This window comes from Lucilia sericata, unplaced genomic scaffold (assembly GCF_015586225.1).
Source record: "Lucilia sericata isolate MDLA Ls3-8-SP2 unplaced genomic scaffold, ASM1558622v1 Contig001117F_arrow, whole genome shotgun sequence".
Taxonomy (NCBI): Eukaryota; Metazoa; Arthropoda; class Insecta; order Diptera; family Calliphoridae; genus Lucilia; species Lucilia sericata.
The window spans coordinates 6,777-150,955 of NW_023995089.1; the positions used below are offsets into that span (position 1 = coordinate 6,777).

Sequence of the window (144,179 nt, forward strand, 5' to 3'; positions counted from 1 at the left end):
TTCGATGTTTTTCTTTATCAACAGAGGATTTTCGATGTTTTTCTTTAATAAAAGAAGATTTTCGATGTTTTTCTTTAATAACAAAAGACTTTCGATGTTTTTCTTTAATAACAAAAGACATTCGATGTTTTTCTTTAATAGCAGAGGACTTCGATGTTTTTCTTTAATAACAAAAGACTTTAGAAGGTTTTCTTTAATAACAGAAAAGTTTCGACGTTTTTCTTTAATAATTTTCGATGTTTTTCTTTAACAACAGAAGATAGTTTTATATTTTTCTTCAATGACAGAAGAGTTTTGTTGTTTTTCTTTACTTACAGAAGAATATCATTAATAGAATTTCTTTAATAACAGAAAGGTTTCGATGTTTTTCTTAAATAACAGAAGAACTTCGACTTTTTTCTTTAATAACAGAAGATTTTCGATAATTTTCTTTAATAACAATTGAAGACTTCAATGTTTTTCTTTAATAACAGAATTTTTTCGATGTTTTGTCTTAAGAATAGAAGATTTTTTTGTTTTTTCTTTAATAACAGATTTTCGATGTTTTTTTTTTTAATAAGAGAAGATTTTCGATGTTTTTTTTAATAACAGAAGAATTTCTGTGTTTTTCTTCAATAAAGAAGAATTTCGATGTTTTTCTTCAATAGCAGAAACATTTGAGACTTTCGATGTTTATCATTATTAATAGTAATTTGTCGATGTTTTTCTTAGAAGATTTTCAATGCTTTCATTTAACAAACGAGTATTTCGGTGTTTTTCGTTAACAGCGAAGAGTTTCGATGTTTTTCATTAACAGCAGAAGAGTTTCGATGTTTTTCTTTACGTGCAGAAGAATTTCTGTGTTTTTCTTTAATAATGGAAGTGTTTCGATGTTTTTTTTTACTTACAGAAGAATTTCGATGTTTTTCTTTACTAACTGAACGTTTTCGTTTTTAGAAGTTTTCTATGTTTTTCTTTAACTATAGAACATTTGCAATGCTTTTCTTTGATTATAGAAGACTTTCGATGTTATTCTTTAAAAATATATTAAATTTTCATTTTTTTTTTTTTTATAAAAACTAAAAAGTTTTTTTTTTTTTGAATTATCGTTTATATTTTCTCAAACTAAAAAGTTTTTTTTTTTGAATTATCGTTTATATTTTCTCTTCTCACCTCCGTACTGTATGTAGATCCATATTACTTTTAAGTCTATTATTTAAAATATTTCTTCGCCAACTACTTTTCTACCCCCTTGTTTTTCTAAACATAATAATTTTAACCCAATTGGAAGGCGGCACATGAAGTAGAGTAAAAAAAGAAAGGCACAAGAAAATAAATTATAAAAAGAAATGTAATTTTAACAAGTGCGTGATTATAACAAACACGCATTGATAACAAAAAAGTATAAAGGATTTCCTGTGTAATAAAAGTAGAAAAAAAAGTGTAACAAATGAAAAGGAAAAACTAAAGGTGTGCTTGAGTTATAGGGAAAAAAAACACAAGTGATGGATGTGTGTTAGAAGAAAAAGCCTGTTGATTTGAAAAAATTGTGTTTAAAATTTTGATGAATTTCTTTTTAACTAAGTATGTAATAGACGTCTACCAAATGCAGACAAATATTTGGGTTATTTTTTTTTGTGAAAAAAAAAACAATAAAGTAATTAATAAAGAAATATAGAACGTGAGTTATGGGTTCCACAGTTATAGAAAACAATAGATATTTATTTTTGAAATTTTGTCAAAAAAGAGAAAAAAAACTGTTTAAATAATGGCGAAGTGTTTGAAACACTTGTGTTTGAATATTGTTTTAAAAAAACATATTTGAAGTAAATATTAAATGAATAAATAAACGGTAGCAAATAAATTTTATAAAACTAAAGGGAAAGATAAAATGTTTAATTTATTTTTTTCATTATTATTATTGAAATGACGTTTTAAATTTAAAAAAGAAACGAAATGGAATTGAAACATTTAATTGGGAAAAGAAAAAACTTACTGCATATTGCTTTGAAATGTATAAATCATCTCAAGAAATATTGCTTAAATATTGCTTAGATCTATAAAATTTGAAAAGAAACGTAATGGAATTGAAACAATTGAAGCTGAAGTGAAAAAAAGTTATATAACATTTCTTTAAATGAAAAAATAATTTAAAGTAATGCAACTTAAATCATGAATTTCATAAAACCCAATAAAATTTAAAAAGAAACGAAATGGAATTGAAACATTTAATAGAGAAAAGAGAAAATTTACTTCATATATCTTTGAAATGTATAAAACATCTTAAGAAATGCCATACAAATGTTTAAACTTAAAAATCTTTGAAATGAAACAAAATGGAATTGAAACATTTATAGTTAAAGTGAAAAAGTTTACTCCGAATTTGTCTAATATGAAAGAAATTTGTGAAGATATGTTTAAATTTCGCTTAGATCTATAAAATTTGAAAAGAAACATAATGGAATTGAAACAATTGAAGCTGAAGTGAAAAAAAGTTATTTTACATTTCTTTAAAATGAAAGAATAATCTTAAGAAAAGCAACTTAAATCACGAATTTCATAAAAATTTGAAATGAAACACAATGGAATTGAAACATTTAAAAGAAAAATAAATAAAAATTACTCTAAATTGCTCTAATGTTTTTCTTAAATTCAACAAAAATTTAAAGAATTATTTACTTTTAGTTCTAATCTATAAAATTTGGAGAGAAACGTAATGAAATCGAAACAGTTGTTGTTTAAAATGAGTAAAGTTTTTCTAATTTTCTTTAAAATGAATTAATCTTCTAAAGAAATGCCAATAAAAAGTAAAAAATTTTTAAAATTTATAATGAAACATAATGGAATTGAAACACTTGAAACTGAAGACAGAAAAAAATACATCACATTTCTTTGAAATCAAAGTAAAATCAAAAGAAATGAAACTTAAATCATAAACTTTCAAAAATTTGCAATGAAACATAATGGAATTGAAACATTTGTGGGTAAAGTGAATAAATTTACTGAATATTTTTTTAAAATTAAAGAAAAGTCTTAAGAATCCTTTAAATTTGGTTCTAATCTAAAGAGAAATGAAAAGAAACGTAATGGAATCGAAACAGTTAGAATTAAAATGAAAAATATAACTTCATATTTCTTTAAAATAGAAGAATTCTACCGAGAAATTTTACTAAAATGTGTAATCGTTACAATTTTAAAATGAAACACAATAGAACTGAAACATTTAAAGTCGAAATGATAACAATTACTCCAAGTTTCTCTAATATGAATGCAAATTGTTAAAATTTTACTCAAATCAAAATTTAAAATAAAATAAATTAAAAAAATATTAAAATGAAACTAAATGGAATCAAAACAGTTGAGGCTAAAATGAGAGAAATTGCTCTATAACTCTTTGATATGGAAAAAATAATCTACAGAAATGCAACAAAAAATGTATAAAGTTAAAAAAACTTGAAATGAAACATAATGGAATTGAAACATTTGAAAATAAAGTGTTCAAATTTACGCAAAACTACAGCTACATACATGAAAGAACTTTGCAAACATTGCAAATTTTTTTCCAAAATCTACAAAACTTTGGAATAAAATATTACTTTTCTGTTTATGGGGAACATTATGGAATTGAAACATTTCAATATTTGATAAAAAAAAACATTTTTGTATAAAATAAAATTGATTAAAATGTTTCATTTCATAACATTAGGCATAACATCCGTGTTAACTAATTTTTTGGAAAGTTATGGAATTGAAACATTTCTCTAAAAAATAGTTAGACCTTTTATTATATATAAAATAAATGATTTAAGTGCCCTATTTCCCATTAGTAGTAACAAAAACCTTAAAATCAAGTTTGGAACATAATGGAATTGAAACATTTCAAGATAAATGATAATGTTTCTACATAAAATAAATTTCTAAAGAATTATTCAATTTTTCCCAAATCTACAAAAAAATATCCACTTATTTCCCTAGAAACATTATGGCATTGAAACACTTGAAAAAAATGTTAACATTTGATGCCAACAGTTGACATCTTCACGTACATACACTTAACACATAAGCGCTCCGTCTCTAAGAGAGTGAGGTCTTCTACACTTACATTAAAAAAAAAGAACAATAGAAAAATGAAAAGTAAAAAAATGTACAAAAGGAAATACATACAGTTCCTCTCTAACAGTCGGCTGGATGGATGTCATTACAAGTTTCCTTCCTCTTCACTTTACTTGTTTTTTTGTTACTCAAGTGTATAATGAAACATAAATTAGAAGAAAATTACTCCTGGGTGACATTTTTGTTTCAGTCTAGAAAAGAAAAGAATAACAACAATACAAATAATAGCTACAACAATAGAAGATTTTCTGTATTATAATAAAAAATGGAACCAAAAATTATAAATGAGAAAAATTTTCTTGACAATTATATTGTGTAAAAAAAAAACATTTATAAACTATTTACAATTAATTTTATGAGGCCATAAAATGGAGACTAATTTTTAAAAAGGAAATTATAAAGAACATTACAGGAAACTAATACTGTTCTAGTTCTGTTCTAGTTCTGTTTTAATTCTGTTCTAGTTCTGTTCTAGTTCTGTTCAACTTCTGTTCTAGTTCTGTTCTAGTCTGTTCTAGTTCTGTTCAACTTCTGTTCTAGTTCTGTTCTAGTTCTGTTCTAGTTCTGTTCTAGTTCTGTTCTAGTTCTGTTCTAGTTCTGTTCTAGTTTGTTCTAGTTCTGTTCTAGTTCTGTTCTAGTTCTGTTCTAGTTCTGTTCTAGTTATGTTCTAGTTATGTTCTAGTTTATGTTCTAGTTCTGTTCTAGTTCTGTTCTAGTTCTGTTCTAGTTCTGTTCTAGTTCTGTTCTAGTTCTGTTCTAGTCTGTTCTAGTTCTGTTCTAGTTCTGTTCTAGTTCTGTTCTAGTTCTGTTCTAGTTCTGTTCTAGTTCTGTTCTAGTTCTGTTCTAGTTCTGTTCTAGTTCTGTTCTAGTTTCTGTTCTAGTTCTGTTCTAGTTCTGTTCTAGTTCTGTTCTAGTTCTGATCTAGTTCTGATCTAGTTCTGTTCTAGTTCTGTTCTAGTTCTGTTCTAGTTCTGTTCTAGTTCTGTTCTAGTTCTGTTCTAGTTCTGTTCTAGTTCTGTTCTAGTTCTGTTCTAGTTCTATTCTAGTTCTGTTCTAGTTCTGTTCTAGTTCTGTTCTAGTTCTGTTCTAGTTCTGTTCTAGTTCTGTTCTAGTTCTATTCTAGTTCTGTTCTAGTTCTGTTCTAGTTCTGTTCTAGTTCTGTTCTAGTTCTGTTCTAGTTCTGTTCTAGTTCTGTTCTAGTTCTGTTCTAGTTCTGTTCTAGTTCTGTTCTAGTTCTGTTCTAGTTCTGTTCTAGTTCTGTGTTCTAGTTCTATTCTAGTTCTGTTCTAGTTCTGTTCTAGTTCTGTTCTAGTTCTGTTCTAGTTCTGTTCTAGTTCTGTTCTAGTTCTGTTCTAGTTCTGTTCTAGTTCTGTTCTAGTTCTGATCTAGTTCTGATCTAGTTCTGTTCTAGTTCTGTTCTAGTTCTGTTCTAGTTCTGTTCTAGTTCTGTTCTAGTTCTGTTCTACTGTTCTGTTCTAGTTCTGTTCTAGTTCTTTCTAGTTCTGTTCTAGTTCTGTTCTAGTTCTGTTCTAGTTCTGTTCTAGTTCTGTTAGTTCTGTTCTAGTTCTGTTCTAGTTCTGTTCTAGTTCTGTTCTAGTTCTGTTCTAGTTCTATTCTAGTTCTGTTCTAGTTCTGTTCTAGTTCTGTTCTAGTTCTGTTCTAGTTCTGTTCTAGTTCTGTTCTAGTTCTGTTCTAGTTCTGTTCTAGTTCTGTTCTAGTTCTGTTCTAGTTCTGTTCTAGTTCTGTTCTAGTTCTGTTCTAGTTCTATTCTAGTTCTGTTCTAGTTCTGTTCTAGTTCTGTTCTAGTTCTGTTCTAGTTCTGTTCTAGTTCTGTTCTAGTTCTGTTCTAGTTCTGTTCTAGTTCTGTTCTAGTTCTGTTCTAGTTCTAGTTCTGTTCTAGTTCTGTTCTAGTTCTGTTTTAGTTCTGTTCTAGTTCTGTTCTTCTTTAAAGTCTAAAACTGCTGCTATGCAAATAATAAGTTTTTTATATTGAATTAATTTTTAATTAGAGTTAAAAGAAGTGTCGTTTTTTGTTTATCTGATGTTTCCGTACGTCAATGCCCTTTTTAATTATTTCTTTAATAAAAATTCATTACGTTTTTATCTTATAACTCAAATAATTTGTAAAATTTTAATTGGAGAAAAACTGTACGCTTATTTTTAATGCACAAAACAAATAACTGCAACTTCAGATATATTATAGACCAAAAACATTTAAATGTCTCTATTTAAAATTGTATTGATAATAAATTTTTCAATTAATTATTGATAAGATAGTAATAGCCGTGAAGTATATTGACTTAAGCAATTTGTAGTTTAATATAGACAATGTATTTAGTTTATTAAGAATTTAGTTCTAATCACTAAAAGTTTTAGTGATTCATTTAATAAAAAACTAAATATATAGACTATTTAAAAAAATAAGTTTATCTTTAAATCTTTGTTGAATAAATCATAAATAAATAAATATTTTTTAATAAATTTTTTTAATTAAATATCCAATAAATTTTACACTAAACCCAAATACTTAAAATTTAATGTCAACTATTAACTAAGCCCTTTTATGTTTCCTTTTCATTGTTGTAACCCTGTAACCCATTTCGATGAAAATTTCTTGGAATCATTCCTTTGTTTTTTTTTTGTATTCATAACATACAAAAGAGCGCCACGTTTGAACAATTGCCAAAAGTCGAATAATTTATATTGTTGTCATAAAGTTCAGGGTTCTAGAAATGAAAGTGAGACTTAAGATTGTTCCAAAAAAAATGTAAAATAAAAAAAACAATGATTAAATAAATTTGTAATTGAAAATAATATTAAACATATAGAAAAATAATAATATAGTTTAGACTATAGATTGTCTATAGTCCAGACTGTTAGATTGTCTATAGTCCAGACTATAGATTCTTTATAGTCCAGACTATAGATTGCTTATGGACCAGACTGTAGATTGTCTATGGACCAGAATATAGACTGTCTATAGTTCAGACTATATATTGTCTATAGTCCAGACTATATATTGTCTATAGTCCAGACTATAGATTGTCTATAGTCCAGACCAGAGATTGTCTATGTTCTACTTCTATTCTAGTCCTGTACTGTTCTAGTTTCATTCTTGTTCTGATCTAGTTATGTTCTAATTCTGTTCTAATTCTGTTCTAGTTCTAGTTCTAGTTCTGTTCTAGTTCTGTTAGTTTCTAGTTCTGTTCTAGTTCTTTCTAGTTCTGTTCTAGTTCTGTTCTAGTTCTGTTCTAGTTCTGTTCTAGTTCTGTTCTAGTTCTGTTCTAGTTCTGTTCTAGTTCTGTTCTAGTTCTGTTCTAGTTCTGTTCTAGTTCTGTTCTAGTTCTGTTCTAGTTCTGTTCTAGTTCTGTTCTAGTTCTGTTCTAGTTCTGTTCTAGTTCTGTTCTAGTTCTGTTCTAGTTCTGTTCTAGTTCTGTTCTAGTTCTGTTTAGTGTTCTAGTTCTGTTCTAGTTCTGTTCTAGTTTGTTCTAGTTCTGTTCTAGTTATGTTCTAGTTCTGTAGTTCTGTTCTAGTTCTGTTTCTAGTTCTGTTCTAGTTCTGTTCTAGTTCTGTTCTAGTTCTGTTCTAGTTCTGTTCTTGTTCTGTTTTGTTCTGTTCTGTTCTGTTCTAGTGTTCTAGTTCTGTTCTAGTTCTGTTCTAGTTCTGTTCTAGTTCTGTTCTAGTTCTGTTCTAGTTCTGTTCTAGTTCTGTTCTAGTTCTGTTTAGTTCTGTTCTAGTTCTGTTATTGTTCTAGTTCTGTTCTAGTTCTGATTCTAGTTCGTTCTAGTTCTGTTCTAGTCTTTCTAGTGTCTGTATAGTTCTGTTCTAGTTCTGTTCTAGTTCTGTTCTAGTTCTGTTCTAGTTCTGTTCTAGTCTGTTCTAGTTCTGTTCTAGTCTGTTCTAGTTCTGTTCTTAGGTTATGTTCTGTCTAGTTCTTGTATGTTCTAGTTCTGTTCTAGTTCTGTTATAGTTCTGTTCTAGTTCTGTTCTAGTTAGTTACTGTCTGTTCTAGTTCGTTCTAGTTCTGTTCTAGTTCTGTTCTTAGTTCTGTTCTAGTTCTGTTCTAGTTTGTCTGTTCTGTTCTAGTCTCAGTTCTGTTCTAGTTCTGTTCTAGTTCTGTTCTAGTTCTGTTCTAGTTCTGTTCTAGTTCTGTTCTAGTTCTGTTCTAGTTCTGTTCTAGTTCTGTTCTAGTTCTGTTCTAGTTCTGTTCTAGTTCTGTTCTAGTTCTGTTCTAGTTCTGTTCTAGTTCTGTTCTAGTTCTGTTCTAGTTCTGTTCTAGTTCTGTTCTAGTTCTGTTCTAGTTCTGTTCTGTTCTGTTCTGTTCGTTCTGTTTAGTTCTAGTTGTTCTAGTTCTGTTCTAGTTCTGTTCTAGTTCTGTTCTAGTTCTGTTCTAGTTCTGTTCTAGTTCTGTTCTGTTCTGTTCTGTTCTAGTTCTGTTCTCGTTCAGTTCTACTTCAAATCTAGGTTAGTATAGTAACTGAGTGTGTGCCCTAGTTACGCCTTTCCTGTCCTAAATAATTGATAATATTCCAAACAATATATCGAAAATTAAAAAAAAGATAAAAAAACAAAAAAGTAATTGTAACTCAGCCAAAAACGCAGTAGACAGTTTGGCGTTACCAAAAAATATTGTTTATAGTCTAGTTTTTTTTCGATTTTTTTTGCAGAATTATTTACACATAAATAACTAGAGAACTTTGCACAAAAAGAAAGTTAAATGTTTTCATTACAAAAAAAAAAAATATTTCTAAAATATTGAACAAAATAGTTATTGCTGTTGTTAACATAAACTATATACAATTTTGATTGCGTGGTAGAAAATATTTTTTGGCAAACAAAATTGTTTTGTTTGTTGTTTTTTTAATTTTAAATTAGAAATAGTTTTCCTTTTGAAATGCAATAACAGTTTTACTGATGCTGGTGTTTGGGTCTTGTAATGTAAACGAGTACTGTTTTTAAAAGGCGCCATACTGTTTTAAGGGCAGACAGGATATGACAGATGGTGATGATGACTAAGTTAATACATTTTTAAAGAAAACTTACAAAAGAAACTGGTGAAAGAGATTTAAAATAGATTTTTTGCCTTATCACATATATTAAACAATATTTACAAAAAAGTACCAAAAAGGTACCAAAAAAGTACTAATTTTTAATTGGTCTCATTTTGAAGTTATAAGTCAAACAAACTGTGTCCCATTTCCTTAATGTATGGAAACTTTCTAAAGAAATCAAAAAATGTCCTGCAAAAACCCCTCTTTCTCCTATTAACCCGTTAAATAAACTTGTTTTTGTCCCTTTAATTAAAAACCAATATTGTGTCAAGAATTTTAAATGTAAAATTTATCTAGAACTTAATTTTACAAAATTCTCAATAAATTATTCCGTAAAAGTAAATAAACAATTGACTAAATACTTCAAAATCAACGTTACAATCCCTATTCCTCTCCTTCCCCCTTCCCAAACTTAACAACATGTTGCTAAAAAGGCTTGTTAACGGACTCGCGTATAACTGACTACTAATTAATATTGATGATGACTATTTCGATGGCAAAAAAAAAAAGGACGAAGGATGTTATGCAAACAGTAGACAGTACACAAACGAAAACTAAGTAAATAAAAACATTAGAAAGTTTGGTGGGAAGAAAGAAGAAATGAAAAAGTTTCATTAAAAATCCACCAAAAAAAAAACAACAATTTTTGTTTTAAACAAGCAGCCAGGGAGTAATGAAATATTAAAAAAAATTCTAGGAAATGATAAATAGTCTTTTTGTAAAGAAAAAACATTGTCAATATTCGGGGCAATTTCAAATTCTAGTAAAACTCTTAAAAGCAATTGATAACAGTGAAGAGGAAGGCAAAGAACATTTGAAAAACATACATTTTAATTAATTTTTTCTTACAAACAAAAGCTTATTCAGAACACATTCCTTTTCCTAGAAGAATACAACGGTTTGTTACTATTACGCAAAAACGATGTAATTTTCGTCATATTAACAACAATTTAATTTAACACCTCTTTTTATATAGAATTTAGCTAAGCTTATTTTTTTATAATTGTACTAATTTAAATTAATTTCTCTTTTATTTACAGGTAAGTCTAAAAAGACTTTAATCACTTTTTACATGATTTTTTAAAAGGTAAATATTATTTGGCGCTTTAATTTCAATAGAATTTTATTAATTTTGAATAAAGAATCGAATATTTAGTTTGGATTAAACTAGACTATAGTCCTGTCTATAGACTACATATAGATATATTTATAGTCCGGACTATAGAGTAGGCTATAGTCCAGACAATGGACTAGTTCTAGTTTAGTTCTATTCAGTTCTAGTTCAATCTAGTTAAGTTCTAGTTCAGATCTAGTTCAGTTCTAGTTCAGATCTAGTTCGGTTCTAGTAGTCTAGTTCAGTTCTAGTTCAGTTCTAGTTCAGTTCTAGTTCAGTTCTAGTTAGTTCTAGTTAGTTCTAGTTCAGTTCTAGTTCTCAGTTCTAGTTCAGTTCTAGTTCAGTTCTAGTTCAGTTCTAGTTCAGTTCTAGTTCAGTTCTAGTTCAGTTCTAGTTCAGTTCTAGTTCAGTTCTAGTTCAGTTCTAGTTCAGTTCTAGTTCAGTTCTAGTTCAGTTCTAGTTCAGTTCTAGTTCAGTTCTAGTTCAGTTCTAGTTCTAGTTCAGTTCTAGTTTCTAGTTCAGTTCTAGTTCAGTTCTAGTTCAGTTCTAGTTCAGTTCTAGTTCAGTTCTAGTTCAGTTCTAGTTCAGTTCTAGTTCAGTTCTAGTTCAGTTCTAGTTCAGTTCTAGTTCAGTTCTAGTTCAGTTCTAGTTCAAGTTCTAGTTCAGTTTCTAGTTCAGTTCTAGTTCAGTTCTAGTTCAGTTCTAGTTCAGTTTCTGTTCAGTTCTAGTTCAGTTCTAGTTCAGTTCTAGTTCAAGTTCTAGTTCAGTTCTAGTTCAGTTCTAGTTCAGTTTCTAGTTCAGTTCTAGTTCAGTTCTAGTTCAGTTCTAGTTCAGTTCTAGTTTCAGTCTAGTTCAGTTCTAGGTCAGTTCTAGTTCAGTTCTAGTTCTAGTTCGTTCTAGTTCAGTTCTAGTTCAGGTTCTAGTTCAGTTCTAGTTCAGTTCTAGTTCAGTTCTAGTTCAGTTCTAGTTCAGTTCTAGTTCAGTTCTAGTTCAGTCTATTCAGTTCTAGTTCAGTTCTAGTTCAGTTCTAGTTCAGTTCTAGTTCAGTTCTAGTTCAGTTCTAGTTCAGTTCTAGTTCAGTTCTAGTTCAGTTCTAGTTCAGTTCTAGTTCAGTTCTAGTTCAGTTCTAGTTCAGTTCTAGTTCAGTTCTAGTTCAGTTCTAGTTCAGTTCTAGTTCAGTTCTAGTTCAGTTCTTGTTCAGTTCTAGTTCAGTTCTAGTTCAGTTCTAGTTCAGTTCTAGTTCAGTTCTAGTTCAGTTCTAGTTCAGTTCTAGTTCAGTTCTAGTTCAGTTCTAGTTCAGTTCTAGTTCGTTCTAGTTCAGTTCTAGTTCAGTTCTAGTTCAGTTCTAGTTCAGTTCTAGTTCAGTTCTAGTTCAGTTCTAGTTCAGTTCTAGTTCAGTTCTAGTTCAGTTCTAGTTCAATTCTAGTTCAGTTCTAGTTCAGTTCTAGTTCAGTTCTAGTTCAGTTCTAGTTCAGTTCTAGTTCAGTTCTAGTTCAGTTCTAGTTCAGTTCTAGTTCAGTTAGTTCAGTTCTAGTTCAGTTCTAGTTCAGTTCTAGGTCAGTTCTAGTTCGTTCTAGTTCAGTTCTAGTTCAGTCTAGTTCAGTTCTAGTTCAGTTCTAGTTCAGTTCTAGTTCAGTTCTAGTTCAGTTCTAGTTCAGTTCTAGTTCAGTTCTAGTTCAGTTCTAGTTCAGTTCTAGTTCAGTTCTAGTTCAGTTCTAGTTCAGTTCTAGTTCAGTTCTAGTTCAGTTCTAGTTCAGTTCTAGTTCAGTTCTGTTCAGTTCTAGTTCAGTTCTAGTTCTGTTCTAGTTCAGTTCTAGTTCAGTTCTAGTTCTGTTCTAGTTCTGTTCTAGTTCCTATTCTGTTTAGTCAAGTCCTCAGTCTCGTAAATGGTCTAGTCTATAGTCTACTCCATAGTCTAGACTATAGTCTAGTCTATATTATAGTCTCAAGTCTAGTCTTAAGTCTAGCCTATATTTTATATGCTGTTTGTCGAGTCTACAAAATGCAACTGTTTTATTCAGATAACTGTAAAGTGTATTCTTTCTCACATTTACTTGTTTCCTCCAAATTGTTTTCATTTTTAAATCTTTTTTTTAAAATTCCATTAAAATATCCAATTCTTTTTTTATATTTTTTTTTTTGTTCTGCAATGTCAATACAAATTTTATTTGCCGAAATTTGTTGTCTCTTTTATTTGTTATTTGTACAATTCTTCCTTCCAAATAACAGACATGTTCAAATGTGTTCTGTCTTGTCTGTCGGTTTGTTTAGCTCTCTTTTGCTTCTTATCTCTCTAGAAATATTATATTATTGTAATGAATTTTTCAAACAAAGTTTTACTATACAACCACTACAACAAGAGCAACAGTAACTAAAAGAGAAGAGGAAGAATAAAATTGCAAGATAAAAATGGAAAAAAAGCAGCAGTAAAAATGTTTTGCAAATAACGATAGTTTAAAATGACACACTGCAACAACTATAGCTACAACTTGCACTAGAACTAGAAAAATACATAATAAAATGTGAGAGAGTGAGAAAGCAGTAGAACAATTACCAGTAAAATGTCATAAACAGTTAGACAACAAACACTCATAAACACTCCTTCAAACATGCAAAAACTTGCATTACAAAACACAAATCTGTCTACAAGACCACAGGAACAAAAACAAATCATACAAATAACAGCAGGAGGTATGCGGCATGGGGTAATATTGTTTGGTCAACATTTAAAGGATATCGTTTTAAACAACTGTCAAATTCAAATAGACAGTTGGGAATAAGAGAAAAAGAAAATGGAATAGAAATCCATAGAACAACCTACTTGTAACTACTAGTGAGTGGACTGCGACTTAATGTAAATTTATGTAAGTGCGTATGCATGTTGTACCAGAATGTGCCTGCAAATGTTTGCTGTTCTTTGTATGTTTTGTTTTTTTTTCATTTTTGTGTGCCTGTAGTGACACAATAATGTCACTTACTGTGTTTTAAAATGTCAAATGCGAGAAAAACATTTATTGCTTTCAATTGCACACACAAATTGAGGTTGTTGTAACAACAATAGCAACAACAACAACAATTCGGTGACAAAAAAAAAATCAAATGTAAAAGGTTTTAACCTGGTATTTGTCATTACATTAGCTCAACCACATACAGTATTAAACACATTTAACAAACTACAAGTCTAAACCCAGTAGTATTTGAAGACTATTCTAGTCTACACTATAAACTTATGACGAAGCTTATAACTCATACTATACGCTACACTTAACTATAGTCTAGACTAGATGTTAGGTTATAATCCCGAGCAGAGACTATGTCGTAGTCTTAAAGAGGTCGAATGTCAAACTTAAATCTGTTGGGTATTTTAGTTATATTGTTGATGATAATGTTCAACATGATAATAATCTAGTTGTTATACTTAATTATGGTTTACAGTTTTGGTTTAACTTTGGGGTTTTTGTTTTTAATTTAAATTTTAAAGTTTTACTACTGAGTTTCAGTAATTAAAAGAACTTTTAGCAAATGGAATACATACATAAATAACAATAGACTCGATTACATATTAGACATCATTCTGGACAAAACTATAGACCAGACTATAGACTAGACTGTAGAATAGACTATAGATTAGACTGTAGACTAGACTATAGACTAGATTATAGACTAGACTATAGACTAGACTATAAACTAGACTATAGACTAGACTATAGACTGGACTATAGACTAGACTATAGACTAGACTATAGACTAGACTATAGACTAGACTATAGACGAGACTATAGACTAGACTTTAGACCAGACTATAGACTAGACTATAGACTAGACTATAGACTATAGACTAGACTATAGATTAGACTATAGACTAGACTATCGACTAGACTATAGACTAGACTATCGACTAGACTATAGACTAGACTATAGAGTAGACTATAGACTAGACTATAGACTAGACTATAGACTAAACTATAGACTAGACTATAGACTATACTATAGACTAGACTATAGAACTAGACTATAGACTAGACTATAAACTAGACTATAGACTAGACTATAGACTAGACTATAGACTAGACTATAGACTAGACTATAGACTAGACTAGACTATAGACTAGACTATAGACTAGACTATAGACTAGACTATAGACTAGACTATAGACTAGACTATAGACTAGACTATAGACTAGACTATAGACTAGACTAGACTATAGACTAGACTATAGACTAGACTATAGACTAGACTATAGACTAGACTATAAACTAGACTATAGACTAGACTATAGACTAGACTATAGACTAGACTATAGACTAGACTATAGACTAGACTATAGACTAGACTATAGACTAGACTATAAACTAGACTATAGACTAGACTATAGACTAGACTATAGACTAGAGTCTAGTTGACACACCTACACTATAAGCTTGTGTGTATTAGTGTGTCTGTGTTTTACTAAAATGACCACTTGTTTGTTGCTTTGTTACGATCTCAGAGATCAAAATCAAATCAGTTGCTGTTCAGCTTTTGTAGAAGCAAGATCACGTTGCGGATTTTTTTATGCTTATGATTTTTTCTCTTTTATTACACCTAGCAAAATGTTTGATATAAATTGGGAAAATGATTTCTTTTTTATAGAAAACATGGACGGTGAGGCACAATGCGTCGTATGTTATAAAATTATATGTAGAAAAGCTTTATTTTTTTTGAAAAGGCATTATGAAACTTGCCATGGACCCTTAAATGACCTTAGGGGACATGACAGAAAAGTAAAGTTGTTGCAATTAAAAGGTTAACCGATCAACACATTGATGACTTATTGCGTATTAAGGAATATAAAGGAAACATTGATTTGGATAGATTAGTTGAACTTTAAATTAAGTTCAGTTAATATCTCGGTAATATCCCTTAAAAGTTCGAAATCGAATAGAAAGTCGTGATTTTCTTAATGATATTTCAGTAGTTTTATTTAATACTACTTTTTAAAAATACTACTACTTTTCTTAAATGAAAAACTCTTTCCCTTTATTCCATTTTTGTTTAAAATGCCAAAAGTTCATGAGTTTTTCTCGTCGTAAAAAGTATTTGCAATAGAAAACAAATTTCAAAACTTTTCTCAGTGTACCACCATTTTGTTATAACGTGCAGTCTGCTGCTTAACGCACACAAATATACACATGGTGGTATGTGTTTGCCCATGACTGGACTAGACTATAGACTAGACTAGACTATAGACTAGACTATCGACTAGACTATAGACCAGACTATAGACTAGACTGTAGAATAGATTATAGATTAGACTGTAGACTAGACTATAGACTAGATTATAGACTAGACTATAGACTAGACTATAAACTAGACTAGACTATAGACTGGACTATAGACTAGACTATACTAGACTAGACTACTAGACTAGACTATAGACTAGACTATAGACTAGACTATAGACGAGACTATAGACTATTAGACTATAGACTAGACTATAGACTAGACTATAGACTAGACTATAGATTAGACTATAGACTAGACTGTAGACGACTATAGACTAGACTATCGACTAGACTATAGACTAGACTATAACTAGACTATAGACTAGACTATAGACTAGACTATAGACTAGACTATAGACTAGACTATAGACTAGATATAGACTAGACTATAGACTAGACTATAAACTAGACTATAGACTAGACTATAGACTAGACTATAGACTAGACTATAGACTAATATAGACTAGACTATAGACTAGAATATAGACTAGACTATAAACTAGACTATAGACTAGACTATAGACTAGACTATAGACTAGACTATAGACTAGACTATAGACTAGACTATAGACTAGACTATAGACTAGACTATAGACTAGACTATAGACTAGACTAGACTATAGACTAGACTATAGACTAGACTAGACTAGACTATAGACTAGACTATAGACTAGACAGACTATAGACTAGACTATAGACTAGACTATAGACTAGACTATAGACTAGACTATAGACTAGACTATAGATAGACTAGACTATAGACTAGCTATAGACTAGATATAGACTAGACTATAGACTAGACTATAGACTAGACTAGACTAGACTAGACTATAGACTAGACTATAGACTAGACTATAGACTAGACTATAGACTAGACTATAGACTAGACTAGACTAGACTATAGACTAGACTATAGACTAGACTATAGACTAGACTATAGACTAGACTATAGATAGACTATACTAGACTATAGACTAGACTATAGATAGACTATAGATAGACTATAGACTAGACTATAGACTAGACTATAGACTAGACTATAGACTAGACTATAGACTAGACTATAGACTAGACTATAGACTAGACTATAGACTAGACTATAGACTAGACTATAGACTAGACTATAGACTAGACTATAGACTAGACTATAGACTAGACTATAGACTAGACTATAGACTAGACTATAGACTAGACTATAGACTATAGACTAGACTTAGACTAGACATATAGACTAGACTATAGCTAGACTATAGACTAGACTAGAGACTAGACTATAGACTAGACTATAGACTAGACTATAGGACTAGACTATAGACTAGACTATAGACTAGACTATAGACTAGACTATAGACTAGACTATAGACAACTAATGACTACTAGACTAGACCCTTAATAGAACTAGACTAATAGACTAGACTATAGACTAGACTATAGACTAGACTTGGGGGTAGACTAGACTATAGACTAGACTATAGACTAGACTATAGACTAGACTATGACTAGACTATAGACTAACCTATAGAACTAGACTATAGACTAGACGATAGAACTAGACTAATAGACTAGGACGATAGACTAGACTATAGACTAGACTATAGACTATACTATAGACGAAGACTATAGACTAGACTATAGACTTAGACTATAGACGAAGACATAAGACTGAACTATAGACTAGACTATAGACTTAGACTATAGACTAGACTATATACTAGACTAGTAGACTAGACTATAGACTAGAGAACTATAGACTAGACTATAGACCTAGACTAATAGACTAGACTATAGACTAGACTATAGACTAGACTAATAGACTAGTCTATAGTCTAGTCTAAATCTAGTCTAATAGTCTGGTCTATAGTCGAAACAAATATATACATATACATAAGTGTAATTAATTAGTTATTCTCATTTTATTTTTTTTAATTTTATCTACCTTTCCCACATTCATAGATTTATTACGACCCAAAAAAAGTTTAATAATTCTTTATAACTTGTCCAGCATTACACAATTGTTTTTATTAGATAATAATGTTTTTTTATAAAGAATTATTTTTGTCAAATTAATAATTTATTTATTTGATGACTAAATAAATCAATATTTTTACACTATTTCTCTGATAAACTACTTACAAATTGTAAGTAAATAAATAAATAATTGTAAATTTTACTAGAACATTCGATTGCATATTTATTTGTTTAACAATTAGAAAAAATAAAACGCTATTATTGAACATTTGTTACAAACTCTTGTTCGTTTTAATAAAGGGGCGTTTAATTTTCATTAATATTAAAAAAAATGCTTATTACGATACTATAGGGTTTTTTGTTGAAAATTTAAAAATTATTAATACAATTTATTGATAAGAATTTGTTAATTAAAGTGAGTATTGAAAAGTACACGTCTAGATTTTGATGTTTGCATTTCAAGTTAAAAAAGAAATAGGAAATTAAAATTAAATTTTTTTAAGAAATTCTAAAATGTTTTAGATTTTTCAAATTTAATTTTTTAATTAATAAACTATAGACTGTAGACCAGACTGAACTATGGACTCTAATCTAAAGTATAAACTAGACCAGGACTAAGCTATAGACTAGATTATAGACAAGATATAGAGTAGACTATAGACTAGACTATAGACTAGATAGACTAGACTATAGACTAGACTATAGACTAGACAATAGACTAGACTATAGACTAGACTCTAGACTAGACTCTAGACTAGACTATAGACTAGACTATAGACTAGACTATAGACTAAACTATAGACTAGACTATAGACTAGACTATAGACTAACTATAGACTAGAATAGACTAGACTATAGACTAGACTATAGACTAGACTATAGACTAGACTATAGACTAGACTATAGACTAGACTATAGACTAGACTATAGACTAGACTATAGACTAGACTATAGACTAGACTATAGACTAGACTATAGACTAGACTATAGACTAGACTATAGAACTAGACTATAGACTAGACTATAGATAGACTATAGACTAGAAATAGACTAGACTATAGACTAGACTATAGACTAGACTATGACTAGACTATAGACTATAGACTAGACTATAGACTAGACTATAGACTAGACTATAGACTAGACTAGATAGACTAGACTATAGACTAGACTATAGACTAGACTATAGACTAGACTATAGACTGACTATAGACTAGACTATAGACTAGACTATAGACTAGACTATAGACTAGACTATAGACTAGACAATAGACTAGACTATAGACTAGACTCTAGACTAGACTCTAGACTAGACTATAGACTAGACTATAGACTAGACTATAGACTAAACTAGACTAGACTATAGACTAGACTATAGACTAAACTATAGACTAGACTATAGACTAGACTATAGACTAGACTATAGACTAGACTATAGATAGACTATAGACTAGACTATAGACTAGACTATAGACTAGACATAGACTAGACTATAGACTAGACTATAGACTAGACTATAGACTAGACTATAGACTAGACTATAGACTAGACTATAGACTAGACTATAGACTGACTATAGACTAGACTATAGACTAGACTATAGACTAGACTATAGACTAGACTATAGACTAGACTATAGACTAGACTATAGACTAGACTATAGACTATAGACTAGACTATAGACTAACTATAGACTAGACTATAGACTAGACTATAGACTAGACTATAGACTAGACTATAGACTAGACTATAGACTAGACTATAGACTAGACTATAGACTAGACTACAGACTAGACTATAGACTAGACTATAGACTAGACTATAGACTAGACTATAGACTAGACTATAGACTAGACTATAGACTAGACTATAGACTAGACTATAGACTAGACTATAGACTAGACTATAGACTAGACTATAGACTAGACTATAGACTAGACTATAGACTAGACTATAGACTAGACTATAGACTAGACTATAGACTAGACTATAGACTAGACTATAGACTAGACTATAGACTAGACTATAGACTAGACTATAGACTAGACTATAGACTAGACTATAGACTAGACTATAGACTAGACTATAGACTAGACTATAGACTAGACTATAGACTAGACTATGACTAGACTATAGACTAGACTATAGATAGACTATAGACTAGACTATAGACTAGACTATAGACTAGACTATAGACTAGACTATAGACTAGACTATAGACGACTATATAGACTAGACTATAGACTAGACTATAGACTAGACTATAGACTAGACTATAGACTAGACTATAGACTAGACTATAGACTGACTAGACTAGACTAGATAACTAGACTAGACTATAGACTAGATATAGACTAGACTATAGACTAGACTATAGACTAGACTATAGACTAGACTATAGACTAGACTATAGACTAGACTATAGACTAGACTATAGATAGACTATAGGACTAGACTATAGACTAGACTATAGACTAGACTATAGACTAGACTATAGAATAGACTATAGACTAGACTATAGACTAGACTATAGACTTAGACTATAGACTAGACTATAGACTAGACTATAGACTAGACTATAGACTAGACTATAGACTAGACTATAGACTAGACTATAGACTAGACTATAGATAGACTATAGACTAGATATAGACTAGACTTAGGCTAGACTATAGACTAGACTATAGACTAGACTATAGACTAGACTATAGACTAGACTATAGACTAGACTATTGACTAGACTAAAACTAGACTATAGACTAGACTATAGACTAGACTATAGACTAGACTATAGACTAGACTATAGACTAGACTATAGACTAGACTATAGACTAGACTATAGACTAGACTAGACTAGACTATAGACTAGACTATAGACTAGACTATAGACTAGACTATAGACTAGACTATAGACTAGACTATAGACTAGACTAAGACTAGACTATAGACTAGACTATAGACTAGACTATAGACTAGACTATAGACTAGACTATAGACTAGACTATAGACTAGACTATAGACTAGACTATAGACTAGACTATAGACTAGACTATGACTAGACTATAGACTAGACTATAGACTAGACTATAGACTAGACTATAGACTACACTATAGACTAGACTAGACTAGACTATAGACTAGACTATAGACTAGACTATAGACTGACTATAGACTAGACAATAGACTATAGACTATAGACTAGACTATAGACTAGACTATAGACTAGACTATAGACTAGACTATAGACTAGACTATAGACTAGACTATAGACTAGACTATAGACTAGACTATAGACTAGACTATAGACTAACTATAGACTGACTATAGACTATACTATAGACTAGACTATAGACTAGACTATAAACTAGACTATAAACTAGACTATAAACTGGACTATTGATTAGACTAGACATTAAACTACCTTTGATTAGACTTGGACTATAAACTAGACTGTGACTAAACTATAGACTAGAATATAGACTAAACTAAACTATAGACTGTAGACTGGACTATAGATTAGACTCTGAACTAAGCCATATACTTGTCTATCTAAAGCTCTTAATTTATATTAAGTTTTTCTTAAAATATCCCTTTTGTTTTATCCTTTTTTGCATTTTTCTTAATTAATTATACTTTATCTTTCTTAATAAAACTGTTAGCACTTTTGTCATTAACTTTCTTCATATTTGTTAGTTTTAAAAAATGTTCTTAAATTAAAAACATAATTTATGTTTATTTTCTTATCATCTTTAATAACTATTTAACAAATCCTTTAAGAAACTCCCCTGTCTAGTAGTTTTTTTTTTTTAGTTTTATTTGTGTTGTTGTTGTATTCCCTTTTAAATTGCTACTATCATTTGTTACTTCCTTAACATGATAAATTATCCTTAGTATATCCTATTAGGATTAACACTTAAAAGCATGTTAACCTTTCACACCAAACCCATCAATGGCGACAGACAGCACAGCAAAGTAAAAACACACAGAGCTCTAGCTAAGACTGCTAAATTTGCCAGCTAAAGCTTAAAAGCTAATAAATGCTGATAGCAGCAGTTCTGCGCTGTGCTTACCCTGCCAATGAAGTTAAAGCAACAGTTCGATAGATACATTTTTTTTAATATTTTATAGTTTGCTTTTCTTCATCGTTGTAAAGAAGGATAGACAGATGGAAGGTTGTAGTGCAAATGTATTATAACCAGCCAACACCCATTTTATTTTTTGCCTTCAATCTTTTTCCATTCCTGCTGCTTTACCCCAGCAAGCTAAGAACAAAAAAAAAGGCCGAGGAGTAGAACAACTTTAATTTAAACACCATGTCGTCTTCGATTTGTTTTGTCTGTCTTGCAAGTATAATTTTTTTGAAACATATTTCAAAGGGAGTAACTATAGATTAAGTTGAAAAATCAACAATTTATTAGAAAACTTCTAAACTAAACTCCTGTTGCTTGAAACTATAAAACTTCTTAAACATATTTCCTTTTCAAATGTGCAACAGTTTGCACACTCGATGACAATGTTTGATTTTTGTATAAAGGGGTCTCTTCTCTTAAACTTTGTGTTCTACAATATTGACCTTCCCCATAAGCACTAAATATTTGTATTAAAAACCATAATCCCTAACAAACAAATTTCAGGGATTCATTACGTGTTTAAGGATTATTAAACAAAATGGTTAGATTAGACGGAGACAAGAATGACAAGAAGTTATTTTAGATTTAGAAAAAGACACAAGCAGTAAATAAAACGTAATTTAGCATAACTAATTGAATTATACGGGAAAAAAATTACGATAGGATTTGAAATAAAGAAAAATAAATTTCTATAGTCCATGTAGAAGACGATAGTCTGGACTATAGGGTGGACTATACATACAATGGATTATATACAGGACTATAGTATAGTATAGTCTAGTCTGGTCTATAGTCTAGTCTGTAGTCTAGTCTATAGTCTAGTCTATAGTCTAGTCTATAGTCTAGTCTATAGTCTAGTCTATAGTCTAGTCTATAGTCTAGTCTATAGTCTAGTCTATAGTCTAGTCTATAGTCTAGTCTATAGTCTAGTCTATAGTCTAGTCTATAGTCTAGTCTCTAGTCTAGTCTATAGTCTAGTCTATAGTCTAGTCTATAGTCTAGTCTATAGTCTAGTCTATAGTCTAGTCTATAGTCTAGTCTATAGTCTAGTCTATAGTCTAGTCTATAGTCTAGTCTATAGTCTAGTCTATAGTCTAGTCTATAGTCTAGTCTATAGTCTAGTCTATAGTCTAGTCTATAGTCTAGTCTATAGTCTAGTCTATAGTCTAGTCTATAGTCTAGTCTATAGTCTAGTCTATAGTCTAGTCTATAGTCTAGTCTATAGTCTAGTCTATAGTATAGTCTATAGTCTAGTCTATAGTCTAGTCTATAGTCTAGTCTATAGTCTAGTCTATAGTCTAGTCTATAGTCTAGTCTATAGTCTAGTCTATAGTCTAGTCTATAGTCTAGTCTATAGTCTAGTCTATAGTCTAGTCTATAGTCTAGTCTATAGTCTAGTCTATAGTCTAGTCTATAGTCAAGTCTATAGTCTAGTCTATAGTCTAGCTATAGTCTAGTCTAGTCTAGTCATAGTCTAGTCTATAGTCTAGTCTATAGTCTAGTCTATAGTCTAGTCTCTAGTCTAGTCTATAGTCTAGTCTATAGTCTAGTCTATAGTCTAGTCTATAGTCTAGTCTATAGTCTAGTCTATAGATAGTCTAGTCTAGTCTATAGTCTAGTCTATAGTCTAGTCTATAGTCTAGTCTATAGTCTAGTCTATAGTCTAGTCTATAGTCTAGTCTATAGTCTAGTCTATATTCTAGTCTATAGTCTAGTCTATAGTCTAGTCTATAGTCTAGTCTATAGTCTAGTCTATAGTCTAGTAGCAATTTAAAAGGGAATACAAAACAACAAGAAAACTAAGACAAAAAAATAAAACTACTAGACAGGGGAGTTTCTTAAAGGATTGTTAAATAGTTATTAAAGACGATAAGAAAATAAACATAAATTATGTTTTTAATTTAAGAACATTTTTTAAAACTAACAAATATGAAGAAAGTTAATGACAAAAGTGCTAACAGTTTTATTAAGAATGATAAAGTATAATTAATTAAGAAAAATGCAAAAAAGGATAAAACAAAAGGGATATTTAGAAAAACTTAATATAAATTAAGAGCTTTAGATAGACAAGTCTATGGCTTAGTTCAGAGTCTAATCTATAGTCCAGTCTATAGTTTAGTTTAGTCTATATTCTAGTCTATAGTTTAGTCCACAGTTTAGTTTATAGTCCAAGTCTAATCAAAGGTAGTTTAATGTCTAGTCTAATCAATAGTCCAGTTTATAGTCTAGTTTATAGTCTAGTTTATAGTCTAGTCTATAATCTAGTCTATAGTCTAGTCTATAGTCTAGTCTATAGTCTAGTCTATAGTCTAGTCTATAGTCTAGTCTATAGTCTAGTCTATGTTTAGTCTATAGTCTAGTCTATAGTCTAGTCATAGTCTAGTCTATAGTCTAGTCTATAGTCTAGTCTATAGTCTAGTCTATAGTCTAGTCTATAGTCTAGTCTATAGTCAAGTCTATTGTCTAGTCTATTGTCTAGTCTATAGTCTAGTCTATAGTCTAGTCTATAGTCTAGCTATAGTCTAGTCTATAGTCTAGTCTATAGTCTAGTCTAGTCTAGTCTATAGTCTAGTCTATAGTCTAGTCTATAGTCTAGTCTATTCTAGTCTATAGTCTAGTCTATAGTCTAGTCTATAGTCTAGTCTATAGTCTAGTAGCAATTAAAAGGGAATACAAAACAACAAGAAAACTAAGACAAAAAAATAAAACTACTAGACAGGGGAGTTTCTTAAAGGATTTGTTAAATAGTTATTAAAGACGATAAGAAAATAAACATAAATTATGTTTTTAATTTAAGAACATTTTTTAAAACTAACAAATATGAAGAAAGTTAATGACAAAAGTGCTAACAGTTTTATAAGAATGATAAAGTATAATTAATTAAGAAAATGCAAAAAAGGATAAAACAAAAGGGATATTTTAGAAAAACTTAATATTAATTAAGAGCTTTAGATAGACAAGTCTATGGCTTAGTTCAGAGTCTAATCTATAGTCCAGTCTATAGTTTAGTTTAGTCTATATTCTAGTCTATAGTTTAGTCACAGTTAGTTTATAGTCCAAGTATAATCAAGGTAGTTAATGTCTAGTCTAATCAATAGTCAGTTATAGTCTAGTTATAGTCTAGTTATAGTCTAGTCTAAGTCTAGTCTATAGTCTAGTCTATAGTCTAGTCTATAGTCTAGTCTATAGTCTAGTCTATAGTCTAGTCTATAGTTAGTCTATAGTCTAGTCTATAGTCTAGTCTATAGTCTAGTCTATAGTCTAGTCTATAGTCTAGTCTATAGTCTAGTCTATAGTCTAGTCTATAGTCAAGTCTATTGTCTAGTCTATGTCTAGTCTATAGTCTAGTCTATAGTCTAGTCTATAGTGTAGTCTATAGTCTAGTCTATAGTCTAGTCTATAGTCTAGTCTATAGTCTAGTCTATAGTCTAGTCTATAGTCTAGTCTAGTCTAGTATAGTCTAGTCTATAGTCTAGTCTATAGTCTAGTCTATAGTCTAGTCTATAGTCTAGTCTATAGTCTAGTCTATAGTCTAGTCTATAGTCTAGTCTAGTCTAGTCTATAGTCTAGTCTATAGTCTAGTCTATAGTCTAGTCTATAGTCTAGTCTATAGTCTGTCTAGTCTAGTATAGTCTAGTCTATAGTCTAGTCTATGTCTAGTCTATAGTCTAGTCTATAGTCTAGTCTATAGTCTAGTCTATAGTCTAGTCTATAGTCTAGTCTATAGTCTAGTCTATAGTCTAGTCTATAGTCTAGTCTATAGTCTAGTCTATAGTCTAGTCTATAGTCTAGTCTATAGTCTAGTCTATAGTCTAGTCTATAGTCTAGTCTATAGTATAGTAGTATATAGTCTATAGTCTAGTCTATAGTCTAGTCTATAGTCTAGTCTATAGTCTAGTCTGCAAATTTTCTATATAATTTTTATTATTATTTTATTTTTTTGCAATTTATTGCTTTTTCATTTTATATTTATTAAACCATTTTTACACATATTTTATTATCGGTTTATTTTTCTGCGTTTTTCCATAATAAATATGAAGTTTTAATATCTCTAGTTTCTGTTTTTAATTATTGCTGTTATTTTATTTGTCGACTGTCTGCCGTTTGTACATTTATTTTCCTAAAAGGAATTTTTTGCTGTTGCCTGGTAATGGAAAGTGAGTGGTCATGTTGTTTATCTATCTATAGGGTTTCTATAATGGTCATATTGTTTGTATGTACTTTAGAGTCAGGAACACACACATACAGGGGACTTTTGATAGTTTTTATTTTAATGGTAAATGTTTTAAAAGTGGGGGTAGATAAAATATCTACGTTTGGCTCGTTTGGAAAATGCTATTTTCTATATAATATTACTTAAGTTTATGGTGTTTAATAAATTTTCTATATAAATTTTATTATTTGTTGTTTTTGTTTTTGCTCCATAAATAAACAAACTATTGAACTAAACATGATTTTCGTTTTTTTGCCTTTACTATAGAATATTATTTTTATTTTTCCAGATAAGCTTGTAAATTATATTTAACACAAAATTACAAAAAAATACATTTATGCCATTATGTGAATAATATCCTTTTTTTGTAAATTATTTACGCTCCATTTAGATAAAAAGCAAATGTGTAGTTAAATGATGAAATACATGCGATAGTTGGGTTAGATAAAAAAATAATAGAAACCACCAACTTGTTTTAGTTGCTGCTAATAAAAACCGGACATGAACTTTAATTAAGGTTCTTTTTTTTATAGATGGATTTTTATATCGAAAAAAAATCTAAAGGTAAACCCAGACCTTAAACTTAAAAATAACTGTCAATGTTAAAGTCAAGTGAAAGTTATTTGCGATTGAAATTTTACTACAAGAGTTATTGAAGCATAAAGAGTTTTTCTGATTTAGCTTTAAATTCTTTACACCTCTCTCAATTATTCTAAATGATTTATTTAAATTTTCAACTGCCAATAAATTCTTCATTTAGTTTCCAATTTGCATTTTGAAAATTTACGGTAATTTTTTTAAAGGAAAAACTCATTAACGTTTGAAATTTTTGCGAACAATTATTGTTAGAGAAAAATTTATACTATTTGCAAATTATAAAATTTTAGTCTACAAAAAGCCATAAATGTAAATAGAAAAGCAATTTAAAATCAAATTGTTAGGGGAATTGAAAAACATTTAGGAAAATATAGAAAGAGTATAACGACTAAAGAATCAACTACATGATGTGAAACGCAGTATAACTAAAGGAACAGAACTAGAACAGAACTAGAATAGAACTAGAACAGAACTAGAACGAACTAGACAGAACTAGAACAGAACAGAACTAGAACAGAACTAGAACAAACTAGAACAGAACTAGAACAGAACTAGAACAGAACTAGAACAGAACTAGAACAGAACTAGAACGAACTAGAACAGAACTACAGAACTAGAACAGAACTATAACAGAACTATAACAGAACTAGAACAGAACTAGAACAGAACTAAAACAGAACTAGAACAACAAACTAGAACAGAACTAGAACAGAACTAGAAAGAACTAGAACAGAACTAGAACAGAACTAGAACAGAACTAGAACAGAACTAGAACAGAACTAGAACAGAACTAGAACTAGAACAGAACTAGAACAGAACTAGAACAGAACTAGAACAGAACTAGAACAGAACTAGAACAGAACTAGAACAGAACTAGAACAGAACTAGAACAGAACTAGAACAGAACTAGAAAGAACTAGAAACAGAACTAGAACAGAACTAGAACAGAACTAGAACAGAACTAGAACAGAACTAGAACAGAACTAGAACAGAACTAGAACAGAACTAGAACTAGAACAGAACTAGAACAGAACTAGAACAGAACTAGAACAGAACTAAACAGAACTAGAACAGAACTAGAACAGAACTAGAACAGAACTAGAACAGAACTAGAACAGAACTAGAACAGAACTAAACAGAACAATAGAACTAGAACAGAACTAGAAAAGAACTAGAACAGAACTAGAACAGAACTAGAACAGAACTAGAACAAACTAGAACAGAACTAGAACAGAACTAGAACAGAACTAGAACAGAACTAGAACAGAACTAGAACTAGAACAGAACTAGAACAGAACTAGAACAGAACTAGAACAGAACTAGAACAGAACTAGAACAGAACTAGAACAGAACTAGAACAGAACTAGAACAGAACTAGAACAGAACTAGAACAGAACTAGAACAGAACTAGAACAGAACTAGAACAGAACTAGAACAGAACTAGAACAGAACTAGAACAGAACTAGAACAGAACTAGAACAGAACTAGAACAGAACTAGAACACAACTAGAACTCAACTAGAACACAACTAGAAGAACAAACAGAACAAACTAGAACAGAACTAGAACACAACTAGAACACAACTAGAACAGAACTAGAACAGAACTAGAACAGAACTAGAACACAACTAGAACAACTAGAACACAACTAGAACACAACTAGAACACAACTAGAACACACTAGAACACAACTAGAACACAACTAGAACACAACTAGACACTAGAACGCAACTAGAACACAACTAGAACACAACTAGAACACAACTAGAACCAACTAGAACACAACTAGAACGCAACTAGAACACAACTAGAACACAACTAGAACCAACTAGAACGCAACTAGAACACAACTAGAACACAACTAGAACACAACTAGAACGCAACTAGAACACAACTAGAACAAACTAGAAACACAACTAGAACAAAGTTCTATTACTTAACTAGAATTGATCTATAACGGAACTACAACTAATATAAAATTGTCCTGTAGGGTGTTTAAATCATTGAATTATAATTTGTTGTGAAATATTTGCTTTTTATTTTAATGAGAGGATTTAAACAGTACTTAAGTATAAAACAATAACTATTTGTAATAAGCAAATAACAGATTTATGTTGAATACCAATACAAAAGTATGTTTTAACATAAATGCCATAAATGATTTGCCAATTAAAAGTGATTTCATTTAGGATAATCACAGTTTGTTATGCAGAAAAAATAAAAGAAAAATCGTTTGAAAAGTTTGTCATACAAATTGTTCTACCGATGCCATAACCTATTTATATAGTCGTGGTTGTAGAATTATATTTTTTCAATTACACATAACCCCAAAATAATAATTCACATAATGACTGCGTATGTGTTTAAGTTTTATATTTACAAATTATTTTCTTTATTGTTTTATGTTCATATTTGTACATAAATGTGTAATTTATTTATTATTTATTGGTGTGTATTTATTTTTAATATTTTGTTCAGTTTTTTTTTTTCGAACTTAAACTCGTAAATCGACAACAATTTCCGCACATTCATTTGCAGACCCTCAAATGCACACACACATGGGATCTATAATAGTATTTGTATTGGTATTATTTTACAATACTCATACATATACTGCTAATATCCCTCCTGTTTTTGAAATAACTACAAAGCAGGGATCGGCATGAAGGGAGCAAGACAAACTGAACTAGAACGGAGCTAGAACGGAGCTAGAACTGAACTAGAACTGAACTAGAACTGAACTAGAACTGACCTAGAACTGACCTAGAACTGAACTAGAACTGAACTAGAACTGAACTAGAACTGAACTAGAACTGAACTAGAACTGAACTAGAACTGAACTAGAACTGAACTAGAACTGAACTAGAACTGAACTAGAACTGAACTAGAACTGAACTAGAACTGAACTAGAACTGAACTAGAACTGAACTAGAACTGAACTAGAACTGAACTAGAACTGAACTAGAACTGAACTAGAACTGAACTAGAACTGAACTAGAACTGAACTAGAACTGAACTAGAACTGAACTAGAACTGAACTAGAACTGAACTAGAACTGAACTAGAACTGAACTAGAACTGAACTAGAACTGAACTAGAACTGAACTAGAACTGAACTAGAACTGAACTAGAACTGAACTAGAACTGAACTAGAACTGAACTAGAACTGAACTAGAACTGACTAGAACTAGAACTGAACTAGAATTGAACTAGAACTGAACTAGAACTGAACTAGAACTGAACTAGAACTGAACTAGAACTGAACTAGAACTGAACTAGAACTGAACTAGAACTAGAACTGAACTATAACTGAACTATAACTGAACTAGAACTGAACTAGAACTGAACTAGAACTGAACTAGAACTAGAACTGAACTAGAACTGAACTAGAACTAGAACTGAACTAGAATTGAACTAGAACTGAACTAGAACTGAACTAGAACTGAACTAGAACTGAACTAGAACTGAACTAGAACTGAACTAGAACTAGAACTGAACTAGAACTGAACTAGAACTCTAGAACTGAACTAGAACTGAACTAGAAGAACTAGAACTGAACTAGAACTGAACTAGAACTGAACTAGAACTGAACTAGAACTGAACTAGAACTGAACTAGAACTGAACTAGAACTGAACTAGAACTGAACTAGAACTGAACTAGAACTGAACTAGAACTGAACTAGAACTGAACTAGAACTGAACTAGAGCTGAACTAGAACTGAACTAGAACTGAACTAGAACTGAACTAGATCTAAACGAACTGTTACAGCCGACCACTGCTTTTTTCGACTCTTAAACTAAATGTACTTATATGTTTATATGTCATCTAAAATTTTGATACTTTAAGCATCGTTATTTGCTTATTTCATACAAAATACATCATAAATAAATGAAAAATGTAAGAAAGAACAAAATATAAACTGTTAAAACTTTTCAGCAGTAATATTCTCATTGGCGCCATAAATCATAATGAAACACTTTATTTCCTTAAAGGGGCTTATCCTTTTAAAACGCACACTTGTACACACACATATGCTTATTGTTGAAACACTAACGCAATATTCGTTGAAAGAAAGAGAGCAACAAATTCTGACATTTATAACAAAAATCACATGCATTCTTCTTCTTTTAGACTTTCTTATGTGTTTCAAGTTTTTAAGTATTTCCTGCTATTTTTTATGTAGGTACTTTTTTGAAATATAAAAATATTTCGTTATTTCGCAGGACTTTATATTTTACTTTTAGTTTTAGTACTGGGGTATTTGATATAAACACATTATTTTACTGACATGATATATGAGAATTTCCATTAAGTTTTAAAGTTGAGCGTAAAAATAAAATATTTTATGCTTTTTTGGAAGGTTTGCAAGGTTTTAATGATACATAAAAAGGAGAGTTTATAGTCATATAAATGCGTTTTAAATTAGTGGTTTGAACAAGAACAGACCTGGAAAAGAATTAGAAATAGAACAGAATTAGAACAGAATTAGAACAGAATTAGAACAGAATTAGAACAGAACTAGAACAGAACTAGAACAGAACTAGAACAGAACTAAAACATAACTAGAACAGAACTAGAACAAAACTAGAACAGAACTAGAACAGAACAGAACTAGAACATAACTAGAACAGAACTAGAACAGAACTAGAACAGAACTAGAACAGAACTAGAACAGAACTAGAACAGAAACTAGAACAGAACTAAAACAGAACTAGAACAGAACTAGAACAGAACTAGAACAGAACTAGAACAGAACTAGAACAGAACTAGAACAGAACTAGAACAGAACTAGAACAGAACTAGAACAGAACTAGAACAGAACTAGAACATAACTAGAAAAGAACTAGAACCGAAACTAGGACAGAACTAGAACAGAACTAGAACAGAACTAGAACAGAACTAGAACGACTAGAACAGAACTAGAAACAGAACTAGAACAGAACTAGAACAGAACTAGAACAGAACTAGAACAGAACTAGAACAGAACTAGAACAGAACTAGAACAGACTATAACAGAACTAGAACAGAACTAGAACAGAACTACAACAGAACTAGAACATTAGAACATAGAAAGACATAACTAGAACAGAACTAGAACAGACTAGAACAGAACTAGAACCATAACTAGAACAGAACTAGAACAGAACTAGAACAGAACTAGAACAGAACTAACAGAACAGAACGAACTAGAACAGAACTAGAACAGAACTAGAACAGAACTAGAACAGAACTAGAACAGAACTATAACAGAACTAGAACAGAACTATAACAGAACTAGAACAGAACTAGAACAGAACTAGAACATAACTAGACAGACTAGAACAGAACTAGAACAGAACTAGAACAGAACTTAGAACAGAACTAGACAGAACTAGAACAGACTAGACAGAACTAGAACAGAACTAGAACAGAAGTAGAACAGAACTAGAACAGAAACTAGAACATAACTAGAAAAGAACTAGAACCGAACTAGGACAGAACTAGAACAGAACTAGAACAGAACTAGAACAGAACTAGAACAGAACTAGAACAGAACTAGAACAGAACTAGAACAGAACTAGAACAGAACTAGAACAGAACTAGAACAGAACTAGAACAGAACTAGAACAGAACTAGAACAGAACTAGAACAGAACTAGAACAGAACTAGAACAGAACTAGAACAGAACTAGAACAGAACTAGAACAGAACTAGAGCAGAACTAGAACAGAACTAGAACAGAACTAGAGCAGAACTAGAACAGAACTAGAACAGAACTAGAACAGAACTAGAACAGAACGAGAACAGAACGAGAACAGAACTAGAACAGAACAAAAATGTTTTCCATTTCCTCTACAATTTACTTACACACCGCAAAAAATAATGCAGCATATTTAAAGGGATTATTTCTGGTTGACACAATGGCGTCATAACACAAATTCACACACATGCACAAAACATTTAAACTCTCCTTTATTCAAACGGGCACTCTGTCACAAACAGTCAGACACTTAAAACTATCGTTTTATTCTCTTCACTTATACATACATACATAGTACGTACTAAACAGAATAAGGATTTCCAACTCTGGCCAACAGCATACAACATGTACAATAAAATAAAGAGCAAGTGAAACCTACAATTATTTTTCACACACAATAGACAAGAGTAGACGAGAGGAGCAAGGACACACAAAATAAAACAGGACAACAAATATTAGAATGTACTTCGGTACATACATATGTAAATAAATACTTATTTAATACTCTGCGTGTGTAATTGTTGCTTTTGTTGTTGCTGTGAGATGTTATAAATATGATAAGGATGCTACTGTTGATGATGATGAAGAGATAAGTAGGAAGAAAGAGTATGATATGATGATGTTGTTGTTGTTGCTATTGCTGTGAGAGGGATATAATAAAATCCGTTATTAAATTTCTTTCAACAACAATAAAATGAACAAGTGTTTGGAATTAAACATAGAATTGAGAGCAACTTACACAAACACTCTTTTAATAAATATGAAATTATAAAGAAATGAAGTAAAAGGAAACAAATAAAATAAACAAAGACAACAAACAGGAACCTCACCATCATCATTTCAACAAACTTTATTTTTTCAAACATATGTGTGTAAATATTTATGAGTGGGTGCAAGAGTGAGTGTTAAACAATTTAACATTTAGACACGTTCTCTAAGCAGCAGGATTTTTTTTAAAGATGGTGACAATTTAAAAGGGACAATTTTGTTTAAAATTTTTTGTTATATAATAAAAAAAATAGTAAACTTTTAAACATTTTTCTATGTGTTTATTAAATATGAAACTACAGAAATGAAAATTACTTCAATGAGGCTAAAAGCCAGCAGTTATTTGTGTTCATATTAAGCCAAATGTCCTTGGCTTTATATAAAGAATTGAAAAATATTGCCTGCCCCGACAGAAATGCTATTATATTGCTGTTTCTGTTTTTTTTTTCTTCTTTTTTTACTACTTGTGCTGGAATTGTAAATATTTTTCAATTAACTTCAAATGTCACCAAAATACACATTCATACATGTTTGGTCACCCACAGAGTGTAACACAGAAAAAAATATATACATACATATCTGCTCATAAATTCTTATTTAAACTTAAAGAAATTTTTTTTTAAAAATTAAGGGATTTAAAATTGGAGAAAAGTATAAAAATCTAGTTCTGTTCTAGATCTGTTCTAGTTCTGTACTAGTCTGTTCTAGTTCTGTTCTAGTTCTTTTCTAGTTCTGTTCTAGTTCTGTTCTAGTTCTGTTCTAGTTCTGTTCTAGTTCTGTTCTAGTTCTGTTCTAGTTCTGTTCTAGTTCTGTTCTAGTTCTAGTTCTGTTCTAGTTCTGTTCTAGTTCTGTTCTAGTTCTGTTCTAGTTCTGTTCTAGTTCTGTTCTAGTTCTGTTCTAGTTCTGTTCTAGTTCTGTTCTAGTTCTGTTCTAGTTCTGTTCTAGTTCTGTTCTAGTTCTGTTCTAGTTCTGTTCTAGTTCTGTTCTAGTTCTGTTCTAGTTTGTTCTAGTTCTGTTCTAGTTCTGTTCTAGTTCTGTTCTAGTTCTGTTCTAGTTCTGTTCTAGTTCTGTTCTAGTTCTGTTCTAGTTCTGTTCTAGTTCTGTTCTAGTTCTGTTCTGTTCTGTTCTAGTTCTGTTCTAGTTCTGTTCTAGTTCTGTTCTAGTTCTGTTCTAGTTCTGTTCTAGTTCTGTTCTAGTTCTGTTCTAGTTCTGTTCTAGTTCTGTTCTAGTTCTGTTCTAGTTCTGTTCTAGTTCTGTTCTAGTTCTGTTCTAGTTCTGTTCTAGTTCTGTTCTAGTTCTGTTCTAGTTCTGTTCTAGTTCTGTTCTAGTTCTGTTCTAGTTCTGTTCTAGTTCTGTTCTAGTTCTGTTCTAGTTCTGTTCTAGTTCTGTTCTAGTTCTGTTCTAGTTCTGTTCTAGTTCTGTTCTAGTTCTGTTCTAGTTCTGTTCTAGTTCTGTTCTAGTTCTGTTCTAGTTCTAGTTCTGTTCTAGTTCTGTTCTCGTTCTGTTCTAGTTCTGTTCTAGTTTCTGTTCTAGTTCTGTTCTAGTTCTGTTCTAGTTCTGTTCTAGTTCTGTTCTAGTTCTGTTCTAGTTCTGTTCTAGTTTCTGTTCTAGTTCTGTTCTAGTTCTGTTCTAGTTCTGTTCTAGTTCTGTTCTAGTTCTGTTCTAGTTCTGTCTAGTTCTGTTCTAGTTCTGTTCTAGTTCTGTTTCTAGTTCTGTTCTAGTTCTGTTCTAGTTCTGTTTCTAGTTCTGTTCTAGTTCTGTTCTAGTTCTGTTCTAGCTCTGTTCTAGGTTAGTTCTGTTCTAGTTCTGTTCTAGTTCTGTGCTAGTTCTGTCTAGTTCTGTTCTAGTTCTGTTCTAGTTCTGTTCTAGTTCTGTTCTAGTTCTGTTCTTTCTAATTTCTGTTCTAGTTCTGTTCTAGTTCTGTTCTGTTCTATGTTCTGTTCTAGTTCTGTTCTAGTTCTGTCTAGTTCTAGGTTCTAGTTCTGTTCTAGTTTCTGTTCTAGTTCTGTTCTAGTTCTGTTTCTAGTTCTGTTCTAGTTCTGTTCTATTCTGTTCTAGTTCTGTTCTAGTTCTATTCTAGTTCTGTTTCGTTCGTTCTAGTTCTGTTCTAGTTCTGTTCTAGTTCTGTTCTAGTTCTGTTCTATTCTGTTTAGTTCTGTTCTAGTTCTGTTCTAGTTCTGTTCTAGTTCTGTTCTAGTTCTGTTCTAGTTCTGTTCTAGTTCTGTTCTAGTTCTATTCTAGTTCTGTTCTAGTTCTGTTCTAGTTCTGTTCTAGTTCTGTTCTAGTTCTGTTCTAGTTCTGTTCTAGTTCTGTTCTAATTCTGTTCTAGTTCTGTTGTAGTTCTGTTCTAGTTCTGTTCTAGTTCTGTTCTAGTTCTGTTCTGTTCTAATTCTGTTCAGTTCTGTTCTAGTTCTGTTCTATCGTTCTAGTTCTGTTCTAGTTCTGTTCTAGTTCTGTTCTAGTTCTGTTCTAGTTCTGTTCTAGTTCTGTTCTAGTTCTGTTCTAGTTCTATTCTAGTTCTGTTCTAGTTCTGTTCTAGTTCTGTTCTAGTTCTGTTCTAGTTCTAGTTCTGTTCTAATTCTGTTCTAGTTCTGTTCTAGTTCTGTTCTAGTTCTGTTCTGGTGTTCTAGTTCTGTTCTAGTTCTGTTCTAGTTCTGTTCTAGTTCTGTTCTAGTTCTGTTCTAGTTCTGTTCTAGTTCTGTTCTAGTTCTGTTCTAGTTCTGTTCTAGTTCTGTTCTAGTTCTGTTTAGTTCTGTTCTAGTTCTTTTCTAGTTCTGTTCTAGTTCTGTTCTAGTTCTGTTCTATTTTATCTGTTCTAGTCCTTTTCGATAGTCCAGTCTAATATTTTCTAAAGTTCGTAAAAAAAATATTTTTCGCTCGTCCTCTTAAACTACTTTTCTTTAGTTAATTAACTTAAATCTTGTGGAACATAAATCCCTCAAGTTTTCTTTTGGTAAGCAAAAGAAAATCTTAATAAATCTCTTTTTCCCTTTCCGAAAGAAGAACAAATAACCCTTGAAACCATAATAAACTCTTCGTCATAAAACGTATGATTAATATTAATTAAATAATATTATTCATACGCTCTGTTAAACATTTCTTTTCAGTTTCTTTTTTTATTTTCAAAAAAATATATAAACCCACAAAATGGTGTCTTTCGTTTTTTATATTCTTTTTTTTTTGCTGTTTTTTAATTACTATTACAATTTCTGGCCGCAATCATTTCATGAAAAAAAAAATAAAATAAAAATACACAATCTGATGGAAAATCTTTTTACATGTTGCCCCCTCTTGATTTTTTTTGTTTGACTTGCCTGGGCTGGGTTTTTTACCGACATGTTGTGTACGATGAGCTGTTTCATTTTTGTGCTTTATTTTAGCCAGGACATTTGAGCCTGTAAAACTGTTATTACAACTACTGTCAGCCATTTAACCCATTTACACTTTTTTTGCTTTTAAATATGGAAAAAAATAAATTCTACTTGAAATAACAATTTTTTGTTTGTACATTTATGCGGTACAAAAATGAACAGTGATTAAGACGAAAATGAAACTAGTAAAGAACTAGAACAGAACTAGAACAGAACTAGAACAGAACTAAAACAGAACTAGAACAGAACTAGAACAGAACTAGAACAGAACTAGAACAGAACTAGAACAGAACTAGAACAGAACTAGAACAGAACTAGAACAGAACTAGAACAGAACTAGAACAGACTAGAACAGAACTAGAACAGAACTAGAACATAACTAGAACAGAACTAGAACAGATCTAGAATAAAACTAGAACAGAACTAGAACAGAACTAGAACAGAACTAGAACAGAACTAGAACAGAACTAGAACAGAACTAGAACAGAACTAGAACAGAACTAGAACAGAACTAGAACAGAACTAGAACAGAACTAGAACAGAACTAGAACAGAACTAGAACAGAACTAGAACAGATCTAGAATAAAACTAGAACAGAAACTAGAACAGAACTAGAACAGAACTAGAACAGAACTAGAACAGAACTAGAACAGAACTAGAACAGACAAGAACAGAACTAGAACAGAACTAAACAGAACTAGAACAGAACTAGAACAGAACTAGAACAGAACAAGAACAGAACTAGAACAGAACTAGAACAGAACTAGAACAGAACTAGAACAGAACTAGAACAGAACTAGAACAGAACTAGAACAGAACTAGAACAGAACTAGAACAAGAACAGAACTAGAACATAACTAGAACATAACTAGAACAGAACAAGAACAGAACTAGAACAGAACTAGAACAGAACTAGAACAGAACTAGAACAGAACTAGAACAGAACTAGAACAGAACTAGAACAGAACTAGAACAGAACTAGAACAGAACTAGAACAGAACTAGAACAGAACTAGAACAGAACTAGAACAGAACTAGAACAGAACTAGAACAGAACTAGAACAGAACAGAACTAGATCTAAATCCGAACTAAACGAACTGATCGAACAGTTTGAGATAGTGCTGCTCTATTTTTAAATTCATACACTGTTATTTAAAAATGCAAAACCGTTTTCCATTGCTTCCTTATTACTGTTGTTGTTGTTGCTCCCACCAAACCCCACTCATGCCTTACAATACATTCATGAATACATGCAACCGTTTTTTTTCCACACAAATTGTAAATACATATAACGGGAGCAAACGAACGAGCGAAAAGAATAGTAAACAAACAAATATTTGAATAACAACAACATTTGCAGGCAAACAGGCATACAATAATAATAAATAAACAAAAACAAACGAAAGCAACAACAACTTTAATTTTCACTACACAACATTTTTAACATGTAAATGTGTGTATGAACGAATGAATGTAAGCATGAGTACGTGAGTAAATGTACTACTCTGGGTACTTTACACTTCACTCCTTTTAATTTCCCTTACACTCTTTTTTTTACACTCTACAAACTACAAATAACAACACATTAATAACAATTTTATGTTGTTGTTGTGTTTTCCGTTAGTAAAATTATTTTATGCAGTGTTTTTCTCAATATTTTTTGTGGATTTTTTTTTATTTATTTTGAAAAAAAAAAATACAGAAATGAAACTAAAACAAGACCTTGATTTCATTTTTTAAACAAAATTAATAAAAGAAATTTTGTTGTATTTGTTGTGCCTTACAGAATTCAACAGAGAAAAAATTGAGGGTAAAAATAAAAATTTTAATCAAAACCTAAATTGAAGTAGCAAAAATGCAATAAGAGTAAACAAATTAAAACAACATCGCAGCATTTTGAACTGTAATTAGTTGAGAAAATTCGGTGAGAACGTTTAATCGAATAAAAATTTACTTGAATTCTGAATATCTTTTTCTATTTTAAAACGAATAATTGAAAAAAAAAAAAATATTCGAATAACCGATTAAAATTATTCGATTAATCGAATACAAATTTACCCAAAATTTAGATTTTTTAATTTAACATTAAATTTTTTTAATTAAATAATGTTTAAACAATTTTTTATAATCGATTAAAATTATTCGAATAACCGATTAAACTTTATACGATTAATCGATTAAAAATTTTCGTTTAATTGCAGAAAAAATGATGTCCTCTTAGTAAATTGAAATAAGCCTTAAAATCTAAGCGAATAAAAAATTATTCGAATAAACGATTCAAATTTATTCGGTTAATCGATTAAAAATATCCGATTTTTTTTATAATTATTTTCTACTTAGTAAAATGAAATATGCTTCAAAAATTTACTACGAATAAAAAATTATTCGAATAACCGATTCAATTTTATTCGATTAATCGATTAAAATTATACATTAAATTAATGAAAATAATTAATTTCATTTTATTAAAATTAATAATGCCTGAAATTGAACATAAAATATTCTATAAATTTGATGCGAATAAAAAATTATTCGAATAATTTTTTATATATAACCGATTAATCGTTTCTAATTAGCCGTTTAATGGCTTAAAATAACTGATTTTTTGGTTAGTAAAGTTTTTGATAAATTAAAATTACAAAAAATTTATAAAAGTTAATCGATTATTCGATTAAAATTATTCGATTAACCGAATACAAATTTTCCAAAAAAATAGTTTTTCTATGAAAAATTAGTTAGTAGTATGGAAAAAAATTAAAGTTAACCGATTAATCGATTAAAGTTAACCGATTAATGATTAAAATTATTCGATTAATCGAATAAAATTTTTCGAAATATAGTTTTTGAACGTTTTACTGTGAAAAAGAAGTAAATAAATTGAAATGGACAATAAATTATAATAGTAAACCGATTAATCGATTAAAATTATTCGATTAACCGATTAAAATTACTCGATTAATCGGTTCAAATTATTCGATTAATCGATTAAAATTATTTTATTAATCGAATAAGAAAAATTTAAAAAGGTGAATAAATGATGATAGTTAACCGGTTAATCGATTAAAATTATTCGATTAATCGAATAAAATTTAAAAAAGGAATGTTTGTTTATTTTTTGTAAAGTATTAATAAATTGAATGAAATAGTCAAAAAATTATGATAGTTAACCGATTATTCGTTTGAAATAATTCGATTAATCGATTAAAATTATTCGATTAAGGGAATAAAATATTTAAAAATATAGTTTTTGATCGTTTTTCTGTGAAAAAGAATTAAATGAATTGAAATGGTCAACAAATCATGAAAGTTAACAGATTAATCGATTAAAATTGTTCGATTAATCGAATAAACATTTTCAAAAAAGTTTTTTTTTTATGAAAAATTAATTTGTAGTTTTCGTACTACAAATTAATTTTTCATATAAGTAAAAACATTATGAAAGTTAACCGATTAATCGTTTAAAAATATTAGAATAATCGATTAAAATTATTCGATTAATCGATTAAAATTATTTTATTAATCGAATAAAAATTAAAAAAAATTGTCGTTTAAGAAAAATTTAATTATTAAATTGAAAAGGTGAATAAATGATGATAGTTAACCGATTAAAAAAAATTTTTTTTTTTTTTTTGTAAAAAATTAATAAATTAAATGAAATAGTCAAAAAATTATGATAGTTAACCGATTATTCGTTTGAAATTATTCGATTAATTTATTAAAATTATTCGATTAATCGAATAAAATTTTTAAAAATATAGTTTTTGATCGTTTTTTCTGTGAAAAAGAATTAAATACATTGAAAAGGCCAACAAATCATGAAAGTTAACCGATTAATGGAATAAAATTATTCGATTAATCGAATAAAAATTTTCAAAAAAGTTTTTTTTATGAAAAAATTAATTTGTTGTAGGAAAAAGTAATATCATTATGAAAGTTAACCGATTAATCGTTATTCGAATGAAAGTTAACCTTTTAATCGTTTAAAAATATTCAATTAATCGATTAAAATTATTCGATTACAATTATTTTATTAAGCGAATAAACAAATTGTTTTTTTAAGATAATTGTAATTACTAAAATGAAAAGGTGAAGAAATGATGATAGTTAACCGGTTAATCGATTAAAATTATTTGATTAATCGAATAAAATTTTTCAAAAATAATATTTTTTAAAAAAAAATATTTTTAAGAAAAATTAAATAAATTGTTAATAAATCTAAATGTTAAATAATTTCTACGATGTTTTTAATTACATTAGTAGTTGTTGTTTTGTGTTATGTTTTACAAAATTTTTTTTCGAATTTTAATTAAATATCATCGTAGTGTTTGATAAAAAAATTACAAAGAAATTCTATTGTTATCAGCAGCAGCAGCTGACATTGTGTTATATAGTTTGTTATCAAATTATTGTTAAATTATCAATTATTGAACTATTTTTTATACCAATAACAATATTAACTTATAAAGATCTTGGGCAAGGTTACGAGATGGCCAGACGTTCTAGATGAAAGTAGTGCAACCACACCTTTAACAAGAATTGTGTCTGTGAAAGAATTGTGTTGAAAAAAAAAAAAAATATAAATTTTATATTATTTTAATAAATGTATATATGAAGCTAAGCCGCCTTAGCGTATACTTAATTTTTTTGACATTTATTTGGAATTAATAACAATCATACGCCTTAGTGTTTAATTTGTTTGAATTTGTTGAAATCTTTAATTTAATGGCAAATTTTTTCAAATTTTTCTTTACAGAAATGTTTGTTTTAATTAAACAATTACAACGAATACTTTATATAGATGTGCCCAACTTAAGACATCTATTGAAATACTCCAAAAGACACAAGGTAAGTTTTGAACTAGAAAATATGTAAAAATTTAATTTAGATTTTTTTTAAATTTTTTTAATATTTAAAACAATTTGTTTACAGCTGTTTAAAAACAAATAATTAGCAACTAATTGCAACTTTAGCACAAAGTTTGAGAGAAAAATTTTAAAATTTTTTTTGCAAAAAAACAATCATTAGCAACTTGGCAAGAAAGTAAACTAAAACTTTAACACATTTCCCCGTTAAACTAAAAACCCAAGAGTGAGAGATTTGTAAAGCAAGAAAAACTAAAAAACAAATTACTACAAAATACTTAATTGAAGAAACGAGTAAACCTTTTTAAAACCTGAGGAAAAAAGGAAAAAAAAACTTGTTAAACTATAAACTAAACAAACAACTACAGCTTTAAATAGTCCACAAACTGGTCAGACACTAGCAGCAACATCATTATTCCACACATTCCTTTACTTAGTTAAAGCAAAACTCAACCGGACCACCACCATCATCATCATCATCAACAACAACAGCTCAGTTTAGCTCTCTTTTTTCGACCAAACGGAAACAACCAAAACAACTAAACATCTCCAACATGGCGTTAGGAAAATCCATTAAAATGTACCTGACTATATTTGTAGCCACTACTTGCATGTACATGGTACTGTATCAGTATCACATATCACGGCAACCAATGCCACAAGCCGAAATCATAAAGGTAAGTTGCACACATGTTTTCCCTACTCCTCTCAACACTAAAGCAAATTTTAAAGAAATTTTCTTAAAAAAAACAACTAGAAATTTAAAAACCACTAACCTCACTCTTTTTGCATAACACACACGGAATGTTTTAAATAAGTATTCAGCACACACAACTTGCACCTTTTATTTGCCAACAAATCTAAAATCCTTTTTTCCTTTTCCTTTTCCTTCTCCTTTCTCTTTTAAAACACCCAAACATGTTGCGAAAAACCATAGAAAGTTTGGCAATAGGAGGGGTTAAAAATGCCACAAACTACCTTAATTCTAAAACAACTAGTACACCAAACTAATTAAAATAATTACTTTTACCGGAATATGCAAAAACTATAAAAGGTTTTCTCAAAAAATATCAAATTCAGTTGTGTTTTATAAAATTTTTTAAGCAATTATAAAAGTTTATTAAACATTTTGTTTATATAGCTCGTAAAAACTAAATTCAGCTAAACAAAATTACTTCAAAACTATAAATTTCTAAAATTTTCCAACAAAATATATAATTTAGCTTCTAAAAACTTAATTCAGCTAAGCTAAATTACTTCAAAACTGTAAAATTCTAAAATTTTCCAGCAAAATATCTTATTCAGCGCCTAAGAACCTAATTCAGCTGTGTTTTTCCTTTATTCAGCTAAGTAAATTACTTCAAAACTATAAATTTCTAATAAAATTTACAATTCAGCTCCTAACAACTCAATTCAGCTGAGGCATTTAACAATTCAGCTAAGTAAATTATTACATAACTATAAAATTCTAAAATTTTTTTAGCAAATTTCCAATTCAGCTAGCATAATATGCAATTCAGCTAGCTTAAAGTGCTATTCAGCTAAGTTATTTTGATGTAATGTAAGAAAATTATAAGTTTTATAATAAAATTTTTAATTCAGCTGCTGTTAAACACAATTCAGCTTGTTATTTGTGTATTTAAATTAAACAAAACACTGTTAAATTTAAAAAAATCTTAATTCAGCTAAGTAAATTACCACAAAACTATAAAATAATTTAATTTTCTAATAAAATACCAATTCAATGCAATGACTTTGTTGGCATAAATATCCCATTCAGCGAGCTGCAAATGCAATTCAGCTGAAGAATTTTAGAAAAATAGTTAAAAAATAATAAATTTATAGCAAAATTTTACATTCAGCTGGACTCATTTACAATTCAGCTGAATAATTATTATAAATTCAGCTAACAAATTAAAGTCTAGTCTATAGTCTAGTCTATAGTCTAGTCTATAGTCTAGTCTATAGTCTAGTCTATAGTCTAGTCTATAGTCTATAGTCTAGTCTATAGTCTAGTCTATAGTCTAGTCTATAGTCTAGTCTATAGTCTAGTCTATAGTCTAGTCTATAGTCTAGTCTATAGTCTAGTCTATAGTCTAGTCTATAGTCTAGTCTATAGTCTAGTCTATAGTCTAGTCTATAGTCTAGTCTAGTCTAGTCTAGTCTATAGTCTAGTCTATAGTCTAGTCTATAGTCTAGTCTATAGTCTAGTCTATAGTCTAGTCTATAGTCTAGTCTATAGTCTAGTCTATAGTCTAGTCTATAGTCTAGTCTATAGTCTAGTCTATAGTCTAGTCTATAGTCTAGTCTATAGTCTAGTCTATAGTCTAGTCTATAGTCTAGTCTATAGTCTAGTCTATAGTCTAGTCTATAGTCTAGTCTATAGTCTAGTCTATAGTCTAGTCTATAGTCTAGTCTATAGTCTAGTCTATAGTCTAGTCTATAGTCTAGTCTATAGTCTAGTCTATAGTCTAGTCTATAGTCTAGTCTATAGTCTAGTCTATAGTCTAGTCTATAGTCTAGTCTATAGTCTAGTCTATAGTCTAGTCTATAGTCTAGTCTATAGTCTAGTCTATAGTCTAGTCTATAGTCTAGTCTATAGTCTAGTCTATAGTCTAGTCTATAGTCTAGTCTATAGTCTAGTCTATAGTCTAGTCTATAGTCTAGTCTATAGTCTAGTCTATAGTCTAGCTATAGTCTAGTCTATAGTCTAGTCTATAGTCTAGTCTATAGTCTAGTCTATAGTCTAGTCTATAGTCTAGTCTATAGTCTAGTCTATAGTCTAGTCTATAGTCTAGTCTATAGTCTAGTCTATAGTCTAGTCTAGTCTAGTCTATAGTCTAGTCTATAGTCTAGTCTATAGTCTAGTCTATAGTCTAGTCTATAGTCTAGTCTAGAGTCTAGTCTATAGTCTAGTCTATAGTCTAGTCTATAGTCTAGTCTATAGTCTAGTCTATAGTCTAGTCTATAGTCTAGTCTATAGTCTAGTCTATAGTCTAGTCTATAGTCTAGTCTATAGTCTAGTCTATAGTCTAGTCTATAGTCTAGTCTATAGTCTAGTCTATAGTCTCTATAGTCTAGTCTATAGTCTAGTCTAGTCTAGTCTATAGTCTAGTCTACAGTCTAGTCCATAGTTAGTTAGTCTAAAGTCTAGTCTCTAATATAATCAAAATTTTGTCCGTCGTTACTGAAATTTGTTAAGACTCACCTTTTTATCGTGCTCGAGATTAATCACAACTATTTTATTATAAAATCTCACAAATTAATATGTGATAATATTGATATGTATGTGTATGTGTGTATATTTACAATTTAAGGAGTATTTTACTTAAAACCACCTCTTAATAAAAAACTATATCAGGCTATAATTCAGCTAAAGCTGAATTAAACCTCATTTAAACTAGAAATGTCTATATTTAAATGACTTTAATACTTAACTAACTACTATAAGTAAAATCTATCAACTTTTATTTCCGATATGATCAACCATTGTCTCTAACTCTTGCTCAAACTCCTCTCGCTGATTATCGTCTAGACATGAATTTAACGCCTCGCTCTCATCCAACTGAGATATGATAACCGGTAAACTGCGGCGTGGATGTGAAATGTATAGGAGTGTGGGAAAATTAGGAGGTAAACTATATAAAGAATCGCGCGTCTTGAAGTCTTTCTGTTTACTACTGTAATCCTCATCATCATCGGCCAAGGTGTTGATTTGCATGTGATGAGTATAACGTTTATTCCACATGCGTTTCAGGGGCTGCCAGATAAAGAAGAGAAGGGATATGAAGATTATAGAGGCACCAAAGATATGACAATACAGTTGAAGGTTGTTCATGATTCTGAGTAATAGGGCGGATTTTTTAGAAATGCGCATATGCATGTCGAACCAAAAGATAGGGAAAAGCATGCGGCGTGTGTTTTGATAAGATCTAGAGGGAGAGAGGGGTAAAATTTAAGACATTTAGCTTCAAACGATTTCAGTTTAAATGATCAGTTATTACCTTATATGAGAACTGGGCTGTATGTAGAAATTCAATTGCAAACGGCCCTTAAGTTCCAACATAAATCCCGTTCGAGGATCCAAGACGGCCGTAGTTAAATGTTTATCTGACTCCGGTTTCATACCGTCTATTTTGGAGGCATAGAAAGGATCAGCATCCAAAAAATGAGGATTTGATATGAAAACGGGTAGACCAAACCAACAACCCGATATATTTACAGCACCATAGGGTAAACATTCGCCATTACAAAAACATTCATTAGCAGGATTTAAGGTACCATTATCGAAAGTATTTGGTGAGATTATATAACGATAACCCTTAATACCCTCTACCATGTACTCGTCAACATAATCCAAGTTGATGGTTCGACAAAAATCCGAGAAAAAATACTGTATTGATTCATTCTTTTTGAGATTAGTTTTCTGGAATTCACCCGCTGATCCCTTGACGGATGAACAGGCTTGGGGTAAAGGTTCAGAATAGTTTTTACCCTTCCACAAAACTATTTGACCAAATTCATCCATATTGCCCGCGCCAGTGCTAATAGTGTGAGTGCCCAATAAATCAGTGCTGCCATTGCGCTGTAGAGGATTCAAATATAATTATGTATGTCGCAGCTATTAGTGATAACTGTACTTACACCATATATAAAACCTATACGATCCCAGGGTACAAATATACCCATTGAACTGCGAAAGGAGGAGGGAAATATTGACAATAAATTCACTATATTATCCTCAAAACCCTTAAAGAAAAACTCCTCTGCCGTATGTTTCCAAACAATACCATTTTTATATAATCTCAAAGCCATATCCACTACGGCCCGTTTCACATAGTTCCAATCGCGGGTTTTCGAAGCGGCCGCCTAAACATTTGGTATTAAGAATATTTAATAATACAAAATTTTTAACTCATCTCTCTTTCTCTTAATTACTCACCACCAGCAAACCATTCACTGTCACCAATTTATCCTCCAAAGGCCTTTCACTTTTGGTCTCATCGAAATAGTACCAATGTTTTTTACCATAGTCCACGGTATTATTTTCAGGATGCCATTGAAAAATTTCTTTTTTAGGTATTTCTAGAAAACTATATGGACCCACTTCCTCAACTTTAGGTTTCACTTTGGTTTTATAAAAATCTTCAGAATTAGTCCAGTTAAAGAAGTGAATGTCTATGGTAACATTGACATCGGGACTTAACCACATATCCACAATTTTATTACCGGGACGTAGGATCATGTACTGGAAAAATATAAAAAAAAATTAAATTTTCTTAAGTCTAAAATCTGGCTTCTTTCGTGGTCTAGACTGTAGTCTAGTTATCAACTTTAGTTCGGTAAAAAGTCTGGTCTATGGTCTGGTCCCTAGTGTAGACTATAGTCTGGTCTCTAGTCTAGATTATAGTCTGGTATATAGTCTAGACTACAGTCTTTTCTCTAGTCTAGACTTTAGTCTTTTCTCTAATTTAGACTATAGTGTGGTTTCTAGTGTGGATTATAGTCTGGTCTGTAGTGTAGACTATAGTCTGATCTATAGTCTTGGTTATAGTCGGGACTATAGTCTAGACTATAGTCTGGTTTATAGTCTAGGCTATAGTCGTGACTATAGTCCATACTATGGTCTAGACTATAGTCGGGACTATAGTCTATACTATAGTCTAGTCTATAGTGTAGACTATAATCTGGTCTATAGTCTAGTCTATAGCTTAGTCTATATTATAGTCTATAGTTTGAGCTATAGTCTAGTTTATTGTGTAGGCTATAGTCTGTTCAATATTCTAGGCTATAGTCTGGTCCATAGTCTGGTTCATAGTCAAGACTACAGTCTTGTCTATATTCTAGACTGTAGTCTGATCCATAGTCAAGACTATAGTCTGGTCCATAGTCAAAACTACAGTCTTGTCTATAGTCTAAACTATAGTCTGGTCAATAGTTTAGACTATGGTCTGGTCTATAGTCTATACTACTATAGTCTGGTCTATAGTCTATACTACTATAGTCTGGTCTATAGTCTAGACTATAGTCTGGTCTATATTCTAGACTATAGTCTGGTCTATAGTCTAGACTATAGTCTAGTCTATAGTCTAGACTATAGTCTAGTCTATAGTCTAGACTATAGTCTGGTCTATAGTCTAGACTATAGTCTGGTCTATAGTCTGGACTATAATCTGGTCTATAGTCTGGATTATAGTCTGGTCTATAGTCTAGACTATAGTATAGTCAATAGTCTAGACTATAGTATAGTCAATAGTCTAGACTATAGTATAGTCAATAGTCTAGACTATAGTATAGTCAATAGTCTAGACTATAGTATAGTCAATAGTCTAGACTATAGTATAGTCAATAGTCTAGACTATAGTATAGTCAATAGTCTAGACTATAGTATAGTCTATAATCTGGAATATAGTTTGGTCCATAGTCTAAACTATAGTCTGGTCTGGTTTATACTATAGTCTGGTTTATTGTCTAGACTATAGATTGGTCTTTAGTCTACTCTATAGTCTGGTCTATAGACTGTTCTATTGTCTGGTCGTTAGACTAGTCTATAGTCTTGTCTTTAGTGGACTATAGTCTGGATTATATTCTGGACCGTTGTCTGATCTTTAATTTAATCTCCAATCTAGACTATAGTCTCGTTTATAGTCTGGGCTCTGATCTGTTCTAAAGCCTCGACTCTAGCTGACTTATAATTTAGAGTATATTCTGGTCCATTGCCTAGACTACAGTATGGTCCAGAGTCTAGTCTATAGTCAGGACCGTAGTCTGGTCTACAGTTTATATTGAAGTCAGATCTATAGTCTTGAACAAAGTTTGAAATGTAGTCTGTTCTTCAGTCAGCTTTATTAAATACTTACACTGTCTATAAAACGATTAACGAATATTTTCGAAAATACCGTACAGAATACACCCACTAAAGCTAAAAATATGACAAATAAAACCGTCAAATATTTGACATATTTCCTTGTCGACTTGATCATCAATCTGGGAGAACGTTTCGGCATCATTAACAGTTATAAATTATTAAGACTAAAATGAAAGATAAAACAATAAATCTAGAGATAATTTAAAATTTGTAATAAATCTCTTGGTAGTCAAGGGGATTTTTGTTTTAATTTTTTTATTTTTTCAAAAAAGGTGTTAAAGGTTAAATTTGTTTATATATGAATTTTATTTTATTGCATTTTTAATTAGATCTAAATAAACAACTTTAAGAAAATAATAAAAAAAATAAAATTAAGTTAGTCGTACTATGAACAAAATTATTAGTATAATGACAGCAAAACAGTAATAATAACAGCTCGTTAAAAAGATCACAATTTACACATTATTAGTTATAAGTAGTATATAGTAGAATTTTTTAAAAAAAATTTTTTAATTTTAATAACACTTTTTTGTTTAACCTTTTTTGTCGTCTTTAATGATCAGTAGTAACTGATTGTTATTAACATTTAAATTATTATTTAAACAAATATTATACATACAGATAACATCAAACTATATGTATGTAAGTATTTATAACATGTTTTTTTTTATGATCGAACTGCAGACAACTTACGAAATGCATACGATATTATGCACAAAATAAGTGATTGAATGAATGAATGCATTATGATAATTATTATGCTAATAATGTGTTAAAAGGGTTTTGAAAATAATTACCACAAAACACATTATTAAACGGTTCAATTAAGGTCAATTATTAATAATTGTTCTAGATTAAACAGTGGACAGGTTTTTCTACAAAATTCTGGGTTTTCTTTCTTCCTTAATCGATTAATCGAATTATTTTAATCGATTATTCGAATAATGTTATGCATTACTCCGATAAACAAAAATTAAATCATGTAAGATGTGAGTTTTTCTTAAATTTTTAATAGATTATTCGAATAATTTTATTCGATTATTCGAAAATTTTTTAATCGATTAAAAGTTTTTTACAATTGATATAAAAATATATAAATTTTATTCGAATAACCGAATAATTTTAATCGATTATTCGGAAACCGAATAATCGTATAATTTTTATATTTTATTCAAATAATTCAAATTCTGGAGTCAAAAGAAAATTTTTACCGATTAATCGGATAATTTTAATCGATTATTCAAATAATTTTTATTCGATTCATCATTTATTTTGAAATTGTTCACTTAATTTTGAGAAAAATATGTTAATTTTATTCGCTTAACCAAAAAAAAATTAAACGATTATTCGAATAAACTTTATTGATTATTCGAATAATTCTAATATTTTTTTTTAATTATCAATATAAGCAGCAAAAACCAGATTTTTAACAATAACGAAAATTTTATAATATTTTTTATCGATTAATCGGATAATTTTAATCGATTATTCGAATAATTTTTTAATCGATTAACATTACAATTAATTTTTAGATTGATTAACCTGATTTACAGAAAAAAAAATTTAATTGTATTCGGTTAACCAGAAAATTTTAATCGATTATTCGAATAAATTTTATAGATTATTCGAATAACTTTAATAATTTTTTTAAATTATCAAAATAAGTTGCAAAAGCAAGACCTTTAATAATAACGAATATTTTATAATATTTTCAACCGATTAATCCTATAATTTTAATCGATTATTCGAATAATTTTTTAACGATTAATCGAATTATTTATTTTTTCAATTGTTTACTTGATTTACAGAAAATATGCTAATTTTTGTTAGATTATTCGAATAATTTTAACCGATTATTCGAATAAATTTTGTTGATTATTCGAATATTTTTTTTAATTATCAAAATAAGTTTTAAAAACTAGATATTAAATAATAAAGAAAATTTTATAATATTTTTAACCGATTAATCATATAATTTTAATCGATTATTCGAATAATTTTATAACGATTAATCGGACTATTTATCTTTTAAATTGTTTACTTGATTTAAAGAAAAAATATTAATTTTTACTAGATTATTCGAATAATTTTCATCTATTATTCGAATAATTTTTTTCGATTATTCGAGTAATTTATTTAAATTATCAAAATAAGTTGCAAAAACAAGACTTGATATGATAACGAAAAATTTTAAATATTTTTTACCGATTAATCGGATAATTTTAATCGATTATTCGAATAATTTTTTAACGATTAATCGGATTATTTATTTTTAAATTGATTTACAGAAAATATGTTAATTTTATTTGGATAACCGGATAATTTTAAACGATTATTCAAATAAATTTTATTATTTATTCGAATAATTTTAATTTATTTTTTCAATAAATCAGTTCAATAACAATATTTTGAATAAATAAATAAATTATTCGGATAATTTTAATCGATTATTAGAATAATATTAATCGATTATTCGAATAATATTAATCGATTATTCGATTAATAGGATAATTTATATTTGATGTTTCACTTGATTTGTGTTAAACCCACTCGACTAACCAGATAATTTTAATCGATTATTCGAATAACATTTTAACGTGTCTTCGAATAATTCTTATATATTATTTTAGCGATCAAAATAGTCCTAAACAATTTGTGATAAAAATTTGGATCGATTAATCGAATAATTTTAATCGTTTAATCGGATAATTTTAATCGAATAATTTTAACTCGATAAATCTGATCATTTTTTACTAATTAAATACATTTAAAGATAATGTTTTTATAAATAAACAATTTTTGCTAGAAATTTTAGTCGATTAATCGGTTAATTTTAAGCGATTAATCGGATATTTTAATCGAATAATTTTTAATTTGACTAATGTGAAAATTTCTCTCTATTTAATTAAATTTATTTATAGAAAATTTCTTCATTTTATTCGTTTGCATTTTAATCGATTATTCGTATAACTTATTCGTATAACTTTAATCGTTAAAGAATGTTAATGATTTTTTCTAATGAAAATCCAATTTTTTTATAATTAAACGATTTAAAAAGATATTTCGTATCAATGAAAAAGTTATACAAATAATCGGATAATTTTATTCGTTTAATCGGTTAATTTTAGAAAATTGTTCGATTTTTTTTTTTTTTTTTTTTATAATTTTATTAAAAAGAGTAATATCAAACAAAATCAGCATAAACATTTATTTTTTTAATAAAAAATTCACTTTATGTGAAAATTTTATTCGGTTAATAATTCGAATAATTTTAATCGTTTTATTCAAATATATTGTTTATATATAATTTTAAAATTTTTCCAATATTTTGATTTACACTAAGCATAAAAATATTTTTTTTTAATTTTAATCGATTATTCGAATAATTTTTTATCCGTTAATCGTATAACTTTAATCGATTATCTTAATTTTTTTTAATTTACAATAGACATTTAATTTAGAAAGAGTTATTTATCTAGTTATTTAACAAAAAGTAAATTTGAATATCCGGATAATTTTAATCGAATAATTTTTAAATTTTATTTTATTATTTTTAACCAAAAATTAAATTCTTCATGAATAATTTTTTAACAAAGCACTGACAAATTTAAACCGAAATTTATTCGTTGTTTTAAATAATTTATTCGTAGTTTTATAACCGTTATTTTCAAAAAGGATATAAATCAAACTTATTTTTTCGATAATTTTTTTTATAAATATAGAGATTTTCTTTCTCCTTCACAATTTTACTCACTTTTAGAAAAAAATAAAACACTTTTCATATACAATTTAAAAGATTTATTAAAATCAAGTTTACTATTAATAAATAAAACAATTATTTTTTATTTTTAAATTAGAATTGTTATTAAAAACTTGTGCGCGATCGCGTAAACTTAAGTTAATGCGACTGTTCTCGTCAACGTCTTAAATTAAACTTTTCAACAATTAGCCGACGCATATTAACAAATAGTCTTTTCTAAAACTGTACTTATAGCAATAAAACCATTTTATTTCCTTCTTTTGCAACAAATGCCGGTTGGTAGTAGGCAGGTCAATCAGTTCAAAACAATAGAATTGCATTAAAAAGGGTTTAACCCTTAAACTAAACACAAGTATGATTAAGGGTTAAAAGTTTGGAGTTTTTTAAAAAGGAATTTTAAAACTATTTAAATATAAAGGGAAAGATGGACAGACATTTATTAAGGAACAATTTCCGTAAGTATCTCAACAGCTATTTTCCAAATTATTTAATTAATCGTTTTAAAGTAATCGATTAAAATTATTCGGTTTAAATTTTCAAAATATGCGAAATATTGTTTAAACAAGTTAAACTAATTGTAAATATAATAGGAAAACTAAAGAAAATGATTTAATAATCAATTAATCGAATAAAATGAAAATTTATTTTTATTTTATTCCATTAAAGATTTTCTAAATTTCCTGAAAGAAAGAAAATAAATTATTGTTCGATTAAAATTATTCGATTAATTCTTAATTAGAAAAATAATTGTTCGTTTAACTAAAAATTATTCGTTTAATTAAAAATTATTCGATTAATTAAAAATTATTCGATTAATCGTTTGAGAAATAAAAAAAAATTTTGAAATTAATACAATTTTCTCTTATTTATTGAAGACCTTAAAAAATTAAATAAAAATATTTATTACTCGATTAAAATTATTCGACTAATCGATTAAAATTAACCGATTAATCGATTAAATATTTAGATAAAATAATTTTTTCTAGCTAGAAAGTTATTTTTAGTTGGATTTTGATAATTTGACTAATATTAAAAAATTATTCGAATAATCGAATAAAATTAATCGAATAATCGATTAATATTAACCGAATAATCGATTAGAATCATTCGTAAAAGTATTTACAAAATATTCGTTTAAAATACTCTAATGATAAAATTATAAAATTATTTTTACAAAATCTTGTATTTTGAGGCTAAGATTAAAGGTTTGATTTAAGTTTTAAGTAAACATACATATATTCGAATAATCGATTAATTTTAAGCGATTATTCGATTAAAATTATTTTAAAACCGAAAACTATGCGATTAAAAATATTCTAAGGATAAAAATATTAACTTTAATTCGTTTATTCGAATGAAATTATCCGATTAATCGATTAATGTTTCTCAAAATTGTGTATTTTGATAAAAATTTTGCTCATTGATTATATATTAAGGTTTGATTTAAATGGTGTGTAAAAATATATTCGAATAATCGATTAATTTAAAGCGATTATTCGATTAAAATTATTCGGTTATTCGATTAAATTTAAAAAAATATATAAAATTATTTTTTTAAAATTATTCTAACGATAAAATTATAAATTTTAATTCGGTTATTCGTAGAAAATTATCCGATTAATCGATTAATTTTTTTCAAAATAAAAACTTGGCTTTTTGGTTATTTATTAATGTTTGATTTAAATTTTATGTAAACATATATTCTTAGAATCGATTAATTTTATGCGATTATTCGAATAAAATTATTCGGTTATTCGATTAAATGTTTAACAAAGTGAAATTATTCATTTAAAAGTACTCTTACGATAAAATTACTACTTTTAATTTGGTTATTCTTAGAAAATTATCCGATTAATCGATTAAAATCTTGTATTCGAATAATCGATTATTCGGTTATTCGATTAAATTTCTAAAAATCTTAAATTATTCCATTAAAAATACTCAAACGTTAAAATTATGACATTTAATACGGTTATTCGTAGAAAATTATCCGAATATTTTTCAAAATCTTGTATATTAATAAAAACTTAGCTTTTAGCTTATTTATTAAGGTTTGATTTAAGTTTTATGTAAAAATATATTCGAATAATCGATTAATTTAAAGCGATTATTCGATTAAAAATATGCGATTAATCGATTAAACGTTTTCTTTTAAATCTTATATTTTAATAAAAAAAATAATTGATTGAAGTTTTAGGTAATAATTTATTCGAATAATCGATTAAATTGCAGAGATTAATCGATTAAAATTAATCGGTTACTCGATTTATTTTTTTTTTAATTTTCTTTGTTAATGATTAAAAAAATTTTAATTATTTTAATCGATTAAAATTATTCGATTAATCGATTAAAATTATCCGAATAAAAATTTTTGAAATTTTTTTTTCAATGAAAAAATTAAATAAAAAAATAGTTTGCTTATTTATTAAGGTTTGTTTTAAATTTTATGTAAAAAGATATTCGAATAATCGATTAATTCAAAGCGATTATTCGATTAAAATATACGATTAATCGATTAAACACTTTTTTTAAACTTTCGATTAAAATTATTCGATTAATCGATTAAAATTATCCGAATAAAAAATTTTCCAAAAATGTTTTTAAATGAAAAAATTAAATAAAAAAGAAAATAAATTGTTTGTTGTAAGGAAAACTGCTAAATGTCTTCATTAATTAAAAACATAAAGCTAATCTAGCGTGTTAAAGGAGGTTTAAATGTTTTTTTGTGAAAACAACGTGCAATTGCCAGTTGTTTTAAACAACATTATTATTAATTTGTATATTATTTCAAATTACATTAAAATTAACAACAAATTATTAGTTTAAAAGTTTTAATTAAAACAATATAGTCTTTGTAAAATTAAAACTATATAAAAATTCAATGAAAAACTAGTTTTTTTTTAACAAAAAAAAAATCATTTATAATGGCAGATAGCAAACGAATACGCTGAGACGACCGAACGACAAGTCAAAGAGATGTTGACCCCGTTAACTCAACATAAAATTAAACTGATTAATTTAATTCTTTGCAGTGAACTTGATCAGTATATAGAACTGCAGAAAGCTATATAGTTAAACAGATAGTGCACTTAAATAGTTCAGTACATGATCTAAATACATATATATTTTTTTCTAAATCTAGTTAGAAAAATTGACGTTATAACCATTATTGTTATTCTATGACAATTAGTCGCGCGATTTAAATCGGAAATTGATAATTTGAATAAGAAATGAGTTTGAAAAAAAAAAAACAGTTCTACTGTTAACGATCGGTAAAATGACGATAGTTTTCTATATAGAATGGTTCACTAGATACTAGATACTTGTTGGTTCTACTAGATACGAGAAAAAACTATAATTACGCACTGAGTAAACGATCTCAAGTTTTTTCTTGAAAATTCTTTTATTTGATTACGTCGCTAAAGTAATTTAAAACAATCAATTTCCCTATTAACACTTTAAATATTAGGGTTGTACTATTTTAAAACCATTTCCTACAAAACTCGAAAAGTTTTCCACCCTTTTCCAATTTAATTCCATAGTTTTTTCCCTACAACTTCAACAAATCCCAAAAAAACAAATTTATAAAAATAATTTAAACAAATTAAAATAAAATTTCTAATTAATTAAATTGTTACAAATTCCATATTTATATTTTCAAAAGGTTTTTGAACTTTTTAAATGAATCATTTTATCATTAATCTGTGCTGTAAGTGCAATGTTTTATTTTTTTGTAATGCTGACTAGATGAAACTATATAATACATATGTTCTATAAAATAATTAATTATCATAAAAAAATTAACAACAATTAATATGGTTAAGTAATTTTCTCTTTATCTAAAGTCTAACTTATAGTAAATAAATAGAAAGTAATAGTTTGGAATATTTTCTATCATAACTTATTTATAGTAAACAAGTTATTAGTACCTAATAAAAACAAATAAATTTCTTTATTCATCACTATAACGAAACAAAAAAAACTGGGTCGGTGTCAGCTTAAATTGATCTTTTCAGATTAATAGTAGTAAAAAAGGTTATCCACCTTAAGGAATTTTTATAAAAACAAATAAAAATAGAAAAAAAAAGTTATTTTAAAGGGAAACACGTTTTGTCATTAAAACCGCTATTAAATATCTTATTATTATCTAGGCTATATAATAGGCTTTATTTCAGACTATAGTCTGGATGAATACTGGACAATAGACTGAATATTATAAGGACTATAAACTTACTTGAATCTGGTTAAAATAACTATAGTCTGAACAATAGACTGAATTTAGGCTGGACTATAAACGGACTATAGTCTGGACCACAGACTGACTATAGTCTGGGCTATATACTGACTATAGTCTGGACTATAGACTAATTATAGTCTGGACTATAGATTGACTGTAATCTGAACTTTAGACTGACTATAGTCTGGTCTATAGACTACCTATAATCTGGACTATAGAATAACTATATTCTGAACTATAGACTGAATTTAAGCTGGACTACAAACGGACTATAGTCTGGACTGTAGACTGACTATAGTCTAGAGACTGACTTTGTCTGGACTTTAGTCTAACTATAGTCTGGTCTATAGATTCACCATAATCTTGAGTTATGATTGACTATTATCTGCACTATAGACCCAATATACGCTGGACTGACTATAGACTGTCTATAGTCAGTATTATAGACTGAATGTAGTCTGGACTATAGATTGACTACATATAGACTATAGTCTGGTCTATATATAGACTTTAGTCTAGACTATAGACTGCCTATAGTCTGAACCTTAGACTGACTATAATCTGGACTATAAACTGTCTATAATCTGTACTATAGATTGACTAACATCTGGGATACAGTCAAACTATTGTCTGAACTATACACTGAATGTAGCCTATAGACTGCCTATAGTCCGGACTACAGACCGACTATAGCCTGGAATAAAGACTGAATATAGTCTGGACTATAGACTAATGATAGTTTGGACTATAGATTGGCAATAGTCTGGACTTTAGACTACCTATAATCTGGACTTTAGATGTATAATATTCGGTCTGTACTATAGACTAAATAGATAGACGGACTATAGTCTGGACTATAGAGTGACTATCGTCTATACTATAGCATGGACTATAGACGGACAATAGACTTACTATAGTCTGGACTATTGTCCGGACAATAGTCTAGAATGTAGACTGATTAGAGTATGTACAATAGTCTAGACTATAGACTGGCTATTGCCTGGACAATAGACTGCCTATAGTCTAAACCATAGGTTGACTATAGTCTGGACTACACACTGACTATAGTCCAGACTATACTTAGTCTGTAGTCTGGACTATAGACTAATTATAGTCTGCACTATAGATTTACTATAGTCTGAACTATAGACTGAATTTAGGCTGGACTATAAATAGACTAACCATAGTCTGGACTATAGACTGAATATAGGCTGGACTATAGACAGACTAGTCTGCACTTCAGTCTGGCAATAGTCTAGTCTATAGATTCACCATAATCTTGACCTATGACTTACTATTGTCTGCACTATAGACTGAATATAGGCTAGACTATATACTGACTATATCCTGGACTATAGACTGACCATAGTCTGGGCTATAGACTGAATTTAGTCTGGAATATAATCTGGTCTATAGATTGACTATATATTGGCTATAGTCTAGTCTATAGATAGACAATAGTCTGGACTGCAGATTGACTATAGTCTGGACTGCAAACTGACTATAGTCTGGACTATAGACTGACTATAGCCTAGAGACTGACTTTAGTCTTGACTATAGACTTACTATAGTCTGGGCTATAGACTGAATATAGGCTGGACTATAGACAGACTATAGTCTGGACGTTAGTATGACTATAGTCTGGTCTATAGATTCACCATAATCTTGACTTTGTCTGCACTATAGTCTGAACTATAGACTATAAACTGAATATAGTCTGGACTATAGTCTGGTCTATAGATTGACTATAGTATGGACTGTAGACTAACTATATTCTGCACTATTTGCAGACAATATTCTAGACAATAAATTAACTATAGTCTCTACATGGACTAACTATGTCAAGACTACCGATTGACTATATCACGACTATAATCTATACCTTTGACTGACTTCAAAAGATATACAGCTTGTTTTTCTAAAATGCAAATTTGTCTTCGTTCTTAAAAATAACGAACGAAATTGGCTTTACGTTTTTGTAACGAAAAAATAAATTTTCATGTGAGTGACAACGAAAGAGCTTTATTTTTCCATACATATATTTTTGGTTTTTAGAAAATGAATTCGTTCGTAATAAACGAAAGAAATGTCAGAAATAGACGATAGGCAAAGGCCTTTCGTTTGCCCAAAAAACAACGAAAATTTTACCAAAATACGTAATAATATGTGGCCATTTGAACCAGAATGTAATTCGCAATACAAACCTTTAAATTTCTTGAGACATTGCATACAATTTTCATGTTGTTTTTAAAAAAACATTTTTTCATAATTTCAATTTTTTTCTAAAATTATTTTATTTTTGTTTATTTTTTAAGGTTAACACCAAACACCTTATTACTACATGAAAAAATATTTAAAAATTCAGAAATGAAATACGTAGGCAATAATGTTCTGTTACGATAGAAAAAGCTCATTTCATTTTAGACATTTTTAAACGAAAACTTTGAAATGTTTTATAAAAACCTAATTTTAAACTTGATCGTAATAAAATGAAATGTTCGTGTGAGAACTAAATTGTTTTAGAAAAACAGGCTGATAATCTATTTTCTCTATAGAAAATTAGCAGTTTTCTCAAAATTACTTAATTTTAAACTTAAAGCTTTTGTCAAATGGTATTAATTTACAAAAAGAAAATCTTTAAATGTATTTTATTTTACTGTTTCCATACAACTTTCTAAACATTTCTCAACATGTTCTTCCTTGAGGGCGAATTTTTACCTTCATACAAAAATATATTTTTCCTTTTATTTTGAAGTAATACTCTTTCCCTATCCCTCTTCCCCTTTTTTCCTCTTTTGAAAAGTTATATTGTAGTACTTTTTGCCAAATACTATATCACCCACAAATGAGATGAAGTGAAAAATTAAAGAAATAAGAAAATAAATAAAAAAATTGTAGTGAATGAATGAAAGAAAACCAAAACGAAAAGAAAAAAAAAAGTATTAAATTATATTTTATGGCATCATTATATTTAAATTACGTATTCAATAAAAATTATTTACATACACTCCAATACACACACATACCAAAAGCAAATAGCACACTATCACAATGTGTACCGCAACATTTAGTCATTTAAAATACATACTTATACTTAGACTTATACTAGGGTACTCACTACTACTCACCTATTTGATAGTGTAACGTTAGTTATATATGAAATTTATAGTATTTCATATACCCAGAGATTCTTATTCGAATATTTTATTTCTAAATATTGAATTGTGAATCTATAGACTATTTTTTTTTTTTCTTTAACCAGTTAGTAGTAGAAGTGTAAGTAAGTATAAGTACTTGTAGTAGTAGTTGCTGCAATAGCAACAACATTACATATTACTACAAAATGTAACTACTATTCTTACTACTTTTTTATTTTAACATTCCTTTCCTTCTTTAAAATACATACATACATTATTCTAAAGATATTTTTGTAGACAAGGCAGATGAAAAAAAAGTTAAAGGGTGTTGAAAATTGTCTAAAAAAGTGATGAAAGTTATTTGAAACTAACAATTAGGCTATAGACAATTGAAAACTACCATTTTTAGTTCAAAAATTAAGTTTCGAAATTAAGTTCGAATTTTCGAACATGTTAAAAAATGTTTAAATTTAATCAAAGTAGAGCTAAAAAGGCATTAAAATACTTTTGCTATGAAATTTTCCACATTTTTCATGATTTCGAAATTTTCGAACTTAAGTTCGAATTTTCGAACATTGCGTAAAATATCATATTTTGAAAGATATAAGCAAAATAACTAATTACTAAGTAATTTTTCAACAAAAAAGTAAAGAAAATTTTTTGAAATTAGAATTTGGGCAATAAAACAGAATTTCGAATTTTCGAACATGTTAAAAAATGTTTAAATTTAATCAAAGTAAAGCTAAAAAAGCATTAGAACACTATTGCTATGAAATTTTCTTCATTTTTCATAATTTCGAAATTTTCGAACTTAAGTTCGAATATTCGAACATGTGCCAAAACATTATATTTTGAAAGTTCTAAGCAAAATTATTAATAATTAGCAAGTTTTTCATGGTTCTACTAAAGAAAATTCAATTTTGAATTTCAAAATCTTATTTTCAAATTTCGAAATTTTCAGAAAAAATTTTAAAAATTTAAATAAAACTTAATTTCAAACTAAAACTCTATAAAACACTAGTTTAGTAAATTTTTGCTTATTTTACAAAATTTCGAACATATCGAAATTTTCGAACTTAAGTTCGAATTTTCGAACATGTGCTAAAACATCATATTTTGAAAGTTCTAAGCAAAATTATTAATAATAAGTTAATATTTCACTGTTTTATTAAAGCAAATTCAATTTCGAATTTCAAAATCATTTTTCGAATTTCGAAATTTTCAACAACAATTTTAAAAAATTTTATAAAACTCAATTTCAAACTAAAAGAACACTATAAAACACTATTTTACCTATTTTTTGGACATTTTGCATAATTTCGAAAGTTTCGAACTTAAGTTCGAAAGTTTCGAACTTTCCTAAAAAAGTTTAATTTTTCGATTTTTAAGTAAAATTCTTATTTTTTATAAATTTACTTAAGAAAATCCAATTTTGAATATAACATTTTTTTCAAATTTCCAAATTTTTTAAAAAAATTTCAAAATATTTTTTAAAATTTCAAAATTTTCCAAATTTTTTAATAAAATTAAATTTCCAACTAAAACAATATCATAACAATTCTAATTATTTTTTGCACATTTAAGATAATTTCCATAAAAATATTTAATTTTGAATTTTAAAATCTTTTTTAAAAATTAATTTCGAATTTCAAAATTTTTTAAATTTTTTTTGTAAAAATCATTCTTAAAGTATAAAAACTCTTTACATAATTTCGAAATTTTCGAACTTAAATTCGAATTTCAAAATCTTTATTTCGAATTTCAAAACTTTCGAAAATGTGTATAAAAATCGCCTTGAAAGTATAAAAACACTTTTAAACCCGATTTTGCCACTTTTTCTTAATCATTTTACATAATTACGAAATTTTCGAACTTAAGTTCGAATTTCAAAATCTTAATTTCGAATTTCTAAACTTTCCAAAGTTGTTTGAAAATGTGTATAAAATCACAATGAAAGTATAAAAATACTTTAAAACCCTATTTTGCCACTTTTTGCTCATTTAAGATAATTTCGAAATTTTCGAACTTAAGTTCGAATTTTCGAACATCCCAAAAAAAAGTTCTTTTTTTCACCTTGAAAGTATAAAAACACTTTAAAACCCTATTTTGCCACTTTTTTGATTGAGTTTACATAATTCTAAAATTTTCGAACTTAAGTTCGAATTTTCGAACATGCCAAAAAAGTTAATTTGATCATTTTTAATAATATAACTATGAATTAAGAGGTTTTTCATATTTTTTTTTTATTATAGCTAATTTCGAAATTTTCGAACTTAAGTTCGAAAATTTTAAAATTATGTAAACTAAATCAAAAAAGTGGCAAAATCGGGTTTTAAAGTGTTTTTATACTTTCAAGGTGAAAAAAAGAACTTTTTTTTGGGATGTTCGAAAATTCGAACTTAAGTTCGAAAATTTCGAAATTATCTTAAATGAGCAAAAATATGAGCGAAAATAACCTTAATATGAATATTTTACACTAAATAAGTCAAAAAATTAATAAAATTTAAATTTTCATAAATTTTTCTAAGAAATTAAAAATTTCGAATTTTCGAAAATTCAAAATTTTTAATTTCGAAATTCTGAAAAATGCTGGAAATTAAGAAATAATTTTATTAAAATAAAATATGGAGTTTACAAAATCATTTTTAGTTGTTTCAAGAATTTCGAAATTTTTTTTTTGAATTTTCGAACATGATATGTGAACCTCCGCTTAACACACCCTTTAACTGCTCAGCTACTATATACGTTTCCTATTTTTTTTTATCATACATTGAGTGATACTGATGGTATTGTATTGTAATTGTTCAAATATTTCTTCTTTTTTTTGCAAATTTTGTTTCTTTCCTCTTCTCTTTTTTCCCTTTTTTTAAATAAAAAAAACATCAAATAAATGCAAAAAAAATATAAATTATTTGTAATTTATAAAAAAAAACCCCTAACAGCATAAAGATAAATCAATTGATAAAGAGAACACTAATGGAATTGGTGGTAGTTATACTTCTTACTCCTTAAACTCCAACAACATCTCCACTTCTTCATCATCAACAATAACATCAACGTCATTGAATTCGAAGAATACATCTGTAAATGCTGTAAAATTACCAGCTTTCAATACAACATCATTAACATCAAAATCAACATCTTCCTCTTCGTTAACAGCATTATCATTATTATCATTACCAAGTCATACTACCAAACTATTTAAGAAAATGAATTTATTTTTATGGTCACCCATGTCATTGCTATCTTCTTCTTCTTCATCATCAACCTCCAAACGAGCCATATCAAAAAAATCCTCTTTAGCTTTAAAGCAACAACAAAAACCACAAATATCCTCATCATCATTATTGTCATCTAATTCATCCATTTTAAAGGATTTAAATAACACTTTAATAACTTCATCTACATCGTCTTCTACTACTACAACAACAATAACCACTTCATCAACATCAACAACAAAAACCAAAACTTCAATCTCCCCTTCATCAACAGTGGCCTCCTCCGCCTCATCATCCTCCAGGGTTACAGCTAGAACCTCCTCCACTGAACTATTACAGAAAACTAAACAGTCTAAGAACAACAACAACAACAATAGTGATAAACTGTCATCACAACAAGTTCAAGAACAACAACAACATCATCAAACATATAAGGCAAATTTAACTTTTTTTGTAATTAACTTAAATATTTTAAACATAATCTAAAGAGTCACTACTAACACCACCTACTATCGTCACCTTAAGACTTAATCGCTATCACCCGCTCAACTATATCCTAACTCACGTCCAAAAAGCTCACTTTCAAAATTTTCACTTTATTAATCACAAATTTACAAATTCACTAGTTCAAAATTATCAAGACCCTTAAAATCCAAATATTGAGATTATATATTAAATAAAAACTGACCACAGTATGGTCTATAGATTGACTATAGTCTGGACTATATACTGACCATAGTCTGCACTATAGACTGACCATAGTCTGAACTATAGTCTGGACTATAGACTGACCATAGTCTGGACTATAGTCTGGACTATAGACTGACTATAGTCTGGACTATAGACTGACTATAGTCTGGACTATAGACTGACTATAGTCTGGACTATAGACTGACTATAGTCTGGACTATAGACTGACTATAGTCTGGACTATAGACTGACTATAGTCTGGACTATAGGCTGACTATAGTCTGGACTATAGGCTGACTATAGTCTGGACTATAGGCTGACTATAGTCTGGACTATAGACTGACTATAGTCTGGACTATAGACTGACTATAGTCTGGACTATAGACTGACTATAGTCTGGACTATAGACTGACTATAGTCTGGACTATAGACTGACTATAGTCTGGACTATAGACTGAATATAGTCTGGACTATAGACTGACTATAGTCTGGACATAGACTGACTATACTCCGGACTATAGACTAACTATACTCCGGACAATAGACTAACTATACTCCGGACTATAGACTGACTATAGTCCGGACAATAGACTAACTATACTCCGGACTATAGACTGACTATAGTCCGGACTATAGACTGACTATAGTCCGGACTACAGACTGACTATAGTCCGGACTACAGACTGACTATAGTCTGGACTATAGACTGACTATAGTCCTGGACTATAGACTGACTATAGTCTGGACTATAGACTAACTATAGTCTGGACTATAGACTAACTATAGTCTGGACTATAGACTAACTATAGTCTGGACTATAGACTGACTATAGTCTGGACTATAGACTGACTATAGTCTGGACTATAGACTGACTATAGTCCGCACTATAGACTGACTATACTCCGGACTATAGACTAACTATACTCCGGACTATAGACTGACTATAGTCCGGACTACAGACTGACTATAGTCCGGACTACAGACTGACTATAGTCTGGACTATAGACTGACTATAGTCTGGACTATAGACTAACTATAGTCTGGACTATAGACTAACTATAGTCTGGACTATAGACTAACTACCCTAACTATAGTCTGGACTATAGACTAACTATAGTCTGGACTATAGACTACTATAGTCTGGACTATAGACTAACTATAGTCTGGACTATAGACTAACTATAGTCTGGACTATAGTCTGGACTATAGACTAACTATAGTCTGGACTATAGACTAACTATAGTCTGGACTATAGACTAACTATAGTCTGGACTATAGACTAACTATAGTCTGGACTATAGACTAACTATAGTCTGGACTATAGACTAACTATAGTCTGGACTATAGACTAACTATAGTCTGGACTATAGACTAACTATAGTCTGGACTATAGACTAACTATAGTCTGGACTATAGACTAACTATAGTCTGGACTATAGACTAACTATAGTCTGGACTATAGACTAACTATTGTCTGGACTATAGACTGACTATAGTCAGGACTATATACTGAATATAGTCTGGACTATAGACTGACTATAGTCTGGACTATATACTGAATATAGTCTGGACCATAGCCTGACTATAGTCTGGACTTAAAATCCAAATATTGAGATATTTAATAAAAACTCTAGACTATAGACTGACTATAGTCTGGACTATATACTGAATATAATCTGTAGACTAACTATAGTTCGGACGATCGACTAAATATAGTTGACTAAATATAGTCTGTAAAATAGACTGACTATAGTCTGAACTGTCTGGAATATAGACTGACCATAGTCTGAACTATAGACTGACTATAGTCTGTACTATAGACTGACTATAGTCTGTACTATAGACTGACTATAGTCTGTATTATAGACTGACTATAGTCTGTTTTATAGACTGACTATAGTCTGTGTTATAGACTGACTATAGTCTGTATTATAGACTGACTATAGTCTGTATTATAGACTGACTATAGTCTGGACTATAGACTGACTATAGTCTGGACTATAGATTGACTATAGTCTGGACTATAGACTTACTATAGTCTGGACTATAAACTTACTATAGTCTGGACTATAGACTTACTGTAGTCTGGACTATAGACTGACTATAGTCTGGACTATAGACTGACTATAGTCTGGACTATAGACTGACTATAGTCTTGACTATAGACTGACTATAGTCTGGACTATAGGCTGACTATAGTCTGGACTATAGACTGACTATAGTCTGGACTATAGACTGACTATAGTCTGGACTATAGACTGACTATAGTCTGGACTATAGACTGACTATAGTCTGGACTATAGACTGACTATAGTCTGGACTATAGACTGAATATAGTCTGGACTATAGACTGACTATAGTCTGGACATAGACTGACTATACTCCGGACTATAGACTAACTATACTCCGGACAATAGACTAACTATACTCCGGACTATAGACTGACTATAGTCCGGACAATAGACTAACTATACTCCGGACTATAGACTGACTATAGTCCGGACTATAGACTGACTATAGTCCGGACTACAGACTGACTATAGTCCGGACTACAGACTGACTATAGTCTGGACTATAGACTGACTATAGTCTGGACTATAGACTGACTATAGTCTGGACTATAGACTGACTATAGTCTGGACTATAGACTAACTATAGTCTGGACTATAGACTAACTATAGTCTGGACTATAGACTAACTATAGTCTGGACTATAGACTGACTATAGTCTGGACTATAGACTGACTATAGTCTGGACTATAAACTGACTATAGTCCGCACTATAGACTGACTATACTCCGGACTATAGACTAACTATACTCCGGACTATAGACTGACTATAGTCCGGACTACAGACTGACTATAGTCCGGACTACAGACTGACTATAGTCTGGACTATAGACTGACTATAGTCTGGACTATAGACTAACTATAGTCTGGACTATAGACTAACTATAGTCTGGACTATAGACTAACTATAGTCTGGACTATAGACTAACTATAGTCTGGACTATAGACTAACTATAGTCTGGACTATAGACTAACTATAGTCTGGACTATAGACTAACTATAGTCTGGACTATAGACTAACTATAGTCTGGACTATAGACTACTATAGTCTGGACTATAGTCTGGACTATAGACTAACTATAGTCTGGACTATAGACTAACTATAGTCTGGACTATAGACTAACTATAGTCTGGACTATAGACTAACTATAGTCTGGACTATAGACTAACTATAGTCTGGACTATAGACTAACTATAGTCTGGACTATAGACTAACTATAGTCTGGACTATAGACTAACTATAGTCTGGACTATAGACTAACTATAGTCTGGACTATAGACTAACTATAGTCTGGACTATAGACTAACTATAGTCTGGACTATAGACTAACTATTGTCTGGACTATAGACTGACTATAGTCAGGACTATATACTGAATATAGTCTGGACTATAGACTGACTATAGTCTGGACTATATACTGAATATAGTCTGGACCATAGCCTGACTATAGTCTGGACTTAAAATCCAAATATTGAGATATTTAATAAAAACTCTAGACTATAGACTGACTATAGTCTGGACTATATACTGAATATAATCTGTAGACTAACTATAGTTCGGACGATCGACTAAATATAGTTGACTAAATATAGTCTGTAAATAGACTGACTATAGTCTGAACTGTCTGGAATATAGACTGACCATAGTCTGAACTATAGACTGACTATAGTCTGTACTATAGACTGACTATAGTCTGTACTATAGACTGACTATAGTCTGTATTATAGACTGACTATAGTCTGTTTTATAGACTGACTATAGTCTGTGTTATAGACTGACTATAGTCTGTATTATAGACTGACTATAGTCTGTATTATAGACTGACTATAGTCTGGACTATAGACTGACTATAGTCTGGACTATAGATTGACTATAGTCTGGACTATAGACTTACTATAGTCTGGACTATAAACTTACTATAGTCTGGACTATAGACTTACTGTAGTCTGGACTATAGACTGACTATAGTCTGGACTATAGACTGACTATAGTCTGGACTATAGACTGACTATAGTCTTGACTATAGACTGACTATAGTCTGGACTATAGACTGACTATAGTCTGGACTATAGACTGACTATAGTCTGGACTATAGACTGACTATAGTCTGGACTATAGACTGACTATAGTCTGCACAATAGTCTGACTATAGTCTGGACTTTAGAATGACTATAGTCTGGACTATAGAATGACTATAGTCTGAACTATAGATTGAATATAGTCTGGACTATAGACTGACTATAATCTGGTCTATAGACTGACCATAGTCTGGACTATAGACTGACTGAAGTCTGGACTATAGCTTGGACTATAGACTGTCTATAGTATGGACTATAGACTGACTATAGTCTGGACTATAGATTGACTATAGTCTTGACTATAGACTTACTATAGTCTAGACTATAGACTTACTATAGTCTGGACTATAGACTTACTATAGTCTGGATTATAGACTTACTGTAGTCTGGACTATAGACTGACTATAGTCTGGACTATAGACTGACTATAGTCTGGACTATAGACTGACTATAGTCTGGACTATAGACTGACTATAGTCTGGACTATAGACTGATTATAGTCTGGACTATAGACTGACTATAGTCTGGACTATAGACTGACTATAGTCTGCACAATAGTCTGACTATAGTCTGGACTTTAGAATGACTATAGTCTGGACTATAGAATGACTATAGTCTGAACTATAGACTGAATATAGTCTGGACTATAGACTGACTATAATCTGGTCTATAGACTGACCATAGTCTGGACTATAGACTGACTGAAGTCTGGACTATAGCTTGGACTATAGACTGTCTATAGTCTGGACTATAGACTGTCTATAGTCTGGACTATAGACTGACTATAGTTTGGACTATAATCTGGACTATACTCTGGACTATAGACTGGACTATAGTCTGGACTATAGACTGACTATAGCCTGGACTATAGACTGACTATAGTCTGGACTATAGAATGACTATAGTCTGGGCAATAGAATGACTATAGTCTGGACTATAGAATGACTATAGTCTGGCCTATAGAATGACTATTGTCTGGACTATAGAGTGACTGTTGTCTGGACTATAGACTGACTATAGTCTGGACTATAGACTGACTATAGTCTGGACTATAGACTGACTATAGTCTGGACTATAGACAGAGTATAGTCTGAACTAAAGACTGGACTATAGATTGACTACAGTCTGGACTATAGACTGACTATACTCGGGACTATAGTCTGGTCTATAGACTGACTCTGGTCTGTACTATGGACTTACAATATTGTCCAGACCGCTATATTGTGAACAGGAACCTGTAATAAAAAATTATTTTAATTTATATTAATTAGCTAAAACAATTTCAAAATATGCTTTGCTTATTTCTAATACAATAATTTGTCCCTGTTTATTCCCATTATAAACAATTTGCATAAATCTCTCTCTCTCTCTCTCTCTAATTCGATAACCTTAATTCTATGAATAGTTTACAAGCAAACAAACAAAAAAAAAACTTCGTCCTTGTATTAATTTTTATCGTTTAAAGTAGCAATACCAAATACATAATAATACGAGTACATGTCGTTACGTTACATTATTTATACCCATTAAAAATTCATGTTCTATTATCACACTTTTTAAATAAAATAAAATAAAAAAATAAGTGGAAAAAATATAGAATAAATATATTTGCAACTTGCACGTACTGATGATATATCATGCATGCATCTGTTACATTTTTTTTTTTTTGTTTTTCTCTGATTTTATTTTTGTTGTTCAATTAAATTTGACAAAAGAGCTTGCTGCACTTTGTGTTGCATGCATTTAATTTGAAAATTGCGTACTCAATCCATTCAACAGACACATTCGTTGCCGCAGCAATTTCTGTAATATGTATCATTTTCATCATTTGTTTTTTTCAAGCACCTACATGATCTATGATCTAGTTTTCAGTTATAAATACCTTTTAGTAATTTAGTAGTATTATTAAACTAAATATGGGTTGAATACATGTTTATTTTTATTTATTTTTCTTTTTTTTTTTTTTTTTGTTATTTAATTTATAAATCTATTCTTTCCTTTTTTTCTGTACATTTTTGCATGTATGAAAAAAATTCATTTATAAATTATCATATTTTCTATTTATGGGCTGATTATATTGGGATTTTTGTTATACTTTTCTATGATTAAACATAAGTATTTGTTATTTATTTAATTAAATAAATAAATAACATATGTGTTTGACAAATGTATTGTTATCAATACAAATAATATTCGTTTGACATGAATATTAATTTTGTATTAATGTATTTAATACCAATAATAAAAGTCAAGCACTTAATTTGAGATAAAAGTTATGTATATTAAAAAAGACCAAAATTACTTTGATCACAACGAAAATTTGCAGGCTACAGATTGAGTATAGTCCAACCTATACTTCGGCTATAGTCCAGACAATTTATAATGCTAACTATAGATTGACTATAGTCTAAACAGCAGATTGATTAGAGTCTTGGAAAACTATGCGACAAAATGGAATTTCATGGTAAAATTGGTTCTAAATATATTTTTCAGAAGTTTTAATGAAATATTGAACTTAGTTCAATTCTAAACCATTTTCGGATTCATTAGAAATTCTAATCCCAAAATTTGAATTTTCAGTAGTTCTTCTTCTCAAATCCCGAAATAATGGAACAAAATGTTAAAAATAAAAAAATGATGGGATTTTTAATGAAATATTGGTACTAGGTCCATTCTGAATCCATTTTCGGAAGTTACCAGTAAGGTAAGTATCCCACCAGTAGTTTCCGAGATTAAAGCAAACGAAAAAAATAAATATGAAATTTTGATGTAGTAATGTTTCTAGGTCCAACATTCATCAAAATTTCTGATTTTTTTTTTATTATTGCTACAAACTCTGAAACTACTGGCCCAATCTGGCTGGAAAGTGAATTTTCTGGTAAATTCACATGCTGAATCCGAAAATGGACTCAGAATGGACATAGGAGCAATATTTCATCAAAATTCCCAACAATTTTACATTTTAAACAATTAATGCTATTATTACGGGCTTTTGAGGACGAGAACTACTGAAATATCAAATTTGGGCTTAGAATTTATACTGAATCCGAAAATGGTTTCAGAATTAAACTAGGTCCAATATTTCATCAAAACATCTGAAAAATAAATTTTGAACCAATTTTTACCACAATGATGGTTCTTGTCTAGACTAATTTAAAAACTTACTAGCCTAGACAAGAACCTCTAAATTGTGAAGAAATCATACGAAAAATGAAATTTCGTGATAAAATCGGTACGAAATTTCTTTCAAAAATTTGGATGAAATATTGGACCTAGCTCTAATTCTAAACTAATTTTCGGATTTAGCATAGGGTTAAGTTTGGAATACAAAATTTTAGTTACCCTCGACCTCAAGATCGCGAGAAAATAGCATAAATTGCTCAAAATAAAAAATTGTTGGGAATTCTGATGAAATATTGTTCCCAGGTCCATTCTGAGTCCATTCTAGGACTCAGCGTGGGATTCTACCAGAAAGGTGTGTTTCCAGCCACATCCAGCCAGTAGTTTCCAAAATTAAATCAAACAAAAATAAATAAATATGAAATTTTGATCTAGTAATGTTCCTAGGTCCAACATTCATCAAAATTTCCGTCATTTTTTTATTTTTGCTTCAAACTCGGAAACTACTGACCCAATCTAGCCGCAAAGTGACCTTTTTGGTAATTTTCTCGGGATCTTGAGGACGACAGTGACTAGAATTTTTTTGTCGTGGCTTGACCCTATGTTGAATCCGAAAATGAATTCAGAATTGAGCTAGGTCCAATATTTCATGTAAATTTCTGAAAGAAAATTCGGACCGATTTTCCCACGAAATTTCATTTTACATATGATTTCTTCTCAATTTCGAGGTTCTTGTCTAGGCTAGTAAGTAAGTGTTAAAATTAGTCTAGACAAGAACCATCATTCGTGGTAAAATTGGTTCAAAATTTATTTTTCAGAACTATTGATGAAATATTGGACCTAGTTCAATTCTGAAACCACTTTCGGATTCAGTATAAATTCTAATCCCAAATTTGAAATTTCAGTAGTTCTCGTTCTCAAAATCCCGAAATAATAGCATTAATTGTTCAAAATAAAAATATTTTTGGGAATTTTGATGAAATGTTAGCCCCAGAACCATTCTGAGTCTATTTTCGGATTTAGCGTGGGAAATTACCTGAAAGGTAACTTTCCAGCCAGATTCGTCCAGTAGTTTCCAAGTTTGAAGCAAAAATTAAAACAAATTTGGAAATTTAGATGAATATTGGACCTAGGACCATTACCAGACCAAAATTTTCTATTTATTTTTTTTTGTTTGCTTCAAACTCGGAAACTACTGGCCGGATGTGGCTGGAAAGTCACCTTTATTGTAAAATCCCATGCTGAATCCGAAAATGAATTCAGAATTTATCTAGGTCCAATATATCATCCAAATGTTTGAAAGAAAATACGGACCGATTTTCCCACGAATTTTTTTTACGTGGGATTTCTGCTTAATTTCAAGGTTTTTGTCTTGGCTAGTAAGTTTTAAAATTAGCCTAGACAAGAACCATCATTAATAGAGAAATTTTGCGACAAAATGGATTTCGTAGTAAAATTGGTTCAAAATTTATTTTTCAGTAATTTTGATGAAATTTTGAACCTAGTTCAATTCTGAAACCAATTTTGGATTCAGTAGAAATTCTAATCTCAAATTTAAAATTTCAGTAGTTCTCGTCCTTAAAATCCCGGAATAATAGCACTAAATGTTCAAAATAAAAAAAATTCGGGAATTTTGATGAAATATTGGTCCTAGGTCCATTCTGAGTCCATTTTCGGATTCAGCGTGGAAAATTACCAGAAAGGTCACTTTCCAGCCACATCCGGCCAGTAGTTTCCGAGTTTGAAGTAAAAATAAAAAAAAATCCAAAAATTTTATGATTGTTGGACCTAGGACCCTTACCGGATCAAAATTTCCTATTTATTTTTTGTTTGCTTCAAACTCGGCAACTACTGGCCGGATGTGGCTGGAAAGTCACCTTTCTGGTAAAATCGCACGCTGAATCCGAAAATGGACTCAGAATGGACCTAGGACCAATATTTCATCAAAATTCCCGATAATTTTTTATTTTGAGCAATTGTAGCTATTATCTCGCAATCTTGAGGCCGAGAGTGACTAAAATTTTGTATTCGAAACTTAAACCTATGCTGAATCCGAAAATTAATTCAGAATTGAGCTAGGTCCAATATTTCATCCAAATTTCTGAAAGAAAATTCGGAACGATTTTCCCACAAAATTATATTTTACGTAGGATTTCTTCTCAATTTCAAGGTTTTTGTCTTGGCTAGTAAGTTTTAGTCTAGACAAGAACCATCAATTATAGAGAAATTTTGCGAAAAAAAAGGAATTTCGTAGTAAAATTGGTTCAAAATTTATTTTTCAGAAATTTTGATGAAATTTTGAACCTAGTTCAATTCTGAAACCAATTTTGGATTCAGTAGAAATTCTAATCCCAAATTTAAAATTTCAGTAGTTCTCGTCCTCAAAATCCCGGAATAATAGCACTAAATGTTCAAAATAAAAAAATTTCGGGAATTTTGATGAAATATTGGTCCTAGGTCCATTCTGAGTCCATTTTCGGATTCAGCGTGGGAAATTACCAGAAAGGTCACTTTCCAGCCACATCCGGCCAGTAGTTTTCGAGTTTGAAGCAAAAATAAAAAAAAAATCCAAAAATTTTATGATTGTTGGACCTAGGACCCTTACTGGATCAAAATTTCCTATTTATTTTTTTGTTTGCTTCAAACTCGGAAACTACTGGCCGGATGTGGCTGGAAAGTCACCTTTCTGGTAAAATCGCACGCTGAATCCGAAAATGGACTCAGAATGGACCTAGGACCAATATTTCATCAAAATTCCCGATAATTTATTATTTTGAGCAATATGAGCTATTATCTCGCGATCTTGAGGCCAAGAGTGACTAAAATTTTGTATTCGAGGAATTTCGTTGTAAAATTTTTTCAAAATTTATTTTTCAGAAATTTTGATGAAATATTGGACTTAGGTCAATTCTGAAACCATTTTTGGATTCAGTAGAAATTCTAGTCCCAAATTTAAAATTTCAGTAGTTCTCGTCCTTAAAATCCCGGAATAATAGCACTAAATGTTCAAAATAAAAAAAATTCGGGAATTTTGATGAAATATTGGTCCTAGGTCCATTCTGAGTCCATTTTCGGATTCAGCGTGGGAAATTATCAGAAAGGTCACTTTCCAGCCACATCCGGCCAGTAGTTTCCGAGTTTGAAGTAAAAATAAAAAAAAAATCCAAAAATTTTATGATTGTTGGACCTAGGACCCTTACCGGATCAAAATTTCCTATTTATTTTTTTGTTTGCTTCAAACTCGGAAACTACTGGCCGGATGTGGCTGGAAAGTCACCTTTCTGGTAAAATCGCACGCTGAATCCGAAAATGGACTCAGAATGGACCTAGGACCAATATTTCATCAAAATTCCCGATAATTTTTTATTTTGAGCAATTGTAGCTATTATCTCGCAATCTTGAGGCCGAGAGTGACTAAAATTTTGTATTCGAAACTTAAACCTATGCTGAATCCGAAAATTAATTCAGAATTGAGCTAGGTCCAATATTTCATCCAAATTTCTGAAAGAAAATTCGGAACGATTTTCCCACAAAATTATATTTTACGTAGGATTTCTTCTCAATTTCAAGGTTTTTGTCTTGGCTAGTAAGTTTTAGTCTAGACAAGAACCATCAATTATAGAGAAATTTTGCGAAAAAAAAGGAATTTCGTAGTAAAATTGGTTCAAAATTTATTTTTCAGAAATTTTGATGAAATTTTGAACCTAGTTCAATTCTGAAACCAATTTTGGATTCAGTAGAAATTCTAATCCCAAATTTAAAATTTCAGTAGTTCTCGTCCTGGAATAATAGCACTTAATGTTCAAAATAAAAAAATTTCGGGAATTTTGATGAAATATTGGTCCTAGGTCCATTCTGAGTCCATTTTCGGATTCAGCGTGGGAAATTACCAGAAAGGTCACTTTCCAGCCACATCCGGCCAGTAGTTTTCGAGTTTGAAGCAAAAATAAAAAAAATCCAAAAATTTTATGATTTTTGGACCTAGGACCCTTACTGGATCAAAATTTCCTATTTATTTTTTTGTTTGCTTCAAACTCGGAAACTACTGGCCGGATGTGGCTGGAAAGTCACCTTTCTGGTAAAATCGCACGCTGAATCCGAAAATGGACTCCGAATGGACCTAGGACCAATGTTTCATCAAAATTCCCGACAATTTTTTATTTTGTATTCGAAACTTAAACCTATGCTGAATCCGAAAGTTAATTCAGAATCGAGCTAGGTCCAATATTTCATCCAAATTTCTGAAAGAAAATTCGGACCGATTTTCCCACAAAATTTCATTTTACGTAGGATTTCTTCTCGATATCAAGGTTTTTGTCTTGGCTAGTAAGTTTTAAAATTAGTCTAGACAAGAATCATCAATTATAAAGAAATTTTGCGAAAAAACGAATTTCATAGTAAAATTGGTTCAAAATTTATATTTCAGAAATTTTGATGAAATATTGGACTTAGGTCAATTTTGAAACCATTTTTAGATTCAGTAGAAATTCTAGTCCCAAATTTAAAATTTCAGTAACTCTCGCCCTCAAAATCCCGGAATAATAGCACTAAATGTTCAAAATAAAAAAATTTCGGGAATTTTGATGAAATATTGGTCCTAGGTCCATTCTGAGTCCATTTTCGGATTCAGCGTGGGAAATTACCAGAAAGGTCACTTTCCAGCCACATCCGGCCAGTAGTTTTCGAGTTTGAAGCAAAAATAAAAAAAATCCAAAAATTTTATGATTTTTGGACCTAGGACCCTTACTGGATCAAAATTTCCTATTTATTTTTTTGTTTGCTTCAAACTCGGAAACTACTGGCCGGATGTGGCTGGAAAGTCACCTTTCTGGTAAAATCGCACGCTGAATCCGAAAATGGACTCCGAATGGACCTAGGACCAATGTTTCATCAAAATTCCCGACAATTTTTTATTTTGAGCAATTTGTGCTATTTTCTCGGGATCTTGAGGCCGAGAGTGACTAAATTTTTATATTCCAAACTTAACCCTATGCTGAATCCGAAAATGAATTCAGAATTTATCTAGGTCCAATATATCATCCACATTTTTGAAAGAAAATTCAGACCGATTTTCCCACGAATTTTTTTTTACGTGGGATTTCTGCTTAATTTCAAGGTTTTTGTCTTGGCTAGTAAGTTTTAAAATTAGTCTAGACAAGAACCATCATTAATAGAGAAATTTTGCGACAAAATGGATTTCGTAGTAAAATTGGTTCAAAATTTATTTTTCAGAAATTTTGATGAAATTTTGAACCTAGTTCAATTCTGAAACCAATTTTGGATTCAGTAGAAATTCTAATCCCAAATTTAAAATTTCAGTAGTTCTCGTCCTCAAAATCCCGGAATAATAGCACTAAATGTTCAAAATAAAAAAATTTCGGGAATTTTGATGAAATATTGGTCCTAGGTCCATTCTGAGTCCATTTTCGGATTCAGCGTGGGAAATTACCAGAAAGGTCACTTTCCAGCCACATCCGGCCAGTAGTTTTCGAGTTTGAAGCAAAAATAAAAAAAAAATCCAAAAATTTTATGATTGTTGGACCTAGGACCCTTACTGGATCAAAATTTCCTATTTATTTTTTTTGTTTGCTTCAAACTCGGAAACTACTGGCCGGATGTGGCTGGAAAGTCACCTTTCTGGTAAAATTGCACGCTGAATCCGAAATTGGACTCAGAATGGACCTAGGACCAATATTTCATCAAAATTCCCGATAATTTTTTATTTTGAGCAATATGAGCTATTATCTCGCGATCTTGAGGCCAAGAGTGACTAAAATTTTGTATTCGAAACTTAAACCTATGCTGAATCCGAAAATTAATTCAGAATTGAGCTAGGTCCAATATTTCATCCAAATTTCTGAAAGAAAATTCGGAACGATTTTCCCACAAAATTATATTTTACGTAGGATTTCTTCTCAATTTCAAGGTTTTTGTCTTGGCTAGTAAGTTTTAAAATTAGTCTAGACAAGAACCATCAATTATAGAGAAATTTTGCGGAAAAAAGGAATTTCGTAGTAAAATTGGTCCAAAATTTATTTTTCAGAAATTTTGATGAAACTTTGGACCTAGTCCAATTCTGAAACCATTTTTGGATTCAGTAGAAATTCTAATCCCAAATTTAAAATTTCAGTAGTTCTCGTCCTCAAATTCCCGAAATAATAGCACTAAATGTTCAAAATAAAAAATTTTCGGGAATTTTGATGAAATATTGGTCCTAGGTCCATTCTGAGTCCATTTTCGGATTCAGCATGGGAAATTACCAGAAAGGTCACTTTCCAGCCAGATTCGTCCAGTAGTTTCCGAGTTTGAAGCAAAAATAAAAAAATCCAAAAATTTTATGATTGTTGGACCTAGGTAGGACCCTTACTGGATCAAAATTTCCTATTTATTTTTTTGTTTGCTTCAAACTCGGAAACTACTGGCCGGATGTGGCTGGAAAGTCAACTTTCTGGTAAAATCGCACGCTGAATCCAAAAATGGACTCGGAATGGACCTAGGACCAATATTTCATCAAAATTCCCGATAATTTTTTATTTTGAGCAATTTGAGCTATTATCTCGCGATCTTGAGGCCGAGAGTTACTAAAATTTTGTATTCCAAACTTAACCCTATGCTGAATCCGAAAATGAATTCAGAATTGATCTAGGTCCAATATCTCATCCAATTTTCTGAAAAAAAATTCGGACCGATTTTCCCACGAAATTTCATTTTACATATGATTTCTTCTCAATTGCAAGGTTTTTGTCTTTGCTAGTAAGTTTTAAAATTAGTCTAGACAAGAACCATCATTAATAGAGAAATTTTGCGACAAAATGGAATTTCGTAGTAAAATTGGTTCAAAATTTATTTTTCAGAAATTTTGATGAAATATTGGACTTAGGTCAATTCTGAAACCATTTTTGGATTCAGTAGAAATTCTAGTCCCAAATTTAAATTTTCAGTAGTTCTCGTCCTCAAAATCCCGGAATAATAGCACTAAATGTTCAAAATAAAAAAATTCGGGAATTTTGATGAAATAATGGTCCTAGGTCCATTCTGAGTCCATTTTCGGATTCAGCGTGGGAAATTACCAGAAAGGTCACTTTCCAGCCACATCCGGGCAGTAGTTTCCGAGTTTGAAGCAAAAATAAAAAAATCCAAAAATTTTATGATTGTTGGACCTAGGTAGGACCCTTACTGGATCAAAATTTCCTATTTATTTTTTTGTTTGCTTCAAACTCGGAAACTACTGGCCGGATGTGGCTGGAAAGTCACCTTTCTGGTAAAATCGCACGCTGAATCCAAAAATGGTCTCGGAATGGACCTAGGACCAATATTTCATCAAAATTCCCGATAATTTTTTATTTTGAGCAATTTGAGCTATTATCTCGCGATCTTGAGGCCGAGAGTTACTAAAATTTTGTATTCCAAACTTAACCCTATGCTGAATCCTAAAATGAATTCAGAATTGAGCTAGGTCCAATATCTCATCCAAATTTCTGAAAAAAATTCGGACCGATTTTCCCACTAAATTTCATTTTACATAAGATTTTTTCTCAATTTCAAGGTTTTTGTCTGGGGTAGTAAGTATTAATAATTAGTCTAGACCACAACCAGACTACAGTGTGGTCAATAAAACACATTTTTTTTAAGTTTTTTTATTTTAATTTTATTATGATTTTTAATACTTTACATTACGTGTTACAGATTGCATGTTTTTAAACAATACTTGGCACATGGTTTTATTATTTTAACTTAAATTTAATATATACATAATATATATTAATGTATATTATATGCATATATGTAATAAAGTGTTTTATTTTATATTTTTGTAATTAAATATTTAAAATCATAAATTAGTAAAATTTAATTTCCTTAAATAAAATTTATAATTTATAGCCTCCATTGTATATAATCACACCCACTTATCGCCGTCCAGAACAATTGGCTGAACTGACACGTTTGGGTTACACGCTCAAACATGTCGTCAATCTGCTGTGGTTGGTTATAGAAGATGCCAATCGGACATCGGATAATGTTATACAAATATTAAATAGAATTGGAGTGCCTTATGAGTATTTTTTGGGTAAGTTATAGTTTTACTCATATAAATATGTATAAGATTTATAATAATGTTCTATATATTCCAGCTCCCATGCCTGATGAATATAAAAAAGCCAAGGCCAAACCCAGAGGTGTTTCAAATCGTAATCGTGGCCTCCAATGGTTAAGAGAAAATGCCACCGAGGGAGTGTTTTATTTTGCCGATGATGATAATACTTATGATATTAATATATTCGAACAGGTAAGTTTTGTTTGCTATTATATATTAGCCGTACATTCAGAGTAATTCCTCCTTTTACAGATGCGCTATACCAAAAAGGTTTCAATGTGGCCAGTGGGTTTAGTTACCAAATTTGGTGTTAGTAGTCCTATTGTTAAGGCTGGCAAACTGACGGGTTTCTATGATGGCTGGATTGGTGGCCGTAAATATCCGGTTGATATGGCTGGCTTTGCTGTTAGTGTAAAATTTTTACATGATCGTCCTAATGCCAAGATGCCCTTTAAGACGGGCTATGAGGAGGATGGTTTCCTAAAGAGTTTAGCTCCTTTAAATAATACAGAAATAGAATTATTGGCCAATAATTGTACAGAGGTAAGTTTATTTATTTTTTATTTGCTAGACTATAGACTAGACCGTAGGCTACACTATAGACTAGACCATAGACTAGACTATAGACTAGACTATAGACTAGACCATAGACTACACTATAGACTAGACTATAGACTAGAGTATAGACTAGAGTATAGACTAGACTATAGACTAAACTATAGACTAGACTATAGACTAGACTATAGACTAGACTATAGACTAGACTATAGATTAGACTATAGACTAGACTATAGACTACACTATAGCCTAGACTGTAGACAACACTATAAACTAGACTATAGACTAAACTATAGAGTAGACTATAGACTAGACTATAGACTAGACTATAGACTAGACTATAGACTAGACTATAGACTAGACTATAGACTAGACTATAGACTAGACTATAGACTAGACTATAGACTAGACTATAGACTAGACTATAGACTAGACTATAGACTCCACTATAGACTAGACTATAGACTAGACTATAGACTAGACTATAGACTAGACTATAGACTAGACTATAGACTAGACTATAGACTCGACTATAGACTCGACCATAGACTAGACTATAAACTAGACTATAGACTAGACTATAGACTCCACTATAGACTAGACTATAGACTAGACTATAGACTAGACTATAGACTAGACTATATACTAGACTATATACTAGACTATAGACTAGACTACAGACTAGACTATAGACTAGATTATAGACTAGATTATAGACTAGACTATAGACTAGACTATAGGCTAGACTATAGACTAGACTATAGACTAGACTATACTAGACTATATAGACTATACTAGACTATAGACTAGACTATAGACTAGACTATAGACTAGACTATAGACTAGACTATAGACTAGACTATAGACTAGACTATAGACTAGACTATAGACTAGACTATAGACTAGACTATAGACTAGACTATAGACTAGACTATAGACTAGACTATAGACTAGACTATAGACTAGACTATAGACTAGACTATAGACTAGACTATAGACTAGACTATAGACTAGACTATAGACTAGACTATAGACTAGACTATAGACTAGACTATAGACTAGACTATAGACTAGACTATAGACTAGACTATAGACTAGACTATAGACTAGACTATAGACTAGACTATAGACTAGACTATAGACTAGACTATATACTAGACTATAGACTAGACTATAGACTACTATAGACTAGACTATAGACTAGACTATAGACTAGACTATAGACTAGACTATAGACTAGACTATAGACTAGACTATAGACTAGACTATAGACTAGACTATAGACTAGACTATAGACTAGACTATAGACTAGACTATAGACTAGACTATAGACTAGACTATAGACTAGACTATAGACTAGACTATAGACTAGACTATAGACTAGACTATATAGACTAGACTAGACTATAGACTAGACTAACTATAGACATACTATAGACTAGACTATAGACTATAGACTAGACTTAGACTAGACTAAGACTAGACTATAGACTAGACTATAGACTAGACTATAGACTAGACTATAGACTAGACTATAGACTAGACTATAGACTAGACTATAGACTAGACTATAGACTAGACTATAGACTATACTATAGACTAGACTATAGACTAGACTATAGACTAGACTATAGACTAGACTATAGACTAGACTATAGACTAGACTATAGACTAGACTATGACTAGAATATAGACTAGACTATAGACTAGACTATAGACTAGACTATAGACTAGACTATAGACTAGACTATAGTCTAGACTATAGACTAGACTATAGACTAGACTATAGACTAGACTATAGACTAGACTATAGACTAGACTATAGACTAGACTATAGACTAGACTATAGACTAGACTATAGACTAGACTATAGACTAGACTATAGACTAGACTATAGACTAGACTATAGACTAGACTATAGACTAGACTATAGACTAGACTATAGACTAGATTATAGACTAGACTATAGACTAGATTATAGACTAGACTATAGACTAGATTATAGACTAGACTATAGACTATACTAGTTTTAGTTCAGCTCTAGTTAAGTTCTAGTTCAGTTCTAGTTCAGTTCTAGTTCAGTTCTAGTTCAGTTCTTTCAGTTCTAGTTCAGTTCTAGTTCAGTTCTAGTTCAGTTCTAGTTCAGTTCTAGTTCAGTTTAGTTTCAGTTCTAGTTCAGTTCTAGTTCAGTTCTAGTTCAGTTCTAGTTCTAGTTCAGTTCAGTTCAGTTCTAGTTCAGTTCTAGTTCAGTTCTAGTTCAGTTCTAGTTCAGTTCTAGTTCAGTTCTAGTCAGTTCTATTCAGTTCTAGTTCAGTTCTAGTTCAGTTCTAGTTCAGTTCTAGTTCAGTTCTAGTTCAGTTTCTAGTTCAGTTCTAGTTCAGTTCTAGTTCAGTTCTAGTTCAGTTTATAGTTCAGTTCTAGTTCAGTTCTAGTTCAGTTCTAGTTTCAGTTCTAGTTCAGTTCTAGTTCAGTTCTAGTTCAGTTCTAGTTCAGTTCTAGTTCAGTTCTAGTTCAGTTCTAGTTCAGTTCTAGTTCAGTTCTAGTTCAGTTCTAGTCAGTTCTAGTTCAGTTCTAGTTCAGTTCTAGTTCAGTTCTTCAGTTCTAGTCAGTTCAGTTTCGTTCTAGTTCAGTTCTAGTTCTAGTTCAGTTCTAGTTCAGTTCTAGTTCAGTTCTAGTTCAGTTCTAGTTCAGTTCTAGTTCAGTTCTAGTTCAGTTCTAGTTCAGTTCTAGTTCAGTTCTAGTTCAGTTCTAGTTCAGTTCTAGTTCAGTTCTAGTTCAGTTCTAGTTCAGTTCTAGTTCAGTTCTAGTTCAGTTCTAGTTCAGTTCTAGTTCAGTTCTAGTTCAGTTCTAGTTCAGTTCTAGTTCAGTTCTAGTTCAGTTCTAGTTCGTTCTAGTTCAGTTCTAGTTCAGTTCTAGTTTAGTTCAGTCGTTAGTTCTAGTTCAGTTAGTTCAGTTCTAGTTCAGTTCTAGTTCAGTTCTAGTTCAGTTCTAGTTCAGTTCTAGTTCAGTTCTAGTTCAGTTCTAGTTCAGTTCTAGTTCAGTTCTAGTTCAGTTCTAGTTCAGTTCTAGTTCAGTTCTAGTTCAGTTCTAGTTCAGTTCTAGTTCAGTTCTAGTTCAGTTCTAGTTCAGTTCTAGTTCAGTTCTAGTTCAGTTTTTCTAGTTCAGTTCTAGTTCGGTTCTAGTTCAGTTCTAGTTCAGTTCTAGTTCAGTTCTAGTTCAGTTCTAGTTCAATTCTAGTTCAGTTTTGGTTCAAATCGAGTTTAGTTCGAGTTCAAGGTCAAATTTGCTAATTATTATTCTCTTTTTCCAGATTTTAACTTGGCATACACAAACTAAAAAGAATAATCCTGCAGAAATTGTAAATGCGACCAAATATGGTGATACAAATTTAATGCTTTTAGAAAAAATGCTAGTAAGACATTAACTTTAAATTTAAATTATTAAATAATTTACCTTAAACCCCCCAAAAAAAAGTTAAATATTTAATAGACTTAACAAAACACTAGTAATTAACAAAGAAAGACACAACATATAGAAAAACTTCTACAGTAAATTTAAAATATTAGCAATAACTTTACTAAGAAATTTAAAAAACCAAAGAAAAGTTAAATAAAACCAAACAAACATTTTTGTTCCCAAATAAAAAAACCAGGTAAAAATATAAAAATAAACCAAAAAAAAAAAACAAAAAATTGTATGAAAAGTAAATAAAGAAATATTTAAGCACAAAGTGTTAAGCTTTATTAAAAATAACATAAAACATATTAAACGAATATTAAATATTGTATATATAATTAATTAATAAATATTATTAACTAATTAAAATAATATGTAAATATTTATAATTAAACTAAAGTTTAAAAAAAGTACGTATTTAGCTAGCAAGACATATGAAGAAGAGATACAATCATTTTTTTAAATATATAAAAAACAAAAGAAAAAGACATAAATACTAAAGAAATATTATTAAATATTAAAAGTAAACGATTTTAAGTTATATTTATTAAGAATTTTTAAAGAATTTAAATTGATTTTATTATTGTTTAACAGAGATTTCAGTTAGTTTTTAATATTTTTTTTAATAAGCGTTTGATTAATATTAATTCGTTTAAATATTGCAAACAAAATTATTATTTTCACAAGATTTTTATTTTTAATTTTATTATTGAACCTAAATTTTAACGTTTTAGTTCACAAAAGAGTATTTCATTTTGTTTGAAATTAGAATTTATTATAATTCAATTTAAATTATTTATATAATATGCATTTTTAGTTTTTAATTTTTTATATTTTTTAAATTTAAATCAAATTTCCTATAATTTAAATTTTATTCAAACAAAGATTTTATAATTATTTCTAATTATTTTTAATGTACTTAAGTTTAAAATTAAATAAACAAGAGCTGGTAGTCGAATTGCTATAAAACTGATTATTTTGTAACGATTAATCGAATGATTTTCAAGAATTATTCGATTTTCAATAAAATTTGGGGATTATTGCATTGCAAGCTGCAATCAAAAAGTTAACACAGGAATAACCTTGAAAAAGTAAAGCATACTTAAGGGAGTTAATTTTATTACAGTGGGACTGGCAAATAAAAAATTCACTTTTAAGCGAAAATCGTTGACTCGAATCTGAAATTTGACCTAATTTTCGGATTCAGCGGGTGCCAGTTTTACGTATAGCGTCCAACGACGAAATCCGGCCAGCCGTTTAGGAGATAAAAGCCAAAAACTAAATTTCATACAAAATGTTCAGCAGTTGTTTAAAATGTATTTACGTTTTTCTAGCAAATAAATATGAATTATTTTTAAAGCATACTTTGGGGCTTTATTAATTGAAAGCAAAGTATAATGTAAACATTGAGTAGATTTTGTTAAAAACATGTCCTTTTCAGCTAAATTTAAAGGACTTTTTTAGCAGGATTACATAAAAATGAAGTCCTTAATAGCTCCTGGTCCTGTTTGGTTACTAATTTTTGAGTTTACTATTCAATATGTTTACAAATTTGAGCTTATTACAAACACATTGCAAAGTTTTTAAAAATTATCCTTTGGAGCTAAAATTCAAGGACATTTTCGCCTGGATTATATATAAATATAAGCTAAGGATGTTTTTAGTCTAGTTTGAGTATAGAAAATTAAGGCAAACACACATTTTATTTAAAAATATGTTGATGTCACAAAAAATGTTGCCTGTTGTCTGAAAATCATCCTTTGGAACTAATTTGCAAGGATATTTACACATGCAATTTATGCATATCCATTATATGAATATGTCCAACATATGCTAGTCACTTTTTAGAAAAATAAAATGTCCTTATTGTTTGCAATTTTAGTTTATATCAAACCTTGTGAAAAAATTGTATCCCTTGCCTCCGGCCAAAGGTCTGTTGTGCATAATACGTTCTGAAGTCTGGCCGGAGTTTAAATTGTAGCATAAATAGAACCTTTGAATCTCAAAGAAGGCATTTAACACTTAAAATCTGGAAACACGAAGTTCTGGTTATTACACAGTTAGAATTTATCAAATTGTCTCAAAGACATTATGCCTTGCCAAAGTTTGACAAGAATGGAGACAAAGTTGCGACACAATTGGAATCTATGGAGTTGCCAGAAAGTCTTGGAGACTTGAGAAGCTTTTAAAGGATTCGTTTCTGTAAAACGAACGTAAACAAATTTCAAATACAATAGATTTGTTATTAGCAAACTCCGGCCGAAGGTCTGCTGCACAGAATACTTTGTTAAGACAAGCCGGAGTTGAAAATTTAACATAAATGGAATCTATGAATCCTTAAGAAGTTGTTTTAACACTTAAAAGCTGGAAATGCAAAGTCCCAGTTGCACTAAAATAGGAATTTATATGTACACTTTAAGGCCATTAGTTCTTGACAAACTTTAAAGCATTGGTAGCCCAAATTTCAACATAGTTGGAATCTATGAATCCCATAGAAAGCCTGTAACATTTGGAAATCTAATTAAGAATCTGTTTATGTAAAACGAACGATAAAATTGCTCTATAAAACAGAAAATCTTTTAAATACAACAAAGTTTACGTTTTCAAACTCCAGCCGATAGTCTGCTGCATACAATTTTAGGAGTCCGGAGTCCAAAATTTATCCTAAATGGAACTTAAGAATCCCGAAGAAGGTGTCTATTACTTAAAAACTGAAAATGCAAAGTCCCAGTTACACTGCAATAGAAATTTATCAATCCAGCTTAAAGTCTTTAGTTCTAGACAAACTTTAACACAGCCGGAGCCCAAATTTTAACATAGTTGGAATCTATGAAGCCAATAGAAGGGCTCAAACATTAAGGAAACGAGTTGGGAACCTGTTTATGTAAAGCAAACATAAAAGTTGACCCAGAAATCAAAAAAAAAATCTTAAAAAACTTTAAAATTCAGTAAATTTTATATTTTCTGACTCCAGCTGAGGGCCCGCTGCTTATAATACTTTGTTTAGTCAGGCCGGATTCCAAATTCCATTGCAAATAGATTCCATGTATCCAGGAGAAGATATCTAATACTTCATATCCTGAAAACCAAAGTAAAAGTTAAACACTTAACAATCTTATTCAAAAGCTGTTTCTCTAACATAAATGACCAAATCTTTAAAACATTTCCAATTTCAACAGAATACTTTCCTTCTAGTTCTTATTCAAAGTGAGCAATTTCCACCTAATGAGAAACATATTAGACTAACAGCTCTTACTTTTAAGTTATTTCCTAAACCTATGTAAATATTTATAGGATTTTTTAATTATCTCTAAAAAAAACTCAAAACTATTTATATTATTTGAAAATTTTTTAAACTACTAAACTAATAAATTACTAAATTAACTCTTTACTAATAAATTTCTCAATTTTTTTAGTTAGTATTTAAATAATTATACTTATAAAACTAAAACTAAATAAAGAATATTTAAAAGAAATAAAAATTTATATAAAATAAATTGTAAAAATTATTACCAAAATACAGAAATAACTTAAAATAAAACTTTTACTATATTTTTATGATATTGAAAAATAAATAACAAACAATAATAAAAAAAAAATTAAATAAAAACAAGAGTTTTAATCAAATTTAAGTCTAAAATTAGGGCAAAAGGTATGACTTCCCTATAGCCAAACCTCTTTTAAAACACCCCCTATATTACAATTAATTTCAAACTACATTTATTTCAAAAGCTTGTAAAAGATTTTATTGCATTATTTTAATTAAATCAAAAAGCTTAAGCATTAAGCACTGCCCTTGAGAACGCCTTAGAAAACTAATAGCACTTTTAAGCGCTTAAAAACTCTACAACAATTTCTTCAACCCCACAGCCCCATCTTACTGCTGAGTACATGGAGGGTTGGACATGAAACTTAATTTGAGCCTCTTCCCATTTAGTATGCACCAATTTCTGTAGAGGCGTATTAACCGTCGGCTCATCCTTAGCCGCCGATGTTTCATCCTTCGAAAAATTATCCTCTTTCGAAGGTCTAGCCGCAATAGAAGTATTTTCCGAAGAAGATTGTTGATTTTCCAACATACCAGCAGCCTGTTCGTTATAAACACGATTATCAATAGTCATGGCTATTTCACGACCCGAGCAACTATAGTAATACAAATCAAAACGTGATTCAGCATGATAATTACGCAACAGCTCAGGATTTTTATTAAACATGACACCATAATGTCCCGCACACAGTGTTATCCATATGGGACAATTGGGTGTCTTAAGGCGTGAGCCTGGTTGACGTGCCACTGCTGTATTAAGCTGGCCACTTTCATTTTCCCACAGCAGTAAACCAATGGCACAACGTTTTAAAATACCATATTGGGGAGAGGCCTAGAAGAAAACTGTTTAAAAACTAACATTTTTTAGAATTTCTTTTAGCTACTCACATAACTATTTTCATCGCCCACATTTATAACACCATTGTGTATGTAGGGCGTGGCTCGTCCGGTAAGTAAAAGTGTTACTATCATTAGAGAACCTTCCTCATTGTTGCTCATGGTTAGGGGAACAATTTTAGTAGAATCGAGGTCACTGCGTACCCTTGAAAATAGGCAATAGATTAAAATATTTTCTTGGCAAGATACTTTTCTATAAGAAAACTGTGTAGACAAGACACTTTTCTATAAGAGAACTGTTTAGGCTGGATACTTTTCTAGAAGAAAACTGACTAGGCTAGACTCTATTCTAGAAGAAAACTGTCTAGGCAGGACACTTTTCTAGAAGAAAACTGACTATGCTAGACTCTATTCTAGAATAAAACTAACTAGTCTGCATTCTAGAAGAAAACTATCTAGGCAAGACACCTTTTTATAAGGAAACTGTCTAGGCAAGACACTTTTCTATAAGAGAACTGTCTAGGCAAGATACTTTTCTATAAGAAAACTGTCTAGGCAAGACACTTTTCTAGAAGAAAACTGACTAGGCTAGACTCTATTCTAGAAGAAAACTGTCTAGGAAAGACACTTTTCTAGAAGAAAACTAACTAGGATAGACTCTAGATGAAAACTGACTTGGTTAGACTCTATTCTAGAAGAAAACTGTCTAGGCAAGACTCTATTCTAGAAGAAAACAGACTAGGCTAGACTCTATTCTATAAAAAAAACTGTCTAGGCAAGAAAAATATCAATCTCGAACTTACTTGCCCATAGTGCGTGTCAAAACAGCGCTATACAAAAACAACAAAGTACCAGGAGCATCTTCTTCGGTAAACTGCAAGCAAACGAACAATTTTTAAATAAAATTCAATACAATTTTTTAAAATTTTCCTTAAAACAAAAATACTTACAATTTTAAAATAACGTTTAACAAAAAACTCCAATTCCTCATTGGGATTTAAATGGAAAATATAAAGCTATAATACGATAACAAATTAAATCTTACATAACATTTGAGAATATGGGAAAAATTTTAACCTTTTCAGTTATGCCATCATGAAAATAGGTGGCGCTATGTTCCACAAAACACTCATCATCGGGTGATGGTAAAACCATAATGACTTTTGATTTATCCGCTATAGAACGTAAAATTTCCAATAAAGCCAGAAGTAAAGATTCGCGTTGCATATCGAGAGAGGGTTGTAGAGGACTTAAGAATAGAATAGAGTTATGTAATAATAGTATTTGAATTTATTTTAAAAAGTTAATACTCTGCCATGGCGGCACTCCTAGAGGATTTGCGACCAAATAGCAAATGTTTTAATATAAAACCCTGAACCACTGATAATAGACCGCGGGTAGCATTACGCGGAGACCTTAAGCCATAGGCAAATTCTTCTTTCGCTGAACCAAAGGTAAAGGGTGTTTGAGTCCATTCTGCTCTCATGGGTATGGCCGAGGTGCCAAAAACTAATTGTCTTAGTTCCTTTTAAAATTACAAAATTAACTACGATTTTTTTAAAACCACAAGAAAAACTTACCACTGCCAATTCTGGCGTTATGGGAGTACCACCGAGTTGCTTAAATTGAGCTGCCATCTAATTTTTTTTTTAATTTAATCCTTTGTTTCCTAATGTCTGCTGTCTTTGCTCTATGTTTTAAGAATAATTGCTTTCACATTTCTTACTTTACCATGTTAACTTTCTAACAATTTATTTCCGTTGCAATTCTTTTTTTTTTTTCTTTTTCAATTCATAACTTTCACACCCACTTTTCCTTGTTTAATTTTAATTTGCATATTTGTTTGAATATGCTATTATTCAATATTGATATGGGCCTATTATATTGCACTTGATTTTTATTGTTATAGTTTATATATCAACCTTTATATTAAATCTATACTTGTATTTAAGCTGTCACTCAAAAGTTATGATTTCTTTTTAGTTTTATTTCAGTAGCAAACTAATTTTTGCTGTGTTTTTTTTTTTCGGTTGAAGTTTTTAAATGATTTTCAATTGCACATCAAAATAACGGTATATTACATGCAATCGCAAAAAAAAAGTGTGAAGTGGTTGTTTGTATGTGTTGCAAAAAAGGATTGTTTGTATTTTTGTGTTTGTTGAATTACGGGCAATAGTTTAATGTGTTATTAGTTCAAGTACAGCGTAAATATATTCAATATTTGTTAAAAAGTTTTAAATATTAAAGTAATTTATTCAAAAAAAGTGAAATGTTTACTAACTAGATGTGTTTTTAAATAATAATTTGTAAGCCATATACTTCACAGTAGGAATTTTATATAATGAAATGGAAATTACATTAGAAATTTCAATAATTTCGAATCAAATCGAAGCTATAGTAATTTAGGGTCACAGTATATTAAACTCAACAACCTTTTTTGTAGACAACAATACTTCTTTTCCACTTTAGTCTTACATTTTGCTTTAAAGCTATAACTTTTTCTCACCTTTTTGCATTCTTCATGCGACATATTTTCTTTTTATTTCATTTTACTGGGGGTTTTAAAAAAATTTATAATTACCTTAGATTTTGTATCCCAACTCTGCAATAGCTCTTAACATAATTGTCCTCCTATAAATCCTTTCATTTCTACAACCAAAATAGTCAATTCACAGCTTTTTTTTTAAATTCTGTAATGACATAAATATATTTATTATTAAATAATGCATATTAAGTCTTTTATAAAGTAAAAAACATGCTCATCAAACTCACTTTCTATTACCAACTTTACCATATTATCCTCTGAGGTTCCTTAAAATCTTTCCATTTAATTTCTTTTGTAAAGAATATATAAAATGTTAAAGCATTTAAAACAACATAGAAACCCAACTCTAGCCATTGAGCTAAACGATTTTTAGGATTTGGACGAGTATTTAAACGGAATAAAACAAAAGGTATTAGGAAATAGCGTACTTCCAACAAACGTTGAAAACATAAAACCAAAAAGACCGCCAAGCAAAACATTAATTTAAAAGAAAAACGTAAATGTTTAATGCCCTGTTGTATAAACATTAAGGCTAAAACATAAACAGGACACATGGCATAACGGAACCAAGAATAACGATGATAAAAACGATGCCATATATAGAAAATATAATGACGATTATCGGCCAATAGATAAGGATGAACTAAAGTATTCCATTTGACTATAAGCATAAAGACACCGGTAAGAAAGATGAATACAAGTTTTTCTTTTAACAGCAGTTGTAGAGTGGAACGCAATTGACAGAGCGTATTGGAGACGGCAAATATTAGGCAGAATAGGGAGAAATAAAATAACTGTAAAGATGTTATAGGTATTAGAATTAATTTGTTGTTTTTTTTTAGAGCAAAGTTTAAAATACCTGTGGTACATGGATGGTGGCTTCATGAGCCCTTTTATCTCCCAATACTATGGAACCATTGAGATAAACAAAACCTATGAAGGGCAGTATTATAATCATATAGAAAGAGCATTTTTTCAAAATATGCCAAATGCATTTCAGTAAGAGTTTAAAATTACTGACGATTTCCAACAAGACCTTGAAAGAAGAAGAACGAAAGCATGAGAAATTTTAAAGAAAAATATTAAAAAAAAGAAGAAAAAGAAAGGATCATCTGTGATCACAACAATTTCCTCTCTTTTTATACATAAAACGTAAAATCGGCTCTAATTATTTAAATAACTTATGGAAAAAACTGATTTACATCTGTGATCACCAAAAATTTTCATCAATAATCGATTTTAAAGAGACCCAATCGCAAAAGGGAAGGCAACCTACTTTCATTTCCCATTAATAATCATCTTTTAAATGAAAAAACTACAATCGGCTCTACTCCCTTAAATAGTGAGCCAGTCACAAAACGGAAGTAAATTGGTGATCACTTTGGTTTCTCAGCTCATATCAACATTTATATGAAACACTCGAAATGGATGGTCTTGCTCAAATAGTGGCCCATGCGATTTTTAAAAAGTCTTTTAATTTGCCATCATTTTTATACAAAAAAATCTGTTGTTTACCTTTGGTTTATATAGTTTAACCTCCTGTGCCTTGATTCGTTTAAATTCTGCATAATTTTTGGTTAAAATATCCAAGGCTGTAGTGCCAAAAGCCATGCCCAGCCAGACAACATTAGTCTGGCGCATAAGAACACTAGCAGCAGCTAAAATTTAAATTTCCATTAGAAAATCTTTCCAAATTTATTTTCAACACAAAACTTACCATAAACAGAAGCCTGCAAATGCTGTTCCTTTTGCCAGTACATATAAAACATTAGGACAGCAGTCAGAGACAAAGTGTCGGTATAGTAAAGATGTGAAAAGAAGTATAAAGGAGGTAGAGCGGCTATGGTGAAAGCATCTAGGGCGGCTAAGGACGATTGTATATTATCCAAATTGCGGCGTCTGATTTTATAGAGTAAAACTACATTTATAGCAGCTGCAGCCAAAGAAATCAATCTTAAACCCAATACCGAACAAAAATCCAAAGGATTTAATATCAAGGAGAACAAGTAAAGACCAGGGAAGGTGGTGATTTTAGAATCCCACTAAATCGTAATTAATTTATTAAATTGTATGCTTAAATATAGTTTTGCACCTACCACTTCGAATCTTTTATTACAAAAATGTAGTCCTTGCCTCAAATGAAACTCCTCATCTATAACCATTTGGGTGGTGGCATAGACTCTTAGAAAGAGAGGCAATGAATAGGCCAGAAATAGTAATGGCAATAATATGGGCCATATATAAGTTTGCATTGTGTTTTAGTTATTATGTTGACAAATTTTTTAATTTGTTTAATTACTTTTATACTGTTAAGAACAATTAAAAATAACTTTTTAGCCGGCTTTTTTTCAATTCCGCGTCAGGGCACGTCAGCTGTTTTTTTTAGTTTTTTGTTTTGTTTACATCAGCTTGCTCTTTTTGAAAGCAAGTATTCACTGTGAAATGTTAGTATCAGAGTAAAAAATGTTGAATGTTGAAAAGCAGGGTTGGTATTTAGGAATTATATGGAGAATAGTAACGTTTTTCTATTATTTGAATTGTATTTCAAAAAGTTATTTAATTAAATAAATAGAAGTAAGACGGTTTTAGTTATTAATAAATGATAGTAATCTGCAATCTCTCACTATTTCAGTTCTAGTTCTGTTCTAGTTCTGTTGTAGTAAAAAATGTTGAATGTCGAAAAGCAGAGTTGTTATTTAGGAATTATATAGAGAATAGTAACGTTTTCCTATTATTTGAATTGTTTTTCAAAAAGTTATTTAATTAAATAAATAGAAGTAAGACGGTTTTAGTCATTAATAAATGATAGAAATCTGCAATCTCTCACTATTTCAGTTCTAGTTCTGTTCTGTTCTAGTTCTGTTCTAGTTCTGTTCTAGTTCTGTTCTAGTTCTGTTCTAGTTCTGTTCTAGTTCTGTTCTAGTTCTGTTCTAGTTCGGTTCTAGTTCTGTTCTAGTTATGTTCTAGTTCTGTTCTAGTTCTGTTCTAGTTCTGTTCTAGTTCTGTTCTAGTTCTGTTCTAGTTCCGTTCTATTTCTGTTCTAGTTCTGTTCTAGTTCTGTTATAGTTCTGTTCTAGTTCTGTTCTAGTTCTGTTCTAGTTCTGTTCTAGTTCTGTTCTAGTTCTGGTTCTAGTTCTGCTCTAGTTCTGTTCTAGTTCTGTTCTAGTTCTGTTCTAGTTCCGTTCTATTTCTGTTCTAGTTCTGTTCTAGTTCTGTACTTGTTTTGTTCTAGTTCTGTTCTAGTTTTGGTTCTAGTTCTGTTCTAGTTCTCTTCTAGATCTGTTCTAGTTCTGTTCTAGTTCTGTTCTAGTTCTGTTCTAGTTCTGTTCTAGTTCTGTTCTAGTTCTGTTCTAGTTCTGTTCTAGTCTGTTCTAGTTCTGTTCTAGTTCTGTTCTAGTTCTGTTCTAGTTCTGTTCTATTTCTGTTCTAGTTCTGTTCTAGTTCTGTTCTAGTTCTGTTCTAGTTCTGTTCTAGTTCTGTTCTGTTCTAGTTATGTTCTAGTTCTGTTCTAGTTCTTTTCTAGTTCTGTTCGAGTTCTGTTCTAGTTCTGTTCTAATTCTGTTCTAGTTCTATTCTAGTTCTGTTCTAGTTCTATTCTAGTTCTGTTCTAGATCTGTTCTAGTTCTGTTCTGTTCTAGTTCTGTTCTAGTTCTGTTCTAGTTCTGTTCTAGTTCTGTTCTAGTTCTGTTCGAGTTCTGTTCTAGTTCTGTTCTAATTCTGTTCTAGTTCTATTCTAGTTCTGTTCTAGTTCTATTCTAGTTCTGTTCTAGATCTGTTCTAGTTCTGTTCTAGTGCTGTTCTAGTTCTGTTCTAGTTCTGTTCTAGTTCTGTTCTAGTTCTGTTCTAGTTCTGTTCTATTCTAGTTCTGTTCTAGTTCTGTTCTAGTTCTGTTCTAGTTCTGTTCTAGTTCTGTTCTAGTTCTGTTCTATTCTAGTTCTGTTCTAGTTCTGTTCTAGTTCTGTTCTAGTTCTAGTTCTGTTCTAGTTCTGTTCTAGTTCTGTTCTAATTCTGTTCTAGTTCTGTTCTAGTTCTGTTCTAGTTTTGTTCTAGTTCTGTTCTAGTTTTGTTCTAGTTCTGTTCTAGTTCTGTTCTAGTTCTGTTCTAGTTCTGTTCTAGTTCTGTTCTAGTTCTGTTCTAGTTCTGTTCTAGTTCTGTTCTAGTTCTGTTCTAATTCTGTTCTAGTTCTGTTCTAGTTCTGTTCTAGTTTTGTTCTAGTTCTGTTCTAGTTCTGTTCTAGTTCTGTTCTAGTTCTGTTCTAGTTCTGTTCTAGTTCTGTTCTAGTTCTGTTCTAGTTCTGTTCTAGTTCTGTTCTAGTTCTGTTCTAATTCTGTTCTAATTCTGTTCTAGTTCTGTTCTAGTTCTGTTCTAGTTCTATTCTAGTTCTGCTCTAGTTCTTTTCTAGTTCTGTTCTATTTCTGTTAATCGATTTACATTGCACTCTTTCGACTTTCTCTTTTCAAAATCTAGATTTGAATAATTTTAGAAAATATTGAATTTTACAAGTTTCACTTTAATTGTGCAAGATTTAGGTCCAGGTTTTCTATTAATTCTTTACCGTTTTTTAATTTTAAAACAACAGTTTAAATTTTAAAGAAAAAAAATATTGAACTTTATTTAAAAAGTATTTAAAAACACATTTAAACATTAAAACTTAATATTTTAAAAAAAAAAAAAAACCTTATTACTAATATTTATATGCATATATAAAAACACAAGAAAAACTTACAAAATAAAATATATAGAAAATTTTTAATAATTTCACTTTTTTTCAAAATTTCACTTATTTATACATCTATAAATCATAGGAGCCGAACGATCATTTGTGGTTGTATGACGCAATTTCACCGTGGCGAATTGGGAAGCTCTGTTATTATTTAACAAGAATATAATAAAATATTAAATTTATAAAAATATTTTCATACAATCAGAAAAAAAAACTTATATACAATAATAAAACTTATAATAAACTATATAGCAAACTTTTTTTTAACATTTGGGAGTGGAAAAAATGAAATTTAGCTTAAAAATGTTTAAAATTTAATTTTATATAAAGAAATATTTTGTATTAACTAAAAATCTATAAATCTATTACGATAGGCACCACCCTGGCTATAAAAAAAAGAATAAAAGAAAAAAAGGTTGGAATACGATTTAAAAAGGTTTTGCAAGGGGTTTATAAAGAAATAAAACGCTTTAATTAATAAAAAAAATACAAAATATCATGAGTATATGAAATATTAAGTTAAATTAAGAAACTTAAAACAAATGCTTGTTTGTTATTTACATCAGAAATTTGTAAAACACTGTTTTAAAATATGAAATCGTTAAGTTATTGAAATAAAAATGAATAACTCCCAGCTGTGTTGTAATGTAAACAAAGCAAACTACGGCGTTTTTCTTATTGAAAATGAAAAACAGAGTCGTTTTTGCATATTTACAGTAATTCCTCGATTTACGTCTTTGTTTGTATTAACGATTTGATGGAATCGTTATAAATCGGGGGATTGTTGTAATTTTTACCAGATATTTAACCTTTTTAACGTTTTATCTTCTTTTCTTTTTTTAATAATGACTTTTTCTATAATAATTTACATTTAAAACAAAACTCTTACAATTTGTAGATTTTTTTAAAAATCCACTTATTTTTTATATGATTTTAAGAATTTAACTCCCTCTTCCTTGTTTTCTTGAAAAATTTTTTTTGAACAATTTCTTCTCCCGTAAGAAAAAGTGGAGAGTTGGGTTAAATTTCCCGTTTCATGTCGGTGTCCATTAAAACTATTTCATTTTATTTTTATTTTGCTGTTGTTGTTGCATTTGCTGCTGCTGATCCTGTTGATCCCAGAAATCATACCAGGGTCCATAAGTTTTACCATAATGTTTATCACGATCACTTAAAGATTTCTGTTGGGATTGGGAGTTTGTATTTCTTTCCAAAGTCATGCTGGACATATTGGAAGATTTCATAAGTCGGGTACGGGGCAATATGGTGGCTGTGGGGGTGTTAAGGGAGGAATTTGATTGTCGGGTTAAAGTAGAATCTTGATAACGCATTTGTTCCTGTTGCTGCTGCTGTTGTTGGTGTTGTTCATAAGATTTGGAAGAACGTGATCTTTCTTGCTCCTGTTCGCCACCTCCTCTGCGTTCACTTGCTTCTCTTCTTTCCGATTTCTTTTTCGGATTTGTATTCATGTTCATATTATTGCCATTTTGCTGCAGATTCGTATTAGAGGTGGAAGATCTAAAGGTTTGAAATTCCATTTGATGTTCCTGCATTTGCATGGCTCTCCTCTGCTTTTCATCTCTTCTTACCAAATGATCATTGATCACAATACAATCGTAAGGATCTGAACTGGTAGATTTGATTTCTGGATCATCCGAATCATCCTCACTGGTATAGTACTGTTTCAAAATATCTTTCCGCTTAACGGTCTTCATTATGATGCCCCCACTATTGCCATTGTTGTCGAAAAAATTATTAACATCACTCATTTTTAAAGTGCCATTATCCAATTCACTTTCTCCCGCCTCACTTTCGGTAGAGGGAAACATTTCCGTTTGTTTATTAGCACGATTAGGGGCGGCTCCATTCATATTTTTATTTTGGCCCATATTGTGTGAATTCTTTGGAATATCATAGGACTTTTTGTGATTTGAATTTTGTCCACGATTTCCCAAAGAATTCTGTTTTTTATTTTCCATTATTGAATTACGATTTAGGGTACTTTCCCGGTATTCTTTTTGATACTCTTTTTGATTACGTTTTATGGTACTTAAACGCTCCGTTTCTGTGGGATTTTCTATATCTATCTCTATAGTTTTCATGATCTTCATTCTGGATTTGGGGGTAAAATTGTTATTATTACTGCGCATGGGCATGGATTCCCTAACCATGGGCGTCAAACCATAAATATTCTCGTCATCATCATACATTTCCAAACTGGTGACACTATCCTTGCGTCCTCTTCCCTGTTCCACCAAATGTTTGTCATGTTTTTCTTGTGAGGAAGTGGAATTATTGGAAGTACTCTTATTTAAAGTGTCATTACCTTCCATTTCCCGTTCACTTTCCATTTTACTGCTGGTAGTGCGATAACCCTCATCCCTTAACTCCTCCATATTGGGAGCAGCCACCAAATCACGGTGCTGCCACAAAGACATGCCCGCTAAAATGTCATCATGTCTGCCGCCTCCAAATTTCCAAAAAGATTTGGTGCGTTTAATGCCACCCGAGGAGGCCTGGAGTATTTCATCATCACTGGCTATCAAATCGTAACGCATTTTAGCGGAATTACGATTCAAAGTCTTAAGACTTTTGTCGTCTATCTGGCTGTCTACACTACTGCGGAAATTACGATTCAATGTCCAAGAAGCTATCTCGCGATTGGTGGATATATGGGTATTGGTATCGGCGCGACGTCTACAGTTCAAGCGATTCAATGTTTTTAAAGGGGTTTTTAAGGTTTTTTAGCAGTTTTATCATTTTATAAAGGGAGCAATGAAAACACATAAAAAATGTTCCAAAAAATATGAAAATAAACACAAAAAGAACAGAAAAATGGCGTATTAAAACAAAAAAGAAACCAAAATAAACTCTAAAGGAATTAGTAGCTTCCAATGAGAAAAGGGTTATTAACACAAAACAAACACAACCTTAAAGAATAACTCTACCTACCGTATGGGCACACGACTAGTTTGTTCCTCATCTGAATAGTCCACCTCCGGTTGGGGTGGTGGTTCATTGGCAAAACCGCTATCATTGCTACTGTGCAAAGAGGTTTTGGCAGCGGCCGCTGGTTTCAATTGATTCATGGACGATTGCTGTCGTGTTAAAAATAAACGATTCTTTTAGTTAGAAAACCGCACAATTCTCTAATTCGGTTAAAGGGGTTTTAAGGGATTTTTAAAAACTCACATGTGTTATTTGATTGCCATTCTGCAGTTTCTTGTTGCGTCTTTCAATGGCCGACTGGCTGCCATTGGGAGCACAAAAACTCTGGGAAGAATTCAGCATGCGTGCTGAGGATTGAGCCGAAGGCACTGGAGCCGGTAAGGTGGGTGGTGGTCCCGGCCTTGGATTGCCCGAGGAAGAAGGGCGGTACTAGAAAATATTGAATATAAAATAAATGCCCACATATAATAACACTCTTCCTTACCTTCTTCTGATTCCTGTAAGTATCCCCAAACATTCTTGTTGGCGATGCTTCCTCGTGTCGATCCCTACGATAAGTTGAATCACTTTCCATTTCTTGTTGATTATCCATATCATTGTAATTCTCATGATAACTATTACGCATTCCTCCTCCACTTTGTCTTTCGTAATGCATATTCTCATAACGATCATTGGATCTTTCGGGACGTTCTCTTTCCATTTTATTCATTTTATTATCGACGATTAGATCAGCATTGGTATAGGCCACCGGGAACCAACCAAACATTTGTGTACGTAAATTTTCTCCAAATTGCCAGCCTTTAGCTTTGCCTCCCACCAAAGCAATACGATCACCTTCTTCAAAAGGCAGTGGTTTTCTCCCGAGGGCATGTAGGCATAGAGGGCCTTGACAACAGTACGTTGATCCCAATGGCCGTGATCGGAATGATCGTTAGCTGAAAGAAGGAAATTTTTAATCAAATGTGGACTTTTGACTATAGATCAGTCTATAGGCTGACTCTAGTTCGAACTGAACTAAGCCAAACTAGATAAAACTAGAACAGAACTAGGAAACTAGAACAGAACTAGAACAGTAGAACAGAACTAGAACAGAACTAGAACAGAACTAGAACAGAACTAGAACAGAACTAGAACAGAACTAGAACAGAACTAGAACAGAACTAGAACAGAACTAGAACAGAACTAGAACTAGAACAGAACTAGAACAAACTAGAACAGAACTAGAACAGAACTAGAACAGAACTAGAACAGAACTAGAACAGAACTAGAACAGAACTAGAACGAACTAGAACAGAACTAGAACAGAACTAGAACAGAACTAGAACAGAACTAGAACAGAACTAGAACAGAACTAGAACAGAACTAGAACAGAACTAGAACAAACTAGAACAGATCTAGAACAGAACTAGAACAGAACTAGAACAGAACTAGAACAGAACTAGAACAGAACTAGAACAGAACTAGAACAGAACTAGAACAGAACTAGAACAGAACTAGAACAGAACTAGAACAGAACTAGAACAGAACTAGAACAGAACTAGAACAAAAAACAGAACTAGAACAGAACTAGAACGAACTACAACTAGAACAGAACTAGAACAGAACTAGAACAGAACTAGAACAGACTAGAACAGAACTAGAACAGAACTAGAACAGAACTAGAACAGAACTAGAACAGAACTAGAACAGAACTAGAACAGAACTAGAACAGAAGAACAGCTAGAACAGAACTATAACAGAACTAGAACAGAACTAGAACAGAACTAGAACAGAACTAGAACAGAACTAGAACAGAACTAGAACAGAACAGAACTAGAACAGAACTAGAAAGAACTAGAACAGAACTAGAACAGAACTAGAACAGAACTAGAACTGAACTAGAACAGAACTAGAACAGAACTAGAACAGAACTAGAACAGAACTAGAACAGAACTAGAACAGAACTAGAACTAGAACAGAACTAGAACAGAACTAGAACAGAACTAGAACAGAACTAGAACAGAACTAGACAGAAACTAGAACAGAACTAGAACAGAACTAGAACAGAACTAGAACAGAACAGAACAAACTAGAACAGAACTAGAACAGAACTAGACAGAACTAGAACAGAACTAGAACAGAACTAGAACAGAACTAGAACAGAACTAGAACAGAACTAGAACAGAACTAGAACAGAACTAGAACAGAACTAGAACAGAACTAGAACAGAACTAGAACAGAACTAGACAGAACTAGAACAAACTAGAACAGAACTAGAACAGAACTAGAACAGAACTAGAAAGAACTAGAACAGAACTAGAACAGAACTAGAACAGAACTAGAACAGAACTAGAACAGAACTAGAACAGAACTAGAACAGAACTAGAACAGAACTAGAACAGAACTAGAACAGAACTAGAACAGAACTAGAACAGAACTAGAACAGAACTAGAACAAAACTAGAAATAGAACTAGAACATACTAGAACAGAACTAGAACAGAACTAGAACAGAACTAGAACAGAACTAGAAATAGAACTAGAACAGAACTAGAACAGAACTAGAACAGAACTAGAACAGAACTAGAACAGAACTAGAACAGAACTAGAACAGAACTAGAACAGAACTAGAACAGAACTAGAACAGAACTAGAACAGAACTAGAACAGAACTAGAACAGAACTAGAACAGAACTAGAACAGAACTAGAACAGAACTAGAACAGAACTAGAACAGAACTAGAACAGAACTAGAACAGAACTAGAACAGAACTAGAACAGAACTAGAAACAGAACTAGAACAGAACTAGAACAGAACTAGAACAGAACTAGAACAGAACTAGAAAGAACTAGAACAGAACTAGAACAGAACTAGAACAGAACTAGAACAGAACTAGAACAGAACTAGAACAGAACTAGAACAAACTGAACAGAACTAGAACAGAACTAGAACAGAACTAGAACAGAACTAGAACAGAACTAGAACAGAACTAGAACAGAACTAGAACAGAACTAGAACAGAACTAGAACAGAACTAGAACAGAACTAGAACAGAACTAGAACAGAACTAGAACAGAACTAGAACAGAACTAGAACAGAACTAGAACAGAACAACTGAAACTAGAACAGAACTAGAGAACTAGAACAGAACTAGAAGAACTAGAACAGACTAGAACAGAACTAGAATAACTAGAACAGAACTAGAATGAACTAGAACTAGAACAACTAGAAATGTACTGAACTAAAAATGATCTACAACTGAACTTGAACCGATCTTCTCAGGAACTAGATATATTTGATCATTTCAGTTTCTTCCAACACTTACCTATAACAGTTGTTGTTGAATTCGAACCGGAACTATTTAAATTGAAATCCGATTTGGCACGTGGCAAAGAATTTTGTGTATATGGTGGTATATTGGTTTCATGCAATGTCCTCATATCACCGAATGGTGCATCAACACTACGGGATTTTTTCAATTGATTCGATTGATTTGAAGCGTGTGAATCATCAGAATCTTTAAGACGTTCCTAAGAAGATGAAGAAAAACAACAAAATTTTTAAAATTTTTGCAAAATAGCATGATTAAACACAAACATACATACATATGTGTATGCTTTGCGTATTTGGCTGAGTATGTGTGTGTATGTGTATGTTAATTTAGTTTTGTTTACTTACCAATCTTTTATTGCCTACTAGCATTGAATTACCATCATATACCGTAGTGGGTAAAATCTCACGTGATGCAGCAATTTCTTGCCAATTTTCCAAATGATTATCAATTACGTTTTTGCCAGTTGTATGATAAGCCATCCAATGTTTTGCTATCGAACATTGACGTTCCAAAACGAAACCATAGCGGCGACGTTCTTGAGTCATGGCCTGAGAAAAAATACAAATTCATGTCTTCATTCTTTTTTATAGTTTTTTTTTTTTTTTTGCCCACAAACTTACATTTTTATAACTTTGCTCACAGAAGGCATCCAATTTTTTCTTTTGATCTTCCAAAATTTGTAAGGTCTTTAAAGGGAAAAAATTATTTTATTAGAATTTTTTGAAGAAAATAGTTTATTTCTTACTTACCCTTAGTTCCTTTTCGGTATTTTCTGGACTAGCTTTTTTCTTGCGCTGTTTTTTCATGGTAGTCACCGCCTTGTGATACGATTCCATGCGCACTTTATGCTGTTGCATGAATTTCTTTTGTTCGTGCTGCACTACTTTTGTGTCCTTTTCCAGATTGGTTTCTAATGGCACTAGTAAATCCACATAAAAGGCTTTTAACTGGAAGTAAATGGAAAAAAGCGATTTTAATCAAAACTGAAACAACTGAACTAGAATTGACCTTTAACTTAAATGATCTTCAACTGAACTACAATTGATCCAAAACTGAAGTAAAACTGATCTACGACTAAACTAGAAGTGATCTACAACTAAAAAGGAACTGATCTTCAACTGAACTAAAACTAATCCTCAACTGTATAAAAGTGATCTAAAACTAAACTAAAAGCGATCTAGAACGAGTAGAACTAATCTAGAAGTAAAACATAAGTGATCTAAGACAGAAGTAGAACTGATCTTCAACTAAATTAGAGCATATATACAACTAGATCTTATACACAACTGAACTATAGCTGATCTACTAAAATAAAACCGACCTTCAATTGATCTACAACTGTAGTATATCTGATCTACAACTAAACTAGAACTGATCTACAAATGAACTGAAACATATCTAGAATTGATCTACAACTTAATTAGAGCTGATCTTTAGCTTAAATAGAATACAATACAACAGAACCAGAACTGATCTACAACTGAAATGAAACTAATGTATAACTGAACTAGAACTGATCTAAATTAGATTGGGATCTGATCTAAGTTTAGAGTAGGACTGATCTGCAACTAAACTAGAACTGATCTACAACTGTAGTAGATCTGATCTACAACTAAACTAGAACTGATCTACAAATGAACTGAAACAGATCTAGAATTGATCTACAATATAATTAGAATTGATCTTCAGCTTAAATAGAATACAATACAACAGAACCAGAACTGATCTACAACAAAAATGAAACTAATCTACAACTGAACTAGAACTGATCTAAATTAGATTGGAATCTGATCTACGTTTAGAGTAGGACTGATCTGCAACTAAACTAGAACTGATCTACAACTGTAGTAGATCTGATCTACAACTAAATTAGAACTGATCTACAACTGTAGTAGATCTGATCTACAACTAAACTAGAACTGATGTACAAATGAACTGAAACAGATCTAGAATTGATCTACAACTTAATTAGAACTGATCTTCAGCTTAAATAGAATACAATACAACAGACCCAGAACTGATCTACAACTGAACTAGAACAGATCTAAATTAGATTGGGATCTGATCTACGTTTAGAGTAGGACTGATCTACAAACTAGAACTGATCTACAAATGAGACTGAACAGATCTTCAACTAAAGGAGAGATGTTTTGCATCTAAAGTAGAACCGATATTCAACAGAATTATAACTGATCTACAACTAAACTAGAACTGATTTACAACTAGAACTTCAACTAAACTAGAACTGATCTGTAAGTTAAGTACAATTGATGTTTAACTGTAGTCCATTTTATTAATGTATAACTGAACTAAAACTAATCTACAGAAGTAGAACTGATCTTCAAGTGAAGAAGAAATGATCTTCAACTGAACTGGAAATAATCTACGTCGAAAGTAGGACTGATCTACAACTAAACTAGAACTGCTCTTCAACTAAAGTAGGACTGATCTTCAAAGTTTGCACAAAATTTATGAATTATAGTTTTTGACTTCAAATAGTTTTATGTCATACGGAAATGTTTTATGTTTAGTTAAACATATAATCAATTAAAATTTAAAAAAAAAATTACTTACAATATTCATTTGCTGTTCTTGTATTTCCTTATAAACACTAACAACATTTAGCAAAGCCGCTCCTTAAAAACAAACAAAAAAAATATTAAAAGAAATTTTTTTTGTGTTTATAAATCATTAATATAAAATTAAACAAAACAATTTGTGTAAAAACAAGTTTTAAAATAAAAACAAATTTAACCTACAAACATTATTATTAATAATAAAAAACACAAACATAATTGCCTTTAAACAAAAAACAAAACTTATTTTTAAACCAGACAAACTTAATAAATCCCAACTTACCAATATCGCCGGTTCCACTGTGTTGAGCATTCATGGCAATTTTAGCCAATGCTTCATTAAATAAACGAGCTGATGTTGCAGCACCTGCAATTTGCATGAAAAAAATTTTGTTAGATAAAATAATAAATAAATTTAATAATAGTTTTAAAATAATCAACAGATCAGATTTATTTTTTTATAAAGAATTTTTTTCTAAATCAATGATCTCACTCACCATGTAATGACTTTAGATAACCCTTGCCAGCTGAGATTAATTGACGGGCACCGGGATTAAATTTCTCTAAGATGTTCTAAAATTAGTAGAAAAATAATTAAATAAATAAATTAATTAAAAATTAATATTAAAAATAAAAAACAAAGTACTGACAACAACAAACAAAAAAAAACAAATTTGTCATAAAATTCCTTAAGCCTATTCTACTAATGAATTCGACCTTAACATTTGTTCTATAAACTAAACAAAAGACTTAAGCTACAAACCTAACATCAAACCCTCTTGCTGTGTCAACGTATCTATACAGTTGCGTTAGTGCTACACACCTTTTTTCATTTTTTTTTTTTCCAACAAAACCACAACAATTTGTGCTTTAAACAAACAATCATTTAACTACAAAACGCATTCTTTTTTTATTAAACAAAAAATTTTATAAAAAAAAGAGAAGTACCAGCATACTTTTCACATTGTATTTATGAATAGTACCAAAGTATTTGAAAGAAGTTGCTGGCAGTAACAAAAATGGTTAAATATTTTTTTCTATTTGTATTATTTACCAGCTTAATTTATGTGTCAAACTTAAAGCAAAGAGGTAAGACAAAAAAACTGCAGATAGATAGGGTTTCCCTTATCCAGCCAAGCATGAAATAACTGTTTTAAATACATTTTAGGCAGTTAGCGATAAACGGCAAATAAGCCTCAATCGAATAAATAAAACAGAACTAGAACAGAACTAAAACAGAACTAGAACAGAACTAAAACAGAACTAGAACAGAACTAGAAACTAGAACAGAACTAGAACAGAACTAGAACAGAACTAGAACAGAACTAGAACAGAACTAGAATAGAACTAGAACAGAACTAGAACAGAACTAGAACAGAACTAGAACAGAACTAGAACAGAACTAGAACAGAACTAGAACAGAACTAGAACAGAACTAGAACAGAACTAGAACAGAACTACAACAGAACTAGAACAGAACTAGAACAGAACTGGAACAGAACTGGAACAGAACTAGAACAGAACTAGAACAGAACTAGAACAGATCTAGAACAGAACTAGAACAGAACTAGAACAGAACTAGAACAGAACTAGAACAGAACTAGAACAGAACTAGAACAGAACTAGAACAGAACTAGAACAGAACTAGAACAGAACTAGAACAGAACTAGAACAGAACTAGAACAGAACTAGAACAGAACTAGAACTAGAACAGAACTAGAACTAGAACTAGAACAGAACTAGAACAGAACTAGAACAGAAATAGAACAGAACTAGAACAGAACTAGAACAGAACTACAACTGAACTAAAACTAAAGCACCAGAAAGTACCCTTTTATAGATTTTCGTTCAATCAGGTTGCTGCGTGTGACCATAAAAACCAAAAAGTACCAGTCATAGAACGAAAAAGTACCAAAAATCCATTTCTACAGATTTCCGTCAGGCTTCAATATTATAGAATATTAAAAAGGTACCTTTTGTAGTACCAGAAAGTCCCCTTTTATAGATTTTCGTTCAATTAGGTTGCTGCGTGTGACCATAAAAACCAAAATGTTCCAATCATAGAACGAAAAAGTACCAAAAATCCTTTTCTACAGATTTGCGTCAGGCTTCAATATTATAGAAAATTAAAAATGTACCTTTTTTAGTACGAAAAAGTACCAAAAAGTTTCCTTTTATAGGTTTTCACTAACTCCGGGCTATATAATTAATTTCATGTTTCTGGTTAAGTATTATAGAAAATTCAAAAAGTACTTTTCGAAGTACGAAAAAGTACCAAAAAATCCCCTTTTATGTGTTCTCACTTAATCACACACATACTTAATTCATGTTTCTAGAACTGAACTAGAACTGAACTAGAACTCGAACTGAACTAGAACTGAACAGAATTAGAACAGAACTAGAACAGAACTAAAATTAAAGTACCAGAAAGTCCCCTTTTATAGATTTTCGTTCAATTAGGTTGACGCGTGTGAGCATAAAAACCAAAAAGTACCAGTCATAGAACGAAAAAGTACCAAAAATCTTTTGGTACTTTTTCCAAAATTTCCGTCAGGCTTCAATATTATAGAAAATTAAAAAAGTACCTTTTGTAGTACGAAAAAGTACCAAAAAGTTTCCTTTTATAGGTTCTCGCTAACTCCGGGCTATATAATTAATTTCATGTTTCTGGTTAAGTATTATAGAAAATTCAAAAAGTACTTTTCGAAGTACGAAAAAGTACCAAAAAATCCCCCTTTATGTGTTCTCACTTAATCACACACATACTTAATTCATGTTTCTAGAACTTAACTAGAACTGAACTAGAACTGAACTAGAACTGAACTAGAACTGAACTAGAACTGAACTAGAACTGAACTAGAACTGAACTAGAACTGAACTAGAACTGAACTAGAACTGAACTAGAACTGAACTAGAACTGAACTAGAACTGAACTAGAACTGAACTAGAACTGAACTAGAACTGAACTAGAACTGAACTAGAACTGAACTAGAACTGAACTAGAACTGAACTAGAACTGAACTAGAACTGAACTAGAACTGAACTAGAACTGAACTAGAACTGAACTAGAACTGAACTAGAACTGAACTAGAACAGAACTAGAACTGAACTAGAACTGAACTAGAACTGAACTAGAACTGAACTAGAACTGAACTAGAACTGAACTAGAACTGAACTAGAACTGAACTAGAACTGAACTAGAACTGAACTAGAACTGAACTAGAACTGAACTAGAACTGAACTAGAACTGAACTAGAACTGAACTAGAACTGAACTAGAACTGAACTAGAACTGAACTCGAACTGAACTAGAACTGAACTAGAACGGAACTATAACTGAACTAAAACTGAGCGAAAATCGAACTAGAACTGAACTAAAACTTAATAAACGGAATTAAGCTTCAGTTGGAGATCTCTGTGCAGTCCAAGTAATCTTCAATCATAGATATATATATTTGTGGTCCCAATATACCTTGATTCATTGATCTTTAAGCAGTTGAAATTAACTGTAGGTAAGTCCCAAATGAGCTTGCATCTTAGTTATATCTGTAGTTTAAATTAAGCTTTGATTGTAGATTTGTTTCTTGCTCCAGTTAAGCTTCAATTGAAGTCTCAATTAAGCTTTAATATAAGCCTTTTCCTAGTCTCAGTTAAGCTTCACATGTAGTTATTTTTAAGCATTAATTAAAGCTTCAATGGTAGTAGAAAGTAAGCTTAAATTTGTATTTATATAAAGCTTAAATCTTAGTTTACCTTATAGTCTCAATTAAGCTTAAATTAAAGGTCCTTCTGCATTGAGTCTCTTTGTGGTGTCAATCTTCAATCGTTAGCCCAAATTTCTATGAAAGCTTTAAGCTTTTTACTGTAAAGCTTTTAGGCTAATCACCTAAATCAAAACCAATTCAATTCAATATTTTTTTTTTTCTTCTGATTAGCTGCCTGACGTTCTAATTGCAATTCGTTTTCATTGCATTTCAACCATTAAAGAATACAATATAGACAACAACAATAGAGAACAAAAAAAACATTAGCCTACATTTTGGTCAGTTATGGCACATGAAAGCAGAAACAGTAAACTCCAAAGCAAACAATGCAACTACTAAGACTTAAAAGCACAATAAAAAAAAAACTTTAAACCATTTAAGGAAATGGTCATATTGAAGAAAAAAATGGGGAAAAAAGAGTTTTTTTTTTGCAAAAAAAAACTAATTTCAAATAACTAAAGCCAATTGTTATACAATAAAAAATAAAAGCAACAACAATACAGTACTAAACAATTTAGGTTCTTTTACTTTATTACTAACTGTTAGATTGGTTATGCAGACATGTTGGACAGTCATGGTTTGTGGCTTACGAAAGGAAACCTTTCAACTAAAACAGCAACTTGTTCTTTTAATAAATTCCTCACAAAAAAAAACATAATAATGAAGTTATGTTTATAATAATGTTTTTGTCATGATGATGATTTTATTGTGGTTAGAAATAAATGCTTAAAGGGAAACATACCCTTTGCCGATAAGTTTGCTGGAACGTCTGTCTGTCTGTCTTTCCCTAAGTCGGCTGTCTGTTTAGCTGTCAGCTTGTTGATTTAACAGAGAATTTTTTTCTCTAATTCTAATTCCCAACACACACCTTAATTTGCAACATATTTTCATTTTATTTATAATAAAAAAAGAAAGAGTGTAGAACAAAAAAAAAAAAGATTCCCTTTTTTAAACCTACTATTAAGCAGTTATAAGGTTTCTTTATACATTTCATATATTTGCATTTATGTTTTTTTCAATTTAAATCGCTTTTAGTAATTTGGTAATCTATTTTACAAATTCTGTTCCGTTTTATGTTAAACATGTTAAAATCTTTGCCTTTTTTTTGCTAATTATAAATTTATGTTGTCTTGTTCATAGTCATAAAACTATTTTTGTTATTTTAAATGACACGCGATTTTCTTGGGGTTTTTTTAACACAAAAATAATGGCAGAAATCCTCCTCTAAAAAGTATATGTGTTAATTCATTCATAGTTTCCACTTAACATAAGTTTAAAACATTTGTAACGGAAATTTATTTTTAAATTACTTTTAATGTTTTATAATATTCTACAGTGAAAGAATCTATTTAGTCTAGTCATTCTCTTGACATTTCGGTATTTAGCAAAGAGAAAAAAGATTGTTCTTTAACAGTTTGTCAATTGGTTATAGTCACAGTTTAAGTTTTAATCGTAGGTCTTTTACTAGTTCAAAGAAAGCTTTTAGTGTAGAACTTGCATAACTTTAAATTAAGCTTCAACTTAGTCCCAATTTAGTTCTTTTTGTAAACCTAATTAGACATCAATAGCATATTATTTTGTAGGCCCATTTAAACTCTTAATAAAGCTTTAATCGTAAGTCCCATTGAATCCTATTTAAGCTTTAATCCCATGTCTTTTGTAGTACCAATTAAGCTTTAATCATAGGCAATTTTGTAGTGTAAATAAAGCTTTCATCATAGATCATTTTGTAGTCCCACTTAAGCTTTAATCGTAACTCCTTTTGTGCCTCAGTTAAGCTTTAATCGTAGGTCTAGGTGAGTTCTAATTAGGTTTCAATAATAGGCCATTTTGTAGTGTCAATAAATCCTTCACCATAGATCATTTGGTAGTCCCAATTAAGCTTCAATCGCAACTACTTTTGTTCCTCAATTAAGCTTCTATCTTAGGTCTTGGTCAAGTAATAATTAAGCTTCAATTTGTAGTGTTAATAAAGTCTTCATCATAGATGATTTTGTAGTCCCAATTAAGTTTCAATCGTAACTCCTTTTGTTCGTCAGTTAAACTTCAATCGTAGGTCTAGGTGAAGTCCTATTTAAACATCAATTGTAGTCCAATATGTAGTGGCAATTAAGCTTCAGTCATAGATCATTTTGTAGTCTCAATGAAGCTTCAATCGTAACTCTTTTTGAGTCTTAATTAAGCTTTAATCATAGGTCTAGGCTTAAAGTCATAATTGAGCTTCAATTGTAGGCCAATTTGTAGGGTCAATTAAACTTCAGTCATAGATCATTTTATAGTCCCAATTAAGCTTTAATCGTAACACTTTTTGAGTCTCAATTAAGCTTTAACCGAAGGTCTAGGTGAAGTGCTAATTAAGCTTCAATTGTAGGCCAATCTGTAGTGTCAATTAAACTTCAGTCATATATCATTTTGTAGTCCCAATGATGCTTCAATCGTAACTCTATGTGAAGTCCCAATTAAGCTTCAATCGCAAGTCTATGTGTAGTCCCAATTAATTAGTATATTATTTTGCAATCTTAATCAAGCTTTAATCGTATCTTATTTTTAGTCCCAATTTAACTTCAATCCTACGTCATTTTGTAGCCCAATTAAGCTATTCATAGGTACTTTGTAGGCTCAATTAAGCTGTATTCCAAGGGTTTCAATAGAACCTCTTTTTGTAGTTGCAATAAAATTTTAATAGGAGCTTTTTTTGTAACACCAATTAAGCTTCAATCCAACATCTAATTATACTCCTGGAAAACTTTAAACTCAGCGATTTTTTGTTGTTGTTGTAATAAAGCTTTAATTGCAACTTTTGTGTAGCTCCAAATAAGTTTCTGTCATAGCTCTTTTTGTGTCGTAATTAAGCTTCAAAAATAGATCTTTTAAGTTTTAATCGTTAGCTTTTGTTAACTTCAATTTAAGTTTTAATTTTTAAATCTGACAAATAAGCTTTACACTGATGTCTAATTTAACTTCCACTTAAGCTTTAAACTTATGTGTTGTTTCTAGATAACGTGTGAGTAGTTTGAGTTAAAATTTTACTTGTATTTTGTTTTTGTTACAATAACAAAATACAAGTAAAATTTGTGCTCAAACTACTCGCTCGTTATCTAGAAACAACACATTAGATTTTTTATACTCGAAATTAGACTTCTAACGAGAATCAATTTTTTCCCTTAAATTAAGCTTTAAGCACGCAAGAAAGCTTCAGTTATAGCTAGCAGTGTTTTTAAGCTTTTATTTCAATTAAGCTCTTTTCACACGCTCAAAAAAAGCTTAAATTGTAGCTTGTTGTGTACTGTAAGATTTAGTTTGAACTTCGATCTTTTATAGTTTAAAAAGCCGAATTGTGAGTATAAAAATCGTTATGAAAGTTACCTAATCGGAAGCTTTTAAAGTTTTGATTGGGATGTAGCAAGTCTTATACATATGAAGACCTACGATAAAAGCTTTATATGTGATTGTTAGTAAGAAGCTTAGAAGTAACAGACATATAACTAAAGCTTTATTTTGGTATGAAAAGTCCTACAATTGCTACTTAAATGGGATCGTTAAAAAAGCTTCAGTTCTGGTTTAAATGGGGAGCTTTAAAGCGGCATTAGAATTGAAGCCTTTTTTTTATAAAAAGACCTAAGATTAAGCTTGGAGTTGGAGAATACTGAAAGTACAAATTTTAGAATACTAAAGCTGTTTTTTTTTTTTTTTGTATTTTTTAGCAATTTTATTAGGCAATTATTAGTTCTCTAGCAAGATAATTTATTAATATTTAACAAATTTATTATTAACAACATTTCAACAATGAATGATTCATTAAAGTCGGCAAAAATATCAATTAAATTTTGAAAGCCCGTAGAAAAAAAAAACAATTGTGCAAAATTGTTTTTAGAAAAATGTACAGATTTAAATGTTAATTAAGCAAGAAATATTTTTATTTTTTTTACGAAAACAACAAATTACTTAGAAAATGACATCATTTAAGTAAAACAAATTAACCCCTTAGAAGCAGTCAGTAAGAGGGGAAAAAAGGAATTGTTTTCAAATGTAATTTAAAGGTAATAAAAAAAGGTTTGGCTTTTGTATAATAAAAGAATAAAAATTAAATTAAAAATAGTAAATGAAATAATGTTAAAAGGTATTATAAATAACAATAAAACTCTTTTGTAATGAAATCATTAAAAAATGTGTTGGTTTGCCAACAATCTCCCTCTAAACTTCACAAGTTTTTTTATATAATAAATAAACAATTTTTTTTTTTTTTGCTAAATAAATTTAATTGTTTAAATAGTAATATGAGTAGTACAATCTTTTAAATACTTTGTCTGTTTTAAAGTGTAGGTGTTTTTTTCACAAAATTTTTTAAATATTTTTGCTAGCTGTCATAGGTTTTCTTTTGAAAAAGCTGGTATTTGGGGGAAAAATTGTTATTTAAATGTTTAATTTGTCAAATATAAACATATTATTTGGTTTATTAGCATTTGAGTGTTAAATATTTGTTATTTTTAAATTTTTAAGACATAAACGAACTATCTAAGAGCTACAATAAGTTATAGAGAAAAGCTTTAATAAGCTTTCATTTTGGATCATTCTGTAGTTTAAATTAAGCTTTTAATTATGGACATTTTTACACTTTAAGTTAAAGCTTTAATAAGTTTTAATTGATCTTCATTTATAGATGTTTTATTCATCAAATTAAACTTCAATTGTAAAACTCTCTTTTATCCCTATTAAGCTCCAAACGTACACTTTTTTATAGGCTCAATACAACTTTAATTTCAGCTAGTTTCGTTTGTCCTAGTTAAGCTTTAAAAGCTAGAAGCTTATGCCTTATATTGAGCATTATATGTAGAGCTTTTTAATTCAAAATTAAACTTTTATACTTCAAATTAAGCTTTAAACTTTTACTGCATAACTTTTTACACTTCAAATTAAGCCTCAAACGTACATCTTTTTATAGTCCCGATCGTAGGCCTCACTTTTGTCCCTATTAAGCTCTAATCGTACACCTTTTTATATTCTCAATAAAGCTTTAATTTCACCTAATTTCGTTTTTCCTAGTTAAGCTTTAAAATCTGATAGTTTGTGCTTTATATTGAGCATTATATCTAGAGCTTTTTAATTCAAAATTAAACTAGGTTTTTATACTTCAAATCAAGCTTTAAACGTACATCTGTTTATAGTCCCCATCGTAGGCCTTACTTTTGTCCCTATTAAGATCTAAATATTTACCTTATTATAGTCTCAGTAAAGCTTTAATTTTAGCTGATTTTGTTTATCCTAGTTAAGCTTTAAACGCTAGTAGTTTATGCCTAAAATTGTGCATTTTATGTGAAGCTTTTTAATTCAAAATTAAACTTTTACTATATAGGTTTTTATACTTCAAATTAAGCTTTAAACGTACATCTTTTTATAGTCCCGATCGTAGGCCTCACTTTTGTCTCTATTGAGCTCTAAACGTACACCTTTTTATAGTCTCAATAAATTTAATTTCAGCTAATTTTGTTTCCTAGTTAAGCTTTAAAAGCTAGTAGTTTATGCCTTAAATTGTGCATTATATTTAGAGCTTTTTAATTCAAAATTAAACTTCAAATGAAGCTTTAAACGTACATCTTTTATAGTCCCCATCGAAGGCCTCACTTTTGTCCCAAATGTTTACCTTATTATAGTTTCAGTAAAGCTTTAATTTCAACTAATTTTGGTTGTCCTAGTTAAGCTTCACAAGCTGGTAGTTTATGCCTTATGCAGAGCTTGTTAATTCAAATTTAAACTTTTACTGTATAGGTTTTATACCTCAAATAATCATCTTTTTATAGCTTTAAACGTACATCTTTTTATAGTACCGATCGCTGGCCCCTCTATAGCCCCTGTTCAGCTCTAAGCGTTTAACTCATTATAGTCTCGGAAAAGCTTTAATTGTTGCTTATTTTGCTTGTCCTAGTTAAACTTAATAAGACAGTAGTTTGTTCCCTCAATTAAGCTTTATTTATAGAGTAAAAATTAACTTTAACTTTAAGCTTTCAATACTTCAAATTAAGCTTTAAACTTAGAACTTTTTATAGTCCTAATCGTAGCGCTCTCTATAGTCCTTACTAAACAGTTATTGTAAGCTTTTCTGTTGTCTCTGTTAAGCTTTAATTGTATATTATGTTGTTGTCTTTGTTAAGCTTTAAAAGCTGTTACGTTATGCCTTAAATTAAGCTTTATTTTTAAAGCTTTTTTAATATAAAATTAAACTTTAGCTTTAAAGCTTTTTGTACTTCAATTTAAGCTTTAAACGTAGATCTTTTTATAATCCCGATCGTGGGTCTCACTTTACTCCCCGTTAAGCTCTAAACGTACACCGTTTTATTGTATCAGTTAAGCTTTAATTCTATGTCATTGTGTTGTCCCAGTTAAGCTGGGAAAACTCTAATTTCACGCATTTTATTGTCTTTGTTAATCTTAAAATGTAGATTATTTTGTTGTCTCAGTTAAGCTTTAAACTCTTGTTAATTAAGGCCTTAAATCAAGTTTTATTTGTAGAGTTTTTTTAATAAAAAATTAAACTTGAATTGTATAACTTGTTATACCTCAAAATTAAGCATTAATTGTAGATCTTTTTATAGTCTTAATAAGACTCAAACTCAGGTATGTTTAAACTTTTAATGAAGCTTTAATTGTACTTTTTTTAAGTTTGTATAACACCAAATAGAACTTTATATTTAGATAACTTTATAGTCACAAATAAGCTTTTATAGGGTTTAATTTTTCAAGATATTCTTATTGTTAAAATTAGGCTTAAATTGTCAGCTATTTGTTCTTTAAATTAAGCTTCAGTTGTAGTTCTTTCCATATTCCCACTTAAGCTTTTATCATAGATATGTAAGTTTAAAGTTTTTGAAACATTTTACGTTTAAGTTTTATTTCGTATAAAGTTAAGCTTTCTTTGTAGTTAATTAATTCAAGCTCCAATTAAGCTTTTATTGGAGTTTATTTTCTACTTAAAAACAATTATTATTAAGAAATCTTTAAATTGTTAAAATTAAGCTTTAATTGTAATGTTTTTTATACTTCAAATGAAGCTTTAATTCGCAGTTCAAACTATAGGCTTATAAAGCTTTAATTTTAGATATTTTTCTAGTGTCAATTAAGCTTTTATTTGCACTAGTTTTATACTATAAATTAAACTTTAAAGTAGATTTTACTAATGCTTATATTAAGCTTTAAGTCTAGAGCTTTTTATAGCACAAATTAAGCTTAAATTGTAAATGCTTATATTCAGCAGTTAAACTTTGATCACAAGTATTTTTAAACTTTATATTAAGTTTAATTTGAGGTGAAATTAAAGCTTTCATTGTAATTCGTTTTGTTCTTTCAATAAAGTTTATTTTTATATATCAAATTAAGCTTTCTTTTCTCGACTTAACTAAGTTTTGATTTACTATGTATTTTTGTTTTATAAAAAGCTTTATTTAAAGCTCCATATTAAGCTTAATTTTTCGATATTTTTAAGCTTTCTATAAAGATCTTTTTTAGAGTCTAAATTAAGCTTTAAATTTGAATATTTTCAAAAACCTTAAGTATTAAGCAATTTTGCCTTCATTGAACTTTATTTATGCTGCCAATTAACAACTGATATATGATGTATATATATTTCCAACTCAGTGTTAACTTAGTAATTCTATACATTTGTTTATTTATTTTAAAACTATTTTCCATTATATCTATTTTAAAGATTTTGAAAAACAAATAAACTTGAAGTACGTTTCTATTATGATTATTATGTTTAAAAAGAATGAGAATCGTTGTTTTTTTTTTTTCTATGTGCTTACATATCAAGGCGTGGGAATCAATTCATTATACATAAATATTCAACTTAAATTAGTTGTGATTTACAAATGATTTCAAGGTCATTTACTACTAATAGTTCATTACATTCATTACTTAGACAACAAATTTTAAATTAGTTGCGTTTATGAGTAAGTTTTTTGTTATGAAAAATGTAATGTTTGTTTTTTATTGTTATTATTTTTTTTTTTTTTTTTTTTTTCAACTATAATTAAACAAATCGTGACTGTAATCATGATGGGTTTCATTAAAGTGTGTTAACAAAATATTATAATTTCTCAAAACGGGGAAATGTTTGAAGAAGGTTTTTGCATGTTAAAATGATTTGTTAAATTTAGTTGAAAACTATTCTCATTAAATGATGTCAATAAGATGATGAGATTTATTTTATTGATAAAGAAATGTAATGAATAGAAATTAGTTTTAAAACTAATTAAAGAAAGCTTTATTTTGAAAAAGTTCTCTAAATGAAACTCAATTGATCTATGATTAAAACTTAATTTAAACTATAAAATTACCTAGATTCAAATTCAGTTTCCTTTTGAAGTATCTGTATACTTGAAATTAAGCTTAAATTACTTAATTTAAATGCAAAGCACTGAAACAAATAAAATTTAATCTGAAGTATAAACACGTCTTAAATAAAAGCTTAATTGTAACTAGAAAAGGCTCTACAATAAAAGCTAAAAAGAACTACAAATAAAGCATAAAATGGATTCAAAAAAGCTTAACTTGAAGATTTATTAAATTTATCATTAAAGCTTTATTTGAAATTAGAAAATAACTACAAAAATCTTAAATTGGTTTAAAATATGGTAAAATAAAGCTCAACTACAAGCATAATTATTACGATTAAAGCTTAATTTAAAGTAACGATTAATGCTCTATTTAATGTTTTAAAAGGTTGAAAATTAAAGCTTAAATTTAATTAATAATATAGCACTAAAAAAGATACATTTTAAGTTCAAAATCGTCTTAACTAAAAGCTTTTTTAAGCTTTAATTGTACCCTTTATAATAATGTTAATAAAGGATATTTTTCCATGATATGCAGCTTTAATCGGTGGTTCTAGTTCAGTTCTAGTTCAGTTCTAGTTCAGTTCTAGTTCAGTTCTAGTTCAGTTCTAGTTCAGTTCTAGTTCAGTTCTAGTTCAGTTCTAGTTCAGTTCTAGTTCAGTTCTAGTTCAGTTCTAGTTCAGTTCTAGTTCAGTTCTAGTTCAGTTCTAGTTCAGTTCTAGTTCAGTTCTAGTTCAGTTCTAGTTCAGTTCTAGTTCAGTTCTAGTTCAGTTCTAGTTCAGTTCTAGTTCAGTTCTAGTCCCAGTTCTAGTCCAGTTCTAGTTCAGTTCTAGCTCAGTTCTAGTCCAGTTCTAGTTCAGTTCTAGTTCTAGTTCAGTTCTAGTTCAGTTCTAGTTCAGTTCTAGTTCAGTTCTAGTTCAGTTCTAGTTCAGTTCTAGTTCAGTTCTAGTTCAGTTCTAGTTCAGTTCTAGTTCAGTTCTAGTTCAGTTCTAGTTCAGTTCTAGTTCAGTTCTAGTTCAGTTCTAGTTCTAGTTCAGTTCTAGTTCAGTTCTAGTTCAGTTCTAGTTCAGTTCTAGTTCAGTTCTAGTTCGTTCTAGTTCAGTTCTAGTTCAGTTCTAGTTCAGTTCTAGTTCAGTTCTAGTTCAGTTCTAGTTCAGTTCTAGTTCAGTTCTAGTTCAGTTCTAGTTCAGTTCTAGTTCAGTTCTAGTTCAGTTCTAGTTCAGTTCTAGTTCAGTTCTAGTTCAGTTCTAGTTCAGTTCTAGTTCAGTCTAGTTCAGTTCTAGTTCAGTTCTAGTTCAGTTCTAGTTCAGTTCTAGTTCAGTTCTAGTTCAGTTCTAGTTCAGTTCTAGTTCAGTTCTAGTTCAGTTCTAGTTCAGTTCTAGTTCAGTTCTAGTTCAGTTCTAGTTCAGTTCTAGTTCAGTTCTAGTTCAGTTCTAGTTCAGTTCTAGTTCAGTTCTAGTTTCTAGTTCTTCTAGTTTCATTCTAGTTCAGTTCTAGTATTCTATTCAGTTCTATTCAGTTCTTCAGTTCTAGTTCAGTTCTAGTTCAGTTCTAGTTCAGTTCTAGTTCAGTTTTTAGTTGTTACCTTTAACACTTTTTCTACGAAAATTTTCTAAGGAGTTGCCTTTCCGGAACTTTTATTAAAGTTCTTCCGGAATTCTTCAAGAAACTGAATTCACTTTATGTCAATAACCTCGTGTGAATATTTTTCCGTAAAATTTTGCAAATTTTTTTCCAAATAAATTTATTTGTTTCTAAAAAAAATCATGCTTCAACAACAACAAATAAAGCAAAAATAAGCTGGTAATTTTCTTTTTTTTATACCAAAAAACACGTACCGCCAGCTGCAGGCAGCAACTATAGAGAAACATTACATAATGTTGCTTGCAACAAATGGAAAATAATGTTAAAGCTCATGAAGATGCTGCCGCTAGTAGTAGTGGTGGTGATGATGATGATTTTCTTTTGCAATTATTTATTGTATTTTTTATTTAAAGTTTTTTTTGTTGGTAATTTTTCTTTATATTTACCAAAAGACAAGTGTGTGTGTTGTTTTGTTGCAACTAACTATGATGATATATTTTTAGTTTTTTGCTGCTATTTAACTTGCAACATCTCGTGTTTCAATATTATGGTTTTTGCTGCTGCAGCAATAGTTATTATTGTTGTTTTTGTTGTTGTATGTGTTAACTTGTCATCAACTTTATTTTGAAAGTCTAGTTTTTCTGGGGTGTAACTTTTTATTTAATTTAATACACTTTTTTTCGATTTGTGGCAGGTTTTTCTTTCTTTTCTTATATTTATAACAGATCTTTTGGTTAAACAGGTAGTTTAGAGTTTGAAATGTAGTTGTTGTTGTTGTAAATAGCAGTTTGTGATTTAATCGATTATCAATTTGTTTTGCCTTTATAAGGTCAAACATGACAAATAAAAATTTTCGAATTGGATTTTTTTAAAACAAATTTTGGCCACCTTAGGTGTTGTAATAATCAGTGTTAGTGGAAATTTTTATTTAGTTTTCCTTAATTTGCTTTAATGTTTATAACGGGAAATAGATTTTCTTCAGCTGTTTTTTCTTCATTTGACTTAAAATGGTTAAATAATTTTTATTTTTTATCTCTGGTAATTAAATTGTTTATCATTAAATCTTTTTTTAATAAAGGAAATTTTTTTGTTTGTCTTTGTTACAAAAATGTGTTAATTTTATACGTTTGCTTATACAACACTTTGTTTTCTTAGAAAATTTTTTGCTTGAGTTTTCCAAACGTGATTTTATGTGGCACCAATAATTATTATTTAGCTTTTTCCTAGGTGCCCATAAAATTACAATTTAGTTAAACTTGTTTACAATTAGATAATAGTTTTGTTTCAATAAATTAAGGAAAATTATGAAGTATTGAAATATTTTTCAAGACGATTTTATAGAAAAACATCAGCAAGATACTCTTCTCGAAAAAAACTGTCTTCGCATGAAGACAAATAGAACTGAAATAGAAGAACTAAAACATAAAGAACATAACTAGAACTGAACTAGAACTGAACTAGAACTGAACTAGAACTGAACTAGAACTGAACTAGAACTGAACTAGAACTGAACTAGAACTGAACTAGAACTGAACTAGAACTGAACTAGAACTGAACTAGAACTGAACTAGAACTGAACTAGAACTGAACTAGAACTGAACTAGAACTGAACTAGAACTGAACTAGAACTGAACTAGAACTGAACTAGAACTGAACTAGAACTGAACTAGAACTGAACTAGAACTGAACTAACTGAACTAGAACTGAACTAGAACTGAACTAGAACTGAACTAGAACTGAACTAGAACTGAACTAGAACTGAACTAGAACTGAACTAGAACTGAACTAGAACTGAACTAGAACTGAACTAGAACTGAACTAGAACTGAACTAGAACTGAACTAGAACTGAACTAGAACTGAACTAGAACTGAACTAGAACTGAACTAGAACTGAACTAGAACTGAACTAGAACTGAACTAGAACTGAACTAGACTGAACTAGAACTGAACTAGAACTGAACTAGAACTGAACTAGAACTGAACTAGAACTGAACTAGAACTGAACTAGAACTGAACTAGAACTGAACTAGAACTGAACTAGAACTGAACTAGAACTGAACTAGAACTGAACTAGAACTGAACTAGAACTGAACTAGAACTAACTAGAACTGAACTAGAACTGAACTAGAACTGAACTAGAACTGAACTAGAACTGAACTAGAACTGAACTAGAACTGAACTAGAACTGAACTAGAACTGAACTAGAACTGAACTAAACTGAACTAGAACTGAACTAGAACTGAACTAGAACTGAACTAGAACTGAACTAGAACTGAACTAGAACTGAACTAGAACTGAACTAGAACTGAACTAGAACTGAACTAGAACTGAACTAGAACTGAACTAGAACTGAACTAGAACTGAACTAGAACTGAACTAGAACTGAACTAGAACTGAACTAGAACTGAACTAGAACTGAACTAGAACTGAACTAGAACTGAACTAGAACTGAACTAGAACTGAACTAGAACTGAACTAGAACTGAACTAGAACTGAACTAGAACTGAACTAGAACTGAACTAGAACTGAACTAGAACTGAACTAGAACTGAACTAGAACTGAACTAGAACTGAACTAGAACTGAACTAGAACTGAACTAGAACTGAACTAGACTGAACTAGAACTGAAACTAGAACTGAACTAATGAACTAGAACTGAACTAGAACTGAACTAGAACTGAACTACTAACGAGAACTGAACTAGAACTGAACTAGAACTGAACTAGAACTGAACTAGAACTGAACTAGAACTGAACTAGAACTGAACTAGAACTGAACTAGAACTGAACTAGAACTGAACTAGAACTGAAGAACTAGAACTGAACTAGAACTGAACTAGAACTGAACTAGAACTGAACTAGAACTGAACTAGAATGAACTAGAACTGAACTAGAACTGAAACTAGAACTGAACTAGAACTGAACTAGAACTGAACTAGAACTGACTAGAACTGAACTAGAACTGAACTAGAACTGACTAGAACTGAACTAGAACTGAACTAGAACTGAACTAGGCAATATATTGTCTAGACTATAGCCAGTGTGTTGGCTTTACTATATAGTCAATAAATAGTCAGTTTGTCTTTAGTCTGAACTATAGTCGATGTACCACAAAATCTTATTAAAATATTGAAATTAATTAATTTTTTATAATTTTTAAACATTTCTTATACAAAATTTCTTCATAAAAACTGCCTCAAGCTAATATTTGTAAATTTTTAAAAATATAATATAATAACTACAACAAAAAACTTACCTTATAAACACCATCCACTAGTTTTGTTATTTCTTTCTTCCGATTCCATAATGCTGACAAAATAATTTTAGACGCAAATTCCAATGATGATAATATTTGTTTATAATATTAATGGATTATTATTTACAAAATTAATGACTTTTGTTTAGTTGATTTAATAACTTTAAGAAAAATATTATAATTATAAATTTTTTTTACTATTTTTTTCAAATTTTAATAAATGATTTTTAAGAAGAAAAAAAAAACAAATTCACTTTCAGCTTTAAAGTTGCACTTTAAACACACACACACGAGCGCTCTGTTAAAGAAATAATTTCACTTTCTAAAAGCCACACATTTTACTACGAAAAAAAAAAATTATATCTTGTAATTTTTTTTTATTTTGTTGAAAACTGAACCGAGGGTTTAAACCGACACACAACAAAAAAACAAAAAGTTATATTGAAACATAAAAGAAAAGAAATGTTTGTGTCTTAAGTCTTTCATATCTAGCGAGACATTGTCGACAGCAAATGTATGAATGAACGGTGTTTGTGTCTTAAGTCTTTCGTTTCATAAAACAACATGTGCTGCTGCTGCTGCAAAAAAAGAAATAAAGGCACTCGCTCTCTTATTGTTTGTGTTCATAATAAAAAAATAAAAATAATAACAACACAAATGATGACAACAATAAGCATAACAACAACATCAATGACTGCTGGCTATAGACCCGTTTAACTTGTTGTTTCTTTTTTTGTTACTGCTGCTTACTTTCTTGTTACAAATAAAAGTAAAAATTCATGTAGTAGTTGTTGTAGTTGGGAAAAAAAGCTTCCTGTTTAAATGAGTAAAAGAAAATGTAAATGTAGCGATTAACAGGCTTAATGGCCGGCAAAAGGTTACTGGATGTTTAAAAAATAATCAACACACACGCATTTATACTTTTACTCAGCTCTCTTGTGTAAGAAAAACAACAACAACAAAAGTATTAAGAATGTTAAAGAAAGCATCTCTTTTGATTGTGATTTCTTGTTTAAGCCAGAGATGGATAATTCAGAACGATAGTCTAGTCTATAGTCTAGTCTATAGTCTAGTCTATAGTCTAGCCTATAGTCTAGTCTATAGTATAGTCTATAGTCTAGTCTATAGTCTAGTCTATCGTCTAGTCTATAGCTAGTCTATAGTCTAATCTTATTCTAGTCTATAGTCTATCTATAGTCTAGTCTATAGTCTAGTCTATAGTCTAGTCTATAGTCTAGTCTATAGTCTAGTCTATAGTCTAGTCTATAGTCTAGTCTATAGTCTAGTCTATAGTCTAGTCTATAGTCTAATCTATAGACTAGTCTATAGTCTAGTCTATAGTCTAGTCTATAGTCTAGTCTATAGTCTAGTCTATAGTCTAGTCTATAGTCTAGTCTATAGTCTAGTCTATAGTCTAGTCTATAGTCTAGTCTATAGTCTAGTCTATAGTCTAGTCTATAGTCTAGTCTATAGTCTAGTCTATAGTCTAGTCTATAGTCTAGTCTATAGTCTAGTCTATAGTCTAGTCTATAGTCTAGTCTATAGTCTAGTCTATAGTCTAGTCTATAGTCTAGTCTATAGTCTAGTCTATAGTCTAGTCTATAGTCTAGTCTAGTCTAGTCTAGTCTATAGTCAGTCTATAGTCTAGTCTATAGTCTAGTCTATAGTCTAGTCTATAGTCTAGTCTATAGTCTAGTCTATAGTCTAGTCTATAGTCTAGTCTATAGTCTAGTCTATAGTCTAGTCTATAGTCCTAGTCTATAGTGTAGTCTATAGTGTAGTCTATAGTCTAGTCTATAGTCTAGTCTATAGTGCTAGTCTATAGTCTAGTCTATAGTCTAGTCTATAGTCTAGTCTATAGTCTAGTCCTATAGTCTAGTCTATAGTCTAGTCTATAGTCTAGTCTATAGTCTAGTCTATAGTCCTAGTCTATAGTCTAGTCTATAGTCTAGTCTATAGTCCTAGTCTATAGTCTAGTCTATAGTCTAGTCTATAGTCTAGTCTATAGTCGCTAGTCTATAGTCTAGTCATAGTCTAGTCTATAGTCTAGTCTATAGTCTAGTCTATAGTCTAGTCTAGTCTATAGTCTAGTCTATAGTCCTAGTCTTATGTCTAGTCTATAGTCTAGTCTATAGTCTAGTCTATAGTCTAGTCTATAGTCTAGTCTATAGTCTAGTCTATAGTCTATAGTCTAGTCTATAGTCTAGTCTATAGTCTAGTCTATAGTCTAGTCTATAGTCTAGTCTATAGTCTAGTCTAGTCTAGTCTAGTCTATAGTCTAGTCTATAGTCTAGTCTATAGTCTAGTCTAGTATAGTCTAAGTCTATAGTCCTAGTCGAAAGTCTTGTCCATAGTCTTGTCCATAGTCTAGTCTTATAGTCTAGTCTACAGTCTTTTTAGTCTAGTTATCCATCACTGCTTAGCTTTTTTTGGGAGAGAGTATGAAGAAATTGTAATCAACTTGTTTTTCCAGCTTTCTTTCTCTTTTTGGTTTATTTACTCTCTTTTATTTGTGTCTATTTGTTAGCGATTTCCTCTTAAGATTTATTTAAGGAATTTTGTGTTTTTTTCGTTGATACATTCAATTAACTTTGTTAATGAAATCGATGTTTTTGGACATTATTATAATTATTATGTTTAATTAAATTTAATGCAGCGATAACTATGAGTCAAGTTTGTTTTTTCCTTTTTGTAATTAACTTGTTAATTTTTTTTTTATTTTTTTAACATCTTCCTAGTTTGTTGTTATAAATGTTAATACACTGACAGTTGTCACGTTTTGTTATGTTGTTTTGGTTTATATCTTGCAACAGCCTCTTGTTTTTGCTTTTGCCACTTGTTATACATGCCTTTTCCAGCTAAATTACAAGAAAATATGTTTTTCTTTTGATGTGTTCACAGAGACGTTAAAACTGTGGTTAATTGCTGCAATTAAAAAAAAAGAAAAGAGAGAAGAAAAAACGTTAATAAATTGTGTGTAAGATTACTATACAAGAGGTGTAATTTTAAAGAAAACTATAGATTATTATTAAAAAATAGTTTATTTAATGAAATTAAAAAAAACATTGAGACTTTTTTGTTTAAATTTTATAAAATTATCATTAAAAACGTAAGTTTATGTAAATTTTGTTCTTGTTATTTTTATTATTTTGCCAATTGCTTGCTTTGTTTACATTGCTCGCCAATGTTACCTTTTTGTTTTGTGCCAGACGTGGGAGTAACTTATGGTTAGTTCTTTTAAGTTTTTTGTTTATTTAGTTGAAAATTTGTTTATATTAATAAAAATTTAACAAAAATGAAACTTTTTAATGGTTTTATGTATAATTTCTTTAGTTTAACTCATTTTTTTTAAGTTAAAATGTGTTTAGCTTTCAATTTTTCTCAATTTTGTTAGAACAAGGCTGGGATTAGGCAATTACTTGTTTATTTTTAGTTAAAATTTTAGGGAATTTTGCGGTTTTTGATAGATTTAAGTTAAAATATCAAGAGATTTTAATGTTAAATATTCGATTTTAAGTTTTTTATTATGAAAATATGTTTTATGTGTTTTATTTAAAATATTTTTTGTTGAATTTTTTATAAATTTGATTATAAGTTAGAGTGTTTTAATTATTTCCTCAAGCTATCAATTTAGTTTTGATTTTATTCAAATTTATTTTAAGCGTAATTTATAAAAAAAAAAACATGCATGTGAATGAACTTGTTTGTTTTAATATTTTTTTTTTTTTTTTGCTTATTTGCTTAAGCTTTAACCACTAATTTTAAAAATAAATATAAAAATTTATAAAGCAAAAATCTTTGTTATTAAACAGTCAAAAGAAAACAAAAAATATTTTGTTTTTTTCTGTTTATATTTAATATTTTATATTAAAAAAACAACAAATTGAGGACATTGTACTTAAAAATTTAAATTTGAAAGTAAGACGAAATACAAAATTAACAAAATAATGAAATCAAGAAGTTTAATTATTGATGTGAAATAAATCATTTTAATTGTCGAGACCAAAACACGTGTTTTTTTATTTAAATGGAAAGTTTTAAAGAATTGTTATTAAGATTAATATCAAATCCTAATAAAAATGTTCCATTTTAGTTTAGTTTTTTTAACATTAAAAAAAAAAACAAACATGTCTAAGCATAACATAACATAACACAGCAGGTTTGTGTTTTTTTTTTTCTCTGTTTCGGTGTGTTTATCATTATTATAACATCTTTTTTATATGTTTTCTTAAAAGTAATTAAACTTTCTTTTAATTAAATTAACGTGCTTTAAACAGCGTTTAAAACTAACCTCTGGCGTCACACTTAAAATTGAAACTTAAATCTAAATTTTCACTTTTAACACAACAAAATTGTTCAACATTTTCTTTAATATTTATATTAAACATAAACATTACACAGCCTTAAAGTAATTAACAATTTTCACTTTTTTTGGGGGGGGGTTTATTTTTCTTGGCCAATAATTAAAAATTGAAAACAAAAAACCTCTTAAATTCAACACAAAATGCAAAATAACCATTAATATGTAAAACTAATTATTAAAAAATAAAATTAAGCAAATTGCTTAAGTCTAAAAGCTCTCTTTTTATTCCAAAGCCGCCATTTTTTATAATTTTCATTGATCTTTGTTTCTTTTATACAAATTTTTTCAAACACAATTTGATTTATTTTCAGGTTTTTTTAGCAAAAAAAAAAACATAAAAAAACTAATAAATATATAATTGGCAAATTTTGCAAAATTTTGAAAAAAAAAACGTTAAGAAACCTGTGCCAAGCTAAAACTGAAACCTTCAATGAAAATTAGCTGAGTTTTTTTTTTTAACAACTACCGACAAAATTAAAACAGCAACAATAACTTTAAGAAAAAACGTGTCAGTTTGGATGTTAAAAGTTACCATAATCTCAAAAGATTGTTATTGTTTATTTGCACACATAATGATTGATTATCTGAGTTTAAACAAAAAAAAATAGAAACCAATCTTAATAAAATAAGCAAATAAAAATGTTGCCGCAATAAACCAGTTTTTCTAAATAACAATTTAAATTAAAACAAATAAGTAGTTTAAAAGGTCTGGACTCTGATCTAGAGTCTGTAGATGAGACTATAGATAACAAAACAGGACCCCCTAAAGATCGGAATATAGATTAGACTATAGAACAGACTAGAGTTCAGTTATAATTCAGATTAATTCAGATCAGATTATAGATCAAACTATTTAACAGACTGTAGATAAAACAATGTATTAGACTATAGATTAGATAAAACTATAGTACCGACTACAGATCAGAGTGTTAATCACGCTAGAGATCATACTATAGATCAGACTGTAGATCAAACAATAGTCCATAAACCAGACAATAACTCAGTATATATATTGTTGATTAGGTGCACGTCAGACTAAGATCAGACTGGAGATTGGACCGTATATCAAGAGTAGGTCACATTATAGAACAAGTTGCAGATTAGCCTGGAGATCAGACTGCAGATCGTGCTATAGATCATACTAATGATCAGACTATAGATCATAAACCAGAACTGAACTAGAAATGAAGTCGAACTGAACTAGAACTGAACTAGAACTGAACTAGAACTGAACTAGAACTGAACTAGAGAACTGAACTAGAACTGAACTAGAACTGAACTAGAACTGAACTAGAACTGAACTAGAACTGAACTAGAACTGAACTAGAACTGAACTAGAACTGAACTAGAACTGAACTAGAACTGAACTAGAACTGAACTAGAACTGAACTAGAACTGAACTAGAACTGAACTAGAACTGAACTAGAACTGAACTAGAACTGAACTAGAACTGAACTAGAACTGAACTAGAACTGAACTAGAACTGAACTAGAACTGAACTAGAACTGAACTAGAACTGAACTAGAACTGAACTAGAACTGAACTAGAACTGAACTAGAACTGAACTAGAACTGAACTAGAACTGAACTAGAACTGAACTAGAACTGAACTAGAACTGAACTAGAACTGAACTAGAACTGAACTAGAACTGAACTAGAACTGAACTAGAACTGAACTAGAACTGAACTAGAACTGAACTAGAACTGAACTAGAACTGAACTAGAACTGAACTAGAACTGAACTAGAACTGAACTAGAACTGAACTAGAACTGAACTAGAACTGAACTAGAACTGAACTAGAACTGAACTAGAACTGAACTAGAACTGAACAAGAACTGAACAAGAACTGAACTAGAACTGAACTAGAACTGAACTAGAACTGAACTAGAACTGAACTAGAACTGAACTAGAACTGAACTAGAACTGAACTAGAACTGAACTAGAACTGAACTAGAACTGAACTAGAACTGAACTAGAACTGAACTAGAACTGAACTAGAACTGAACTAGAACTGAACTAGAACTGAACTAGAACTGAACTAGAACTGAACTAGAACTAAACAAGAACTGAACTAGAACTGAACTAGAACTGAACTAGAACTGAACTAGAACTGAACTAGAACTGAACTAGAACTGAACTAGAACTGAACTAGAACTCAGCTAGAACTGAACTAGAACTGAACTAGAACTGAACTAGAACTGAACTAGAACTGAACTAGAACTGAACTAGAACTGAACTAGAACTGAACTAGAACTGAACTAGAACTGAACTAGAACTGAACTAGTACTGAACTAGAACTGTACTAGAACTGAACAAGAACTGAACCAGAACTGAACTAGAACTAAACTAGATTCAACTAGAACTGAACTAGGGCCCATGTTATAGTCCACAGTTTCTTCTTGAAATTGTCAAAAATGGAACCGGATGTACATATATGGTTTGTCATGATTTGCTGTATTATTTATAGCTGTTTACAGAATCTTACAATAAAAGTGTTGAATTACAAGATAAGTATATTTATTAATAACAAAAAACTCCAACAAAATGTTACAATAAATGGTTGATGCAAATTTTAATTCTTTTTCAAATAACACCTCTTTTTTGCCTTCGCCTTTTTGATTATAAATATTATTACTATCATTAGTTATTATTACCATTATATACGTTCTTATTATTTAACTACAAAAGTTGCATTTTTAATTTTTGCATTATTTTGAAATGTTTTATTGTATTTTTATAGATTTTCAAAGATAAATTATTTAATGTACGAGAGTATGTACTGTAAACAAGTATGTTGCTTAAGTCTTTCGTTTTTTTTTTTCTTTTTGCAAGTTAACCAGCATTAAGTTTGTGTGGTTATAAGTGTATGTGTTACCTAAGGAATTTAAATTATTTTTTGTTGTTGTTAAACTTGCAATCATTGTTTGTTTGTGTAAGTAAACATGACAATTGTTATTGTGATATTTCTAAGAAAATAAACAGCAAAATCTTATGCAAGAGATTCTTAAACGTAAAAACACTCTCGTAAATTCACTTTTTCTTCGCGGCTTTAGTAAAATAATTCATTTACATTCTAAACGCAAACGTATTCAATGATCTTAAAACAAAAACAAATGAATCATTGAGAAAAAGTATTATATAAATATTTCTATTTGAAATTCTTTTAAAAAATTGATTTTTTATATCAATAAACCTTTTATGAATTTCTCTTTTATAGAAAATTAATAGAATTAAAATGATTTTACATTTTTTGAAATGAATTCATTAAAATAATTTATGCTGAAATTAAAATTTTAAATTGTGTTCTAAATTTTGTGTTAAAAACACAACTGGTTTTTAAATAAATTGCAAATTTTTATGTTTTTCCTTAGTATCTAGTTAATAATTAGCCACCGGCGATAGTAAAAATTATAACAAATAAAAAACTTAAACAACAAAAACACATATTTAACATAAATTTAGGTGGAAAAGAAACTAAAAGATTTTGAGCTTTACTTCTCTGTGTTCTAAATATTTGTGTCAACTGTGTAGAATTTATTGTTTGGCTTAAAATATTTAACATAAATTTCTATTTTGGTTTATATTGCTGTTGTGTTCAAACATTAAAATAAACAATAAAAATTCCCATATAAATTTTTTTTCCAAAACAACCATAATTAATTACAGGAGAGATTTGCTTAAAATGTAATAAATAATAAACATTTTGAAAAACATGCTGAAAGTTGGTGTGAAGTAGAGGTCATTTTGAAGCATTGCTTAGAAACTAAGAGGTCATAACATTATTTTGTTTATAAAATCCGAAACCAGAAATAAATATAAATTTAACAAATTTCACACTTTTAAAAACTTAATGAGAAAGTTGATAAGAAAGAAAATTAATAATTCCGACTTTTTTTAACTATAGTCTGTTCTATAATCCAATCTATTATACTAGCCTATAGTCTATAGCCTAGTCTATAGTCTAATCTATAGTCTAGTCTATAGTATAGTCTACAGTCTAGTCTATAGTCTATTCTATAGTCTAGTCTACAGTCTAGTCTATAGTCTATTCTATAGTCTAGTCTATAGTCTAGTCTATAGTCTAGTCTATAGTCTAGTCTATATTCTAGTCTATAGTCTAGTCTATAGTCTAGTCAATAGTCTATAGTCTAGTCTAGTCTATAGTCTAGTCTAGTCTATAGTCTAGTCTATAGTCTAGTCTATAGTCTAGTCTATAGTCTAGTCTATAGTCTAGTCTATAGTCTAGTCTATAGTCTAGTCTATAGTCTAGTCTATAGTCTAGTCTATAGTCTAGTCTATAGTCTAGTCTATAGTCTAGTCTATAGTCTAGTCTATAGTCTAGTCTATAGTCTAGTCTATAGTCTAGTCTATAGTCTAGTCTATAGTCTAGTCTATAGTCTAGTCTATAGTCTAGTCTATAGTCTAGTCTATAGTCTAGTCTATAGTCTAGTCTATAGTCTAGTCTATAGTCTAGTCTATAGTCTAGTCTATAGTCTAGTCTATAGTCTAGTCTATAGTCTAGTCTATAGTCTAGTCTATAGTCTAGTCTATAGTCTAGTCTATAGTCTAGTCTATAGTCTAGTCTATAGTCTAGTCTATAGTCTAGTCTATAGTCTAGTCTATAGTCTAGTCTATAGTCTAGTCTATAGTCTAGTCTATAGTCTAGTCTATAGTCTAGTCTATAGTCTAGTCTATAGTCTAGTCTATAGTCTAGTCTATAGTCTAGTCTATAGTCTAGTCTATAGTCTAGTCTATAGTCTAGTCTATAGTCTAGTCTATAGTCTAGTCTATAGTCTAGTCTATAGTCTAGTCTATAGTCTAGTCTATAGTCTAGTCTATAGTCTAGTCTATAGTCTAGTCTATAGTCTAGTCTATAGTCTAGTCTATAGTCTAGTCTATAGTCTAGTCTATAGTCTAGTCTATAGTCTAGTCTATAGTCTAGTCTATAGTCTAGTCTATAGTCTAGTCTATAGTCTAGTCTATAGACTAGTCTATAGTCTAGTCTATAGTCTAGTCTATAGTCTAGTCTATAGTCTAGTCTATAGTCTAGTCTATAGTCTAGTCTATAGTCTAGTCTATAGTCTAGTCTATAGTCTAGTCTATAGTCTAGTCTATAGTCTAGTCTATAGTCTAGTCTATAGTCTAGTCTATAGTCTAGTCTATAGTCTAGTCTATAGTCTAGTCTATAGTCTAGTCTATAGTCTAGTCTATAGTCTAGTCTATAGTCTAGTCTATAGTCTAGTCTATAGTCTAGTCTATAGTCTAGTCTATAGTCTAGTCTATAGTCTAGTCTATAGTCTAGTCTATAGTCTAGTCTATAGTCTAGTCTATAGTCTAGTCTATAGTCTAGTCTATAGTCTAGTCCATAATCTAGTTAAAGTCTAGTCTATTGTCTAGTCTATAGTCTAGTCTATAGTCTAGTCTGTAGTCTAGTCTATAGTCTAGTCTATAGTCTAGTCTATAGTCTAGTCTATAGTCTAGTCTATAGTCTAGTCTATAGTCTAGTCTATAGTCTAGTCTATAGTCTAGTCTATAGTCTAGTCTATAGTCTAGTCTATAATCTAGCCTATAGTCTAGTCTACAGTCTAGTCTATAGTCTAGTCTATAGTCTAGTCTATAGTCTAGTCTATAGTCTAGTCTATAGTCTAGTCTATAGTCTAGTCTATAGTCTAGTCTATAGTCTAGTCTATAGTCTAGTCTATAGTCTAGTCTATAGGCTAGTCTATAGTCTAGTCTATAGTCTATTCTATAGTCTAGTCTATAGTCTAGTCTATAGTCTAGTCTATGTCTAGTCTATAGTCTAGTCTATAGTCTAGTCTATAGTCTAGTCATAGTCTAGTTATAGTCTAGTCTATAGTCTAGTCTATAGTCTAGTCTATAGTCTAGTCTATATGTCTAGTCTATAGTCTAGTCTATAGTCTAGTCTATAGTCTAGTCTATAGTCGAATCTATAACCCGATGCATATTCAAATTGTTTTGCATTTTTCAAAAAACATTTCTTTTTCAAGAAAATTTCGAAAAAATAGTCTAGTCTATAGTCTAGTCTATAGTCTATAGTCTAGGCTATAGTCTAGTCTATAGTCTAGTCTATAGTCTAGTCTATAGTCTAGTCTCTAGTCTAGTCCTAGTCTAGTCTATAGTCTAGTCTATAGTCTAGTCTATAGTCTAGTCTATAGTCTAGTCTATAGTCTAGTCTATAGTCTAGTCTATAGTCTAGTCTATAGTCTAGTCTATAGCCTAGTCCTATAGTCTCGTCTATAGTCTAGTCTATAATCTAGTCTATAATCGTATAGTCTAGTCTATAGTCTAGTCTATAGTCTAGTCTATAGTCTAGTCTATAGTCTAGTCTATAGTCTAGTCTATAGTCTAGTCTATAGTCTAGTCTATAGTCTAGTCTATAGTCTAGTCTATAATCTAGTCTATAATCTAGTCTATAGTCGAATCTATAACCCGATGCATATTCAAATTGTTTTGCATTTTTCAACAAAAAATTTATTTTTCAAGAAAATTTCGAAAAAAAAAATTCTTGAAATTCTTTTACGCCAAACTGACTGACATAATTATTGTTTTAAATCATCAGCACGTCTATTGGCAACAGAGACAGGGCTAGCCTAAGTATTCCTTACGAATAATAACAAATTTTTCACTTTTATTTTAAAGCACTCTTACTCATTAGTAAGCCAAACTTGTTTTTTTATAAAGAAAAGAAAAAAAATTGAAAAACAATTCACTGATTCCATTGAATTTCTTGTCAAGTAATGAAACTACAACTATAAATCTATGTCTGCAATAAATAACAAATAAATATTTTGCAAAGAACACAGCAAAGTCATGAAATCTATACTTTTGAGTATAAAGATGAAAGGACGGACAGACATTTAAATGGCTAGAACGAACAAGTTAACAAAGTGGGCTGTTTAGAAAACATTTTTTGCAACACCTTAGATTATGTTTTCTGTTAGGGATGAGTAACCAAATTGTTGTTGGATGGCGCTCTCTAGGTGTCTTTCGAAGAAACCTAAACTAATCAAAAACAATTTGACACTGACGCCAACGTTAAGTTAAGCGGTGGGTATAGTTTTAAATGTTTGAGTTGCAGAAAATAATAATAAATTTTAATAAATTGTTAACGAATAAAAAAAAACGCAAATTGTTGGTTTGATTACCAGTCTTTCTTTAAGACCTTTGTCTATGTCTAGCTAACTGTGAGTAGAATAGCGACAGAATCTGTAGAGGTATTTAAATGTCTGTAAAGATTTGGAAATTAATATCTGAAATGTTAATAAGTTGAAGTTTTAAGTTAATGAGACTGTTAAGCAGACTATAGATTAGATGTTAGATCACACAATAGATCAGATTATAGAATAGAGAACGCACTACATATCACTACAAATCGAAATATATATAAGACTATAGATAGATTATTCAGACTATAGGTCAGACTACAGATAAAACTATAGATCACACTACAGATCAAACTGTAGATACGATTATAGATCAGACTACAATTCTGAATATAGATTAGATCAGACTATACATCAGACTATTGATCAGACTAAAGATCAGACTGTAGATTAGACTGTAGATTAGACTATAGGTCAGACTATAGACCAGACTATAGATCAGACACAGATCAGACTACAGATCAGACTACAGATCAGACCACAGATCAGACTACAGATCAGACTATAGAGCAGAGTATGGATCAGACTACAGATCAGACTATAGATCAGATTGTAGATCAGACTTTAGATATGACAATAGATCAGACTATAGATCAGCCTATTATTCAGACTATAGGACAGACTACAGTTCAAACTATAATAGATCACACTACAGATCAGACTGTAGATCCGATTATAGATCAGACTACAATTCTAACTATAGAGTAGACCATAGATCAGGCTACAGATCAGATTATAGATCAGTTTATAGATCAGACTTTATATCAGACTATATATCAGACTACAGATCAGACTCTAGATTATACTGTAGAATAGACTATACATCAGACTATAGATCCGACTACATATCAGACCATAGATCAGATTGTAGATCAGACTTTAGATAAGACAATAGATCAGACTATGGATCAGACTACAGATCAGACTATTGATCAGACTACCGATCAGACTACGTATCAGACTGCAGATCAGACTTTAAACCAGACTTTTGTTCAGACTATAGATAAGACAATAGACCAGACTACAGATCACACTACAGATCAGACTACAGATCAGACTATAGATCAGACTACGTATGAGACTATCAATCAGACTGCAAATCAGACTTTAAAACAGACTTTAGAACAGACTACAGATCAGACTATAAAACAGACTATAAATCAGACTGTAGATCAGACCATGGATCAAACTATAGGTCAGACTAAAGATCAGACTTTCGATTAAACAAAATATAATTTTTAATTGCATAATTTCTTAAAAAAAAGTTTAAAGTTTTTGTCGATTACTTCAGTTTGCTAATATAATTTAGTTATTATATTTATTATATTTAATATAATAAAAAAAAACTTATTATTACACATTTTATAAAAAACAACAAAATTGCTTTTGTTTTGTTGTTTTTTGTAATTGTTTATCAAGGTTGATTATCTTGACAATTATTAACACGCACCGACTGATTACTTTACGTTTTTTTTTTTTCTGATGATTTTGCTTTAAAAGTTTGTTGCTTAAGTCTTTTGTTTTTGCGGGGTTTGTGTTTTTGCAGAAAAAAACTTTATTGTTTGTAACGCTTGAAGAAAGAAATTGTTTGAATAATGTTTAACATTGTGTGTAATAGTTGTTAATGAAATTAAATAAATAAAAATTATTTTGGAAATTATTAAAAATTTTGCCAAAAAAAGGGGAATAAAAAAATTTATGAAAAATATTAAAGAAATTAATAAATTAACTTTAAAATGAAAATTTTTTTTAACAAAATTAATTTACTTTATTTTCATCTGTCTACACAAGTAGTTTTTATTTTTCAATTTGTATCTTTACAAATTTGTGTTGGTTTTCATATAACCGTTCTTGACCTACTATCAAAACTACATGTTTATTTTAAATATTTCTTTTTAATCAAATTTAACCTGCTGCGACTTTCATCTTAAGTTAATTACATCCAAAAAACAGACATTTCTTTTAACTCTAATTTGAACAGCAATTATTTAAATGAAGCTAATAAAATAACCAAATTAATCGTGTTTTTTAAAAACTTTAAAATCATGTAACAATTTAAGGTTAATGAAATTCTTTCGAAAAGGTTAAAAAGTTCATCTAATAAATGTATATTAATTCAATCTTTCTCTCATCTACCTAAAGGGCGTTTAAACAAATTTCTTTTTCGGCATATTTTAAATATTTATTTAGTCGAAACCTGTTTCGAAGAATTTCTTAATTAATTGTTTATACAGATATTTTGCTTTTTTTATAGTTTTATATAAGTTTTTTTTTCTAAACATTTCTTACCAATGCTGCTTACCTTGTTCTTAATAAAGTTTAATTTTTTATCTTACACAGAACGTTTTTTTTTATTGCTGCAAAAACGTAAATTTTAAAATTATTACTTTGCAGTTCAGGTTTAAGATAAATAAACATTAAACAAATAATAATAAAAGAATTTTAGTTTTTATTATGTGTCATATGGGGCAAGTAAATGAGAGAGATAAATTTGTAATAATAAAAAACATAAAGTAAAAAGGTATTAAAAGTGGAACAAATAGTCAAAGACTAGACAATAAACTAGAACATAGAACAAACTATACCGTAGAATATTTAAGACTATTAACTAGTCTATAAGATCAGACTGTAGATCAGACTACAGATCGGACTTAATATATGATTACAGATCGCACTGCCAGACTATAGACCTAACAACAGACCAGACTATAAATCGATCAGGTTATAGATAATAATATATGTCAAACCATAAATCAACATCAAGTTCAGAAAACAGATCAGATTGCTATAGACTATAGACCAAAGTAATGATCAGGCAATATACAGGACATTAGATCAGACTATATATAGATCAAACAGTAGAATAGGCTATAGACTACAGAGTATACTAAAGACTAGACTATATACTACACTATAGACTACAATATTGAATAGATTTGGCAATAGATCGGACTACGTAGTAAGATCGGTCTATAGATATAACTAGAGACCAAACTAATGATCAAGTAATAGACAAGAGTTTAGATCAGATATATATAGATCAGAATGCAAATCAAAGTGTAGACTAGACTATAGACTAGACTATAGACTAGACTATAGACTAGACTATAGACTAGACTAGACTAGGACTATAGACTAGACTATAGACTAGACTATAGACTAGACTATAGACTAGACTATAGACTAGACTATAGACTAGACTATAGACTAGACTATAGACTAGACTATAGACTAGACTATAGACTAGACTATAGACTAGACTATAGACTAGACTATAGACTAGACTATAGACTAGACTATAGACTAGACTATAGACTGGACTATGACTAGACTATAGACTAGACTATAGACTAGACTAGTAGACTATTAGGCCTAGACTATAGACTAGACTATAGACTAGACTATAGACTAGACTATAGACTAGACTATAGACTAGACTATAGACTAGACTATAGACTAGACTATAGACTAGACTATAGACTAGACTATAGACTAGACTATAGACTAACTATAGACTAGACTATAGACTAGACTATAGACTAGACTATAGACTAGAACTATAGACTAGACTATAGACTAGACTAGACTAACTATAGACTAGACTATAGACTAGACTATAGACTAGACTATAGACTAGACTATAGACTAGACTATAGACTAGACTATAGACTAGACTATAGACTAGACTATAGACTAGACTATAGACTAGACTATAGACTAGACTATAGACTAGACTATAGACTAGACTATAGACTAGACTATAGACTAGACTATAGACTAGACTATAGACTAGACTATAGACTAGACTATAGACTAGACTATAGACTAGACTATGACTAGACTATAGACTAGACTATAGACTAGACTATAGACTAGACTATAGACTAGACTATAGACTAGACTATAGACTAGACTATAGACTAGACTATAGACTAGACTATAGACTAGACTATAGACTAGACTATAGACTAGACTATAGACTAGACTATAGACTAGACTATAGACTAGACTATAGACTAGACTATAGACTAGACTATACTAGACTATAGACTAGACTATAGACTAGACTATAGACTAGACTATAGACTAGACTATAGACTAGACTATAGACTAGACTATAGACTAGACTATAGACTAGACTATAGACTAGACTATAGACTAGACTATAGACTAGACTATAGACTAGACTATAGACTAGACTATAGACTAGACTATAGACTAGACTATAGACTAGACTATAGACTAGACTATAGACTAGACTATAGACTAGACTATAGACTAGACTATAGACTAGACTATAGACTAGACTATAGACTAGACTATAGACTAGACTATAGACTAGACTATAGACTAGACTATAGACTAGACTATAGACTAGACTATAGACTAGACTATAGACTAGACTATAGACTAGACTATAGACTAGACTATAGACTGACTATAGACTATACTAGACTAGACTAAAGACTAGACTATAGACTAGACTATAGACTAGACTATAGACTAGACTATAGACTAGACTATAGACTAGACTATAGACTAGACTATAGACTAGACTATAGACTAGACTATAGACTAGACTAAGACTAGACTATAGACTAGACTATAGACTAGACTAGACTAGACTATAGACTAGGCTATAGACTAGACTATAAACTAGACTATAGATTCAACTGTAGGCGAGCCTATATTCAAGGCTAAAGGTACAAACCTACTTATTCATTGATCAAATCATATAGTAGTAGTTATATCTTGTTAATATCAATTGAAAAAATGTATACATGTATGTATGTAGTATATCTGTATCCACTTATTAAATCAAACTGTAAATTATTAAAAAAAAAAGGTCTCCTTCCTGCTGTATTTTTCATGCAACATATGATTAAAAGCTTAAAAATGCAGGAAAGCCAACACCTCTTTTCAACCTCCTCTCGATTATAAAAGAACATTTTTAATTATTATTAAGTACATATAATTTAATTGTTTGTTTATACCACACATTCCAATTGATTACATGATCTATATAAACTGATAAATAATTTGATTTAAGCTTAAGAAAAACGTTATTCATACAAAATTTGCTGTTTTTAAAGCTTATAATGCTTAATTTCATAATTACAGGTTACTTAAGACAGCAACAACCATATTAACAACAAATTACCACTTACATTTTCTATACATAATAAATGATAATTAAAACTCAATTTAGTAAAAATGAAACCAACAACAAGCAAATCATAATTGACAATTGAAAAAAAACTTTAACGAGATATGAAATCATTAGAAATGAAAGAAACTTTATTGTTTCTGTGTGTGTGTCTTAAAAAAATTGAAACCAAATAAATCTTAACATTTTAGATAATAGTTTAAGCTGACTGAATGACTGACAGTTGGTGGGACAAGTGTATAAAAAAGATATTTTTTTTTCTTTATTTAACCAGCCTTTTTCATGCATATTCATTTTGAATTTTTGTTTTATTTTTATTTAAAAAAAATATACGTTCTTTTTGAACTCTTTGTATGGAGTTGTATGAAAAACACATTTTTAAAAGTAACAAACGGTTTTTGCTAGATATTGAAAGTTGTTAGTTTGGTTAACTTGTTTATTACTATTTTGAATATATGTATGTATGTCTGTTCATACGGTAGTAAAATATCGTTTTTTTCTCTTGCCAGATTTATAAATTTATGTTTATTTGTTTTGATTTTTTTTTTTTCATTTAAATGTTGAATTCAAAGATACCTACTAAACAGACTGGATTCTGAACTATAGATCAGTGTAAAGATCGATCTATAGATCAGCCCAATAATCTAAAGACTTCACTATAGATCAATCTAGACAAAAAGTCGTAGATCAAGCTACATATAGGATCATACTATAGATCTACCTAAAGATCTATTGGTAGCTCGGTCTGAAACTCAATCTATATATCTGTCTATAGATAATTTTATAGATAAGAAGATAAGTTTCTTTAATAGTCTATAGATCAGTTTTAACATTAACTTTCAGATTCTTTTCTTCTTTTAATAGATGATAGTCTATAGATCAGTCTGTAGATTAGATCTATAAATCGAACTATAAATTTGTCTATAGATGAGACTTTAAGTAGATCAGTCTATAAATTTGTCTATAGATCTAACCATTGATCAGTCTATAAGTCAGTTTATAGTTCAATATATAGATCACTTTATAACTCAGTCTATGGATCAGACTATAGATCTATCCATTGATCAATCTATAGATCATTTTATAATTCAGTCTATGGATCATACTATAGATCAGCCTAGATTGGTCTATAGATTAATCCTTAGATCAGTCTATAGATAAATTTATAGAACAGTATATAGGGACAGTTTTTAAATCAGTCTATATGTATATCTATTTAACAGTCTATAGATCAGTTTATAGATAAGAAGATAAGTTTCTTTATTTGTCTATAGATCTGATTAAAGATTAAGTTCTAGATTCTTCTAAAGATGAGAGAATAGATTAGTCTATAGATCAGATCTATAGACCGAACTATAAATTTGTCTATTGATCAGACTATTGATGAGTTTTTAAGTAGATCAGTCTATAGATCTGACTATGGATCAGTCTATAGATCACAATATAGATCAGTCTATAGGTCTATACATTGATCAATATATAGGTCTGTTTATAGATCAATATATAGATCATTCTATAACACAGTCTATGGATCATACTATAGATCAGCCTAAATTGGTCTATAGATTAATCTTTAGATCAGTCTATAGATTCTAGAACAGTATATATGGACAGTTTTTAGATCAGTCTATAGACCAATATATAGATCAATCTATTTATGAGTTTATAGATCAATCTATTATAGATAAATCAATATAAAAAACAGACTATAGCTCAGTCTAAAGACCAGTCAATAGATCTAACTACAGATCAGTCTATAGATCAATCTATTTATGAGTTTATAGATCAATCAATTATAGATAAAATTATAAAAGAAAATCAGACTATTGCTCAGTCTAAAGATCAGTCAATAGATCTGACCATAGATCAGTCCGTAGGTCAATCTATTTATCAGTATATTCATCAATCTATAGATCTAGCTATAAATCAGATTATGGAGCAATATTTATATAGATCAGTCTATAGATCAGTTTATTTTGAAATCTATAGATAAGTTTATTTAGCAATATATGGATCAGCTTATAGATCAGACTATAAATCACTTCAGAGATTAGACTATAGATCAGTTTGTAGATTAACCTATAGACCGATCTATAAATAAATTTATAGATCAGTCTATAGATCTGACTGCAGATCTGCCGACAGATAAGTCCATAGAACAATATACAGATCAGCTTATAGATCAGTCAATAGATCAATCTTTAGATTAGTTTATAGATCAGACTATAGATTGGACTATAGATCATCAATCTATGGAAGAAACTATAGATCAGTTCATAGATCAAATTTTACCCTATTGGGCCTACTATAGGGTATTAATCCAATGGTTTTTTTTTCACTCTATTTCAAATTCAAACACCAAACTAACCCGCAAACTAACAGCAACCGAAAACCACTTTGCAAATTTGAAATTGTGGTTAAAGTTTATAAAGTTTTCTTTGAGCAGAAAAATACAAAATTATTCAAAAAAAAAAAGTAAAACTTCAAAAAATGTTTTTCCATTTTTTTTTTTTTTTTTTCTTTAAAAGAAAAACTAGTTTTTCTTTAAATGTTTAAATGCATACAAATGCATAATTTTTTTTTCTACTATTTTTTTTTTTTTTTCAAATTTTTCGATGTTGAAATATTTATATTTATATGTGGGTTTGTTAAAGGCTGGCATTTTTTAATTGATTGTTAAAGAAAAAATATTTGAAATTGCATAGAAAAACAAGTGTTGGAAAATGTTTAAAATTATTTATAACATAAAACAAAAAAGGAAAACTCTATTCCAATTGCCAGAGATAAGCAGTCACCAGCTTAATACAATTTTGTTTTGTCTATAAAAGTATTTTTTCAATTTAAAGTTTATTCACCATTAAACATTAAGTTTATTTCTTAATTTATACAATTTTATCTCAATTTGTTTTAATATGTAATTTCCATTTCATATCAATGTATTTGGACATTACTTTGGTGTATAAAGTTTATGGCCAAAATGTTGATGAACTTGTTTATAGCTTGAATTGGATTTTATTTTTTTCAATAAAAGAAATTTGTAATATTTGTACAAATTGATTTATAGCAATTATTTTGCGAAAAAAAAATGTTTTAATATAAAAACTAAAAATTTTTAATGTTATAACACTTTTTGGTCGTTAAACAGGAAACTATTAATGTAATCTTTATTAACAGGAGTTAATTTTTTTAAAATAAAGTTGCTTTTTTATAAAAAAAAGCTAAATATTATGTACAACATATTGCTTATTATGCTGGAAATGTTTAGTTTCCTGTCGTAAAGGAAACAATTTTTAGGAAATTTTGAAAACTGGTACAACGAATTTGACTTCCTTGAAATTTTACAAAAATAAAAAAGAAAAACTGGATTTAAATTTATTAAAGCTTAAATGAAACAAAATATTTTGTTTATAACACTATAGTCCAGTCTATAGTTTAGTCTATAGTCTAGACTATAGTCTAGTCTATAGTCTAGACTATAGTCTAGTCTATAGTCTAGACTATAGTCTAGTCTATAGTCTAGTCTATAGTCTAGACTATAGTCTAGTCTATAGTCTAGTCTATAGTCTAGTCTATAGTCTAGTCTATAGTCTAGTCTATAGTCTAGTCTATAGTCTAGTCTATAGTCTAGTCTATAGTCTAGTCTATAGTCTAGTCTATAGTCTAGTCTATAGTCTAGTCTATAGTCTAGTCTATAGTCTAGCTAGTCTAGTCTATAGTCTATCTAGTCTAGTCTATAGTCTAGTCTATAGTCTAGTCTATAGTCTAGTCTATAGTCTAGTCTATAGTCTAGTCTATAGTCTAGTCTATAGTCTAGTCTATAGTCTAGTCTATAGTCTAGTCTATAGTCTAGTCTATAGTCTAGTCTATAGTCTAGTCTATAGTCTAGTCTATAGTCTAGTCTATAGTCTAGTCTATAGTCTAGTCTATAGTCTAGTCTATAGTCTAGTCTATAGTCTAGTCTATAGTCTAGTCTATAGTCTAGTCTATAGTCTAGTCTATAGTCTAGTCTATAGTCTAGTCTATAGTCTAGTCTATAGTCTAGTCTATAGTCTAGTCTAGTCTAGTCTATAGTCTAGTCTATAGTCTAGTCTATAGTCTAGTCTATAGTCTAGTCTATAGTCTAGTCTATAGTCTAGTCTATCTAGTCTAGTCTATAGTCTAGTCTATAGTCTAGTCTAGTCTAGTCTATAGTCTAGTCTATAGTCTAGTCTATAGTCTAGTCTATAGTCTAGTCTATAGTCTAGTCTAGTCTAGTCTCTAGTCTAGTCATAGTCTAGTCTATAGTCTAGTCTAGTCTAGTATAGTCTAGTCTATAGTCTAGTCTATAGTCTAGTCTATAGTGTCTATAGTCTAGTCTATAGTCTAGTCTATAGTCTAGTCTATAGTCTAGTCAGTCTAGTCTATAGTCTAGTCTATAGTCTAGTCTAGTCTAGTCTATAGTCTAGTCTATAGTCTAGTCTATAGTCTAGTCTATAGTCTAGTCTAGTATAGTCTATAGTCTAGTCTATAGTCTAGTCTATAGTCTAGTCTATAGTCTAGTCTATAGTCTAGTATAGTCTATAGTCTAGTCTATAGTCTAGTCTATAGTCTAGTCTATAGTCTAGTCTATAGTCTAGTCTATAGTCTAGTCTATAGTCTAGTCTATAGTCTAGTCTATAGTCTAGTCTATAGTCTAGTCTATCGTCTAGTCTATAGTCTAGTCTATAGTCTAGTCTATAGTCTAGTCTATAGTCTAGTCTATAGTCTAGTCTATAGTCTAGTCTATAGTCTAGTCTATAGTCTAGTCTATAGTCTAGTCTATAGTCTAGTCTATAGTCTAGTCTCTAGTTAGTCTATAGTCTAGTCTATAGTCTAGTCTATAGTCTAGTCTATAGTCTAGTCTATAGTCTAGTCTATAGTCTAGTCTATAGTCTAGTCTATAGTCTAGTCTATAGTCTAGTCTATAGTAGTCTATAGTCTAGTCTATAGTCTAGTCTATAGTCTAGTCTATAGTCTAGTCTATAGTCTAGTCTATAGTCTAGTCTATAGTCTAGTCTATAGTCTAGTCTATAGTCTAGTCTATAGTCTAGTCTATAGTCTAGTCTATAGTATAGTCTATAGTCTAGTCTATAGTCTAGTCTATAGTCTAGTCTATAGTCTAGTCTATAGTCTAGTCTATAGTCTAGTCTATAGTCTAGTCTATAGTCTAGTCTATAGTCTAGTCTATAGTCTAGTCTATAGTCTAGTCTATAGTCTAGTCTATAGTCTAGTCTATAGTCTAGTCTATAGTCTAGTCTATAGTCTAGTCTATAGTCTAGTCTATAGTCTAGTCTATAGTCTAGTCTATAGTCTAGTCTATAGTAGTCTATAGTCTAGTCTATAGTCTAGTCTATAGTCTAGTCTATAGTCTAGTCTATAGTCTAGTCTAAGTCTAGTCTATAGTCTAGTCTATAGTCTAGTCTATAGTCTAGTCTATAGTCTAGTCTATAGTCGTCTATAGTCTAGTCTATAGTCTAGTCTAGTCTATAGTCTAGTCTATAGTCTAGTCTATAGTCTCGTCTATAGTCTAGTCTATAGTCTAGTCTATATTCTAGTTTATAATCTAGTCTATTGTCTGATCTATACTGTTTGCTATTGCGCATTTTTTATGCCTCCTTTTTTCAAAACTAAATTAAAATCATCGAAATAACATAAATATTAGTTGCACATGGGCATTAAATTTCTTTGTATTTAAACAATTTTATCGCCATTTTGTGCAAATAAATATTCATTAAAAAATTTCAGCCATGTTTGCGTACATTTTTCTTTAAATGCTTCAATGAAAAAATTTTTAAATTAAACATTAGTAAAACAAAAGAATTCATAAAATTGTAAACAACATTTAGAAATTTAAAAATAATACTCATTTGAAAGGAATGAACGAGAGTGATCTGAACGGCTTGACTCTTCAAGTAAGCACCGCAATTACAAAAACATCTGAGAAAAAGATCTAAAAGATTTTCAAATTCTTGAATACTCTAACAGTGTGTTACGATGTTTTTTTATGTGTCTGTAGATGTTTATGCGATGGAGTCAGGTTGAAAGGTATTTGCCAAGGTCACTTACTTGGCAATTGAAAATAATGACAGTTTGCTAAAGCTTGTTTTTGAAAAAACAAGAAATAATATTGAAAAATAGTTAATACTAATATTTTTTTCCAAGAATTCAAATGCACTTGCAATTAAATATTAAATCGTGTAATAAAATATTTATATGGCCAGGAGTAAGTATTTGTTTAAAATAATTACAAAACGGATGTTTTCATTGGATATTTATTTTTAATATGGTAATCACTCTTTTTTTCAGTTGATGTTGTTAGTGGATGATTGTGGCCATAATAGTGGTTTTTTAACTAATGGCCAAAATAGCGGGAGAAATCTTTTCAGTTTTTTTTTATATAAAGTGTTCCCACAGTTGTTTTTAAATGTTTAGATGTGTGAGTATGTCTGTTAAAGTCAAATGTCTGCTTAAATAAATGACAGCGAAAGGTAAATTTAATGTAGAAATGTACCCTACTTTTGGCATTAAATGCTAGACAAACAAAAGTTTGCCTTAAAATAAGTATTTTTTTTTTTTTTTTTTTTTTGAGAAAAGTTCGTCTAATGAACTTTTAAGAGATAAATTTCTTGAAAAAATTAAAAAAAATCTTTATTTGAAAAAAGTAGTAAAAAGTAGCAAAAAAATTATCTTTAACGCTTTTTTAACGGCAAGTACTTATAAATTTGTAAAAAAAAATAAATTTGAAAATTTAAAAAAGTAGTAAAAAAGTACTTTTTTAAAAAAGTAATGAAATGTACCAAAAAGTAGTTTTAATATTATTTTAAAAGTTTAAATTTATCAATTTTTGAAAAATTAAAAAAAAATATTATTTTAAAAAAACTAGTAAAAAAGTACTTTTTTAAAAAAAGTAGCAAAAAATTTTCTTTAACACTTTTTTAACAAAAAATATTTATGAGTTTGTAAAAAATAAAAAATTTGAAAATTTCAAAAAGTAGTAAAAAAGTACTTTTTTTAAAAAGTAACAGAAATGTACCAAAAAGTAGTTTTAATATTATTTTAAAAGTTTAAATTTATCAATTTCAAGAAAAAATTAAAAAAAAAATTCTTTATTTGAGAAAAGTAGTAAAAAAGTACTTTTTTAAAAAAGTAGTTATTTAACGCTTTTTTAACGGCAAATACTTATAAATTTGTTAAAAAAAATAAAATTGAAAATCTAAAAAGTAAAACAAAGTACTTTTTTAAAAAAAGTAGCAAAAATTTACCAAAAAATAGTGTTAATATTATTTTAAAAGTTAAAATTTTGCAATTTCTAAAAAACAAAAAAAAATGTTTTAAAAAGTAGTAAAAAAGTAGCTTTTAAAAAAAGTAGGAAAATAATTTCTTTAAGCTTTTTCAACAGAAAATATTTATGAATTGTATAAAAAAACAAAATTTGCAAATTTTAAAAAAGTAGTAAAATAGTACTTTTTTAAAAAGTAACAAATACTTAACAAAAGAAAAAAAAGTACTCTTAGTATTCTTTTAACATTTTAAATTTATCACTTTCTTGGTAAAATTAAAAATAAAAATAGTTTTAC

The 144,179-nt window shown here is 29.9% G+C and overlaps 5 protein-coding genes across 5 annotated transcripts; 1 reads left to right on the forward strand and 4 right to left on the reverse strand.

Annotated features, from left to right (window-relative positions):
• Positions 1–40,796: 40,796 nt before the first annotated feature.
• On the forward strand, positions 40,797–82,925 carry LOC119610099 (galactosylgalactosylxylosylprotein 3-beta-glucuronosyltransferase P-like). Its single transcript, XM_037965198.1, has 9 exons — positions 40,797–40,847; positions 41,061–41,152; positions 41,237–41,846; positions 62,114–62,159; positions 62,664–62,824; positions 78,229–78,415; positions 78,480–78,634; positions 78,695–78,985; positions 82,311–82,925. The coding sequence occupies exons 3-9, from the start codon at positions 41,724–41,726 to the stop codon at positions 82,422–82,424; spliced, it is 1,077 nt and encodes a 358-aa protein (XP_037821126.1). The 5' UTR covers positions 40,797–40,847; positions 41,061–41,152; positions 41,237–41,723; the 3' UTR covers positions 82,425–82,925.
• Positions 44,379–51,987, reverse strand: LOC119610098 (protein croquemort-like). Its single transcript, XM_037965197.1, has 6 exons — positions 51,792–51,987; positions 48,030–48,201; positions 46,112–46,417; positions 45,814–46,038; positions 45,174–45,754; positions 44,379–45,101 (listed from the first exon to the last, which is right to left on the reverse strand). The coding sequence occupies exons 2-6, from the start codon at positions 48,177–48,179 to the stop codon at positions 44,630–44,632; spliced, it is 1,734 nt and encodes a 577-aa protein (XP_037821125.1). The 5' UTR covers positions 48,180–48,201; positions 51,792–51,987; the 3' UTR covers positions 44,379–44,629.
• A 3,358-nt stretch (positions 82,926–86,283) lies between the features above and the next one.
• Positions 86,284–88,477, reverse strand: LOC119610096 (inactive ubiquitin carboxyl-terminal hydrolase MINDY-4B-like). The gene is made up of 7 exons (XM_037965194.1): positions 88,421–88,477; positions 88,151–88,365; positions 87,918–88,089; positions 87,791–87,856; positions 87,644–87,714; positions 86,892–87,045; positions 86,284–86,835 (listed from the first exon to the last, which is right to left on the reverse strand). Exons 1-7 carry the CDS (start codon positions 88,475–88,477, stop codon positions 86,284–86,286), a joined length of 1,287 nt encoding a protein of 428 aa, XP_037821122.1.
• Positions 88,478–89,535: 1,058 nt separating this feature from the next.
• Positions 89,536–91,762, reverse strand: LOC119610100 (putative Dol-P-Glc:Glc(2)Man(9)GlcNAc(2)-PP-Dol alpha-1,2-glucosyltransferase). Its single transcript, XM_037965199.1, has 5 exons — positions 91,482–91,762; positions 91,103–91,427; positions 90,901–91,043; positions 90,245–90,421; positions 89,536–90,179 (listed from the first exon to the last, which is right to left on the reverse strand). The coding sequence occupies exons 1-5, from the start codon at positions 91,635–91,637 to the stop codon at positions 89,628–89,630; spliced, it is 1,353 nt and encodes a 450-aa protein (XP_037821127.1). The 5' UTR covers positions 91,638–91,762; the 3' UTR covers positions 89,536–89,627.
• A 3,090-nt stretch (positions 91,763–94,852) lies between these two features.
• LOC119610097 (GATA zinc finger domain-containing protein 11-like) lies at positions 94,853–120,038 on the reverse strand. Its single transcript, XM_037965196.1, is given in 13 exon segments — positions 94,853–96,805; positions 97,061–97,230; positions 97,301–97,486; positions 97,542–97,909; positions 97,912–97,992; positions 100,358–100,562; positions 100,711–100,914; positions 100,987–101,052; positions 101,116–101,313; positions 102,941–103,002; positions 103,226–103,309; positions 103,440–103,515; positions 119,871–120,038. Coding segments are annotated over 11 exon segments (3,216 nt in total). The 5' UTR covers positions 103,260–103,309; positions 103,440–103,515; positions 119,871–120,038; the 3' UTR covers positions 94,853–95,163.
• Positions 120,039–144,179: the final 24,141 nt, after the last annotated feature.

Coding starts and splice junctions, on each gene's coding strand:
- LOC119610099 (XM_037965198.1), top strand. CDS start 41,724: ATGGCGTTAGGAAAATCCATTAAAATGTACCTGACTATATTTGTAGCC. Junction 78,416..78,479: donor GCCTTATGAGTATTTTTTGG/GTAAGTTATAGT, acceptor TATATATTCCAG/CTCCCATGCCTGATGAATAT. Junction 78,635..78,694: donor ATATTAATATATTCGAACAG/GTAAGTTTTGTT, acceptor CTCCTTTTACAG/ATGCGCTATACCAAAAAGGT.
- LOC119610098 (XM_037965197.1), bottom strand. CDS start 48,179: ATGATGCCGAAACGTTCTCCCAGATTGATGATCAAGTCGACAAGGAAA. Junction 46,418..48,029: donor TTAATCGTTTTATAGACAGT/GTAAGTATTTAA, acceptor ATATTTTTCCAG/TACATGATCCTACGTCCCGG. Junction 45,755..45,813: donor GTATAGGTTTTATATATGGT/GTAAGTACAGTT, acceptor AATCCTCTACAG/CGCAATGGCAGCACTGATTT.
- LOC119610096 (XM_037965194.1), bottom strand. CDS start 88,477: ATGGCAGCTCAATTTAAGCAACTCGGTGGTACTCCCATAACGCCAGAA. Junction 88,090..88,150: donor AGGAGTGCCGCCATGGCAGA/GTATTAACTTTT, acceptor TCTATTCTTAAG/TCCTCTACAACCCTCTCTCG. Junction 87,857..87,917: donor ATGATGGCATAACTGAAAAG/GTTAAAATTTTT, acceptor ATCGTATTATAG/CTTTATATTTTCCATTTAAA.
- LOC119610100 (XM_037965199.1), bottom strand. CDS start 91,637: ATGCAAACTTATATATGGCCCATATTATTGCCATTACTATTTCTGGCC. Junction 91,428..91,481: donor GTAATAAAAGATTCGAAGTG/GTAGGTGCAAAA, acceptor ATTACGATTTAG/TGGGATTCTAAAATCACCAC. Junction 91,044..91,102: donor TTTGCAGGCTTCTGTTTATG/GTAAGTTTTGTG, acceptor TTTAAATTTTAG/CTGCTGCTAGTGTTCTTATG.